Raw genomic sequence first — 132,721 nt, 5'->3', positions numbered from 1 at the left:
CTTGTTGATGTCGTCTTGGGATAGCTGTCGGCCTCCGTGGTCAGCGACTTCTCATCCTCAAAAAGTCTCAGCTGTTTCTTGTCTTAAAAAATCTTTGATCTCCGCTGCAGATGGAGATGGGTGTCAGAGATGGGAGTAGACGTCCATTCACAGTCAGGTGACTTTTTTTAAATGAGAAATGTGAATCCATGAGCTAACTCCTTTAAGTTTAGCTGCACATGGGTTAGTTAGTAATACCTGGTAAGGTCCCCTCCAACGAGGTTGGGGACAGTCTTTTATTTGGTGTCTTTTCCAATACACCAAATCTCCTGGTTGTAAGCCATGATCTTTGAAATCTTCGTCTCCCAGGAGCCACACTGTGAAATGAATCTGTTACTAATTTGTTAGTTCTTACAATGCAGAATGTCTGCTCTTTACTTTTCCTTATATTTGGGAAACAAAAGATGTAAAAGTCAACAATATTTTTAACAGAGTCATAAGAATAATTATCCTCAATTCATTTAGTCCCATAGTTATTTTTGTTTGTCCTAATTATTTGCCAGTAGTTTTTGAATTCAGTTATTCCTTGAAGTTCTATAAATCTTCATCCAGTTCAAAAATACGACCTGCTTAGAAGCCTGCAATTTAAAGTCAGAGTCCTTTTCATGGATTTTTCTAAACATATAATATACCTACAAATGCATCAGAATAAAGCTGTCCATGAAGGACAAAATTTAAAAGTGGCATGGTTATATATTTGATTAAAAAAACTTTGCTTTTCTATAAAATATAACATTCTAAGACAACAATTTCTTGGTAAGTAATAATCCCCATAAAATGACATAGAGAATAATAAATAATTTGTATACCTTTAGAGTCAATTATAATTTCAGCATATAAAGAATAAATAATATGTAAGATTTTAAAATGAAGCACATGGCTTATTGCAAGCAGTGTATTGAGCATTGAAAATAATTCATAAACTCCCAATATGTGAGATGCAAATACCCAGAGTATAACTGGCAGACACCCCTATAGGGAATCAGGACTCTTGGCTTGACTGGTGTCCCTGACTGGACACATGCTACCCCCTGAAAGTTTCCTGTTTGAACTTGGCTCTGAATCTTTGCAAGTTCCTTTCTGAAGCAGAGCGCCTTAACAACGCACGTGACCTGTCCCTTGCTCTTGATTAGAGCTCAGGTGCATGGTCTTTCCCGATTGGCTAATTCAAAGGGAGGGGTTGGCCTTTGCTTTTCAAGATGGCAGCCCCCAGGGAAGCGGCAAGCCATGTGGCCAACATGGCGGCTGCCAAGTCAGGCAGTCCAAAATGGCGGCTGTCTAAACTGTTCTTTGACAGAAAAGATGATTTGTTTATCCTATCCAATAAAAGAGTAATGTGCAAATTGACCATCACTCCAAGCACAAGATGGCCACCCCCATGTGGTCAAAGATGGCTGCCCCCATTTGGACACAAGATGGCCGCCACAAGATGGCTGGCAGGGGAAGGTAGTTGTGGGCAGTTGGGGGTGACCAGGCCGGCAGAGGAGGGCAGTTGCGGGGGAGGACCCAGGCCTGCAGGGGAGGGCAGTTGGGGGGGACCAGGCCTGCAGGGGAGGGCAGTTGTGGGTGATCAAGCAAGCAGGGAGGGCAGTTAGGGGTGACCGGGCCAGCAGAGGAGGGCAGTTGGGGGAGACCAGGTCAGCAGGGGAGGGCAGTTGGGGGGAGCATGACTGCAGGGGAGGGCAGTTGGGGGGGACCCAGGCCTGTAGTGGAGGGCAGTTTGGGGTGACCAGGCCTGCAGGGGAGGACAGTTGGGGGGACCTAAGCCTTCAGGGGAGGGCAGTTGGGAGGGAGCAGGCCAGCAGGGGAGGCCAGTTTGGGGGGACCAGGCCAGCAGGGGAGGGCAGTTGGGGGGGGGACCGGGCCTGCAGGGGAGGGCAGTTGGGGGGGACCTGGCCTTCAGGGAGGACAATTGGGAGGGGGGGACCCAGGCCTGCAGGGGAGGACAGTTGGGAGGGACTCAGGCCTGCAGGGGAGGGCAGTTGGGGGAGATCAGGTCTGCAAAGGAGAGCAGTTGTGGGTGATCAGGCCAGCCAGGAGGGCAGTTAAGGGAGACCAGGCCAGCAGAGGAGGGCAGTTGGGGGGGACCGGGCCTGCAGGCGAGGTCAGTTGGAGGGTACCAAGCCTGCAGGGGAGGACAGTTGGGGGGCCAGGCCTACAGGAGAAGGCAGTTGGGGGGACCCAGGCCAGCAGGGGAGGGCAGTTTGGGGGGACCAGGCCAGCAGGAGAGGGCAGTTGCGGGGGATAAGGCCTGCAGGGGAGGGTAGTTGGGGGGGGGGACAGGCCTGCAGGGGAGGGCAGTTGTTGGCAATCAAGCCAGCAGGGAGCGCAGTTAGGGGTGACCAGGTTGGCAGAGGAGGGGGGAGACCAGGTCTGCAAAGGAGAGCAGTTGTGGGGGGACCAGGCCTGCAGGGGAGGACTGTTGGAGGGGGGGAACCCAGGCCTGCAGGGGAGGGCAGTTAGGTGTGACCAGGCCACCAGGGGAGGGCAGTTAGAGGTGACCGGCATGCAGGGGATGGCAGTTGGGGGCAACTAGGCCTGCAGGGGAAGGCAGTTAGGGGCAATTGGGCCAGCCGGGAAGCAGACATTGATCAGGTTGGCAGTGCAGTGGTTAGGGGTGATCAGGCTGGCAGGCAGAAGAGGTTAGGGGCAATCAGGCAGAGGCAGGTGAGCAGTTGGGAGCCAGCAGTCCTGGATTGTGAGAGGGATGTCCAACTGCCCATCCCTTGAGGGGTCCCAGATTGGAGAGGGTGCAGGCTGGGCTGAGGGACAACCCCCCCCATGCACGAATTTCATGCACTGGGCCACTAGTTCTCACAATAAACAGGGGAAGAGCAAACCAAATTCCCTAAAAGATAGACAGCCAAAATTATATTGCAGACAAACAGAAATCTCACTAGCTGTTTCTGGTGGCTGAACCCTGAGAAGGAGAGCAAGAGCCCCCAAGATTAAGAATTCTTGGCAGCTGCTGGGACATTCTTGCAATCTCCCTCACACTTTCAACCCCACCACACATAACTAGGCTTCCCCAAAGCGGGACTTGCCTCTTCTTAAAATAAGTTAAACAACAACAAAGAGACACAAAAACATCAACACTCTTATACAGGTGCACAGAACACACTAAAAGTTTACACCAGAGAATGTCCAGCATTAAAATTACCAAAGCAGTGTCTTTTGTCCCTGGTTTGGGAACTGCCCCTCTATAGAATTTCAGTACACTCTCAATGGACTATTCAAAAAAAAAAAAAATGGGCTGGGGTCTTTTCTAGTTGCCTCTACCTCCCTTTGTCTGGGTGAATCTTCTATGAAGATAAATCAGAGGCATGTTTCCTATGGGGAAAAGTGGGGTGTAGACATTTATTAACTTCAGAATAGAATGGTTCTGAGACAGTCTATAAATTTTTTTTATTAATTTCCATCTTATTGGAAGAAATTTTTTTCTGTGCTTTTCCTTAGAAGCTTCTAATTTCCATATCAAGATATGCTTCCAATATACTCATTCAGTTTAATTTCAGAGCCTGCATTTTCTAATTTCTGCATGCAAAATATTAACATAGGTACCCCAAACAAACTGCATTTTTGGCCATTTCTCAGTTAATATTTCCTAGTTAATCTTCCCATTTCTGTAAATACTTGCTTGTAAAGGCTTCCTATCAGGAGTATTAAATGAGGGGTTTTGGGAGCTTCTGGCCTTGGAGGCACAATTTCCCATGTTAATTTTTTTTTTTTAATTTTGGATATCTGTAGTCTGAGCAAACTTTCTAGACATGTTATGTAGTGGGTCAAATGTGGCCTCAGTTTCCCTCCTGGCTGTCTAAAACCACAGGAAAGGTTCGGGGCCTGGGAAGACCAAGCCTTATGGTGGCCCCCTAGATGAGCCATCTTACCAAATAATAGAGAAACATGTGAATTGACCGTACCTCCTGCTACGCCCACAGCCAATCAGAGTGAGTATGCAAATTAACCCAACAAAGATGGCGGTTAATTTGCATACATACCTGGGTCCTGGGAACCTCCTCGGCACCCAGGTCACTTCCAGCTGGCCATAGGAGGGGGTGGGGCCCTTCCCAAGCCTAAAGCCTCCGCGGAGGCTTTAGGCTTGTGAAGGGGCCGAGCCTGTGATCGGAGGGGCAGGGGGGAGGGTGCCCCCTTCCCAAGCCTAAAGCCTGGGAGGGGTCAAGCCTGCGACCAAACACAGACCATCCAGAAGTCAGCCCTGGGTTGCCCAGCTACAGCCTGGCAACCCAGCACTGACTGCCCAGGTGGCTGAGACCCAGAAAGTGAGTCAGGGTCTGATTTGCAGCCTCAGTGGAAACTGTTGATCAATGTACTTACCTCCCTCTTCCTCTCCCTCTTTCTTTCTTTCTGATCTTCGCCATCAGCCAGGCTTTTCTTTCTCTCCCGGCCTCTGCGGGGGGCTGCTGTTAAGCCCCGCCTCTTTGATCAGGCCCAGAGATAGGCCTGGAGATGCTGACTGGCATAGGAACAAAACAATCAGAACCAAAGGTGGGTGCTGTGGGGACCCAATGGCTGTGTAGGAGGTGGAGCTTTTGATGCTGACTGGCATAGGAACCGACCAATCAGAACCAAAGGTGGATGCTGTGAGGAAACAATGGCAGCCTAGGAAGCAGAGCTTCTGACCCTGATTAGCATAGGAACCGACCAGTGAGAACCAAATCTGGGTGCTGTGGGGAGCCATTGGCTGCCTAGGAAGTGGAGCTTTTGACGCTGACTGGCATTGAAACCGACCAATCAGAACCAAATCTGGGTGCTGTGGGGAGCCAATGGCTATCTAGGAGGTGAAGCTTTTGACGCTGGCATAGGAACCGACCAATCAGAACCAAATTGGCCAGCAGAGGAGGGCAGTTGGGGCGACATCAGGCCTGTAGGAGAGGGCAGTTAGGGGTGATCAGGCTGGCAGGCAGAGGCAAGTTAGGAGCAATCAGGCAGGCAGGCAGGTGAGCAGTTAGGAGCCAGTGGTCCCAGATTGTGAGAGGGCTATGTGACTGACAGTTTAGGCCCGATCCCTGGGATCTGGCCTAACATGGCAGTCGGACATCCCACAAGGGGTCCCAAACTGGAGAGGGTTCAGGCTGAGTTGAGGGAACCCCCCACTCCGTGCACGAATTTTGTGCACCAGGCCTCTAGTTTAGTTAATAACGTTGCGTTGGGACTTCCCTGTGGGGCTCCTGCATTTCTGACACCTCTACAAAGATTCTTAGTCAGAGGGAAAAATGGCGGCGGAGTAGACAGACGTGTTCCGGAGCAGAAAGAAAGAACAGCTGAGGGTTGCACGAGGAGTGTTTGTTGGCAAGTTAAGGGACAGCTAAACTCCAGAATAAGGTGGGGGACTGCTAGACGGGTTTCCCCTGACTGGGCAGCCCCAACTGCGGCTAGGTCCCCTACCGGAGCTACGGGCTCCGACGAGGAGTTTGCACCATCTTGAACGGGAAAGTGGAGCTTATCGGAAGCCTGAGAATCCACAATTGCGGCACCCACAGAACAGCTGCGAGCCCCAGAACACCAGTCCCCAATAGGCGCAAACACGTGGATTCAGAGGAGCTCTACACTCCACCACGGAAAGGTCAGATTTCGCCTGGGATAAGGTGAGGTCTCTGGTCCCAGCGGGAGAGAGGAACGCATGTTTTACGGGAGCTGGAGAACCAGGGAAGTCTGTGCCTAGAAAAATCCGTGGCTGTTGGGGATGGCGTGATCCGTGAATGTGGAAGGGGGTCCTCAGAGCTGCTAACAGAAGGGATCTCTAAAAAGCAACCTATTTTGATCTGACGTGCAGGGACAGCCTAAGAATTTCAAAGGTGTGCCGGCTGCCTAGACTTACGCGCAGCCCTGGAGTTCGCACACTTGGGCTTTTTCCTCTTCAAATCCTTGCTTCTGATTACTAAGCCCAATACATAGGATCACCCAGTTGGGGACACCCTGGGAGACTGCAGGGGAAAGTGTTTTTCTGGAACCTGAAGATCAGAGCAGGGAGTGACCATCAGAGAGCCAGCTCTGAGGCAGCCCACTCCCACAAACCGGTAGTGAGTGCCACAGGGAAAGAAGGCTCTAACACTGCCTAGAGAGGCCATATATAGACCCAGAAGTCAATCCAGAAACACTGCCACCCAGGGGCTGAATCACAAATTGACTCTTGTGTAATCAAAAATAAAGGAATACGAGAAATTAAGACACACCACCTGCTTAAAATCAGGACTGGCTTACAACACTGAAGAGCAGTGGGACGCAGGGAACTGCAATACTGTCCGGACTGAGAAACAGGTGTGCCAAACAGAACAACAGAGGAAGTGAATGACTTTCACTACTTCACATTTATTTTTATTTTCTATTTTTTTATTTTCATTTTTTTCATCTTTTACTCAAGAAACTAATTTTTTTCTTTTTTCCTCACTTGATTTTACCTTTTTAATTATTACATTTTTATTTTTAATCCGTATTATTACTACTGCTATTTTATCTTTTTTTTTCCTTTCTATCTTTTTCATCTTGTTCTTTCTCTCCTAACCCCTAATTTGCCTTTTGCTGGTGGTCACCTTTATTGGAGGTTATTAATATCATGAATACATTTCTGTTCAGTGCCTTGTGTGTTGTACCTGGTAGTGCTGTATTTTGTGCCTTTAAATCAATGCAGGAGAGAGAGAACTACATAACCAGACATCCAGAGAAGAGAGACCATGGGGAGACAAAGACACAGCCCGCATATGAAAGAAAAGCAGGCATCACCAGAAAAGGAAGTAAACGAAATGGAGGCAAGCAACCTTCCAGAGAAAGAATTCAGAGAAATGGTCATAAGGTGGCTGAAAAGAATGGAAGACAAATTTGACAATATGAGCAAGAACCAAGAGGAAATGAAGAAGAACCAAGAAGAAATGAAAAATGGCATCGCTGCTGTAAAGAACTCAATAGAAAGCATCAAGAGTAGACTAGAAGAAGCAGAGGACCGCATCAGTGAGCTAGAAGACAAGATGGGAAAAAATACCCAAGTAGAGCAACTTCTAGAAAAAAAAATTAAAAGGCAGGAGGAGAGCCTAAGGGAACTTTGGGACAACATGAAACAAAACAACTTCCGCATAATAGGGGTTCCAGAAGGAAAGGAAGCTGAGCAAGGAATAGAAAACCTGTTTGAAGAAATAATGACAGAAAATTTCCCTGATATAGGGAAGAAAAAACCCACACAAATCCAAGAAGCTCACAGAGTCCCAAGCAAAATGAACCCCAAAAGACTGACGCCAAGGCAAATTATAATTAAATTAGCAAACACCAACGACAAAGTAAGAATCTTAAAAGCAGCAAGAGAGAGACAGAAAGTTACATACAAAGGAACCCCCATCAGACTAGCAACTGATTTCTCAACAGAAACTCATCAGGCCAGAAGGGAATGGAATGAAATATACAAAGTCATGCAAAGGAAGGGTCTGAATCCAAGAATACTGTACCTAGCAAGGCTATCAATCAAAATTGAAGGTGAAATCAGGAGCTTCACAATCAAAAAAGGACTAAGGGAATTTATTACCACCAAACCAGCAATGCAAGAAATGCTAAAGGGTCTGCTGTAAAAAAAAAAAAAAAAAAAAAGAGAGAGAGAGAGAGAAATAGGAAGCGACGAAGGAACACAGAGGTAAAGAATAAAAATGGTGACAAATAATTACCTATCAATAATAACTTTAAATGTAAATTAATTAAATGCCCCAATCAAAAGACATAGGGTAACAGATTGGATAAGAAAACACGACCCATATATCTGCTGTCTACAAGAAACCCACCTCAGTAAAAAAGACGCACACAGACTGAGGGTGAAGGGATGGAAAAAGGTTTTCCAGGCAAATGGAACTGAAAAAAAAAAGCTGTGGTAGCAATACTTATATCTGACAAATTAGATCTCAAAGTGAAGGACATAACAAGAGATAAGGAAGGCCACTTCATAATACTAAAGGGAGCAATCCAACAAGAAGAAATAACTCTGGTAAACATATATGCAACCAATACAGGAGCACCCAAATACATAAAAAACTCCTGGAGGATATCAAGGGGGAGATTGACAGCAATACAATCATAGTAGGAGACTTTAATACCCCACTAACACCATTGGACAAATCCTCTAAACAAAAAATCAGCAAAGAAACATCAATCCTAAATGACTCACTAGACCAGATGGAATTAATTGACATCTTCAGAACATTTCACCCCAAAGCCACAGATTATACATTCTTCTAAAATGCACATGGGTCATTTTCAAAGATAGACCATATGTTGGGACATAGGCAAAGTCTCTTCAAATTCAAGAAGATAGAAATCATATCAAGCATCTTCTCAAACCACAGTGGCATAAAACTGGAAATAAACTACAATAAAAACAACCCAAAAAAATCAAACACATGGAGACTAAACAGCATTCTATTAAACAATGACTGGGTTACCAGAGAGATCAAGGAAGAAATAAAAAACATCATGGCAACAAATGACAATGAAAACACTACAATCCAAAATCTATGGGACACAGCGAAAGCAGTCTTGAGAGGGAAGTTCATAGCTCTACAAGCCTACTGTAAAAAACAAGAAACAATGGTAATAAATTACCTAACCCTACAACTCAAAGAGTTAGAAAAAGAACAACAAGAAAAGCCCATTGTAAGCAGAAGGAAGGAAATAATAAAGACAGAGCAGAGATAAACGACATAGAGACCAAAGAAACAATACAAAAGATCAACAAAACCAAGAGCTGGTTCTTTGAAAGGATAAACAAGATTGATGAACCTCTAGCCAGGCTCACCAAGAAGCAAAGAGAGAGGACATAAATAAACAAAATCAGAAACAAAAGAGGTGAAATAACAACAGATCCTGCCGAAATACAAATGATTTTTAAAAAATACTATGAACAACTCTATTCCAACAAACTGGACAACCTGGAGGAAATGGACATATTCCTAGAAAAATATAACCTTCCAAAACTCAATCAGGAAGAATCTAAACAGCTCAATATGCCAGTAACTATGGAAGAAATTGAAGCAGTCATCAAAGAGCTTCCGGCAAACAAAAGCCCGGGGCCAGACGGCTTCACAGGAGAGTTTTACCAAACATTCAAGGAAGAACTAAAACCTATCCTCCTCAGACTATTCCAAAAAATTCAAGAGGAAGGAACACTTCCAAGCTCCTTCTATGAAGCCAGCATCACCCTAATACCAAAACCAGATAAAGACAACACAATGAAGGAGACTTACAGGCCAATATCCCTCATGAACGTAGATGCCAAAATCCTCAACAAAATTCTAGCAAATCGGATCCAGCAGTACATCAGAAAGATGATACACCATGACCAAGTAGGGTTTATCCCAGGAATGCAAGGATGGTACAATATCTGCAAATCAATAAATGTGATACATCACATAAACAAATTGAGAGATAAAAATCACATAGTCATACCAATTGATGCAGAAAAAGCATTTGACAAAATCCAACACCCTTTCTTGATAAAAACTCTCAACAAGGTGGGAATAGAAGGATCATACCTCAACATAATAAAAGCTATATATGATAAACCCACAGCTAACATCATACTCAATGGGCAAAAACTAAAACCATTTCCCCTAAGAACAGGAACAAGACAGGGATGCCCACTCTCACCACTCCTGTTCAACATAGTACTGGAAATATTAGCCATTGCAATTAGACAAGAAGAAGAAATAAAAGGCTTCCAAATTGGAAAAGAAGAAGTAAAGCTGTCCTTATTTGCAGATGACATAATATTGTACATAAAAACCCCAAAAGACTCCATCAAAAAACTAACAGACTTAATAAGTGAATTTGGCAATGTAGCAGGATACAAAATTAACGCCAATAAATCTATGGCATTTCTATACACCAATAGTGAAATTACAGAAAGAGAGACTTAAAAAAGCAATCCCATTTACCATCGCACCAAAAAAATTAAGATACTTAGGAATAAACCTAACCAAGGAGGTAAAAGACCTATACGCGGAAAACTACAGGACACTGAAAAAAGAGATAGAGGAAGATGTAAACAGATGGAAGAACATACCATGTTCATGGATTGGTAGAATCAACATCATTAAAATGTCCATACTACCCAAAGCTATCTATAGATTCAATGCACTCCCCATTAAAATACCAATGGCATATTTCACAGACCTAGAAAGAACTCTCCAAAAATTCATCTGGAATAAAAAAAGACCCCGAATAGCCACAGCAATCCTGAGAAAAAAGAATAAAGTAGGAGGGATCTCAATACCAGATTTCAAGCTGTATTATAAAGCCACTGTCCTCAAAACAGCCTGGTACTGGCACAAGAATAGACATATAGATCAATGGAATAGAATAGAGAATCCAGATATTGACCCAAACCAATATGCGCAATTAATATTTGACAAAGGAGGCATGAACATACAATGGAGTCAAGACAGTCTCTTCAATAAATGGTGTTGGGAAAATTGGACAGATACATGCAAAAAAAATGAAACTAGATCACCAACTTACACCATACACAAAAATAAACTCAAAATGGATACAGGACTTAAATATAAGACGGGAAACCATAAAAATACTAGAGGAATCCACAGGCAGCAAAATCTCAGACATATGCCGAAAGAACTTTTTCACTGAAACTGCCCCTAGGGCAACGGAAGCCAAAGGGAAAATAAACAAATGGGAGTACATCAAAATAAAAAGCTTTTGCACAGCAAAAGAAACCATAAACAAAACAACAAGAAACCCCACTGTATGGGAGAACATATTTGCAAATGTTATCACTGATAAAGGTTTAATCTCCAACATCTTCAGGCAGCTTATACAACTTAATAAAAGGAAGATAAATGGTCCAATAAAAAAATGGGCAACGGACCTAAATAGAATCTTTTCAAAAGAAGACAGAAGGAAGGCCAAGAGACACATGAAAACATGCTCAAAGTCACTAATTATCCGAGAGATGCAAATCAAAACGACAATGCGATACCATCTCACACCTGTCAGAATGGCTATCATCAATAAATCAACAAACGACAAGTGTTGGCGAGGATGCGGAGAAAAAGGAACCCTCGTGCACTGCTGGTGGGAATGCAGACTGGTGCAGCCACTGTGGACAACAATATGGAGTTTCCTCAAAAAACTGAAAATGGAACTCCCATTTGACCAGTAATCCCACTCCTAGGAATATATCCTAAGAAACTAGAAACACCAATCAGAAAGGATATATGCACCCCTATGTTCATAGCAGCACAATTTACAATAGCTAAGATTTGGAAACAGCCTAGGTGCCCGTCAGCAGATGACTGGATCAGAAAACTATGGTACTTCTACACAATGGAATACTATGCTGCCATAAAAAAGAAGGAATTATTACCATATGTAGGCACCTGGATGGAATTAGAGAACATTATGCTAAGTGAAATAAGCCAGTCAATGAAAGAAAAATACCACATGATCTCACTCATTTGTGGATAATGAAAAACATTATAAACTGATGAACAAAAAGATAGATATAGAGGCAGTAAAGCATCAAACAGACTGTCAAATTACAGCGGGAAGGTTAGGGAGAGGTGGGGGAAATAAGAGATCAACTGAAGGACTTATATGCATGCATATAAGAGTAACCAACGGATGCAAAACATTGGGGGGTGAGGGCATGTATGGGAGTGGGATGGGGGGGCAATGGTAAGATATGTACACATATAATACCTTAATAATAATAAAAAAAAGATTCTTAGTCACCTAAGAACACCCCAGAATTGGACTATTCTAAAAAAAAAATGTTGCCCTTTTATCTTTGGAGCTGAATGAGTTCAGCTCATCTACGGCGAAGGTTATTTTTGCTCAGACTCTCCGCAATTCCAAATGAAAAGCCAAAATCAAAACCAGCGACCCATTTTTTCCTCCAGTCCCACCTTAGCCTGGGTTCTGTCAACCCTTAATCGGGGTTCTGTCAACCCTGGTTCCACCTCAAGGATTTTAAAACACAGCTCAGATAAAGTTAGACCCTCTACCAAAGAAAAGGGAAGGTCCTGGATCCAAGAGACAACTCACCCAAGTTCATCCAATGGGCGGAGAACCGAAGCTCAATGGGCCCTTTGCTGGATCCTAGCACCGAGTCTAAGTCCAAGGGATGGTCCTGGGTGAGCCTCTTTGGAATCCTGCCACAACTATGCCAAGTAATGTTAATGTAAAAAAAAAAATTGAAACCTGTAAAGAATTTTTGTGAGTTTATTTGAGCCAAACTGTCAACATATGCCAGGAAGAAGAACCTCAACAAATTGAGATAATGCTCCCTGTAAGGATAAATCTTGATCACTGTGTATGAGTCACTCTGCAGGGGCTGCCCTTGAGGAAGAGTTGTTCTCAGCAGGGTCTGGTGCTTCCTGGCAACCCCTTTCAGTGTGCCGCTTATGTGGCTAGTTGGATTGAGCTCTGGTGTGTTCTGAAGATCACCACTGGTTGTGTTGGTTCTGGGTCTATTTGGGAAAGACTCAGGTACAGGTTGATTTCACACATTGTGTTTAACTGGCCTTGGGTTACCTTTCTGGAGCTACATAGCTTTACGCTGTTTGTGGCTGCATCTTCTTGGCCTTGCTGTGTGTAGGAAGGGCCAATCTGTGTCAGACAGTCATCTTCCTCCAGCTTAAGTGTGGGGACAGTTCTATAAAAGGTCCTAGGCTCTCTGAGGTTGCCAGGTCTTCCTCCAGAGCCTTCTGAAGGAAGACTGTAGAGTGGGCTGTGGCTGGTCTCAATGCACAGACACTTGCACAGTTCATGATCTTGGTAAGGCAGGATGACCAGAGTAGAGAGAAAGGGCTAGTGGATCTCCTACTAGAGCATTGCACAGTTAGATATTCAATGACGGGAAATGGCTCCTATTCCAAAGCCAAACCACTCAGTCTCTACCAGAGTCTCTAACTCTAGCTCCCCTAGGAGCCATAGGTTTGGGTTGGGCTCAGCTAGACATTTGCTCTGTAGGAGCAAGCTCAGCAGGGCAGAGCCACCCTGACTAGGGAGGACAGGTTTTTAAAAATCTCCAGTTGGGGGTGGTGCTGGCCAATCCGGCAGGAGGAGGTCAACCACTTTGTTCCAGTCCCAAACAATAGCCTTTGAAGACACACACTCTAAATGCCCCAGCTCCAAGCAGCACGCCCTTCCCCCCCCCCCCCCCCCCCCCCCCCCCGTATAACTGAGCTCAGCAGGGAATGGCCACTGGGACTTGGGAGGACAAAGCCAAAGCATCTCTTGTTTGGGCTGGTGCTGGCAAGCCTGGGGAAGGACAGCAGGCACTTATTCCCCTTCCCAGGACACCAAGGGCTGAGCTCACATGGGAAGTAGAAGTTGCACACCCCACAGTGTAGCCACACAACCCTGATTCCCAGACGAAGGTCTTTCTGGGTGATGCTCTGGTAAGGTCCCAGCTCTGCGCAGTACTCTGATCTCTTTGCATGACTTAATGCACAGGGCAGGTCCACAAAGTGGAAGGACAGGGCAAGGGATTCAATAAGTTGGAGGGGGGGCGCTGGCTGTGTCCTCAAGGTGGGGAAGAATGGTCCTATTTCTAAAGCTACACAGTTCAATCACTGCCCCAGTCTTTGCCAAGAGCTTCTTCAGAAAAAGAGCCCCAAAGGTCCCTGCTTAGTGCAGCTAAGAGGCAACTTTGCAGGACCCAAGCATGGCGGAGTGGTGTTGCCAGTAGTTAGAGGACCAGGCAGTGCACTCCACAGGCTGGTGTTATAACAATAGGAGTGCTCAATCCTGGGAAGGTGGTGTCTGGGTTTCTAGCAGACCCTCTTCTCTCCCAGGCAGCTGAATCTCCACTTATTTTCATCACCTGTTTCTATGTGGGTGGCTCTTCCTGGTTTTGTTGCTCTGGATTGAGACTCCATGAGCAGAGTCGAGAGAAAGGGTCTGTTTGGGAGGGCGTTTTGCAGCCAAAATATCTTTCTGGCTTCTTAGCCACTGCACATAGGTGAGGGAGCTAGCCTGTTCCATGTTTCTGTCTTTCTTATTAGTCTCTAGTGGCTTCTTCTGCAAATCCTTGGTTATAATATCTCATTTTAGCTATCTTTCAGTTGGTTATTCAGGTTGATGGCTCTATAATTTATCTGTAATCCTGTTTGGGGCCAGGAGCAGGTGACTGTGGCTTCCATCTACTCTATAGCCATCTTTGATTCTCAAAAATATTTAAATTTATTCCAGTTGAAGATAAATTGAAAAAAAAATCTTGCTCATGGCTAACATTTCAAACAGTATAGAGGACTTTAACCAGTTAACTGTCACGATATTCTTAATTTAATTAAAAAGGTCCACTGCTTGCGTCTATAGATGCTTATGGCGTACAAATGGTTAAACTTAAATAAATGAAAATTTTCCCTACAACCCTCAACTGCTGCAGTTAGATATAACCACTGATGATAGCATCTTAGATCTTTTCAGGAATTTTCTATGCACATATATGTGCACTTTTTTTCCACTTAGCCATTTATTTTAGTTATCTTTTCATTTCAACACACAAAGTGTTACTTTAAACTTTTTAAAGGCTGTAAAACATTCTATCATGCAGAATTATTTATTCAGTTACCTATTGGATATTTCTAGAATTTTTAAAAAAGTCTATTATAAACATTTATCTTCAATTACTTCTGCATACTTACCCCATACTGATAGGGCATATTTCTAGCTTGAGCATTCTGGGTCAAAGCATATAACATTTTTATAGGTTTTTACTCAATTGCTGTCCCCAAAGTGGACTTTAAATTAATACACACAAAAATTAGCATCTAAACAGGCTGTTTAAACTTTTAAACTCACATTGAACTCCAAGATGTGAGTAATATGTTTTGTGGGAACAAAATGGAAATTTTCCAATGATGCACATTTTATTCTACATAAATATTTTACTCCTGGGCAACACTTACTATTGCTAACTTATATTTTCAAGTCAATAACACATTACTTGTGCGTATTTTTCCATGGATTTAAAAAAATTTACTAATGTTCAAAATAATGTATTTAACCAAAGATTTGTTCTGGACATTGACTCATGCTATTTCTTCCACTTGGAAAATCCACCTTACTTCAATCCTGCATGCTGATGTCTTACCTGCCCTTCATGGTTTAATTTAAATGGTACCTTCCCCTTTTAAGTCATGTTTCCTTCCTCAGAATTCCCAGCACTCCTAGTTAACTGTTTTATACCTCACATTTTACATAATAAGTCCCTTATAAATGGTAGGTAGCTATTATCATTAGGTACTGAATATTTTCAGTTCTATAAATGTTCTGATTCTCTCCTGTTGTACGTGCCTGCTCCAATGGATTGGTTTAGCTTAAACTACATATTTAGTATTGTGATACTACATTTATTTTCTTTTAAAATAAATGAGCCTGGATTTACTTTTTACTAACAACTGAATAAAATCATATTTTTATTCTTAAGTTTCAGATTTTCTAGCACAGCTAAGTGTCTCTTTGGAATGCAGCTGATAAACACATTAACTTTAAAACTAAGAGGTAAATTTGAAACATATTGGTGAGAGTAGCATGGGTGTTACCATATTAAAGGCCTTTGGAGGCAAGCTGGCATAGTTTACATGTCAACGAACCTATTTATAGAGCTGACTCCTTCTTTTAATGTCAACTGTAACGTTACACTTATTTTAGCCTCTGGATCTCGAATATCAGCCTTCCTAGTTGTACAGTTCTCTCTTATTTGACATCAGAGAGCCCAATGGAGCCTTCTGAAGCACCTAGTCAGATTAGTAAAGATAACTTTTTAGAAGTTCCTAATTTATCTGATTCTCTTTCTGAAGATGAAGAAGTTAAAGCTACTTTGAAACCTGGTTTCTCCCCTCAGCCTAGAAGACGAGGTTCTGACTCCTCTGATGATACGTATCTGGACACTCGGTCTTCGGGTACAAGAAGAGTTTCATTTGCTGACACCTTTGGGTTCGATCTTGTATCTGTCAAAGAATTTGATTGCTGGGATTTACCAAGTGTTTCAACCAATTTCAACCTAACAAATGACATTTTCCACCTGGAAGAATATGTTTTATCTCCACTGTTTGACTTGCCTTCTCCGAAAGATCTTATGCAACAACTTCAAGTACAGAAAGCAATATTGGAGTCAGCGGAGTATCTTCCTGAGTCTGCAAGTATAAAGGGCATTATTCGAGTTTTAAATATTTCTTTTGAGAAGTCAGTATATGTGAGAATGTCCTTAGATGACTGGAAGACACATTTTGACATTTTAGCAGAATATGTGCCAAATTCATGTGATGGAGAAAGTGACCAGTTCTCCTTCAAGATTTCATTGGTTCCTCATTATCAAAAAGATGGCAGTAAAGTCGAGTTTTGTATACGTTATGAAACTTCTGTTGGTACATTTTGGTCAAATAATAATGGAACAAATTATGTATTGGTTTATCAAAAGAAAGAACAAGAGTCAAAGCCTGTGAAACTTTCGGAAGAAGTTCCTAACAAACAAATAAAAGGCTGCTTAAAAGTGAAACCAAGGTGAGAATACATCTTACATACTTTACTCTTTGAAATCTTAATGTTTTTTTTTTGTCATTATTTCATGGGCTGTTAAGGGATCGCCATTCTGTTTAAAAATATACTGCTTGTTATGTATGAAACAATGCTGTTAGGCCTTAACAAGGTCAATGTTATTTAGATAATAGCACTGTGCTATTTCTCCTGCAAATATAAGAAAAAATAGGGTATAATGTAATAGTTGGAAGGGGGAATGCAATGTGTGTATTGCTTGCCTAATGAGATATAAATCCCTTCAGTTGAAACTATGGAATCCAGATTCTTAACATGTAAAACTATTTTGTCATTTAAAATATATTTATTTTCAGCAATTTTGAAATGCATTTGTTTTACTTCAAAACATTTCTGATCAATATAAAAATGTGTTGCAATATACCTAGTGCTCAGAAATTTTTAGCCTTCCCCTAAAAGCTGCAACACACTTTTGTTTGGAGTGATATATTTTAAGTTAAATCATCAAAGCTATGATATTCACAGTGAACTAAGATAACACATAAACATATAAGTGACTTATGAATACACATAAAACATCATAATATAATTATAATCAAATGTAACATGGAACACAAGGTAGTATAAATTAAAAGTAAATGGAGCAGAATTAAAATAAAAACAACTAGAAATATAAATATTCAGTTTATAGATTAGAGATTTGGGCTATGACTCCCTCATTAGTAACCTCAATCTCCTATTAATATGAAGAAAAAAATGGCATTCACATCTCTTTATTGTAGAGTTAGCTAATTTCCATGACACTGGGTCAGTAATAAAACACCGAGGAGGAGATAGATCTCTTCTGCTGCGCAGAGTGTCCCAATGGGAAAGTCCACAGTGCTCCCCCAGCCACAGGCAAATGTTTGATTATCTTCTGGGTTGTCCAAAGATCAAATAACTGCTCCAGAAATAGTATAATATGATGAAAAGGGAACCATATTAAGGATTCTAAACAAAATTAAATAAAAATCTAAGATATGATGTGGGACATTTTTAACATCTTTATGCTTTAATGTTCTGACCTAAATGTGTAATTCTAATGCATTAATGAACTAAATATAAAATAGATGGAAGCGATTAACCATATAAAATATTTCTATTTTCTTTATCCTTTAAAGTCATTTGAAAGATTAACTTACTCAACTTTGTGAATTATGCCAACTTCTTAGTCTGAAGAAAACGTTCTCAGACTTTAACTGATGTTATTAAGAGAGAAATCAGTCTCTGCATGTGCTGAAATAATAATTTAGATGCTTATGAAATTACTCAGCAACATGTTAGCTATATAGACAAAATAAGTTCAACACTATTTAACAAACTAATTTTTATACATAAACATTTATGTGTTAAATACTTTCAAATGAGATCATCACCATGATATTTATTAAACGTGCTACAACTTGCTCTATATGTTAGAGGAAAGCAAAATTTAGAAAAGGCACATCCTTATTATCAAAGAGCTCATAAGAAAAGCAATGTTTGATTTGGGATTTTTGTGCAAGTTAAAGATGCAGTTTCAAAATGACAAGAAATATATGCTGAACTATGGTATATAGAAGGGATTTCTTTGATAAATCAAACTTTCATCTGATATCAAGAACAAATGGGCAACTGATAGGCCTAATCTACCCTAGTCACTATATTATTGGAACTTCAAGTGTAAGATATGTGCAACTACATACAGGGTGGGGCAAAAGTAAGTTTACAGTTGTTTGTATGGAAAATAATAAAACATTTAATAAATAATAACATAATAATAAACTCAGTGTTTTGTGTACTCACAACTGTAAACCTGCTTTTTGCCCCACTCTGTATATATATATATATATATATATATATATATATATATATATATATCCATTCACACATTTGTATTCAGAACAGTAATCATTGGATTCATAGGGGACACCATTCAAGTTTTTATTTATTTATCTATTTATTGTTGAAAGTATTACAGATGTGTCCCTTTTTCCCCATTGACTCCCTCCCACCACCAGGCCAACATTGCTTTGGGGGAAAACCTGAGAAGAACTAAACCACAAAATAGTCTGAAGGCTTGTAAACTTTCCTAATGAATTATAAAAATGGAAAAAATAACCTCTCCTTCAAAACTACAAATACATTGAATGCACTTCTATAACTAACTTAGAAATCACCAACATCATTCCAACCACATTTGGAAAAGAAGCACTTGCCTCTCAAGGAGGCCGTCTGTGCTGTTTCAGTCCAACATGAATGTTTACACCTGATTTATATGCCACTCACAAGGAAGTGTACAAAGGAAATCCTGACAGGTCCTTAGGAGAGAATGTCCCATTACCCAATATTTACACAGCTTTTCCATGATATAGTTTATATGCAATGGAGTTTCAAATATTCCCAAAACTCACACAAGAGAGCAGTATCAAAATTTTTAATGAATATTACAAATGGATTTCATTGTGAAGAATTTGGTTAGAGAAAAATACCACACTGTATTAATGCTATTTTACAAAATGTGTATTTGGCTAAAGTAAAAATGATCTAATGCTTATTTAATATATAATTATAAGCTCTAAAATGTCCTCCTCCCCCTAAAACGTTACAGAATCTAAATGGGCCTTTTTTTAAAAAAAAAAACATTCCCACACTTTCTATGTAGCTTAATTTGGAGGTCACTTGCTTCTGAAGATAAACAGAGAAGGGAAATGTATGTGAATTTTAGCTTTATACATTCAAGTAGATTAATAATAGTGTACAATATGTCAGACTTAAAATGAATATAAAGTTGCCCTAATGTAGAGAGTAACATCTCACTTGAATTCCTGTTAATACCAAGGTTAACTTGCTATCAGGGTCTTGGAGATTGCATCTTCTGAGAATGTCAATAACCCCTTCTAACACGTTCAGAATGAACTGTGGGAACGTGTTTAGTGAGGTAGGATTTCAGTTAAGTCAATCACCCTAGGTAATAAGTTCTTTTCTACAGAGATTTTTTTTTTCAGATCAGACATTGCCTATTTTCTTTGATGTAGTTATCTATTTTCTTTGATGCTTGTTAATCTATCCACTTTGGACAAAAGGAAACAGCATGAAGGAGCAGAAAGCAGAGTCTGTAACTGCATGTGACTGAGAGCTGCCCAAAGGCAATTAATTGCACCAATAAGCCATGCATCATGAGATACATGATAAGTGTCATCAAATATATGGCACTCAAGTATGTGCTCACGAACTAAGCAGATTTCTGATCTACATCTCATGGGCTTTATTCCAAAGAAATAAGTGGTATTGATATAATTTGCATTAAATGTACATAGATAAATAGGCTAAAAGTAGCAGTATAATAACCTCAAAGTGAAAATTATGGGCTTCAGCCTGGCTGGTGTGGGTCAGTGGTTGAGCATTGACCCATAAACCAGGAGCTTATGATTTGATCCTTAGTCAGGACACATGGCTGGATTTCGGCCTCAATTCCTAGGAGGGGATATGTAGGAGGCAGCCCCTCAATGATTCTCTCTCATCATTGATGTTTCTATCTCTCTCTCTTTCTCTCTCTGAAATCAATAAAAGCATATTTTTTAAAAATTATGGGCTTCAGCCCTAGCTGGTTTGGCTCAGTGGATAGAGCGTCGGTCTGTGGACTGAAGGGTCCTGGGTTCGATTCGCGGTCAGGGGCATGTACCTTGGTTGCGGGCACATCCCCAGTGGGGGGCGTGCAGGAGGCAGCTGATCAATGCTTCTCTCTCATCGACGTTTCAAACTCTATCCTTCTCCCTTCCTCTCTGTAAAAAATCAATAAAATATATTAAAAAAAATTATGGGCTTCAGAGTCAATCATATTTGTATTTGAGTCCAAGCTTTACCACATGCTAGCTATGTGACCTTGAGCAAATTAAAGTTTGTTTCCTCATCTGTTAATTAGGAACAATAATTGTAATATCTCATAGGGGTTTTTGAGATGCATGACATCATATTTATAAACTTTTGACACAGTGTCTGGCACATAGTAAGTTACCAGTAAATATGAACTGCTGTAAAAAGACAAGGTTCAATCTAGATTTAGGTGGATCTGAAAAATCCCAGAAGGGTTCAACCTGCCCCAAAGGTCCTCTCCTCCCTCCTGTCAGGGTTCCTAAATTTTCAACTGTCAAGAGCCATTTCCTTGTCTCTTGCAGGATTTCAATATATAAGCAAAACTATTTGAATTGCAAATTTTCTGAGATGTGTGTCACTTTATATCTAGAACATCTTAAAGTTGGAAGAGAACTTAGTGATTATTAATATTTGCATATTTAATAGATAAAATTATGGAGGACCAGATCAGAAAGGTTAAAAAGCCATTAATTTTGCCTTTAAAAAGACATGTGCACTATTAATCCCAGTAAATGTACACTTACTAGCTATGTGACCATGGGCATATTACTCAATTTCTCAGAGCCTCAGTTTACTCATCTGTAAATAGGGTAATGATGCCTGATGTTGTGATGATTAAAGTAAAATGAGATTGTACTTTTAAGGTTTTCAGTACAGTTTTGGGCATATATAGAATAGTTATCAAAAGCCAACTATATTCTTATTCAGCTAATTTCCTGATTCTTGGACCTGCATTATTTCCCAGATGGCACAGCCATCCTTGTTCAGGTTCCAAAACTCATTTCACACGTGTTTGGGTGTCAGGTACTTTGTTGTTAAGCATCAGTATCCAACTAAGAAGCATGGCGGGAAATATGATCCTGTGAAAACAAGAAGAGGCCCCTAGGGAAAAGGCCTCACGGGATGAAAGCAGAGAGCTGGAGAGAGAACATACCCAAACCAAGCTCAGATTCTTTGGATACACAATGGAAGCCATGGATGAAAATGAAATAAGAGCCATTTATAGTACATTTAGAGTTTTCTGCAATGTGTGATCTGTAACTGATCTTGTGCATTGGGTAAGAGAGTTACTTTTTCAACATCTTTTTTTTTTCCTTCCACCAGCTGCTCTATGTATGTTCCCAACAATTGGGTACATAGATTAACTTCATCTGGTTTGTATTTTAGTAAGTGAAACCAATTTATTATTTTAAATAAAGAAACTGCATGATATAGGTGTTGGATGGTATTTATAACTTGGCCAGGTGAATGCAAATACATTTCTGAAAAATTTTAATGCCAAAGAAGAAAATGGATCAGTGGTCAATTTTTTTTTTTTAATTGACGAGTAGAACTGGGCACATTCAAGAATGGGAGAGAAATACTTTCTAAAGCGTGATTTTATGATTACAGACAGTTTATATTGCAGGGTGGTAAAATCGTTAAAAGGAGGCCAAGGAAAGCATTGGAAAATGGGGCATAAGATATGGTCATGTGGCATGTTCCGTCAGTGCCATTGAATTGTGAGACTTCCTTAATTTACACTTGCAGTATAATCTGGGATCCTGGAAATAGTCCAAATAGGTGTAAAAGGCCCCAGGAGGCCTTTAAGGCTTCATGTATTCCATAGCTAACTTGTTCTGAGTCCACACTAATTGTGGAGGGACCTCTGCGAAGGCCATCTAGAAACATAAAACACAGCTGCGCAGGCTCCAACAAGATGCAAGCTGCCAGCTGGTTGCAGAAAGGAGCCAAATAGCTCAGTGTTTCCCTGGAGATCGACCAGGGTTTCGTGGTTTACTGGTTTTTGGAAATTCATACCATTCGGCCTAGACTTTCCCTAGAGTATTTGCGAACCTTTTCTGAGAGATGAAGAAGAGGGTCTGTTCACACAAGGTTTCTCTTAAGCTCGAGCCGAAGAGAAGCACTATGGATATCATGCCTGACATGCATCCTCTGGGATCTCTCTGAACCTAACTTCCCACCCAAAGCCCATCTGCAACCATAGAAAGTGGAGGAGGGCTCGAGAACTCTGAGCCAATAAAGCTCCAGACCAAACACAAAACAAAACAAAAGAAAACAAAAGCAAGATTGTGAAGTGGGACACAGTTTTATACCATCTTCCCATTCTGCTGACTGACTCATCCTTGTTCCAAGTTCTTATCCCAATGCCTCAACAGGAATAATGTAAGGGAAGTGACCTAAATGACATACACTTGAGGTGGGCCTACTTGCCCAGCATCCTGTCAAACTTAAAAATCCTCTCTACTATGATACCTCACTTTGAAACTATGCCTAAAAATACAATATATATAGATACACACACACGTGTGTGTGTATACATATGTATGTGTGTGTTTATATGGGTATGTACCCAAACATTTATCACACAAACATACATACATAAAATTTCCCCTCTTTAAAGGCAGACACCGCTAAGATGTCAGCAATGTCAGGAGCAATCCCTATCTTCTACTTAATTAAGGTTGTTGCGCAAACAGCTTTGATGTTGGATTGAGACCATGGATATGGATAATTTAAGAGCAGAAAGCACTATGAGGTTTCAGGCAGATTTGAGTACACGCTATAAAGTAAGGGCTCTGTAGAAGCCTGAAGACTCTGAGAGGATGGAATGTGTGTGTGTGTGTATTTGAGGGGAAGGAGGACTCAAACGGAGGCTTAATGAAAATAGCACAGGCTTTAAAGTGGGGCTTTTATTCTAACTAATTACTGTTAACTTGGATAAATTATATTTTGTATCCATTTTATTCAGGAGTAAAATAGGGATGATAATTTCTCCTTGCCAGAATTACTACAAGAAATACATATATATATATATATATATATATATATATATACACACACACACACACACACACACACACACATATATATATATAGACCCCTCAAGGGATGTCCGACTGCCGGATTGTGAGAGGGATGTCCGACTGCCCGCTTAGGCCCGATCCTTAAATGGGCAGTCGGACATCCCTCTCACAATCCAGGACTGCTGGCTCCCAACTGCTCGCCTGCCTGCCTTCCTGATTGCCCCTAACCGCTTCTGCCTGCCAGCCTGATCACCCTCTAACCACTCCCCTGCCAGCCTGATTGATGCCTAACTGCTCCCCTGCCAGCCTGATCACCCCCTAACCACTCCCCTGCCAGCCTGTTTGCCCCTAACTGCCCTCCCCTGCAGGCCTGGTCACCCCTAACTACCCTTGCCTGCAGGCCTGGTCACCCCTAACTGCCCTCCCCTGCAGGCCTGGGTCCCTCCCAACTGCCTTTCCCTGCAGGCCTGGTCACCCACAACTTCCCTCCTCTGCCGGCTGGGTCACCCCTAACTGCCCTCCTCTGCAGGCTTGATAGCCCCCAACTGCCCTCCCTTGCAGGCCTGATCACCCACAACTGCCCTCCTTTCAGGCCTGGTCCCTCCCAACTGCCCTCCCCTGCTGGCCTGATCACCCACAACTGCCCTCCTTTCAGGCCTGGTTCCTCCCAACTGCCCTCCCCTGTTGGCCATCTTGTGGTGGCCATCTTATGTCCACATGGGGGCAGGATCTTTGACCACATGGGGGCAGCCATCTTGTGTGTTGGAGTGATGGGAAATCTGCATATTACTCTTTTATTAGATAGGAGAGAGGCCTGGTGCATGGGTGGGGGCCAGCTGGTTTGCCCTGAAGGGTGTCCCGGATCAGGGTGGGGGTTCCCTTGGGGCGTGGGGTGGCCTGGGTGAGGGGCCTGTGGTGGTTTGCAGGCCGGCCATGCCCCCTGGTGACCCAAGCGGAGGCCCTGGTATCTGGGGTTTATTTATCTTCTACAATTGAAACTTTGTAGCCTGGAGCGGAGCCAAGCCTTCTGCTTGCTCCGTGGCGGCAGCCATTTTGGGGGGGATTTATGTATCTTCTATAATTGAAACTTTGTAGCCTTAAGCGAGGCCTGGGCCGGCCAGGGTTGCAGAAGCTTGGCTTCCTCCATCACCAGGGGCAACCCTACCCTCCTGCTCTTTCCAGCTCCGTGGCTGCCGCCATTTCTGTTTGGGTTTATGTATCCTCTATCATTGAAACTTTGTAGCCTTGAGTGGAGGCCTTGGCCAGCAAGGGCAAATGGAAAGCTTGACTTCCTCCATTGCCGGGAAAACCCAAGCCTCCCTCCTGCTCTCTGTGGCCGTAGCCATCTTGGTTGGGTTTATTTGCATATTTGCTCCTGATTGGCTGGTGGGCATGGCTTTTGGGTGTGGCTTGTGGGTGTAGCGGAGTAATGGTTAATTTGCATGTTACTCTTTTATTATATAGGATATATATATATATGTATATGTCTCCCAGTTGCTGACAATTTGTAGAGCCTCAAAATAGCATAGGTGATAAATTCTACATTTTAAAATCTTGTGTTGGCAAGTCATATGCCCAAGATTAATGGAGAAATGCTTGTTTCTTTCAATATCATTTCTGCTGCCAGGACCCAGGATAATATAAATAGTTTCAAAATTAGTTATGTTATGGGTTCAATGTTTTTAATCACTAGCCAGGAAAACTAATGTATATTTATGGCATTGCTTCTATGGGGGAAAAATATTTCCAACTTCTAGCAATTTCTGGATTATAAAAGATTTTGAAACATCACCTCATAAGTTGGACACTAGATAACTTTTTAAAAAACATTTATTGTTTTTATTTTTATTTAAATTTCATTTCATGAAAATTTAATTTTCATTTCTTGAATGCTTGAGAAATGTTTATGGTTACTGGTGATTTTTTAAAATATATTTTTATTGATTTGAGAGAGGAAGGGACAGGGAGAGATAGAAACTTCAATGATACAAGAGAATCATTGATCAACTGCCTCCTGCACACTCCTATTGGGGATCAAGCCCACAACCAGGGCATGTGCCCTGACTGGGAATCGAACCGTGACCTCTAGTTCATAGATCAATGCTCAACCGCTGAGCAACACTGCCCAGACTGTTTACTGGTGATTTTCATCTCATTTTCTATAACTGATTGTTCAGATCTTCTTTCAATTTTTTAAAATTATCTTTATCATTGAAAATATTGCAGATTTCTCCTTCTATTCCCCCACTGACCCCCTCCACGCTACCCCACAAGGCCTTCACCATCCTATTGTCTGAGTTGATAGGTTATGCATCTATGCATATAAGTTCTTTGGTTAATCTCTTCCCACCCCACCCCTCTTCCCTCCAATATTCCTTCCCCCCACCTCCAATCTGACAAACAACAAAAAATTCTCTATATCTATGAGTCTGTCTCTTGTTCTGCTTGTTCATTTTGTATATAGATTCAAATGTTAATAGAAAACTATTTATTGCCATTTTATTTTCATATTTTTTATCTTCTTCAAGAAGACCCTTCAGCATTTCATATAATACTGGTTTGGTGGTAATGAACTTCTTTAGCTTTTCTTGTCTGAGAAGCTCTTTATATGTCCATTGATTCTAAATGGTAGCTTTGCAGGATAGAGTAATCTTGGTTATAGGTCCTTGCTTTTCATCACTTTGAATATTTCTTACTATTCCTTTCTGGCCTGCAAAGTTTCTTTAGAGAAATCAGCTGAGAGTCTTATGGGAACTCCCTTGTAGGTACCTAACTGCTTTTCTCTTGATGCTTCTAATATTCTCTCTTTGTCTGGAGTTGTTCACTGGATGTGCTGGCTCTGGGGCTTCCCAGGAGGTACAGGCCAAGGTCAGCCACAACCTGTGTTCTGCCCACGTCCACCAGGCATAAGTAGCAAAGTGCTCTGCAGATGGCTGCTTCTTGTGCTGGGCGTGGAGGTACCCCAGCAAGGCCAAGCTGTGAATCAAGGCCAGCACTGCTAGTGCCAGGCTTGGGGCCATTACAATAGGTGTGGCACTCCAAGATTCTTCTTGTTTGAGAGATTTTAGGAAAATCTGAAGCCTGTGCTAAGATAGGCCATTCCTATGGTAAAGCCACTAAAACTGCTTGGGTGGGCCTGAAAATTGGATGGTGTAGCATCTCAGGGAATCACCAGAGTAGGGCAAACAGTGTGAGTTAGGTTGATGGAATCTCAGATATGGCACCCACCTGCTGGCTCTGTGGGGAGAAGGGCTCATCAAAGGAACAATGACCTCTGCCAGCACTTCTTTCTGGGGAAAAGTTGCCCCTCCAGCGTTCATCTCACCCTGATGCCAAACAGGTCAGTTCCTCCCCATAGGTCTCTGGAGCCTTTCAAGCTGCTGCCCCAGTGCTGGATCTCAGTGGGAATGAGTCTGAGTAAGTCTGAGCACAAAGCCTTTAAGAGAAACTGCCTGGGACTACAGCAGCCTCAGCCTCCCTCCTCAATCCATGCTGGTTTTTACAACCAGAAGTTATGGGGACTTCTCTTCCTGGCACTGGAGCCCTAAGCTGGGGGGCCTGGGGTGGGACTGAGACTCCCATGCTCCTCAGGGGGGACCACCATAGCTGAGATTACCCTCCTCATTTTTATCCACCACATGTGGATGTGGGACCAGCCCTTCTATGCCTCACCCCTTCCTACCAGACTTGATGTGGTTTCTTCTTAAATTTCATAGTAGTAGGACTTCCATTCAGCTTTTTTCTAGATGGTTCTGAATGATGATTGTTCTGTAGTTTAGTTGTAATTTTGATGTGGTTGTGGGAGGAGGTGAATACCATGTTTACCTATGCTGCCATCTTGACGGGAAGTTGACACTAGGCACTTTTTTAAACTACAATATGGTGTGGGGTTTTTTAAAAGTTGTTCTTCCTAGAGTTGTTCTTTTGGATTAAATAACTGAGTTGGCTGTGCAGAATTTCACCTTATTACTCCTGTACAGTATAACTATGAATAGAAGATAAAATTGCATTTTATATAAATCTTTTCCTCCAAAAAAATGCATCATATATCATTGCATTTCGGCCATTCCATTGTTTTAAACATTCTCTGTACCTCATCACCATATAAAAAAGTAAAAGCTCCTCAGAATATCTCTCAATTGTTTTCACATTTTTGTTCTACTTCTCTAATAGCCTTACTTCATAACTGGCATGGTACTGTTAATAACTGGTTTCGACACCTTCATCATACCGTCTTGCTGTTTAAAGGTTGTATGACAAATGGAAATAAATTGCTAGATAGTTATGCATTGGTTAGTGAGAACCACTAATTGTACATTAAACAAACCTGTCTTATAAAATTTTACTATTCCCTCCCCCATTAAGTTACTCTGAAAATGGTCCGTATGTGTTGTACAGGAGTCTATTCAAATCACAACTAGAAGTAGAATTTAACATTGTAAGACAATGATTGTCTTATGTGCAGTTGTGGATTTGAATTTTACTTATCCCTTTTGGAATTTGTGGTAGTCAAAAAGATAAAATATTTGCTCAATTTATATTTGTAAAGCCTGCCAAATAGTAGATGCTTTTCCTAAGTATGTGAAACAGATTTTAGAACCTATTTAACACTCATGACATTCTGAGTTGTTTAACAAAATTAAGCCATTATACAAACATACCCTAATGACTCAAAATCTATAAGAAAAACTTCAAGCTGATTTTCATTCTTAAAAATTACTGTGGATGTCTTCACACAAATACAAATCACATAGAATTGCTCAGATACATTTCAGCCTCAAAAGCCATATGTAAAATGAAGCTGGGCAAAAAATGCACATTTTGCTAATATCTTCTTTTGAGAACATTTATAAATAATTTCATAATATATTATTACAACTTAAATCTTTTGAGAATTTATCAATAGAAAAGTTGCACAGATTTTGAAAATCATGTTGAGGTGTAGCAGAAAAAGAATATAATCTTCACATGGAATCTTATGTTTTGTTTTGTTTTGTTTATTGTCTAAAGTTTTACATATGTGTCCTTTTTCCACAATTGACCAACCCCCCCTCCCCCAGCCATTCCCACCCCAGGCAAGCCCCCACCGTCCCAGTGTCTGTGTCCATTGGTTATGCTAATATGTATGCATACAAGTCCTTTGGTTGCTCTTTAACCCCCTTCCTCCCCTACCATTTGTCTCTGGATCTATTCTTGTTCATCAAATTATGTTGATCATTATATCCCACATAGGAGTGAAATCAACTCACATGGAATCTTAGGTAGATATATAAAACTATTGCATTTAGTGTAAAGTTTTAATCATTGTCTTTAATGATTTCTTAACAATTTTCATTGAATTGTATTGTTATAGAAGATACCATCTAATTTTATCTTTTTTTAAGGCAGAATAATTCTGAAAACTACTCAAGCCAAATAGTTATAAATTTCTTAATCATCTCCTTGGAAGATAGTATTCTTCAGAAACGCATTCTATAGGAAATACTGTGCATTTTATGCAGCCATTCATATTGTTCTATGTCTTTAATCTTGTCATTTGTTTCTCTGATTTTCACTTGAATTAAATGTTGGAGTCCCTATCATTATACTTTAAAATTTAGCAAAATTAGCCCAGGTGGTGTGGCTCAGTGGATAGAGCATAGGCCTGTGGACTGAAGGATCCCAAGTTCAATTCCAGTCAAGGGCACATGCCCGTGGTTGCAAGCTCGATCCCCATTTGGGGGCATGCAGGAGGCAGCAAATCAATGAATCTCTCTCATCATTGATGTTTCTATCTCTCTTTCCTTTCCCTTCCTCCCTAAAATCAATAAAAATATATTAAAAAAAAAAACAAAAATAAAATGAAATTTAGCAAAATTATATTGTTTCTATCACTGGTTTTTATTTTTACATCAAGTTACCCAATAACTTTAGATTTTTTTTTCTTTGAGGTCCTAACAAAAAATAAAAATTATTTGTAGTATTTTAATGCAGAATTCAGAAAGAAAGAAACTCATGACCAACTGGATTCTCTTAAGCAATTAATTATATTGCTGTTTTAAGGACTGTGCTTTGCCAAGACTAATGTATCAAGAGAAAGCCCAATATGTTAATAACAGGCTAGTTAAGGAGCTCTCCCTCTTTAGTTTATAGGACTGAGTAATAGAGCTAGTATTCATATTATTACTATACCTCCTCTGGTAGTCAGAGACAGGAAGGATACTTTATTTTTTTACAAAATTACAAAATTGAAGTATTTCTAGAAGATTACTTAGTTTATATCTCAATCCTACCTAAAATGATAGTTGTGTTAGAATTTTTGAAACTCTCTTAAACATATCCTACCTAATAAAAGAGTAATATGCAAATTAACCACCACTCCACTACACCCACAAGTCACGCCCACCAGCCAATCAGGAGCAAGTATGCAAATTAACCCAACTAAGATGGCTGTAGCCACGGAGAGAGCAGGAGGCTTGGGTTTCCCTGGCGATGGAGGAAGCCAAGCTTTCCACACACCCTGGCCATCCCAGGCCTCCACTGAAGGCTACAAAGTTTCAATTATAGAAGATAAATAGCCCTGACTGGTTTGGCTCAGTGGATAGAGTGTCAGCCTGCGGACTGAAGGGTCCTGGGTTCGATTCCAGTCAAGGGCATGTACCTTGGTTGTGGGCACATCCCCAGTAGGGGGTGTGCAGGAGGCAGCTGATCAATGTTTCTCTCTCATTGATATTTCTAACTCTCTATCCCTCTCCCTTCCTCTCTGTAAAAAAATCAATAAAATATATTTTTTAAAAAAAGATAAATAAATCTCAACAAAAATGGCTGCAGCCATGGAGCAAGCAGGAGGCTTGGCTCTGCTCAAGGCCACAAAGTTTCAATTACAGAAGATAAATAAATCCCAGATACCAGGGCCTTCGCTTGGGTCGCTGGGGGGCATGGCCAGCCTGCAAACCACCACAGGCCCTCACTCAGGCCACCCCACGCCCCAAGGGAACCCCCACCCTGATCCGGGACACCCTTCAGGGCAAACCAGCTGGCCCCCAACCGTGCACCAGGCCTCTCTCCTATCTAATAAAAGAGTAATATGCAAATTGACTGTCACTCCAACACACAAGATGGCTGCCCCTATGTGGTCAAAGATCCTGCCCCCATGTGGACACAAGATAGTCAGCAGGGGAGGGCAGTTGGGAGGGACCAGGCCTGCAAGGGAGGACAGTTGTGGGCAATCAGGCCAGCAGGGGAGGGCAGTTGGGAGGCACCAGGCCTGCAAGGGAGGCCAGTTGGGGGTGATCAAGCCTGCAGGGGAGGGCAGTTAGGGGTGACCAGGCTGGCAAAGGAGGGAAGTTGGGGGTGACCGGGCCTGCAGGGAAGGGCAGTTGGGGGGTCCCAGGCCTGCAGGGGAGAGCAGTTGGGGGGAACCAGGCCTGTAGGGGAGGACAGTTAGGGGTGACCAGGCCTGCAGGGGAAGGCAGTTAGGGGCAAACAGGTTGGCAGGGGAGCAGTTAGGCATCAATCAGGCTGGCAGGGGAGTGGTTAGGGGGTGATCACGCTGGCAGGCAGAAGCTGTTATGGGCAATCAGGAAGGCAGGCAGGAGAGCAGTTGGGAGCCACCAGTCCCAGTAGGATCGGGCCTAAATGGGCAGTCAGACATCCCTCGAGGAGTCCCAGATTGGAGAGGGTGCAGGCTAGGCTGAGGGACACACACCCCATTCACGAATTTCGTGCATTGGACCTCTAGTAAAAAATAATTTAAAACACTAGTTACACTAATTTCTAGATATCTAATTTTTAAATAAAATTTTACTCAAAAATGTAATTGCGTAAGTAAGACATTGAAAAGAAATATTGATTAGATTTGTAAAAATCAAATGTAATATAGATCAGCTGAAATTTAAGTTTGTTAGAAGTGCATCCTTTTGTAGAAAGGTTAATACTGTGTATATAGGCAGAATTCATTTAATATATGTTAAATTTCTTGACATGCTTTTATGTGTGTACAATTTAACTAAGAGCTATTTTTTCTGGTCAATGAATATGTGCAAATCCACTTGATAATTTATTTAGTAAATTGAACATAGGTAGCAGTATGCATTCAAAACATCTACATTTAATTATCCTTGATAGGTTTCTTTTTAAGTGGAAAAAAATACACACATATGTGTGCATGAGCTTTACTTAAAATTTGTCTTGTGTATACATATGTGTGTATTAAATATAATAAAAACATTCTTCAGTTAGTTTAGTTTTTCTATTATGTACACTTTCTGTATTAGTAATATGTCAATCAAAACAAACTTTGGCAAACCAAGTTGTTTTTAGAAAATGCTAGTTATATGAACATACAAGGCATTTGTTTCCAAATCTCATAAAATTCATGTAGTTCAAAAAGACCCCTGCTCTTATTGATTTATCAATATTGTGAGACTTGCTTTTGCCATTTCTTTTTTTTGTTATACTTCCTTTAAATTACCAGTATGTTAGCAATATTTTCCCATGAAGTAACTACACCTATACTACAAAAATAAAAACTTTTTTTAAATAAAAGGGTTTGTATTGGCTACATCTGCATCTGTTGCAATATATTTATAGGTAACAAAATTAACATTTAGCAAAAGATCTCATGTTTATCTTTTTTTTTTTTTTTTTTTTTTTTTTGTCTGTAAGGAAGAGGACTTTTGCTATATGGCTCTCTATATCTATTTAGTCGGAATGTTCACAATGGTATCATTTACAAAATGGTGGCCTTTTCCTGCACTTTTAAATACCTTATGTGTGTGCTATCTAGCCAAGTGGATTGCTAAGTTCCTTGAGGTCACGAATGATATATTAGTCTAGGCATCATCTCCCACAGTGACCAACTCAGGATTTTGCACATAAAAAACTCTGAAAAAATATTAAAGGAATAGGTTTTCTCATTGATAATGCTGAGGCCTGGTAAAACAAAAGTACCTTCCAAATATTCAGAGAATGAATTATGTTTATTATAGTTTTAATATTGAGTGCTTTTATTGTTTTCATAATCTTTAAAAATAAGATGCCTCTGGACATCTCCATCTGGATATCCAGGTGTCAAATTAATTTCCATAAAGTCCCAAAACAAAATTACATTTCTCCTACAATCTTAATTCTTCTTCCTTTATTCTACATTTTGTTCAAAATCATAGTCATCATTCCTTCCAGACAAATAAGAAACTTCAACATAACTACTGATTTTTCTTTTGCCAACACCTTTTAATTTCACATCCATATTCTATTCTATGGCTGTGGAGATAATAACTGTTCATTTGATGAAAAATAAAAATCACTTTAAAATATATTGTATATTATAAAAACAACAGATGAAAATGAATTTTGTTTCTGCAATAACTACATATTTGTTGCCTAAATTAACTCAAATTTAAATATAAAATTAAACATATTAACCATGTTAGTCTTGTAGACAGTCTAAATTTAGATGTTACTTTCAGTTACCATGGTATAAATGAAAGATCAAATTGAGGAATAAACTGATAATATCATCATTGTCTTTCCTCTTTTTTAATGCCTTTAAGGAGATGATTCATTGAGTCACTATAATTTTACTTTTCAGTAATATCAGGTAATCTCAACATCTCATAGGAAAGAAATACTTATTGGTCAGCCTCTGACATCCTTTATGCTGTGGTCTAGACCAGTGGGACCAGAACCAGAAAAATACAACAGGCTGAGTAATAAAAGACCAAAGGCAGATACTGTTTGTCCACTAATCAGAACTGAGTCATTCATTCTTTGTTCTTGCCAGGACCAGGATCAGGGCCAGAGCTCCTGTTAGTTCTGCTGCTAATGTGGCGCTCACAGATTCTGACTGTGGATCTGGACCTGGTTGTCCTGTCTGCTTTTTTTTACTGTATTGACTTCCCTTTTGCCTCTACCAGATTCCTCCTATGTACCTAAACATTACCAAGTTGTGTACCAATGTCATCTCTATCTTTAGAGTGTACTCTTGGTCTTACCCTACACATAACCTAGAGCAATGCAATGCATCTAAAATGTTTAACCTTAAATCCTACAAAAAGACAGTGTGATCAATCTGCAACATTCTACTGAGCACTATTAAAAAGCTTTTTTTGTTTTGATATAATTTTAGATTTTAAAGAAAGCAACAGGAAGAATATGAAGACTTTCCATATTCCTATATACAAATGGTTTAAAATTATATAACAGAGGGTTCTAGTTGCATTGATTCTTGTAGGTAAATTTTTTTACTTTTGAAAACTTTAAGCAGTGGTAATTTTCTAGTTTGCATCTAATGGCTTATTTTGCAGAATATAAAATGCATTTTAAATGTTTTGTGAAAATATTAACAAACTCAATTGGAAATAGTACTAATATCAAACATTATAATGCTTTTAAAACTTTTAAAATTATATTATTTTTATGACAAATGTATATTTTAGGAAATAGCATAAATAATTATATACTTTACATGGTAAAAATAATAACATATCTATAATATAGCTCTTATATTAGTTTTCAATTTGGACCAATTTCCTTTCATTCTTCTAATTTTGTGTCTATGAATCTGTAACATTTGTGAGAACTTGCTTGCAAAACCAGGTGATACTTTCATCACATGTATGGACCAAAGCCTATTGATAACTTTAATTGTATGACATTTTACTGCTCATTGACTTAGTTTGGTTTTTTAATTTAAAAATTTCTAATCATATAAACTTAAAGAATGTATGTTTTAATTCTCTTATTACTATTTCCTAAGCGATATAAAATTACCTTTCATTAGGTCACTTTTATATGTTGCAGTAAGCAAAGCCAGTCCCATTTCACATGAGAAGAAATTTAGGCAAAAGGATTCATCAGATCAAGTGCAGGAAATACATGAGAGGAGAAGCTGGCTTTGTGAGTTAAGATCGCTAATTCTCTGTAGCTCAGACCAACAGTACTTCAAAAAGCCAATTATTCATGAAGAAATTATGGAGTTCTTACTTTATGTAGAACTCCTCTAGAAAGTTTCTATCTTCAAGCATTAATTTGGTTAAAGGACAATATTTATACACATGATATGTTAGCAACCAACACATTATGTGCCAAATTGAATAACATATGTTCAGAGGAAAACATAGGGGTTAAAGAGCAACAAGCATTAGAGATTGTACTACAGGCTGACCTAACTAGAAACAGCATCAAAAGGAATTGAACTTGACCTTGAAATGGTAAAACTTGGGTCAGTGGGGAAAATGGTAGGAGAGCATTCACACAGTAAAAAAAAAAAAAAAAAAATTGAAATGGCAGCAAAAGGACAAGGTGAAAGTTTTGTTAGTCTATCAGACTGCTGGTAATGGAAAGAACTGTGGGACTCAAATTTGAAGAACAAAGTTGAAAAAGAATTGTACATCTTGGTAGGCTAAAAATTTTGAACTTGAGTTCAAGGGACAAAGTAGAAGTTTAGTTCTATTAATCCAGAAAGAGTATGCTGGGTAAATTAGAATGGAGAAAAAAGTATGAACTAGTTTGAATGTAATTGTAAATGTTAACTATAACTTCCCTAAATTTTTTTCTCTTTAGATATTTTCATTAATTATTTAAAGATTCTCATTGCCTTGAAAACTTCTTATGACATTTATGAATATCACCATACTTATGACTGTGTTTGGATTATATCATGTGATTAAATAATATTTTCTATGTTTATAATCATTTTTCACTTACTGTCCCTACATACTGGAATTTTAAAACAAAAGTTTTATCCTTTTCCACTATCAATTTAATTTTGAATTCTGCTATAGGTCATCTTTAACATAAGTAAGTAGATATGAATTATGCCAGAGATTATATATATGTACTAGAGGTCCGGTGCACAAAATCCATGCACGCGGGGAGGAGAGGGGGTCCCTCAGCCTGGATTGCGAGAGAGTACAGGCCAGGCCAAGGGACTTCACTGGTGCACGATCGGGGCTGGGAAGGGACGTGGGAGGTTGGTCAGCCAGGGTGGGACCGCTGGAGGGCTCCAGGGGATGTCCGGCTTGTCTCACTCAGTCCCGATCAGCCAGACTCCAGCAGCAACCTAACCTACCGATTGGAGCATCTGTCCCCTGGTGGTCAGTGCACGCCATAGCAACTGGTCGGCTGTCAACTGTCTGCCCCCTGGTGGTCAATGCATGTCATAGGAAGCAGTTGAGTTGCCTTAGTATATCATTAGTATATTATGCTTTGATTGGTTGAATGGCCGACCGGCCGACTGGATGAACGGACACTTAGCATATTAGGCTTTTATTATATAGGATATATACCTATTTCAAGAGTGATTTGTTATACTACTTTTGTCATGCTTAGATTTATTTTTTACAATTGGTTTTGATCCAAATTAGTCCTTCAAAAATTAAGGTTGATATTTTAACTTAGTGAAAATGATTAGCTCAGGTATTTGAATCTTTACCCTCTTAGATATATGGAAATAATTCCACTAGTATGATTTGTTTTATAATACTAATGACCTCAAAAATTGAGAAGGTATTGGTCTTTGTTAACATGAAATAAAAATAATTATGTCAGCTACAAAGCTCTTATTATGCTCTTTAGTTTATGTATTGATAGGGAGTAAAAAATCAATAACTAGAAGAAATTGACATAGGATCTTTATACCTTCCACAAATATTTATTGAAACATACTATGTGTCAGGTACTATTCTAAGCACTGAGTATACATCAGAAAAAAAAAATACAATTCTTGTCCTCATGTAGCTTATATTCTAATGGAGGGAAAACTAGTAAGTAATAAACATAAAGAATAAATATATTAAAAGGTGATACATGCAATTGAGAATATAAAATGCAGAGCAGCATAAGAAGAATAAGGAGCAAAGTATATTTTTCAGTGAGAAGGTAAAAATTGATTAGAGACTCAAAGATAGTCATGAAGAAATCTGGGGGACTAGAGTTCCATGCTAAAAGAAGCAACAGTGCAAATACACTAAACAAGTTCAAGTGATGGACTTCCTCTTCTGCTTGCATAGGGTTCTCCTTTACTTTAGATCTCTTTTAGAGTCTTATGCTTATTTCCCATAGCACCAGTACTACTCATAGAGTCTCTGAGAGAAATAGAGACTGCAGCAAAAGCATAGATGAAACATACAATTACCTGTTGTCTTGGACACTAAGCTTTTTAGGGTCCCTTTCAGCTTTCTCTGGCTGCTTTACAGCTTCCTGGATCCCCATATGCTATATTTTAGACTCATTTTTTTAAATTAAATCTTTATTGCTGAAAGTATTACATATGGCTCCTTTCCCCACCCTCACTCCCCATTGATCCCTTCTAGCCCACCCACACACCTCCCCGCCCCATATCTTCACTGCCCTAAAGTCTGGGTCCATGGGTTATGCATATACTCTTTGATTGATCACTTCCTACCATCTCACCCTTCCTTGCCTTCTCTCTGAGATTTCACACTCTGTTCCATGCTTATATGTCTCAGGATCTATTTTGTTAATCAGTTTATTTTGTTCATTAGATTCCACATATGACTGAGATCATGTGAATCTTGTCTTTCTCTGACTAGCTTATTTTTGCTTAGCATTATACTCCCCAGATCATTCCATGCTGTCCAAAAGGATAAGAGATCCTTCTTTTTTACTGCTGCGTAGTATTCCATGGTATAAATGTACCATGGCTTTTTTATCCACTTATCTGATGGGCACTTGGGGTATGTCCAGATCTTAGCTATTGTAAATTGTGCTGCTATAAACATAGAGGTGCTTACTTTCTTTCTGATTGGTGTTTCAGGTTTCTGAAGATATAATCTTAGAAGTGAGATCACTGGGTCAAATGGGAGTTCCATTTTTAATTTTTTGAGGAAACTTAATACTGTTTTTCATAATGGCTGCACCAGTCTGCATTCCCACCACAATGTACTAGGGTTCCCTTTTCTCCATATCCTCACCAGCACTTGTCATTTGTTGATTTGTTGATGGTAGCCATTCTGACAGGTGTTAGGTGATACACCATTGTTGTTTGAATTTGCGTCTCTTGTTTTGTGTCCTAATATATGGTCTATCTTTGTGAATGACCCATGTGCACTTGAGAAGAATGTATATTCTGCAACTTTGTGGTGAAATGTTCTATAAATGTCAATTAAATCCAGTATGTCATTTAGAGTTACTGTTTCCTTGTTAACTTTTACCTGGATGGTCTAGCCAATGAAGTCAGGGGGCTGAAAAAGTCCCCTACTATGACTGTATTGTTGTCAATCTCTCCCTTAAAGTCCTCTAGAAGTATATATATATATATATATATATATATATATATATATATATATATATTTGGGTTCATATATGTTTACCAGGGTTACATCCTCCTATTGGATTGCTCCCTTTAGTATTATGTAATGACCTTTGTTGTCATTTGTGATAGCATTCATTTTGAAGTCTATTTTTTCAGATATGAGTATTGCTACCCCAGCATTTTTTTTTTTTTTTTAGTTTCTATTTGCATGGACATTTTTTTCCATCTCTTCACTCTCATCCTGTGTGAGTCTTTTGTTCTGAGGTGGGTCACTTGTAGACAGCATGTATTTGGGTCATGTTATTGTATTCAGTCAGCTACCCTATGTCTTTTGATTGGAGCATTTAATTTATTTATATTTAAGGTTATCATAGATAGGTACTTATTTATTACCATTTTAATTCAGTATGCCTATGTTTCTTTCTCTCTGTATTTCTTTTTCTCATTACAGCAGTCCCTTTAGCATTTCTTATAGCACTGGTTTGGTGGTGATAAACTCTTCTAGCCTATTTTGTCTGGGAAGCTCTTTGTTTCACCATCTATTTTGAATGATAGCCTTGCTGGATATAGTAATCTTGGTTTCAGATCCTTGCTTTTTATTACCTTAACTACTTCATGCCATTCCCTTCTGGCCTGTAGAGTTTCTGATGAGAAATCAGCTGATAGCCTTATGGAAGCTCCTTAGTAGGTAACACTTGTTTTTCTCTTGCTGCCTTTGAATCTCTCTCCTTGTCTTTAATTTTTGGCATTTTAATTATGATGTATCTGGACATGGCCCTGTTTGAGTTCTTCTTGCTTGGGATTCTCTGTGCTCCTGGACTTGTGTGACTTTTTCCTTCACCAGGTTACGGAAGTTTTCTGCCATTATTTCTTCAAACACATTCTCTATTTCTTGCTCACCTTCTTCTCCTTCTGGTACTCCAATTTTACAAATATCATTACATTTCATGTTGTTCCACAGCTCTCTTAAGTTGTCCTGTTTTTTAATTGCTTTTTTTTCTTATGGTTCTCTGAGTGATTTTATTCTTTCCTGTCTTCTAATTCACTGAATCTTGGCTTCCTCTAATCTGCTGTGTATTTCTCCTCTGTGTTCTTTATTAGTATTATGTCATTCTTCATATTCACTATATCTTTTGAGCATCTTTGCCATGATTATTCTGAACTCTATATCTGATATATTTCCTATCTCCATTTCATTTAGCTCTTCTTCAGTAGAATTCTCTTGTTCTTTCATTTGAGAACTGTTGTTTTTATTGTTTCCCCATTTTTGGCTACTTTTTGGGGCTTGTGACTATGCATTAGGTGGATCTGCTATGCCTCTCAATCTCTAGTGCAGGACAGTGTCAAATGCTGTTCCTGAACAATTAGATCAGGTAAAGACTCAAAGCCTCCAGAGTCCTGCCTCTGCCTGCTGACTGATTGTATTTGGTCTTGAGGTTTTATAACAGGGTGGGGCAAGTGCTTCTGCCTAGAGGTTAATTTTTCTCAGTCTCTTAATGGGCCTCAGAAACTTCATAGGTTGTGGCAAAGGGGTTTCCAATTGGTGTGGCAACTGCCTTCCCCACAGGCAAATTCTGCCTGTATAGCAATGGTCTGACTGAGAAAGATGTCTTCTGCAGCATGAGGGAATGACTCAGCATAAGAAACCAGGGTGTCTGCTTTCTAAGCTCTAACTCCAGAGCCCCGAACCCTAGCTTCTGCTCACACAGCTCCTGTCCATTCTGCCCTCTCTCTGCCAGAGTCGAGGTGAGTGGCTATACACAAAATTTTCTGCATTGGCCCTTTAAGAGAATGTCTGCATTTACAGCCATTTCTTGCTGGCAGACAGCAACTCTGCTGCTTTTCACAGCCAGGTGTTATGTGGGCACCTTTCTCAGTTCTGGTGCTCTCTGCTGGGGTGCCCAGCTTGGGGTTTAGACACAGAGTTCTCAGTGGCAATCCCCACAGCTGTGATATCTCTTTGGAACTTCAGCTGCTGTCTTTGGGAACCTGGCCAGCACTTTAGCACCTCTGTCCTTCCTACTAGTCTCTATGCAGTCTCCACTTTCCATCCTTGGTTACCGGGGTTCTGTCCGGCTAGTCTTCAGTTGATTATTCAAGATCACTTGTTTTGTATTTTAGTTGTAATTTCATTTTGGTCCTGGGAGCTTGACAGTGTATCATCCACTTACCCCACTACCATTTTTTTTTGCTAGACTTATCTTTTCTACAGATAGATCCAGTTGCTTTTTTAGCGAAAGTAGAGTTGTGTTTAATTAATCTAATCAAAGAAGAAATTCTGCATTTGAGTTAACTTGAAAAGTACTAGGTAATTGTATCTATCATTATTTTTATTTTCAAATGCTTTTATTATCCAAATATAGAATACATATTACATGTCAGATAAGTTTATGTAAATTAGTACTTATGAGAAGAAAAAAAATTTGTATAATCAATACCATATACATATAAATCAAGCAAACCATTGTAAAGGGATGTTTCTGAAAGACAGCAAGTATAATCTTGCAGCACCTTCACTTATTACCAAATCAGGAAAAAAGAAAATCATAATGTATGTAATTATTGTATTTTATATGAAGCAGTCTCTTACATATGATACACTTCAAACAATGCTGAAAATATCAGCATTACACATGAACTTATATTTAAACTATTATATTTACTCTACCTTTTTTTTTTCAGTGACTGTTACCTCATCTCTATTATGTTCATGTCAAGACTAATTGTTTCTTTTATGGGATCTCCTCTAGTAGTGTCTTTGACAATATATTTTATGTTGCTTACTTTTACAATAATTGTTTGGGCAATTTGCTACATAGTACACCTAGAAATATTTTATTATCTCCAGCCACAAATCTGGTCAATTTTATAATGTCCAATATAAATGTTAACATAGAAATTATGAATATCTGTTACCCCAAATAGCACTAGGTTTCTTTTTAGTTAAAAAAACAATGAACTTAAATTCAGGGAAAGTATGGCCTTGTAATCCCCATGATGAATTAATTGTTTTATATACCAAATAGTTGCTGGAGTACAGTCCATATATAATTGACGTTAATGCTGATCTTTTTGATTTTGTATACTCTCTCCTCTTCACTTCATATGGAATATGTTAATAGTAGAGTATCTTTTACTGATGGATTTAATTTCATACCAACATGCCTTCACATAGTAAAAGCCATTATAGAATACTAGAGGCCCAGGGCACATGAAATTGTGTGTGAGTAGCTCACTTCCGCTTGCCTCAGCTGGCCACCCTGCCCATCGTAGCTTGTAGCTCACGCCCTGCCCTCCGCCGCTCCTAGCTCTCCACCACTAGTAGCTCTCCACCGCTAGTAGCTCATGCCCCACCCCATCTGCCGCAAGAGCCACCACTCATTTGGTCATGACAGTGTTACGGCGTGACAACCACAGGCCTTTTATGATATAGACTAGGGGCCCAGTGTGCAAAATCACATGAGAACCGGGACCCAGAGTCCCGCAGCTCAGTGGGACCCAGAAACCTGCCTGCCACCCCAGCGGGAACCAGGAACCCACCCGCTCCTCCGGTCAAGTCCTCCAGAGTCAAGTCCCTGCCCACCCACACATGCCTCATCGTGCACACAGCCCCGCCCACCCCATGCACACAGCCTTCTCCTGATCGGTCGTTACGGCATGATGGTGTGACTGCCACAGGCTTTTTATATAATAGATTAGTGTAACCAGGGTTTCTCAAACTTGGCTGCACATAGGAAAGAGAAAATAAGGTACCTGTACCCAGATCCTACTACAAAGACTAATTTAATTGGTATAGGGGAGGTCCCAGGCTGTGTGTGTGTGTGTATATATATAACCCACACACACACATATATATATATATTAGAGGCCCAGTGCATGAAATTCATGCACTGGGGGGTGGGGTTCCCTCAGCCCAGCATGTTCCCTCTCGCAGTCCAGAAGCCTTGGGGGATGTCCGACTGAGGGACCTAAGCTGTCAGTTGGACATCCTTAGCACTGCTATGGAGGCAGGAGAGGCTCCCGCCAGCACTGCTGCACTGGCCAGCGGTGAGCCCAGCTACTGGCTGAGCGGCTCTCCCACTGTGGGAGCACACTGACCACCAGGGGGTAGCTCTTGTGTTGAGCGTCTGCCCCCTGATAGTCAGTGCGCATCATAGCGACCAGTTGTTCTACCATTCAGTTGATTTTCATATTAGCCTTTTATAATATAGGATATATATATATATACACACACACACACACACACACACACACACACACACACACTGAGTGGCCAGATTATTATGATCTCTGAACGCATTAATGTGTATATATATATATATATATATATATATATATATATATATATTCAGAGATCATAATAATCTGGCCACTCAGTGTGTGTGTGTGTATATATATACATTAGAGGTCCGGTGCATGAATTCATGCATGCGTGGGGTCCAGCCAGCCTGACCAGGGGGAGGGGACATGGGCGGTTGGCTGGCTTACCTGCTGGTCCAACTCCTGATCGAGGGGACAATTTGCATATTAGCCTTTTATTATATAGGATATACAATGAGTGGCCAGATTATTATGCATTCAGAGATCATAATAATCTGGCCACCAATCTGGGACCCCTCGGGGGATGTCCGACTGCAGTCAGACATCCCTCTCACAATCCAGAACTGCTGGCTCCCAACCACTCGCCTGTCTGCCAGCCTGATTACCCCCTAACCACTCCCCTGCCAGCCTGATCGATGCCTAACTGCTCCCCTGCTGGCCCAGTTGCCCCCAACTGCCCTCCTTGCTGGCCCTGTCACCCCCAACTGCCTTCCCCTGCCAGCCCAATTGCCCCCAACTGCCCTCCTCTGCCAGCCCAGTCTCCCCTAACTGCCCTTCCCTACCAGCCCGGTTGCCCCCAACTGCCCTCCCCTGCAGTCCTGGTCACCCCCAACTGCCCTCTCCTGCTGGCTTGGTAGCCCCTAACTGCCCTCCCCTGCTGGCCTGATCGCCCACAACTACCCTCCCCTGCCGACCATCTTGTGGCGGCCATCTTTGACCACATGGGAGCAGCCATCTTGTGTGAGGGCATGAGGGTCAATTTGCATATTACCTCTTTATTATAAGGATATATATTTATGTTTATGTTTTATATATGATATATAAATATGCATAAATATTTTAAAAGCTTCCCACATGATTCAGATGTAAATGTGTACAAGGATTGAGAATGACTAGTACAAAAAAGACATAAACACAGCTGTTCTGAGTTATAATTATTTTTGAAGTTGAAAGTCATCTAGTCTCAGTATCCACCAAAGCATAATACTAAACAAAGAAAAATTAGTAAATCTAAACAAAACAACACTTTTACAATATGCATTGAGAAATTATTAGGCAATAATAGCAACATTAAGGACTATGGATACTGAGATAGAAAATGTAAGCTTTACAAATAAGAATTTATTAAAAATCTTTGCCCCTGTGGTGACTTGAGGAAGAGTAAAAGAATACATTAAATAGCATGGAAAATTTATGTTCCATTTAGAATGAAATAAACCTGTAGAAAATATTAATTTTTTTGAAAAATGTATATATTATGATTCAGAAAATAAAACTTTTTAATAGGATCTGTAATCTATTACAGGATCTGGCCATCCTCCACTGCGTTCTCTCTTTATAAGGACATGTATATACACGTGTGCTATTGTCTTCACTGAATTTAAGTGATCACACACTTTCTTCTATAAGACCTCATGTTTCCCCAATCATGAAAGGTATAATTGTGATTTAAACTGACAGTTTGCCTTTATCCTTCTTTAGATTGTAAACTTTATGAAGGCAGAGTTTGCTTAATCTTGGCCTGTGCTATGGTTTAACTTCTAACATGATGCTTAACACATATTAAAGATTTGTTGAATGAATACACACTGCATTTTGTTCAACATTATTCTGAATCAGTATGATAGCCAGTAGAAGGTCTAAGTTCTTTTAAACTCATTGATAGTAGTGTTTTCCAGAGTGTTGGAAGTATTATGCTGTCTTGTTAAAAGTGTGGCAGAGACTTCCACCTTCAACAATGTACTGCATTTCAGCAGAATTTGGCTCTTGCCCCTGACTCCTTCAAAAATCTGACTATGGCCCGGCTTCTTCAGTCACCTGCTGTTTGCCTTTCGGTTCATATCTGGTTCTCAACTTATTCTTCCTAAGCACCATATTGCTCTTGTACTAATCTCCGTACTAATCTCCAACAATAAAGTTAGTGAGCACTCCTCACTTTACTTTCTCAGGATTTCCTGATTATGTACTTTTCTCTATTCAATCAGAGATCCAAAAGCCATTAACTGGATGAGCTCTTCCTCCCTGCCCACTCTATCTCTTCTACTGGTAGGCTCCAGAGAAAATAAGATGGTGTTTATACTGTAAGTTTCCTAGGTCAGTTGGCTTGCTTTCCTTCAATATACTATACATTCATTTGCATCATCTCTGAATCTGCTTACTCCATACTAGAACTTGGATGGATGTTTTCCAGCATTTAGTATTGAAAATAACATGAGCCAGAATGTGAAAGTAATTTGCTGTTTGTGATAATTATATTAATAAAGATTATGTTAAAATAATATTGCCTCCTATTTAAAGAGTTTTTGTTAAATAAACTGTTAGAGCTAATAGCAAGAGCACCTCACAGCTCTGCTGGTCTGACTGGCTCTGAGTGGTTGTGAGTCCATATATTCTTCTAAATTTTCCTATCCGACTTAGCCAGGGCTGGTTCTTCTTCAAACCCTGCCCACTGTACTAACTGTTGGGAACTTAGTCCAAGTTCTTCTTTTATCCTCTTCTGACTAGTAACAGGTGTTGGGTCTGAGACCGTCTGCCTGGAATTGGACCTCCTAGGATGCCGGGTCTTAGATGGAGAAGCCGTGAGAGGTTGTGGCTATATAGGATTGAGTCTTTATTGCTGAAGCCAGTGGCCACATAGCCATCAGACAATAACAGCAAAGTCCATACAGGCAGGCACCACTGGTGAACATATATCTTTCCCATAAAGCAGCATCAGTCTCTGTTCCCACAGCTATTATCTGAGCAGCTGAACGCTGCCTTCTAGACTCACCACCTCACCTTGTAGTGGTACCAAGCTCTCCAGCTCAGCATCTTCTCCTGTCTCTCTTGCCCTGCTGTTCTCTCTCTAGCAGACTTCTTCTCACTCCCACCTCAGCCAACTAGACTGGTCAGTTACCTACTTTTATACCAGTTAGACAAAGAAGGCTTTGTGCCAATATTTACATCAATCATATTGGCTACTGAAGGGCACAGTATACCCTGTGGCCTTGCACCTGCTCATGGTATCTTGGCCTGATTAGGGTTCTCAGGCTCAGAGTCTTGAACATCCCATTTAGGCACATTTCAGAGTGGCATTTGGCCATTATAGTGTATTGATAAATAAGGCCTCTGTGCTCTCACTGGCCTTGACTATCTGGGGACCTGGCATGGTTCCCACATAAACCTATGTAGGATCTTTTCAAGGCAGCAAAGATCTTAAAGCCAATTTAAAAATCGTATTACTTGGACATTATCCAAATTATAATTTGGCACTTCAAAAGACACAATGGAGAAAGTGAAAAGACAACCCATAGAATAGAAGACAATATTTTCAAATCATATATCTGATAAGTGACTTGTGTCCAATGAACTCTCACAACTCTATAATAAAAGACAAAGAATCCAATTTTAAAGTGGGCAAAGGATTTGAATGAATTTTTCTCCAAAGAAGATATATTAATGACTTATAAGCCCATTTAAAAGTATTCAACATCATTAGTAGCTAGGAAAATGCAAAGCAAAACTACAATAAGGTATCACTTAACACCCCCTAGAATGACTATCCTATCTAATAAAGGAGAAACATGCAAATTGACCATACCTCTGCTATGCCTACAAGCCACGCCCACCAGCCAATCAGAAGTGAGTATGCAAATTAATTCAACAAAGATGGTGGCAGCCACAGAGCTGGAGCCAGCAGGAGGCTTGGGTTGCCCCTGGCAATGGAGGAAGCCAAGCTTTCTGCCCGCCCTGGCCAGCCCTGGCCTCCGCTCAAGGCTACAAAGTTTCAATTATAGAAGATAAATAAATTCCAGATACCAGGGCCTCCACTTGGGTCACTGGGGGGCTTGGCCAGCCTGCAAACCACCACAGGCCCCTCACCCAGGCCGCCCCACGCCCCAAGGGAACCCCCACCCTGATCCGGGACACCCTTCAGGGCAAAGCAGCCAACCCCCACCCATGCACCAGGCCTCTATCCTATCTAATAAAAGAGTAATATGCAAATTGACCATCACTCCAACACACAAGATGACTGCCCCCATGTGATCAAAGATGGCTGCCCCCATGTGGACACAAGATGGCCACCACAAGATGGCCAGCAGGGGAGAGCAGTTGGGAGGGACCAGACCTGCAAGGGAGGGCAGTTGTGAGTGATTAGGCCAGCAGGGGAGTGCAGTTGGGAGGGACCAGGCCTGCAAGGGAGGGCAGTTGGGGGTGACTGGGTCGGCAGGGGAGAACAGTTGGGGGGGACCAGGCCAGCAGGGGAGGGCAGTTAGGGGTGACCAGGCCGGCAGGGGAGGGCAATTAGGGGCAATCAGGCTTGCAGGGGAGCAGTTAGGCATCAATCAGGCTGGCAGGGGAGTGCTTAGGGGGTGATCAGGCTGGCAGGCAGAAGCGGTTAGGAGCAATCAGGAAGGCAGGCAGGAGAGCAGTTGGGAGCCAGCAGTCCTGGATTGTGAGAGGGCAGTCGGATATCCCTCAAGGGGTACCAGATTGGAGAGAGTGCAGGCTAGGCTGAGGGACACATCCCCCCATGCACGAATTTCATGCACCGGGCCTCTAGTAATTAATAAGACAGATAATAAGTGTTAGAGAGGACAATGAAAAATTAATATGAACAACCACATGTAAACATTACTCTGTTGAAAACCAATGGAGGGCACAGATGCTCAGGTGAGTGAGTGCAGATTGGTTCTCTCACACTTAGACACTCTAAGTTGGGCAACAAATTTACCATCTGAGAGGTATCACTTCTGAATGATTAATTTCAAAATATGTAAGTCTTATGCCACTTTGCATTCTCTCCCTCTCCTAAACCTTCTAAACATAACCCTTCCAAACATATACTGGAACTATCAATTTATATTTTAAATTACCTTTTATTTTTTAATGGTGTGACATTGGTAAATAAGGTTATATAGGTTTTAAGTGTACATTTCTATAGTACATGATTTGCATATTGCATTGTGTGCCCACCACCCAAAGCCAACTCATCTTCTCTCACCATATATTTACTACTTTTTACTACCCTCCATCACCCCTTCCCTCTGGGAACCACCAGACTGTTGTCTGTGTATCTGAGTTTCAGTTTTATATCCATATATGAGTGAATTATATGATTCTTGGCTTTTTCTGACTGAATTATTTTGCTTAGCATGATGTTGTTACAAATGGCTATATTTTATCTTTTCTTATGGTTAAGTAGTATTCTATTGCATCACATCTTCTTTATCTAATCATTTATCAAAGGACACTTTGGTTGTTTGCATGTCTTGGCCACTGTGAATAATGTTGCATTGAACATATGGGTGCATATATCTTTGTGAATAAATGTTTTCAAGTGTTTGGATAGATACCCTGAAGATGGATTGCAGGGTCATATGGTAACTTTATCCTTAATTTATTGAGGAACCTCCATACTGTTTTTCATAATGGTTGTACGAGTTTACATTCTAGCAGCAGTGAATGAGGGTTCCTTTTTCTCCACAATCTCTCTAACACTTATTACTTGCCTTGTTGATAATAGTCATTCTAAAAGGTGCGAGGTGGTATCTCATTGTAGTTTTGATTTGCTTTTCCCTTAGAGCTATTGAAGTTGAGCATCTTTTATTGTATCTATTCACAATTTGTATGTCTTGGTTACAAGTGTCTGTTTAGGTGTGTTGCCCATTTTTAAATTGGCTTATTTGTTTGTTATGTTTTGAGATGTGTGAGTTCTTTTTATATTTTGGATATTAATCACATACAAAAACCCCAAAATTAATATACATAGCTTAAAAAAAACAAAAAACAGAGGAAAGAAGTATGGAATACCATCAAATAAAAACAACAGACAAATACAAAGGAAAAAACCCACAGAGGCACAGAGCTACCAGAAAACAAAAGATAAAATAGCTATAAAAATCCTCACATATCAATAATTACCATAAATGTAAATGGACTGAATTTACCAGTGAAGAGGCTCAGAGTAGCACAGTGGATAAAAAAAAAAAAAAAAAAAAAAATCCATCCATACTGCCTTCAAGAGACACATCTAAGCTGCAAAGACAAAGGTAGATTCAAAGTGAAGGGGTGGAAAATGATTTTTCAAGTAAATACTTGCAACAGGCACATCAAATAGTCTCAAGGATAGACCATATTTTGGGTCACAAAACTAGCCTCAACAAATTCAGGAAGATTAAAATTATAACCAGTATATTCTCTGACCACAATGCCTTGAAAGTAGAAATCAACTGCAAAAAGGAAGTGAAGAAACCCACAAATACGTGCAGATCAAACAACATATTACTAAAAAATGACTGGGTCAAATAAAAAATGAAAGGTGAGATCAAAAGATACATAGAGCCCTAACCGGTTTGGCTCAGTGGATAGAGCGTCGGCCTGCAGACTCAAGGGTCCCAGGTTCGATTCCGGTCAAGGGCATGTACCTTCGTTGCAGGCACATCCCCAGTAGGGGTTGTGCAGGAGGCAGCTGATTGATGTTTCTCTCTCATCAATGTTTCTAACTCTCTCTCTCTCTCCCTTCCTCTCTGTAAAAAATCAATAAAATATATTTAAAAAAAAGATTCATAGAAACAAATGAGAATGATAATATGATATATCAAAACTTCTAGGATGAAGCAAAAGCAGCAATAAGAGGAAAGTTTATATCATTACAAGCATATTTCAAGAAACAAGAGAAATCCCAAGTAAACAATCTAATATTACATCTTAAAATACTAGAAAAAGAACAAAAGCAACCCAAAGTTAGCAAAAGAAATATAATAATAAAAATCAGAGCAGAATTGAATTAGAGAACAAACAGACTATACAAAAAATTCACACAAGAAAGAGCCAGTTCTTTGAAAACATTAATTAAATTGATAAACCTCTGGCTAGACTCACTTAAGAAATAAGAAATAAGAGAAAAAAACATATAAACAAAATCAAAAATAAAAGAGAAATCACCACAAACATCACAGATATACAAATAATCATATTAAAATACCATGAAAGACTATATGCTACCAAATTCAATAACCTAGGAGAAATGGGTAAGTTTCTACATATATATAACCTTTCTAGACTAAATCTTGAAGAACTGGTGAATCTAAGTAGATCTATCAGCAGTGAGGAAATTAAAATGGCCATCAAAAACCTCCTCCAAAATAAAAGTCTGGGAACAGATGGCTTCACCAATGAATGCTACCAAACATTCAAAGAAGATCTCAAACTCTTGCATAAAATTGAAGAAAAAGGTCATACTCCCTAACACACTTTGTAAGGGCAACATAACCCTGATACCAAAACCTGGCAAGGATAACACACAAAAAAAAAGAAAACTAAAGACCAATATCTTTGATGAATACAGATGCAAAAATCCTAAACAAAATACTAGGGAATGTATACAATAATTTATCCAAAAAAAAAAAAAATACATCACAGTCAAGATTAATTCCAGGAGCACAAGGATGGTTCAATATATTTAAATCAATCAATGTAATATACTACATCAACAATTAAAAGGATAAAAATCATATGATTTTATCAATAGATGCAGAAAAAGCATTTGATAAGTGCAAAATTCATTTATGATTAAAACCCTAAATAAAATAGGACTAGAAGGAAGGTGCCTCAACATAATGACCATATATGATAAACCCTCAGTAATATTATACTCAATGGCAAAAACCAAAGCTTTTCATCTAAAATTAGGAACAAGACAAGGATGCCCACTCTCACCACTCTTATTCAACGCTAGAGGCCTGGTGCATAAGATTCGTGCACTGGGGCGGTGGGGGCCCTCAGACCAGCCTACAAGCAGACCAGCCTGCACCCTCTTGCAGTCTGGGACTCCCTCGGGGGATGTCCGCCTGCCGACTTAGGCCTGATCCCCTGAATGATTGGGCCCTCGGGGATTGGACCTAAGCTGACAGTCAGACATCCCTCTTGCAGTTCAGGGCTCTCACAGTCTGGGACTCCTCACTCCCTGTGGGAGTGCTGCTGAGACAGAAGCCAGGCACTCTGCCTTGGAGGTGGGAGAACTCCCACCACTGCTGCTGCACTTGCCAGCCATGAGCCTGGCTTCTGGCTGAGTGGCGCTCCCCCTGTGGGAGCACACTGACCACCAGGGGGCAGCTCCTGTTTTGAGCATCTGTCCCCTGGTGATCAGTGTGCATCATAGCGATTGGGGTTGGGGGTCCGATTGGGGGTGGGGTTGCCATGGGGAGGGGCTGTGGGTGGTGGGGCGCTGGCCACGCCCCCAAATAAGGTGGGGGGTGCTGATTGGGGGCCAGCAACCTGGGGGAGGGGCCATGGGTGGTTGTCTGGCCAGGGTTGGGGGGCCGATCCTGGTTGGGGCCGAGTAGGTGGAGGGGCTGCAGGAGATTGGCTGGCTAGCCCTCCCCCTATTGGGGTGGGGTGTGTGATCAGAGGCAGGGCAGCAGCGGGGAGGGGCTGCAGGCCTATAGTGGTGGGGCAGGCTGATCAGGGGCGGGGCTGGCCAGGGGGAAGGGATGGGGCATTTGGCCAGTGGCCCGCTCTATTTTTTTGGCAACTTCATGACTTTTATTTGTGGTGCCTGTGCTATGTCTCGAAAATACCTTCTCTCCCAGCCCCCGGACAGCATCCAGGAGGGGGCAGCAAAAAATATAAGACATCCCTTCCTGTCGCACACAGACCCTATATACAGGCCCACTCTGCCCAAGCTGGTGGGATGCTTGGCACATTCTTGGATCCCTGCTCAGGGGCGGGAGGGGAGACAGGTGGCAGCACACATGAGAGGGGGCCTCGGAGTGGCCACTCTGGTCCTGGCATTTCCTGGTCCTCATTTCCTTCCTGGTCCTCGTTTCCTTCCTGGTCCTGCCTGCAGCCCTGGTCCCCTACCTGGTTCAGCCTCCCCTCTCCATCCTGGCCTCAGATGGCCCCCTTGGCTCCTGGGGGCTCTGTCCTCCCCTCCCAGCCTGGAGGTCCCAAGAGAGTCAGAGACTCCCTGGTAGCCCTGTCACTCGTGTTCACACAGGGGAAGGGTGCGTGTGGCAGAAGCTGTATGAATGCGTGTGCAGGGGCAAGTCCTCGGGGGTCACTTGGACAGTTTGCAGATGACGTGGATCAGTGCCGCGTTCTCATCCTTGAGGCCCGGAGGTTGGACAGGCCCTTCAGCTCCTCTTCTAGCTCAGTGGCCTTGCACTCCAGGCCCTGCACTCAAATCTCTCCAGCTCAAGGAGGGCCGGCCTCTCTGCAAAGCGCTCCTGCCTCTGCGTGGCACACTCCAGCTCCACCTTGAGCTGCACCGGCCGCAGCGTGGTCTCGGGGCCTCATGAAGTCTCTCCTCAATGAGCAGATCTGCGTAGAGCTTCCTGAAGCCTCCCTCCGGCTCTTCCGATTCGGGCTGGGGTTCTGGGTTGAGGACCCGCTGCCTCTGGAGGGGAAGAGCTGGATTCTGCGCTGAAGTCCACTGGCTTTGCCTACTCCCCCTCTGCAGGCCCTCTCCTCTCCTTGCCAACTCTGCAGTGCTCCCTGGAGGCCTGTGGTCCCTGTCACTGCCTGTTAGGCACCTCTACTCTCTGGGCAGGGCCATCAGAATTCTCAACCCCAGGGACCCCAGGCTGCCAGGAAGGGTCCAGGCTCTGTGCAGCCCCACTCTTGATATGGATGGGAGAGTCCCATCAGGGACAGGCCAGCACAGGGGAGGGGCTGGGAGGTTGGCTGGCCAGCCCCACCCCCTGATCAGGCGGTTCACTGGCCACAGTGGGCATCATAGCGACTGGTCGTTTGGTTGTCATAGACACTGGCTTTTTATACATATGGATAGTTCTGGAAGTCCTAGCCACAGCAATAAGGCAAGAGAAAGAAAAGACATCCACATTGAGAAGGAAGAAGTAAAAGTGTCACTTTTTGCAGATGACATCATTTTGTATATAGAAAACCCTAAAGTCTTCACCAAAAATAACTATTAGAAACAAAAAACAAATACAGTAAAGTTGCAGGATACAAAATCAGTGTACAAAAATCTACTGCCTTCTGGTATACTAATAACAAAATTTCACAAAAAGAAATGAAAAAAATTCCTTTTGCAAATGCAAACAAAAGAATAAAATATCTTGGAATAAACTTAAAAAGAACATGAAGACCTATATACTGAAAATTACAAAGCATTATTAAAAGAGATTGAAAAAGACCCAACAAAATGGAAAAATATCCTGTGTTCCTGGATTGAAAGAATCAACATTGTTAAAACAGCCATACTACCCAAAGTGATATATGGACTTAATGCAATCCCCATTAAAATACCAATGTCATTTTTAAAGGAAATAGAACAAAACATCATCAGATTTGTATGGAACCACAAAAGACTCAGAATAACCAAAACAATCCAGAGAAAAAAAAGAACAAAACTACGTGACTTCAAATTATACTATAGAGCTACAGTAATCAAAACAACATGGTAGAAAAGTGGCAGAAAAAAAGACACATAGATTAGTGTCACATAATTAAGAGGCCAGAATAAAACCACATGAACATGGGCAGATAACTTTTGAGCAAGGAGCTAGAAACACACAATGGAGTAAAGAAAGCATCTTTAATAAATGGTGCTGGGAAAACTGGAAAGCCACATGCAAAAGAATGAAACTGGGTTACAGTTTGTCCCCATGTACAAAAGTTAATTCAAAATAGATCAAAGAGCTAAATATAAGATCTGAAGTAATAAATTACATAGAAGAAAACATAGGTACTAAACTTAGGGACCTTGGTCATAAGAGAACATTTTATGAACTTAACTCCAAAAGCAAGAAAAATAAAGGCAAAAATAAATGAATGGGACTATACCAAACTAAAAAGCTTCTGCACAGCAAAAGAAACTGACAACAAAACAAACAGGAAGATTACCAAATGGGATATATTTCTAAAGAATTGCTCCAACAAAGGTTTAGTGTCCAAAATATATAAAGAACTCATAAAACTCAACACCAAACAAACAACAAACCCAATTAAAAAATGGGTAGGGGACCTGAACAGACACCTCTCCTAAGAAGACATACAAACAGCCAATATATATATATGAAAAAATGTTAACCTTACTAGCAATTAGGGAAATGCAAATCAGAACTGCAATGTTATACCACCTCATACCTGTTAGAATGGCTATTATCTACAAGACAAGTAATAACAAATGCTAGAGAGGTTGTATAGAAAAAGGAAGCCTCATTCACTGCTGGTGGGAAAGTAGACTGGCACAACCACTATGGAAAACAGTCTGGCAATTCATCAAAAAATTAAGAATTGAGGGGCCATATGACCCAGCAACTCCTCTCTTGGGTATATACCCAAAAAACTCGAAAACTTGTATTTGCAAAGATATATGTACCCATATGTTCATTACAGCATATTATTCATAGTGGCCAATACATGAAGACAACCAAAGTGTCCTACAACAGAGGACTGGATAAAGAAGATGTGGTACATATACACAATAGAACACTACTCAGCCATAAGAAAACATGAAATACTGCCATTTGGGATAACACAGATGGACCTTGGAAGTATTATGCTAAGTCAAATAAGTCAGGCAGAAAAAGTTAAGAACCATATGATTTCACTTATACGGTAGAATATAAAATGAAACTCATCGACACAAACAGCAATCATGGTGGTTGCCAGAGGGAATTGGTGGGGAAGGAGAGGGGGGGTCTAATACATGGTGACTAAAGATGACTTAGCTTTGTCTGGTGGGCACACAGTGCAATATACTGATCTTGTAACATCAAAATCCACACCTGAAACCTATGTGTCCCTATTAACCATTGTCACCACAATAAATTTATTTTTTTTAAAAAGAAAAGAAAGGTAAAATAAAGACTTTAAGCCAACAAATTTAAGAATTTTTTTCTGATTTCTTTCTGGTGTATATATTTTTTATTTTTTCCAATGTCATTCACTTAAAAACAAAAACATTTACATTTCTCTCTCAATAGAATATAATTGGTAGGTAGTGGCAAAGGTGTCCCTTGAGCCAGGTTTACCTACAAATCTTTTTCCACTTAAAATTCATGAATTATGCTTGGGATATTTCATACCCAAGCAACCTACAATTTTTTTGGCTTGTGCTTTGACCCTTAGGATTCTACTTAAATATGCACTAGATTCTCACAATTTAGTCAGTCCCTCTTGAGAATATAGATATATTTATAAAATTACAAGTGGTATACAAATTCAATCACAAAATTAAATTTAAATAGTCTTCTTCTCCCTGATTCCTATGGGGTGAGCATGAAAAAATAACACCCACCACTTTGACATGACAAATCAGATTTGTATGGGCAATCCTTGGTAGGAAACAAGGAGTTAGGAAATGAAGAAACTTTGGGGAAAAAATCTTATAAAATAATTCTTCAACAAGAATTCTTCTTCCTATGCTATTAAAATCTTCTGCATCAAGAAAGCATGGTACCATTGTTTCCAGTACATTTTTAAGATCAAGTACCGAGGTAATAGGCAATGTCTAAATTTAGAAATAGAAATAGAAAAGGTTTTAGAAATGTAATATTTCCACTTCATGGAAAATAAGAAAATGACAATAAAACCATCTATTCACTAACAAAATGGTAATATTCTTATATACTTGAATACTTGAACACTTCACTAGTGTATATTCAACAGACTTGTGGTTTGTCATGTCTTATGATTATATTTTAAAAGTAATATATTAGCTTGTATAATATGTATTATCCAATACATTTGTTTATCTCAGTCAGTTGTAGACATTGATAATGTCCCAGTATTTGAAAAATTTTGCCTGGACATAAGTAAAATAAAGTAGGAATAAATCATCCCATAGTCTGCACTACAAATAATGTAAGACTAGCTAGCAAAGTGTGCAGGTAAGATTTCTATCAATTTGAACTGATAATGCTGACCATAAAGTTTGAGAATTTACTTTTGCAATTTTAACAGTTATTTATATTGATTCTAGTAGTATTTATAGTTCTTTTGGGGGGAAAATTAAGAAAATTTTAATTAAATATTTCAAAATTATATTTATAGAATACTCCTGTTAGTTATATAAATATAGAACTCTAAAACTGGAATTCATGTTATTTATTCTTAACACCAGAGGCCAGTGCATGAAAATTTGTGCGCTTGGTGGGGTCCCTCAGCCCAGCCTGCGCCCTCTCACAGTTTGGAACCCCTCGGGGGATGTCCAACTGATGGCTTAGGCCCGCTTCCCATGGGATCCAGCCTAAGATGGCAGTCCGACATCCCTCTGGCAGCCCAGAAGCCCATGGGGAGAGAGCCTAAGCCGTTAGTCAGACATCCTTAGTGCTGCCACGGAGGCGGGAGAGGGTCCTGCCACCGCCACTGCGCTGGCCAGCCATGAGCCGGCTTCTGGCTGAGTGGAGCTCCCCCTGTGGAAACACACTGACCACCAGGGGGCATCTCCTGTGTTGAGCGTCTGCCCCCTGGTGGTCAGTGTGCATCATAGTAACCGGTCATTCTTCTGTTGGGGTCAATTTGCATATTACCCTTTTATTATATAGGATTGAGAATTGGTTCCACTTTGAGCAATTGAGGGGTAGATCAGTAGCTGCTTGCTTATGCAGAGAAAGGTCACCCTGAATCTGTATCAGTGCTTGCCTTGGGTGCTAGAGAGAGAAGCCAACATGAAGGTATTGTATTTGATATCCTTTATCTAATCCAGAGCTTTATCTTTGAAGATAAGGAATGTGATATGCACAAAAGCCATGTTCCTTGCCATGTTAGTTTTAGCCTCCCTATTCCACATCTAAGAGAAATGTAACGTCATTAAAAATTGTTTGAGATAAGTTCTTGCTTCTTACAAACCCCTGTTGATACATAACTAATGAAAGCATTTTTTTTTCCTGGCATTATCATCAAGGAAGTAGATGTAATTTATGTTTTCATCTTTAATTACTTCTTCATCATTTCTTTAACATTTTTTCTTAGACTCTTCTCTTCACACTTAAACACTTATTAATTTGTCTTTCTTTTGATTAAATATTTTCCTTCTGTTATTAGTTTTATTCTTAATCAAGAGAAGACTATAGGTATTGTAACACCAAAAGGTAAATATTAAGTTCTAGTAGTTGATTTATTTATTATGAACTTCTCTTCTCATTAAGCACAACTTTCTGCTTTCCTCCTTCCTCCAATTTATAAGTGGATATAAAATGTCAAGTACTAGAAATAGCACACAATATGTAATTATTTACCTTAGGAAAACCTTCTCAGTATTTCTATAAATACCCACTTATCAATGTCAATGCTAATATATTCTCTTTAAATATCTTTAAAAAACAAATCTCTAATGAGTTACATATTATTTCTAATTTAAAATTTCTCCATTCATTTTCTTTACTTTTTTTTTCTTTAGGGGAGGAGGGTAGAGGAAATCAAATAAGATCACACTCTGAACAAAGATGACAAGCAAAGTTCTTGTGGAGTTCAACATTCATTTTTTTAGCTTTTTATCACAGAGTGAGAGGGGATGCCTAAGAATGACAAGGTTTGTTCCCTTTAGACAGTGCTGAATAATTTCATGCAGGGTGATAAGAGGACACAAATACAACATTCTTCACTCACTTACTTTAAAAATATAATATTATATTAGTTTCAGGTGTACATCATAGTGTTTAGACATTTATATAACTTGCAAAGTGATCACCCTGATAAATCTAGTACCCATCTTACAACATACATAGTTATCAGAACATTATTTGCTATTCCATATGCTGTAACTCACAGCCCTGTGACTATTTTGTAACTACTAATTTGTATTTCTTAATCCGTCCCCCTTTCACACATACCATCCAACCCCTCTGTCAGCTGGCAGCTATCAAAATGTTCTCTGTATCGCCGAAACTGGTTTGGCTCAGTGGATAGAGCGTCGGCCTGCAGACTGAAGGGTCCCGGGTTCGATTCCCATCAAGGGCATGTACCTTGGTTGCGGGCACATCCCCAGTGGGGGGTGTGCAGGAGGCAGCTGATCGATGTTTCTCTCTCATCGATGTTTCTAGCTCTCTATCCCTCTCCCTTCCTCTCTGTAAAAAACCAATAAAATATATTTTAAAAAAAATTTAAAAAAAAATGTTCTCTGTATCTATGAGTTTGTCTCTGTCTTGTGTGTTTGTATATTTTTGTTTTTTATATTCCATAAATAAGTGTGATCATATGGCATTTGCCTTTCTCTGTCTTCCTAGTTTCACTCAGCAGAATAGCCTCTAGGTCCATCCATGTTGTTGCTGATGACAAGAGTTCATTTTTTTTTTAGGGCTGAGACATATTCCACTGTATATATGCACCCCTTCTTCTTTATACATTCATCTATGTGTGGACTTTTAGGTTGCTTCCATATCTTGGCTAATTTAAACAATGTTGCAATGAGCATCTATACTAATAATAGAGGGATATGCAAATTGTCCTGGACACCGTCACAGTGATAGTAACAGCCAGCAGGCTGCCTGGGTGACAAGGCCAGCAGTGGGGTTAGTGAGGGGTGACCAAATGACTGAACAGCAGGCTGTGCAGGGAGACCAGGCCAGCAGGGGGGTTAGTGAGGGACAACCAAATGACTGAACAGCAGGCTGCGTGGGGTGACCAGGCCAGCACGGGGGTTAGTGAGGGATGAACAAATGACTGAATAGCAGGCTGCATGGGGCAACTAGGCTGGCAGGGAGGGCAGTTGGGGGCGACCAGGCTGGCGGGGGGGGGGGGGGAGTTGGTGACCAGGCTGGTGGCGGGGGGGGAGTTAGGGGTGACCAGGTTGGCAGGGAGGGCAGTTAGGGGTGATCAGGCCAGCGGGCAGGTGAGTTGTTAGGAGCCAGTGGTCCCGGATTGTGAGAGGGATGTCTGCGATTTACGCACAATCCCTGGGGTTGGGCCTAAACGGGCATTCAGACATCCCCCGAGGGGTCCTGGATTGGAGAGGGTGCAGGCTGGGCTGAGGGCAACCCCCCCACCCATGCACGAATTTCATACACTGGGCCTCTAGTATGAATATATGTGTTTTTTATTTAGTGTTTTGGGTTTCTTCTGGCAAATACCCAGAAGTGGAATTGCTGGATCCATCTTTGCCTCTTGCTATAGCCTTTGTTTTACAGTCTATTTTGTCTGGTATAAGTATTGCTACCCCAGCTTTTCTTTCTTTGTTTCTATTTTCATGAAATATCTTTTTCTATACCTTTACTTTCAGTCTGTGCATATCTTTCAATTTGAAGAGAATCTCTTGTAGACAGCATATGTAAGCTTTTCATTTTACTAGGAGTCCAGCGCGCGATTCAAAATTGCGTGGCACTGCCCACCCTCGAGTCGCCAGTCTGGCTCTGCCTCAGTCTCCAGGCCCTGCAGCAGCCACAGCCGCTGCTGGTCCAGCCCTGCCTCCCTCTCCCACCCTTGAAGCAGCCGTGGCCATTACTGATCAGGCCCTCCCCCAGCGCAGGCGCGCGGAGGCCCCTGCAGCCCCACCCTCAACACTGCATGCACAAACTCCTCCTGTCCGGTCGACCCATTATGGCGTCCCAGTTAATTAGCATATTTATCTATTATATATAGAGATTATGCATTCAGCCACCATATTTCTTTTGATTAGAACCTTTAATCCATTTTTATTTAAAGTAATTCTTGATAGAGATGTATTTGTCGCCATTTTATTATTCAGATATTTTATCTTCCTTCTTCTTAAATAACTTTTCTGGTAATATTGGTTTGGAGGTGATGAATTTTTTTTGTTTTTCTGTGTTTTTTGTGTTGTTTTTTTCCTGTGAAGCTCTTTGTGAGATATTATTATTATTTTTTTTAAATGATAGCTTTGCTGGATAGAGTAATCTTGTTTTTAAGTCCTTGCTTTTTATCACTTTGAATATTCTGTGCAAGTCCCTTCTGGCCTGCACAGTTTCTTTTGAGAAATCTGCTGATGGACTAACAGGAGCTCTTTTGTAGGTAACTAACTGCTTTTCTCTTGCTCCTTTAAGAGTCTCTCTTTGTCTTTAACCTTTGGCATTTTAATTATGTGTTTTGGTGTGGGCCTCTTAGGTTTTGTGAGAATAAACAAGTAATCTTCTCTGTCAAAGAAGGACGTTTAGGCAGCCACCATTTTGGCTCCCATGACTTGCAGCTCCCCTGGGGGCCACCATTTTGAAATGGCAAAGGTCAACCCCTCCCCTTTTCCTTTAAATGAGTCAATTGTGCAAGAGTGGGAGCCTGAGCTCTCCCAATGAAGAGTGAGGAACAGATGATGTGCATCAGGAATAAAAGCCCAAGCGCAGGGCCAGCTTAGTGTGTGTGCTCCCAGACCCTGTGTAGCCGTGCACCCTCCTGCAGGAGTAAAGATGTTTGCCTTGCTGTCCGGCTCCCGAGTTCCTTTGTGTTCTACTGGGACCCCTGATCTGGGGGGCTCAGTGTATTTTTAATAGTTTCGTCTTGTTTGGGACCTTCTGCACTTTCTGAGCTTGTATGTCTATTTCCTTCTCCAAGTTAGGGAGGTTTTCTGTCATTATTTTTTCAGTCAGTTTTAAATCCCTTGCTCTCTTTCTTCTGCCAGCACTTCTGTCTGGGAGAAAGCTGCTCTTCCAGCCCTTTCCCTGAAGCCAAACAATGCAATCCCTCCTCTGTATCCCTGGTGCCTTCTGAGTTCTTGCCTCAGTGCTGCATCTCAGAGTTAGTGAGCCCATTAGCAAATGAGTCCATCACAGGTAAATCCATGTTCAGGCCCTTCAAGAGGAACCCCTGGGATTCCAGCAGCCTCTGTCTCACTCTGTCACAATCTCCATTGGTTTTTACAGCCAGAAGTTATGGGGAATTCTGTTCCTGATACTGGAGCCCTGGACTGGTGAGCCTGGTGTAGGTCTGAAACCACGGATAGTACCAAATTATATATATGTTTTCTGTTCATGTCTTCCACCCACAAATTTAATGCCTTTTTCATCTTAACTAAGCATTTATCATGCACTATGACTGTAACTTTTGGAGTTTGAGATGCAAAGAAAAAACTAGCCTAAATTTGTTTGTTCTTCATAATTTCACAAATAAAAAAATTCATTCTTACCAAAGATTTTAGCAATCTCAGTGTATGGTTTTTTTTATTCATTATTAAGTCAAGAACATACACCTTTTCACTTAAAGAAAGCACTTTCTGGCTTCTCTTTGGCATAGCTGAATTGCCAGCATCACTCTTCTTGCACTTTGGTCCCTTTATTAAGTGAAATTGAGCACAAGAACTGCAATAGTGTGACTGTCTGTGTAATCACCAAGAAGGCTACTAAGTGACTAATGAGCAGGGAGCTTTTATAGTGTGAAATACCGGACAAAGAGATAATTCACGTCCTGGGAAGAATAGGGCAGGATGGTTCAAGATCTTATCACAGCCGAAACCGGTTTGGCTCAGTGGATAGAGCGTCGGCCTGCGGACTGAAGGGTCCCGGGTTCGATTCCGGTCAAGGGCATGTACCTTGGTTGCGGGCACATCCCCAGTGGGAGGTGTGCAGGAGGCAGCTGATCGATGATTCTCTCTCATCGATGTTTCTAGCTCTCTATCCCTCTCTCTTCCTCTCTGTAAAATATCAATAAAATATATTAAAAAAAAAAAAAAAAAAAGATCTTATCACAATACTCAGAACTGTATGCTATTTAAAACATATGAACCTTTTACTTCATGAATTTTTCATTTAATATTTTTAGATCATGGTTGACCATGGGTAAATTAAACTCTGAGGAAAAAAACTTCACATAATGGGGGATGATTGTATTGCTTTATTTATTTGTTTTTTAAATATGTTTTTATTGATTTTGGAGAGAGAACAGGAAATAGAGAAACATCAATATGAGAGAGAAACATCCATTGGTTGCCTCCCACACGCACCCCAACTGGGGATCAAACCCACAATCTGGGTATGTTCTCTAATGAGGAAATTAACCAACAACTTTTTGGTGCATAGGATGATTCTCACCCAACTGAGCCACACTGGCCAGGGCCTATATTATTTTTATTTAATTGTCCATCTTCCCCACTGACTTGTGAGCACTCTGAGGGCAGGGACTCTGTCTTGTTTATTGTGGTGATCTAGTACAATATTTGTAAATTTGTGGGCATTCAATATATATATCCCAAAGACCTTCTAAGCCTAACACATTTCCTTCAATAGAAATCATCCTGTTTCCTTCACCTTGTTTAACCTCCTGAATTCCCCATCTCAAGTAATGTGGGTTCCATCTTTAAATTCTTGATTAAAAGCCTCTGCCTCATTCAGACATATTTCCTAGATAGTAGGAAAGAATGCTACTCACATATAAAACTAATACAAAATAGGAGAACTAGATTTGGGGCCCCATGATTCTCCCAACTGCCTAGGAAAGGGACCGTCTAAACAGCTAAGTCCAATGGGATTAGTGGTCTGAGATACATCATTGTGTATATCCGGTTTGTAAATCTGGCCTCACATCAAAATCATCTTAGGAGATTCCTAGTACCATCACACTCCATTCCCTCTCCCAGCCCCATGTGCAGGTCTGTTAATTTTGAATTTACAGAGATAGGACCTGGTGCTTCTGATATGAAAGGTAATTTGGGGAACTATTGTTATATTTAAAAGCTACAGTGTTATAGTAGAAGGGAGCGCCAAGGATGCAGGGCTACTGAACAACTGAGATGCTTAAAGTTCCTTTATGAGCTTAATTTCTAGTTTTTTAGAAATTCCTCTAGGAAGAATGCCTAAATCTAACAAAGCAGGTTGGTTACCACTTCCAAGTTTGTTAAGAACTACTTAGATGGGTATAAACCCGGATGAACAGAATATGGCTGATAAAGCATCTTATTTTTCCCCAGTGTAAGACTAGAATAAAAGTCAGGGACCTAGGCATTACTTCTTGGTCCACTGTTCAGCACATGCACCAGAGATTAGAGAGGAAGGTAGTTTTTAGAGGAAGGTAGTTTTTATGAGCACCTGGGAAACAAATCACATAGCCCATAAGACATCAGAAATCAGACTTCAGATTAATTTAAGACCTTATTGATTTATAGTGCAGGAGCCACAGTTAACCACCAGACTTAACTCTCTTTTGGTAAGGTCTTAGAAGGGAAAATACTAGATTTCTAAAGCTCATGCATGGAACTAAGTTCAGACAGAGAGAGGCATTTTTAAATGTACTTATAGGAAATTGATCAACAAATCATATTGATACTGATACTGGACCCAATGGGTCCAAAGCTGCCTGTCATTACTTGAGCCAAATTAAGCAGAAACAGGCTTGAATCATGTATGAGCATTTATTCCAATACTGTGGCAGTATGGGGAGAGCAGTAGGTCACCCTGGAATTCTGCCCTCTCTCCCCTCACCAGTTGGCTGATTATTTATGGATTAGAGGTGGGAAAAAATTGAAAGTTAGTGAGTTCCCAGGGTCTGCCTACTCTCATTGTCCTTGCAAAGATCAGCCCCGGAGCACCACAAAGATAAACCTGGAACACAGTCTCCCTTCAGAGAGGTTCTGACCTTGATCTGGGCTCTAGACTACCTTATCTTCAGGGCCTGTTCTCCTTCTTCTGACACATCCCTCAGTTCCCCAGGGTCTGTAAGAAAATTTCTTCTTCATAGTGAGAAGCTATTAAACAACTGTGATTCTATTTCTATTACATGCCCTTCCTCATCAATGCTACATCAAAAGTTGTAACTTAAATTTCATTCCTCTTCTCTTTCCTCATTGCTGTGACCTTTAATCCTCATCATTTTGTGCCTGAAATATTGCAGGAATCTCATGACTAGTCTTTCTGCCATATTGTGACTCACTCCATACAGGCTCTCTAAATGTATCTCCAGAGATTGGTCTTTAAGTGTCAATGTGACCATGTCTGTCTCCCATTTAACTCACTACCCCTCGTGCCCCAATTCTCATTAAAAAGTGTATAAAGAACTCAGCCCCACTTTGCATGGCATGCTGAGATCTTTAACCCTGGATGACACTACCTTCTGTTCCTTGGCATTCTTTCCCCAAAACACAGTCCAAAACTCTGAACATCTCATTGTTTCGAATGTGTATCTTTTTTTTTAGAGGCAGGGGGATGTTCTTACCTTTAAATCTTTGTCCACTTGTTATTCCTTCTAATTGGAATTACCTTACCATTCTTTTCTAATTTGGGAAGTTCTACTTTCCCTAAAATTTAACTCAGAATATTGATCTCTTTGTGAAAAATTCTCTGATTTCCCCCAATAGAGTGCTCTCCTCATTTCTGTCCTCTTTTTTCCTAAGAGAATATCTATCATATTATCCTATCTGATAAAAGAGTAATATGCAAATTGACCATACCTCCGCTATACCCACAAGCCACGCCCACCAGCCAATCAGGAGCGAGTATGCAAATTAATTCAACCAAGATGGCTGCAGCCACAGAGCAAGCAGGAGGCTTGGGTTCCACCGGCAATGGAGGAAGCCAAGCTTCCTGCACACCCTGGCTGGCCCAGGCTTCCTCTGAAGGCTACAAAGTTTCAATTATAGAAGATAAATAAATCCCAGATACCAGGGCCTCTGCTTGGGTTGCCGGGGGGAGTGACCAGCCTGCAAACCACCACAGACCCCTCACCCAGGCCACCCCACACCTCAAGGGAACCCCCACTCTGATACGGTACACCCTTCAGGGCAAACCAGCTAGCCCCCACCCATGCACCAGGCTTCTATCCTATCTAATAAAAAAGTAATATGCAAATTGACCATCACTCCAACACACAAGATGGCTGCCCCCATGTGGTCAAAGATGACTGCCCCCATGTGGACACAAGATGGCCACCACAAGATGGCCAGCAGGGGAGGGCAGTTGGGGGTGACCAGGCCGGCAGGGGAGGGCAGTTGGGGGGGACCCAGGCCTGCAGGGGAGGGCAGTTAGGGGTGACCAGTCTTGCAGGGGAGGGCAGTTAGGGGTGACCAGTCCTGCAGGGGAGGGAAGTTAGGGGTGACCAGGCCTGAAGGGGAGGGCAGTAGGGGTGACCAGGCCTGAAGGGGAGGGCAGTTAGGGGCAAACAGGCTGGCAGGGGAGCAGTTAGGCATCAATCAGGCTGGCAGGGGAGTGGCTAGGGGGTGATCAGGCTGGCAGGCAGAAGCAGTTAGGGGCAATAAGGAAGGCAGGCAGGAGAGCAGTTGGGAGCCAGCAGTCCTGGATTGTGAGAGGGATGTCCAACTGCCCGTTTAGGCCCCATTCTACCACGATTGGACCTAAATGGGCAGTTGGACATCCCTCGAGGGGTCCCAGATTGGAAAGGGTGCAGGCTGGGCTGAGGGACACACCCCCCATGCACAAATTTCATGCACCAGGCCTCTAGTTTTATTATATTCTATGTGTTCCTTGGCATATATATTTAAATTATTTTAGGTATTTTTAGTTTAGATAATAACATAACATCCTCTGATGTGATGTTTGGAACTGTTTATTTAATATTTATTGTAGTTCTCTGTGGTTTATCATCTTTGAGTGGTATATAATATTCCTTTTGTGTTATGACACAGTTTTATGTTTACTCATTTAATGCGCATTTGGGTGGATTCAAGTTTATGCTGTTGATAACAATTTTTATCAATTAAGTGGTATAAAAGAACAACTCCTTAGGTCTTTTTATTTCTCTGTCCTTTAATAATGCTGACCATCTCTTTATGTACTTGTTGGCTAAGTGTATTTTATCTTCTATGAAGTGTCTGCCCCTCTCCCCTGATTCTTTTGAAATCTATGTGCTTTCTCATTGATTTGTATGAGTTCTTTATATATTTTAGTATGTATTTGTGTTGATTTTGTGCAATGCAAGCATCTTCTCCAAGTTTGTAATTTATGTTTTTTCATTATAAATATATCTTTTTTTAAATTATCTTTATTGTTGAAGTTTTACAGATGTACCCTTTTTCAGATGTACCATGGCTATTTTTAAATCCACTCATCTACTAATGGATATTTGGGCTGTTTCCAGATCTTAGCTATTGTAAACAACACTGCTATGAACATAAGAGTGCATATATTCTTTCTGTGTGGTGTTTCAGGATGTTCAATTAATATTTGACAAAGAAGGCAAGAGCAAATACTGGAATAAAGACAGTCTCTTCAATAAATGGTGTTGGGAAAATTGGACAGGTACATGCAAAATAATGAAACTAGACCACCAACTTAAACCATGCAGAAGAATAAATTCAAAATGGATAAAAGACTTAAATGTACATTTTGAAACCATAAAAATCCTAGAAGAAAATGTAAAAAGAAAAATCTCAGACATTTCACATAGCAGAATTTTCACTGATACATCTCCTAGGGCAGTGGTCGGCAAACTCATTAGTCAACAGAGCCAAATATCAACAGTACAATGATTGAAATTTCTTTTGAAAGCCAAATTTTTTAAACTTAAACTTCTTCTAATGCCACTTCTACAAAATAGACTCGCCCAGGCCGTGGTATTTTGTGGAAGAGCCACACGCAAGGGGCCAAAGAGCCTCATGTGGCTCTCGAGCTGCAGTTTTGCCGACCACTGTCCTAAGGCAAAGGGAAAAATAAACAAATGGTACTACATCAAACTAAAGAGCTTCTGCACAGCAAAAGAAACCACCATCAAAATGAAAAGGAAACCCACTGAGAGAATATATTTGTTAGAGATACATCTCATAAAGTGTTAATTTCCAAGATATGTATAGTACTCATACAATTCAACAAAAGAAAGACAAACAATCCAATTAAAAAATGGGCAAAGGACTTGAATACACACTTCTCCAAAGTAGATATATGAATGGCCAAAATTCTATTGGAATTTTTTATGAAAAAATGGTCAACGTCACTAAGCATCAAAGAGATGCACGTTAAGCCGAAACCGGTTTGGCTCAGTGGATAGAGCGTCGGCCTGCGGACTTAAAGGTCCCAGGTTCCATGCCGGTCAAGGGCATGTACCTTGGTTGCGGGCACATCCCCATTGGGAGGTGTGCAGGAGGCAGCTGATCGATGTTTCTCTCTCATCGATGTTTCTAACTCTCTATCCCTCTCCCTTCCTCTCTGTGAAATATCAATAAAATATATTTTTAAAATTAAAAAAAAAGAGAGATGCACGTTAAAATGACAATGAAGTATCACCTCACACCTGCCATAATGGCTATCATCAGTAAATGAACAATCAAGAGCTGGAGAGGATGTGGAGAAAAGGGAACCCTAGTACACTGCCAGGGGAATGCAGACTGGTGCAGCCACAGTGGAAAACTATGTGGAGTTTCCTCAAAAAATTAAAAAGAAGCTCCAATTTTGACCCCGTGATCCTACTTGTAGGAACATATCCTAAGAATCCTGAAACACTACCCAGAAATAGGATATCTTTTAAGGAACAAATTTTAAATTTTGAGAAAGTTAAACTGATAATTTATTTTGAGATCTGAAAGATATTTACATTTATTTTCTACTAACAATTTTAAGGTTTTTGACATTTAAGATAGTAATTGATCTTGAGTTGATTTTTGAATATATGGTGTAGTAATTTCATCTTTTCCCGTAAGAGTTGCATTTTCCCTATCTCCATTTACTAAAAAGGTCCTTATTTCCTTGCTGTCTGACATGCTTTGTTTATCATATACCAAAGTTCAATATGTTTAGATCTATCACTAAGTTTCTCAATCCTCATCTGTCTCTGTGCCAAAATAGCTTTCTTAAATAAATCTTCATAAAAACTCTTAAAATCAGGTACAGTAGGTTCTTCCTTCCTGCTCTTTCTCATAAATATTCAAGCTATCTTTAGCCCCATACTTATTTTCTTTAGAATCAGATTTTCAAATTTAGTGAAAAATTCTATTGGAATTTTTATTAGAATCTAATTGAAAATAGATCAGTTTGGGAGAGAATATCTTCATACTATGTTCTTCCTAGAACATGGTATATTTCTCAGTTTTTCTATGTCTTGATACAATTTTATTAATTGGAATTCTTACTACACATCTTCCATTAGTTTTTTTTAATAGACATTAAATTTCATCTATTTCAGCTTCTCTTTCTTGTATTTATCACTGAATCTAATATCCCCCCTATATTTGTGTATAATAAATACAAAATATGTTACCTAATTATTTGTCCCCAAAATGAGTTAAAAGCAGGGTCCTTTCCTTTTGATTCAATCATTTTTTTAAATGAGATAGTTTAGAGAATTGAGTTAAAAAAAAATAATAATTGCTAGCCCTGGCTGGTTTGGCTTAGTGGATAGAGTATCGGCTCATAGATTGAAGGGTCTTGGGTTTGATTCCAGTCAAGGGCACATACTTTGGTTCCAGGCTCAATCCTGGGCCCTGGTCTCTCACATCAATGTTTCTGTCTCTCCCGCTCCGTTCCACTGTCTCTGAAAATCAATGGAAAAAATATCAATGGTGAGGATTAACAACAACAAAAAAAGATTGATAGCATTTTGGTTAGGCAAAAACAAAAGGTTTTAAATGACTATTATTGTTCCTCTACAAGTGAGATTTATTTTCTGCATTGTTATGGGAATAAAGAGGAAGCAGGAACAATTAAGTGATGGTTAATGGTTTATATATTTTTAAACCCTAGGTATTATGTATATAGAGAAGGAAAAGTGTGTCAGCTTGCAATTATATTCCACAAAAATAGACTTTTACATACTTATTGGTGTCATTAAACAATATAGATTTATCGATTAATTCAGTATCAATTATGTAAATACTACTAATGAAATTATATTTATATAGAAACATTATTTTCATTCATGGATCCCCTGGAAGTTATCAAATATTTTAAGTTAACTTAAAATTAAGCATCATAAAAGCAAGTAAAACTGAATTACTTTCTTAGATAGTCTGGATGAAAGAATTTGCAATTTTCTCATGATTTGTTGAAATAAGATTAGCCTACATGGGATTTGGATCAACGTTGTCTATTGGAAAATAGACTATTACACATATTTATCAGTTATTGCCAACTCTCTAGATTTCTTTTATTGCAGATTCAGCTGAAACAGAACAAGAAAATCTGATAGATTGACTTATGACATAACTTCACAAAGTGGGTTTTTTCATTAAAGTTTTGTTTTTGTTTCTCTGAGTGTCATGGACAAGTCTAAATGTAATGATTCTACAAAAACACCTACAAACAGATTACATTTGAAAGTAGAGGTATTTATCTTTCTCCATCAGTAAGCAGAATACAAAAGAAAAGGGAGTGTAACTTGAATCATTTTAAAGAAAGAAAATATATGCTTTCGTATGAGCAATCTGAAGTCTTGGTTGTAAAATTTGCCTGTGGCAATACACACAGAAAGGCTTTTAACTGAGTATAAATTTAGCTGCCTTTCGGTTTTTAGTGAGTTTAATGTGTTTTTCTTCTCCTTTTTTAGAAAGAAAGAGCTAATGTTATATCAATCCAAGTGAATTTTCATTAAGATAGAACACAAAAAAATTAAAAATTGGGATGTTAGAAAGCAATTTCCATGGCCACAAATGAACTGTCAGTTCATAAAACTTTATCAATTAAACTAAGAGAAAAATGTTCTCACTTGCAAACATTAAATTCATGAATGATGGGATAATCTATATTTACTTTTATTTTTATTTTGGTTATAAAAGTTTTAATACAAGCAACATATTCTTTGTTAGAAATATGGCATTATGTAAATTACTTTTGATTTTTTTCTACAATAATACATACCTTTGCATCATTCTGAGGGATCATTTTATTTGAAAAATATACAAAGTAATAAAAGAAAAGATGGAAGTTTACATAATATTAATTTGGTTTGATATTGGTTTGAAATCCCACCTTTATAGAAATACTTAGAAGATATTTTCCCAGAAAAATGTATAACATTTTGTTTTAAATTTAACAGTAAAGAAGAATCATCAGTAACATCAGATGAGAATAACTTTGAGAATTCAAAGATTACAGGTAATCTTATTTAACTTTTAAACAAAACCTGTCACTTTTGTTAAAAACTACAATTATAACAATCTTACATAGGTACAATTATATTAACTTTTCAGATACCCATATCCCAATAATCGTTTGTTCCCAAGAGGATAAGGATGACTTGGAAACCAGTATTCAAAATGTAAAAGATGTAAACAGGGACCATGATGAACACGACAGAAAAGAATTAGAGCTGAGGGTAAGTGCTCTGGTCGCCACGTTATTAGAGAAGATGAATCCATTTATGCTTCAAAGATGCTGCAATGCTGGCCTTTCAATAGCTTCAACTAATGTAATTTGCAAATGTGAAAGCACAGCCTATTCTGTCCTTACATCTCTGGCTTGATCAACAAGACACTTTGATTTCAGTGTGCTGCTTCTGCTCTGTACAGTGGTGAATTAATAGCATTCATTTTTTTTTATCTCTTTACCAGAAGCTCTGAGTAATAGTTTGTAGGAATTACAGAAGAGGTAGCACTATTCTGATGTGCATTTCTAATCTTTGTGACAAGTGTACACTTAGCATAAACTTATCTGTAAAATGAGAGGGCTGCACTCGATGATGTTAGGGTTCTATCCAGCACGACAAGTATTGCATTTAGCACCATTTTTTCTTACTTACATCTTTGTGAGAATCTCAATGTTCTGTATCATTGGACAGTATTAAATTACAAAATAAGGAGAAAATATCCTGTGCCATATTTTTAGACAGGAAACAAGTGCAATACTGTAAAATGTAGTATTATATTTGTTATAAATTTCACACTTGGTGAACATTCAATCTATTTGGAATTTTGGGGGGATGGTTTAGATAGCATTTTTATTACAAAGAAAGAAATAGGAGAAATGAATCACATAATGTAATTTATCCTTTACAGTAGTTGGTTGGAGCTCTTGTCATTAAAATATATAGATTCATAATCATCTAAGATTAAAATTTGCTTTTTCAAGTGTCAGGGCTGAAACAGAAAAGAAATAAAGCTCATCCTTTTTTCCTACACATTCTCCCTTTTCTATAGTGATATGGAAGCTGCATCACTGAAGTATGCAATTTACTTTACTCTAACTTTAAAAAACTACAAAGTTGTCACCCATTGTGAGAATTCTCAGCAGCTGAAAGTTAACATTGCCATTTTTTTTCAAACAACAGAATATAATGAAAGAGCCTTAAAAAATCACATACTTCACCAATACATCTCATTACAATGAGCAGGCTCAAATATAAAAGTTTGTTTAGAAGTTACTGAGATTGAATGTCCAATAAATGAACAGGGAGCTATAATTTAGAAGCTAATTTGCTCCATGCTGACATTAATGCATAAAACAATGAAGCTCTATAATAGATGGAAATACAACCAAATCTGTGGAACCCACAGGCATTGGCTTACAAGACAGCTGTGCAGTTGACAAGTAACATGAGCCTTATGTGAGAAGAAGGGGAAAACGTAAGATTTGCATATAATTATTGAGATCATGCAAATGTCAGTTATGAGGAGAGGAAAAAAAACACACACACAGGCATCTCACTGTTAAATCCTGACAGTTGGCATCACTGAAGAGCTCAAATACATTTGAGTACCAGTTGGCAGAGGGTCATTAAAACAGAATTTGCAGAGACATTAACTCCCTCACTTTTCTTTGAGTGACGTTTTGCTATTAATAGTTTGCAGAGGCTTTGCAGAAAACATATTAATAAGAGAAACTGTAATAGGGGCACCTACAGCAAGTGTGAATGCAGCAAAGGGCACCCAGGAAGCTGCTCTCTAATTGATTAGCATGGAGCTATCAATGTGTATATCCTAAGTGAGGAGAAAGTGGAATGACAAGCAAGAATAGTTGAATAATACAATGTGATATTTGGAAGCTGGGAAGGAGAGTGATTAATTTTGGCCCCTTTTCTTATTAATATGATTCCCAAGTCATAGCCTGCAAGGATCCCCCCAAAACACCTAGCTTCCAGAATTTGTACTAAATCCACAAATGAAATGAGCCAAGGAAATCTACTGGATAATCAGTAGCAAATTAATGAAACCTATCTAATTCATTTTGTATATTTAAAATCAGTTGGTCATTATTTCTTGTTGTTTTTATTCCTTAAGATAAGTCAAGACTTAATAAGAAGCACTGCCTCCAAAGATGAAAAGAATACATTTTCAACAGATCCAGTCAATTTTCCAAATAAAAGTGAGGTGTTAGAGAAGAAGCATATTCATGATGAAGTATACAGTGACTTGCTTAAAAGGACTTTGTCTCCAAGTTCATCAGCAGAAAGCTCCTTAAAGAGAGATTTTTATCACAATGAAAAATATTTCTCAGGAAATGAGTGTAGTCATCAACCTTCAGAGGAAATTACTTCAGATATGAGAAAAATGAAGCCATCATTGGGAAATACTGGTAGTGATGACTTAGTGCAATTACATATTAGCAACAAAGAAGTATTGGATGATAATGCCAATCCACCTCAAAGGAGAGTCAGTGTGCAAATATCTTGTCCCTCTTTGGATCAACTAATGGAAGACAACCTTAATAAAAAACATGAAGGAGGAGCTACGAAAATTAAAATGAAAGATTTGGAATGTTTAAGAAGAGATTTCTGTTTGGAAGAATCAATAGAAAAGGGATCTTCCAAGAAAGATTGTGGAAATGGTAAGAATGAGGAGCAAAGAATGCATCTGGGTGTTAATGAAAAACAAAGCAAAAATCTTCACTCAATCTTACATGACCAAGAAAAGATAAACCACTCTGAAATAAGTGTGAAAGAGATTGGAGCTAGTAGCAGAGGACTAACTGTTCTGCAGAGTAAAGACACCTCAACTCCCAACCAGGCAATCAGGGAAGATTCATTTCAATCACCAAGAGGAAATCTAAGTTGGGGAGAAGCGTTGTTAACAACTTCAGAGCACGATCTCTCAACTAGTAAAGGCACTACTTCGGGAGAGATGCCTACTCAAGTTTGTTCACCAAGAAATGGAAATATTTTGAAGAATTATTATCTTTTCCAAGTTGAAGAAGAAAATGTAGGTAGGATTAATCCTGAAGATCAGAATAAGAACAAACAGCATAAAAAAAGATGGAATTTTCTGGAAAGTCAGGGAAAAGCAAGAGAGAGTAAGACAAATACAACCCAGCAGATCAAAGAACATGCAGACTGTGAAGATACGTGGGGGAAAAGAGATAATACAAGGAGTTTGACTGCTACTCCTACAGAAAAATTGTTTACCTGCCAAGAAACAGTGAGCTATGAGCTGTCTTCTCTAGCTGATCATGATATTACTGAGAAAGCAGGAGCAGGTACTGCTTATATAATTAAGACAATATCAGAAAGTACTCTAGAAAGCATGTCTGCTGGAGAAAAAGCAGTAATTGCTAAGCTACCTCAAGAGACGGCACAAAGTGACAGGCCCATCGAGGTAAAGGAAACAGCGTTTGATCCACATGAAGGGAGAAATGATGATTCACATTATACCTTTTGTCAAGGAGATACAGTAGGTGTAACCTATGATGATGATTTTGAAAAAAAATCATATTTAGATATTTGTAATGTACATGTAGATGAAATGGAGAGTGAAGAAACCATATCTATGCACAATCCTGCAAAGACACATGACAGGAAGAAACGTGGCAGTGGAAATACAACATCTGTAGAAGAATCCTTACAGGTCATTAGAAGCAATAAAAAAACAGCCTCGAAACTGAATTTGGTAATGTCACCAGTAGATAAAAAAATATTTTCAGAAAATAGAGATCCTGGGCATGTCCAAGAATTATCAAAGGAAATGAATACAGGTGCTATTATTCAGTCTGCTTTAAACGCAGACACTAATAGAGCATCTGAGAATGGCTCTCATGTTTTCAATCACCATGCTAAAACTTCATTGTCATCTTATGAGCAGGCAATTGCTGTAGATAACACAGTTAGTGCCATGACTCTCCAATCTATTCGTACTAAATCAGAATATAATTGTAATCCAGCAAGTGAAATCCAGGGTATTGACAAAAACCTGCATGCTGGGGATACAACTGAAGAAGTTTCCAAAAGTTCAGGAACAGTGAGATCAGTTAGCAGAAGAGAAACACATATAGGAGAATGCAATGTGAAAAAGTGTGTAGGGCCAGTGGTTTTAATCACTGAAGCTGTTGAAAACATAGCAGAGGTAAGGCACAAAAATGAAGGCTTACTAAACTCTGGACAATCACCATGTTTTTCAGGTGACAAGGAATCTGAGAGCTCTGCTTCTGCTAACCTCCCTGCCCACGAAAGTCAAGCTCAAAGCAGTCAATCTCTGCTTTTGAAATACACCAACTCAAAACTATCTTATTTCCTCCTGTTTCTGATATTTCTTGTAACCATCTACCAGTATGACTTAATGATCGGCTTGGCCTTCTATCTTTTTTCGTTGTACTGGCTATCCTGGGAAGGGGGGAGACAAAAAGAGTCTGTCAGAAAGAAGTAACCTCAGCTCTATTATTACTCTCTCTTCAAAGATAAGCTATTTAGCCCCAAACATTTGGGTTGCTGAAAAAGACTATTCATTATTCAAAGAGCCAGTGCAGTTTTTCCTCTTAAAGGATCATTTAAAATGGAATGCGTATGAAGTTTGCTCCTTCATATAAGTAATTATCCTATATAGAACCATTATGTTTGGATCATTAAATACTATATGAATATGGGATCTGAAGCACGTCAGGTTGAAATTAGGTACAGCTGTTGCTCCTTCCCAGGCCGTGAAGTTGCAATGCTTCACGTCTCTTCACCACTCCAAGTGCCATTTCTTGCATTCATTACTTTTGCAGTAAAGCTTCATTCCCCCCCACCCCCCCACCCCCCGAGAGTATTTTTCCCCTCTATGGTTCTTAAAAATGGATAAAACATGGACAACAGCAGGGGACTTTTACTCTTGTTTTTCAGTATTGGCCATGAAATTTGCATTTACCACTGTATCATTTATCATCACATTTTGATAGATCAAATCTTTCAACTTCAATTTAAAATTTTTAAGAACAACACACATGTATATTAAGATATGTGAACTAAAATTGAAGGAACACGTGACTTGCTTAACTAATACTTTACACATACACATACCTTTCACCTCCTTTATACCTACAAAAGCTGGGCATTCATAAGCCAAATTTGAGAAAGACTGAAACAATTTGGAGATGACCTTTCAATTCTACAAAATGTTGTGGGTGGCCTGTTTTTAATCTGCTTTTCTCTTATAAAGAGAGACTGTGTAACATAATTGAATGATTTCAATGTCAACTATTATTCAAAGTTAAAAATTTAAAAGTTCTACAAACATTGCTTTATAATGAATTGTACCTATAAAACTTTAATTAATAGTAATAATTTTTAAATTCTTCCAAATGAACTGTTCTACTTGGTAGCATTTTTTGTCCTCAAAAAAATTTTTTTAATCTTTTCTCATTATAATACAATGAATTCTTCCTCCAGGTGCATTTAGATAACAAACAACTAATCATTGGTGATATTTATTATATAATGATCAGGTTGTTAGGTAATAACTCACAATGTAAACTAGGCAAATAAGTAATATGGAAATCTAATGAGGGAGATGACCCAAAATAGCAGTGGTTTGGGCTATTGTTATTATCTATGTCTAAGTCTGTGAAATAATGAACTAGTTATTTTAGTCACAAGGGGATAATGCAAAGATTCTTATACAGTTGATTTAAATAACCATTTATTGAATTACTACTATATGAAAAACCCTGCACTCTGTTCTATGGCAGAGCATTCTTTTTGATACCCTGAAAGGCTAGTCCTCAAAAGGAGGCATAAGTATGTAGTTAGACACTTATGACTTAGCCAGGAGTATGTAAAAGAGTCACATTGAGGGGGCACCTTTGGGTGATTTTTTTTTCAATCAAAACTTTTTTTCATAGAGCATATAGCATTGATCTCCAGAAAGAAAAATGTTTTTTGTTTATTTACCTGTAAAGGTAAATTCAATGAGTAAAACTTGCATATATCATTCCATACATCTAAGAAACATTCATTTATGAGAAGATAAAATTAGAGTGAAACATTTTAACTGACTTTCATGTGGTAGTAAATGAAAGTTGAACAAATACAAACATCTTGAAGTAGAACTTAGGGCAAATGTTTGATTGAGAAAGCACATTTTTATTAAATACAAGTGGAATACTATAGGCTGTACTTAGAATATTATCTCTAAAATTGCTGTCCTGATAACTTTGTTGACAGATTTAAACTACAATGGAATTAAGGTTAGCATTTCTTCAGTTCTTAATAGTTTGGTTTTTTCATTCTATCTGTAAGAATTTCAGTCAAAATACCATATCTTTCTACTGCAAAGAACACTATTACTTCATGAGCACAGGTACATGGACTGTAATTATTCCCTTATGCATAAAAGAATGTAAGTTATTTTATTTTGTTTATTTGACTTTTGGTAACATAAATGTATTAACATTCTCATACATCTTTGTAATATGACAATCAAAGGATCTAAACAGTTGTGTATTTTTCTGCATGCAATAAAGAAAAAATTGGTGATTTACTTGACTTTGCAAACATTACTTACGAAGCATTTGAAATCATAGTCCTAAGGACTTATAAAATTATTGCTAGGTGGAGAGATAGACTGTTGGAACATGTTTTGGTCACATCGCTATGTTGAACAAGAAAAGTAGATCTCAGAAAGAACTGTCAAAGCCTGGTTAATCAAGATTTGATTGTTAACCATCATGGCAAGGTGGCCTCTGCAAAGCATAGCTGCTTTCACCGTGTCTTCCCAAGTATTAGTTAAGAGCCAAAAGAGGTTGTGGCATGAGAATAAGCGAAGGGAGATGCATTGCACACTTGCATCTTATAGTGGGTAAGAAATGTGATGTATGAAACCACCACCTTTTATCTTGCTGTGCTTCTAACTATTAGAAACAAAATTCTAAAAATAAATTGGCAACTCTAGCAAGAATATGTAGGAAAATCATCTTAAAAATTCACATCTGTATAGCTGTAAAAAAAGAAGGAACTCCTCCCTTGAGGCAGCATGGAGGGACCTGGAGAGTATAATGCTAAGTGAAATAAGCCAGTCAGAGAAAGACAAGTATCACATGATCTCACTTATATGTGGAATCTAATGAACAAAATAAATTGATGAACAAAATAGATCCAGAGACATGGAAGCATGGGACAGACTGAAAAATCTTTGAAGAAAGGGGGCGGGGCCAGGAAGAAATTAACCAAAGAATTTATATGCATATATGCATAACCCATGGACATAGATAATAGTGCAATAGGTCGGGGGATGGTGGTGGGGGGCAGGGGATAGGAAGCAGAGTGGAGGGGATCAACAGGGGGAGAAAAGGTGACATCTGTAATACTTTTAACAATAAAGATAATTTAAAGAAATAAAAAAATGCATCAGAAAAAAAGGAAGGAAAAAAATTCACATCTGAATAAGCCAAATATATTTTTTAATGTAAGAAGAAATGTCATTGATATGACATTCATCCCTCAAGATTTAAGAACATTGGATTAATGCAGTGTGTTTCCCTGCTGATCTCCAATATTTTGATAGTGAACTATTTCAAATAATATATGTATTCTGTTACAATTTTGTGAGAGAAGCAAGATTATCTTTTACTTGTCATCTTACTAGTAAGCCAGTCCACTGGTTAAATGGAAAACTTTAAAATATACACACCAAATTTAGGGAAATAAATAAAATACTTTACTTTTCCCATTAGCATATATGTTATGTTCTTAATCATTTATTTTAGTTATAAATATTATTGTGTATCAGGAGGCTTGTTGTTTTCTTTATTAGGCTCACTTTTTGCATATACATAAATCAAAACTGAAAAGAAAGAAAAAAAAAGTCAACTAGCAAGAGAATTAATACAGATGAGATAGGAGGGCTGTCGGCTCTAGGGCCAATTCATCTACTGATTTTTTACCTTTCCTTCAAATTTTCAATGAGTGAACATAGAAATTGAAACATACAATAAGGCTTGTCTTTGGTTATTTGAATCCTGTCTTAGCCAGTTCTTGTGGAACTGAAGAATAGAATCTACTCTAATTTTGCAGCAAGGTTCAAAAGAAATATGACAGGCCATGCTCTTCCAGCATCTCCTCAGTTGTACACCTATATGAAGAGAACAGCTAAGAAAGGTTCTTTTCGCCAGGCCATGTGGTCCAGTGGTTGAGTGGTGACCTATGAACTAGGTGGTTGGCACTCAGTTCCCGTTCAGGGCACATGCCCAGATTGCAAGCTTGATCCTCAATAGGGGGTGTGCAATGATTCTCTCTCACCACTGATGCTTCTGTTTCTCTCTCCCTACTCCCCTCTCCCTTCTTCTCTGGAATCAATAAAAAAAACTTTTTTTAATGTGCTTGTCTGAGCCTGGCCAGGTAAGAGCAGTGACATCACCTAATAAACTTGGAGCTACATGGGCCACTCTTTTCTTTTCTTTTTTGCCTATTTATTTTAAATCTTTATTGTTGAAAGTATTACATAGGTCCTTCTTTTTCCCCCATTAACCTCTTCCAGCCCACTCCCATTCACATCCACCCCCAATCCGGCCCTCACCACCCCATTGTCTGTGTCCATGAATTATGCAAGTTCATTGGTAGATCTCTTCCCACCTACCCTTCCCTGCCTTCCTTCTGAGGTTCAACAGTCTGTTCCTGCTTCTACGTCTCTGGGTATATTTTTGTTGATCAGTTTACTTGGTTCATTAGATTCCACATATGAGTGAGATCGTGTGATACTTATCTTTTTCTGACTGGTTTATTTCACTTAGCATAATGCTCTCCAGGTCCATCGTGCTATTGCAAATGGTAGGAGTTCTTCCTTTTTTTATTGCCGGGTAGTATTCCATTGTGTAAATGTACCACTTTTTTGTTTGTTTGTTTATTTGTTTTTTATCTATTCATCTGCTGATGGGCACTTAGGCTATTTCCAAATTTTAGCTATTATAAATTGCACTGCTATGAATATAGGGGTGCATATATTCTTTCTGATGAGGGTTTTGGGTTTCTTAAGATATATTCCTAGAAGTAGGATCACTGGGTCAAATGGGAGTTCCATTTTTAATTTTTGAGGAAACTCAATACTGTTTTCCATAATGGCTGCACCAGACTACATTCCCACCAGCAGTGTACTAGGGTTTCCTTTTCTCCACAACCTTGCCAACACTTGTTATTTGGTGATTTATTGATGATAGCCATTCTGACAGGTGTAAGGTGATATCTCATTGTCATATTGATTTGCATCTCTCAGATGATTAGTAACTCTGAGCATTTATTCATATGTCTCTTGGCTTTCTGTATGTCCACTTTGGAGAAGTGTCTATTAAGGTCCTTTGCCCATTTAAGTTGTATGATTTCCCTATATATTTTGGAGAGAATCCAGAAACTCACCCAAGCCACTATGCTCAATTAATATTTGATAAAGGAGGCAAGAGCATACATTGGAGCAGAGACAGTTTCTTCAATAAATGGTGTTGGAAAAATTGGACAGGTACATGCAAAATAATGAAACTAGCCCACCAACCTACACCATACATAAGAATAAACTCAAAATGGATAAAAGACTTAAATGTAAGATATGAAACCATAAAAGTCCTAGAAGGAACCATAGGCATCAAAATCTCAGCCATCTCTCCTAGCAATATCTTTACTGATACATCTCCTTGGACAATGGAAACTAAGGAGAAAATAAACAAATGGGACAACATCAAAATTAAAAGCTTCTGCACAGCAAAAGAAACCATCAACAAAATAACAAGAGAGCCCACTACATAGGAGAACATATTTGCCAATGATACATCCAATTAAAATATTATTAAAGTTACTTTTTATTTATTATTTTTCTATTTTCAGAAACAACTTATGTTAATTTATGTCAACATAATTTAGTTTTCATCTTTTAAAAACAAATTTTCTCATTAGTCCAATGTTTCCATAACTTTACCCAAACTCTTTAAAACCGCAAATTAAACTTTCATTAGATTTTCAGCCTAACTTTGAATTATCATGTTTTACAAGAAATGTCATTATTGTAGTTTGGTAAAACCTTATTAAACAACTATTTTAAAAGTTCAGGATTTTCATTTTGTGTCATTTCAATATTTGTTAAATACATAGATATTGCCTTCATTTTTCAAATATAAAACCATATATTATGTGGAAGTTTAAGGAAAGTTTTCCTAAGTCTTTTCCTAATACATGCAATTCTTTATATTCATAATAAAGAGGGGCATGGGAAAATCAATAATGGATTACAGAGACATTATTTTTATTTGGCTGAGATTCTGCCAAGATCTGATTTTGCACACACATTTCAATGCCTAGTTAAGTTACTAGTCTTTGTTAGAAGTAGTGCATCAGCTTTGCCCTTCATATCATCCTGCCTGCACCATGCAGCCTTATTTCCACTGCTCTCTGCTTCAAGTCCTCTGTCAGTCAAGCCAATCACATTGTCCCTAGAATATGCTCATCTGGTTTCTCTGTGACTGCTCATGTGCACCCTCTCTCTGGAGGTCACTTTCAGATGTCTTTAAGCCTTTCTCCCTATCCAACGCTGCACATTTTCTCTGTACAGCTCAAGTCTGCATCTTTTTGAAGTCTCCTACTATTTCAGATGATGTTGAGATCACGCTGTTTTCACATCTCTTTGGACACTAGTTTTCTTGCGTGCATTGGGCATTTGACTAAGTGGCCTGTCTGCTTGCTCAGGACAGAGACAATGGTCTCTCCCCTTTTATACCTCACAAGGCCTAGTTTGTTTTGCAGGAATCCTTAGTCAACACTTGTGGCTAGAATTGAGTTGCAGTGCTATCTCCTTCCTATCCTGTTTCTGAAAGGTGGACAGGATATTCTGAGGCCTGATTTTAAAATGAATAAACTTAATCAAAACAGAGCTAGGATGTTTTAGTAAACTACCAAAGACAAGGTAAAAGATACAAAGAGAATAGGAGATGAAAATAGAACAAGACATGTTTTTAGATAAAGTAGCTCAGTAGCTTAAAAATGAACAAACATCACAAGGTATAAAGTGTAAGAAACTCAATCTTCCCAACTGCTGCCGTGCCCTTTGAGAATGGCTGACCTCTCAATTTCACACCTGTTCTGCAGGTCAACCTTTAGGGTAAGCAAATAGAACAACTAGCAAAAATAGTCAGTGTTTTTGTAAAAAGAAAACATTTGCTTGATTAACATATAAGAGTATGTGTATACACAAACACACACATAGGCACACAGATGCATACATACATATACATACATGTAGACACAATATCCCAACATCTGATGACAGTAATAGCAGAGAACATAGACAACTAAAACAATGTTTAGTTATATACATATAATATGTAAGAGGTTTATCTATTCCTTGAAGAAACTCATTCTATCCTAATTAGATATGAAATTAAAATGATAATGCAAAGATATGCCAATTTTTGAGTCAGAGTCTAAAGAAAAGCAGTATATGGCCTGGGAATGTAGAAGCATGTCATATAACAGCTTAAGACCACCAGCAATTGGTCTCTTAAGACTTACATAAAAGTCAGATACATGTTTATGTATTGCAGAAGTCATCAGTATCTTGTATCAGTTGACTTGTCTCTGAGTGGAAACATTTAGAATTTTCTAAAGACACACTGTTAATAACATAATATTAAACAGCAGAAAGATGGTGCTTAAAAACAACTGTAAGAGGTTAGAAATTCTCTTTGTAAACACTTAAATAATGCATAATCTACTTTTAACAATTTTATATAGGAGGCTTTCAATGTGCAATTTATAAAATATTTTAACATGAAGCATTTATGAAAATATTACACATTTAAATCTTTTTATACATACACTCTAAAATGATAGGGATATATTGTTTCTAAACATGAAGTGATCTTCACAATTAATTAAAAAACCTTTGGAAAATGAAATTATCATTTTTTATTATGCACATAAACTTTCCCCATGTTTAAGTAAAATAGTTCTGCATTAAAGAAAAGATAATATATTCCTACTTTCAGAGATATGTGGAAATATCTTAAATATATTCCTACTCTTTGAAAGTTGGATAGGAAGAGAGGAAGTAAGAGATTATAAATGTCCTCTACATTTATTTTGCATTCTTTAATAATATTTGGGCTCTGGCATATAGGTTTCCAATTAAGTCAGTTGTCTTCTCCCACGTGAATTCTTTGACCTACCTGATCTTATTCCCATCCTTAAATTAGTACTTCATTTACGTGCAACATATTGAATTTTTATTATAAGAATAAGCAAGGAACCAGGTTGTAGTCTGAATCTTTTAATTTATGTCAACCTAATTTAGTTTTCATCTTTTAAAAACAAATTTTCTCATTAGTCCAATGTTTCCATAACTTTACCCAAACTCTTTAAAACCGCAAATTAAACTTTCATTAGATTTTCAGCCTAACTTTGAATTATCATGTTTTACAAGAAATGTCATTATTGTAGTTTGGTAAAACCTTATTAAACAACTATTTTAAAAGTTCAGAATTTTCATTTTGTGTCATTTCAATATTTTTCTAGAGTATAACATCTACATCTGTATCTCTATTGATCTATGCATGTGAGGTTCAATCTTTAATAATAATAGTTATAATTATTATTATAACAAGACCATAACTGACTGTTTTGTGTTTATAATAATTGGGCACTCTTTTAAGCTCTTTTTTTGAAACAACTCATTTATGTTTTACAACTCCATGAGGTAAATACTATTGCCACCCCATTTTACAGATAGAAACAGATAAACAGAAAGGCTAGTTTTCCCAAGGTTATACAGACACTAAGTGGCAAAGTCTAGATTCAGACTCCAGCAGTCTTTCTCCATAGTTGATCCTCTTAACTATTGTACTATGTTGCGCCTTCAATCAGATATACCAAGTTATCTTATGAATTGTACAGTAATATATTAGCTTGCTTCATGGGGCTATATTAATATCCAAGTACGTTATATATAGTGCACCATATCTTTTACACAGATAATCCTATCTTTGTTAATGCACCTAGAAGAAAAAGTTTCTAAAAATATTCTGTTCTTTCAATTTATTCATATAACCTCAATTCAAAAAATACATATCAATTCCCTTCCAGGCCACAAGCAATGTTCTAGTCCCAGTAGGTGAAAACATAATCCAATAACTGCAATATATTGTGACCAGTTCCATAATAGAGGTAAGATTTACGAACAGAGGCAGCACATAAGAAAGACTGTTTGGTCCTGTAAGCACTCTGCTACTTATGTTTCAGAGATTTGCCATATTTTTAACACTATAATTTTAGGTGTAAAGAAAAACACAATAAAGCCCGCCAAATGTCTCATTACATTAAGTTTTACAAACATAATAAGTACAATGAAGATGTTATAGGCACCCCAAACACCAGGAAAGGTGTTGTAAGACAGCCCCCCTGAGTTGAAGCAAGAAGGCTGTCCTCTCCTTGATTTGTGTCAGTCTCGTAGGAAGGAGTTCAAGTGAGTGACTCCGGATGATTGCATTGTAGTAAAGCCAATTTATTAAAAGGTAAAGCAAATAAATTTATTAAATTAAGAAAGGAAGGCAAGCAAATCTATCAAATACATCAAACTTATGAAAGCAAAGACAGACTTCCCAGCTAGTCTGAGAAGTGAGTGCAGTGGGGCTCAAGGGGTTATATATCCTTCTGTCTATAGATTTCAAAATTCCTCTGCCAAATATCTTGATATGGATTAACTCTCAAGGTTTCCCTTTTACTTTGTTATGGCTTTCCCAGAATGTATGAGAAGTATCCAGGCACGTGCAGGAGGCAACCAATCAATGTGTTTCTCTCAGGTTGATATTTCTCTCTGTCTTTCTCTTTCTCTTCCACTCTCCCTAGAAATCAATGGAAAAATATCCTTGGGTGAGGATTAAAAAAAAAAAAAAGCAAAAATAAACAATGAGATGAACACTCCCTCCTCTCTCCTTCCCCCAAATGGCTGACTTCTTGGAGCTAAATCTCCCCCTAATCTTCTTCCCCCTGCCCCCTTCTTTCCTGAATTCTTTGGTTTGTGGGGAGAGGGGGATTAACCATTTGTTCTGAAGTGTCCTTGGGGAAGATAAGGTCTTGGGAGTCACAAGCTAGCTGTGCCCTGGAATTTTCCTAGCTTCTCACTATCCTGTAACAAAGATACAATTTGATGTGGTTGGTATTGTGCTTATTTATCTCTACTGTCCAAATGTAATTATTAACAGCACTAGAGGCCCAGTGCATGAAATGCATGCACTCAGGGGGGTTCCTCAGCCTAGCCTGTGCCCTCTCTCAGTCCAGGAACCCTCAGGGGATGTCCGACTGCCACAGAGGCAGGAGTGGCTCCCGCCACTGCCACTGCGCTCGCCAGCCGTGAGCCTGGCTCAGGACTTCTGGCTGAGTGACACTCCCCCTGTGGGAGTGCACTGACCACCAGGGGGCAGCTCCTGCATTGAGCATCTACCCCCTGGTGGTCAGTGCACATCATGGCAACCCGGTCATTTCACCATTTGGTTGATTTGCATATTAGCTTTTTATTATATAGGATTCCTTTTACTTTCAAAAGTAACATGATTTGGATAAAAAAAATGATAAAGTCAGCCTAAAATCCAAGAAAATATCCTAGCTCATAGGTGTAAATACTCTGTGTCACATGAATAAAAGAGGCAGCTTTCAACATGAATGTCATCTACAACTTAAAGACAGAACTATTGTCCTTAGGGTCATAGGACATAATACAGATATACCAGCCCCTGTTTAGCCTAGACAAAGTAAACCAACATTTTTACAAATTCAGTAATGCAAGGGGCAATGATTAAAAAACAACAACACAAAAATAAACAAACAAACAAAAAATAATACAACCAGTATGGACATTTGGTAAAGAATGCACTGGCCAAAATCCATCGGAAAGAAGTCATTTATATTACTGATGCCAGACGATGATATCACTGTGGAACCAGATACTATAGTCTATAGCCTATTCAGAGGGTTCAGGACATGATAATTCCATCATCCAGGGTAGCAAAAGTGGAACAAGATAGAGGACACTTTTGCAAAAGTTATTGTGGCTACTGTGTGTTACTCAAAATTATAGTGGTATATGTTCATGGAAGCCGTATTATGAGAATACATTTAGCTAATCATCTGTAAGAAGAAAAAAATTTTGGAAAGAAACTAGCTCACATTACTGGCATTTAACAATCATGAAGTAAGCTAGTATTAATACCATAGCAATTATATATTAACAAATAAACAAGTTGCCCAAGATAGTCAGTAAGAGACAAGGACATTTTAAGGCAGAACCAGTGTCACTCCATCTAGTTTTGGCCTTTTCAATGCCTTTACATTTGGTCTCACTTCTTACAGATGTGCAGTGCTGAGACTGTGAGTGACACTGGAACTACATTGCCTTCACTTCTACTTAAGGAATATGTGCATTGGAAATTTACCCAAAGAACTGCATAATTTAAGACTTTAGAACATGTTCATGCTAAATAAATGATAAAAGGCTAGCTTTGTTGCCCTAAAAGTCTTTATAGCAGTGTCTCTGCTGACTTCAACCCAATCATACCCACACAAGACATAGAGAAACAGTTTCTAAATACTGTCTTTCTATATCTACTCTTTGCTCATTTAAAAAAAAATCAGTGGCATCAATTTTATATCTCTGTAAGTTATTCTGTCATTGAAGGTGTAGAGGCTGTGATATTTTATAAAGTTGAGCAATGTCATTTTTTATTGCTAAACCCAAGGCCATTTGATAATAATCAATCTGTATCGCTCAAAGCTCTTTACCTGGAAATAACCACAATCCCTCAAAGTAGCTTAAACAAAGGGGAAAAAAATATATCATAAGGAAATGTGGCACTCCAAGACTGGAAGTGAAAATAGGCATCTCTAAGTACAGAAGCCAAGACATAAAGAGCCATAAGAAATGGAGTTTCTCCTGGCACTCATATTTTCCCTTTTTTTTTTCATTTTTCTGTGTACAGTTTATTTTTCTGTTTTCCTCAGTGAACTATGTCTTCAAGATTCATGGTTCCTAAAACAAAATTCTCCAATGGTAGTCTTACATTTTGAATATATATATATATATATATATATATGTGTGTATATATATATATATACATATATATATGTATGTATATACATATGTGTGTATACATATATGTATATATATGTATACACACACACACACATATATATATATATATATATGTGTGTATATATATATATATATATATATATATATATATCTCCAAGAGTTAACTGGTTATATTGGTCTGGATCTCAGTTATAAACTCCTAGAAGAGAGAAATTCATTGGCTCGGTATGAATCAGATATATATTTTAGATGCAATCCATGATATTCCAGTAACTAGAGGCTGAGCATTTGCCATTTCCTCATAGTGTAGGTGATAGAGGACTCAACTTAAAGGAAATGTTTCCAGGTTCTCAAAGAGTCAGTGGGTATAGGGGTTTTATAATGTGTAGCTATAATGTGCCATTTCTCAAATCTTTATGGATATGTTTTGACATCTCTTTTTTTCTGTAGATGTACATGGCCATAATTTGTATAGACTTATAGAATATTTTGATATTTGGGGAGCAAGTTCCTTTACCTTGTTCTTTAAAATTCTGTAACAATTGGCCCTTTGCTCTTCCATGTGAATTGAAGGATCAGCTTATCAAGATTTACGAAACACTTAATTTTTACAGGAATTTTACTGAATGTGTATAATAATTTAAGGAGAATTGACATTTAAAAAATATTTAGACTCCATTGTTTGGGAGTATTTTATTTGGTTTTTTTTTAAATAGTATTAAACTTCAGTCACTGACATATCTAAAAGTTTTCACTCTTTGGTAAAAAAAAAAAAAAAAAAAAAAAAGCATCCTTTAATTCCATTAACTTGTGTATTATTAATTGAAGGCCAAGTAGAGATTGTTAATTTCCTTTACTAGTTGTATTTGAAAATAAGGCAACAAGTTGTAGTATATTGAGGAAGATATTAAAAATGGCAGCAGAGTAAGTGAAAGTTACATTGACACTCTCCCAGGAGCAAAATGGAAATACAACTAAAATACAGAAAAAAACTTGAAAACTAGCTGTAGAGAACACTAGTAACCAAGGATTGAAAGTGGAGACTGCCTAGAGACTGGTAGGAAGTGTGGAGATGTGAAAGGGGTGGCCGGCCTTCCATCAACCACAGCTGAGATCAGGAGGGATATCTCAGCTGTGGGAGGTTCCCACTGAGAATATTGTGTTCTAAAACCCAAGCTGGGCTCCCCATATTAGAGCATCAGAACTGAGAAAGGTGCCCACATAACAGCTGGCTGTGAAAAGCAGAAGGGTTGCTGTCTGCCAGTAAGAGATGGTTGGAAATGCAGGTATACTCTTAAAGGTCTAACACACAAAATTTCATGTGTAGCCACTCACCTTGGACTCTGGCAGAGGGAGGGCAGAGTGGACTGGAGCTGTGTGAGGAGAGGCCATGGTTGGGGGCTCTAGGGGTGGAGCTCAGAGGGCAGGAACCCTGGTTTTCTGTGCTGAGTCATTCCCCCACACTGTGGAGGACATCTTTCTCTGACTGACCTTTGCTATCCAGGTGGTTTTGGCCTAGGGGAAAAGGCAGTTGCCATACTCTGTTGGAAGACATCTTGCCCCATCCTGTGGTTGATAGCCTGAGGCCAATGAAGGTTGATAACAATCAGGCTGCAGGGATATAAGGATTTCTGGATGCTTTGAGTCTTTGCCTGATCTCCTTCTGGGCCCAGGGGTATGAAAAACAAGACACTGGTATACATTTTGGTCTTTTCCAAAGGCACCCAGACCCAGCAGAGGAAGCCACAAGATCTGGATGGCTGATAGCCCCAAACAGGGCACTCAAGGCCAGTGAGAAACAGAGTTTGACATTGTCCTTCTCTCGAAATTGGGAATCATAGCAGATTTACTAATACATAGACACAAACAGAAATAGGCAGCCAAAATGGGGAGATAAAAATAAATAAATAAATAAAAAATAAAAGAACAAGAGAATTCTGCAGAAGAAGAGCTAAATGAAATGGAGATAAGAAATTTATCTGATATTGAGTTCAGAATAATGATGCAAAGATGCTCAACAGCATGAGAAAATATATAGTAACTATGAAAAAAGACCAGTTGGAAGTAAAGAAAGACATAGCACTAATAAAGAACACAGTGGAAGGAATACACAGCAGATTAGAGGAAGCTGAGGAATAGATCAGTGAATTAGAAGTCAGGGTAGAAAAAAAAAATCACTCAATCAAAGAACCAAAAAGAAAAAACAGCTTAAAAATAATAAGGATAGCTTAAGGGAGCTATGGGACAACATGAAAAGTAACAATAATAACGTAATTGGAATGCCAAAAGAAGAAGATGAGCAAGGGATAGAGAACATATTTGGAGAAATAAAAGCAGAAAACTTCCCTAACCTAGTGAAGAAAAAAGTCACACAAGTTCATGAGGCACAGAGAGTCCCATACAAGCAGAACCCCATCAGGCCCATGCCCAGACACATCATAATTAAAATGCCAAAAATTAAAGACAAAGAGAGTATCTTAAAGGCAGCAAGAGAAAAGCAATTTGTTACCTACTAAGGAGCTCCCATAAGGCTATCAGCTGATTTCTCATCAGACACTCTACAGGCCAGAAGGTAATGGCATGAAGTATTCAAGGTAATGAAAAACAAGAATCTGAAACCAAGATTACTATATCCATCAAGGCTATCATTCAAAATACATGGTGAAATAAAGAGCTTCCCAGATAAAAGGAAGGCTAAAGGAGTTTATCACCACCAAACCAGTACTGCAAAAAAGTAAAAAGACTGCTGTATTGAGAAGAAATAGAGAAACATAGGCATACAGAATTAAAATGGCAATAAACAAGTACCTATCAATAATAACCTTAAATGTAAATGGATTTCAACTTCAAGACAGTGTTTGCCTTTCCATTGTGAAACATAGGAAGGTTATGAAGACATTTCCAAGGAATTAATAAAATAACTCTAAAAATCCTATTTTACTTTTGCAAAAGCCTAATGGGCCCAGACCTAACAATTCCAGAGTTACACAGTTATCATATAGATTTAGGATGATCTCATTGCCAATTCCAGCTTTGAAGACAAAAGAGAATTGGGTTCTTAATAATAAACTCTCTGTGCTTGGCCAGTGTGGCTTAGTTGGTTGGGTGCTGTCCCTTGCATCGAAAAGTTGCTGGTTTGATTCCCAGTCAGGGCACATGTCTGGGTTCCTAGCTTGGTCCCTGGTGGAAAGGGTGCAGGAGGCAGCAGATCAATATTTAGCCCTCACATCAATGTTTGTCTCCCTCCCTTTCCTTTTCTTTCCCTCTTAAAAAAAAATTAAAAATATCTTTAAAAAAAAAACACCTCTCTGAATTGATAAACAGCAACAATGAATTCCGAGTACCATTATCTGACCAACAAAGCCGAGGGGTACTTGGCAGTGGATGATACCTTCCTCCAGAGGGGAGCTGCAGTGACACCTTTCAATATTTAAGCTGTCTCCCTGACTATCATTTCTGTTGCAGACAAGAAAGTGGATTGGATTTAGTCCAATTTGTCTGTCACGTCCATCTCTTAGTATTTGTTCAAAGAGAAGAATAAAAGTCAACAATAAGTCTAATCAGGCCATTTTCACCAATTAGAAAATTCATTATTTAAAAATCAACATTTGATACTTAGGTAAATACCACATATACCAGAATTAGTTATATGAATATAAAAACTGAATTTGCATTAGACTATAAAATGTTAAAGGTTTAGTGTCACCATCATGTTAACTAAATAATTCATGGAAGGCATCTCTTGTAGCCTCTATTATATTAACAACCTGAATGGAATGAAGGCTACTATTTAGAATTTACTAGTATGCATAATAAAATGTGTACAGTTAGTTCCATTTACTAGGTACACATAATGCATTTTCCTTATGACAACCATATACCTCTTACGACATTCAAGGATATATGAATGTATAATAAATTTTAAATAAATGACTCACTTTTTTCTTTGTTTATTGTCATTTGACTGAACCCCACAGTTACATAAGAAGTAAGTTAAAAATGAAGTTTCTGTCAACTCTTTTCCACTAGCAAACACAGTGACTCAACTTCCAAATAAAAGCATATCAACATGAAATTGTCCCAAGGGTATATTCTAGGTCATAATCTTTATGTTAATGAATTCCTTACTGAATAGTAAATCACTATTCCTGTAATATATTACCTGTCAGCAGGTAATTACCCATCAAAACCTAAACAGAGGAAAATTGCCCTGTGACACCAGTGACCTCTACAGGTAACATTAAAGAAAAAAGTACACTGTAATTGGACAAAGATAAGTAATATGATTCACATATTATAGAAGAAGATGGTTAAGTGGTAGTAAGTGGCACAGCTAGGAAACAGGACCCAACACTACAGGGAATAGATAATATTTAGGAAAAGTCACAAAACCAATACGTATACTTCAATTCTCAACTTAATGGCATATATTTAATGACCACTCCTTTATTTAATATATATGGATTGCTTACTTAATGTATCATTATGGGCTGGGCCTTAAAGAAATATGAAAAATAGCAAACAATTAGCATGAGGAATTTTTAAAAAAGACAATTTATCACATGAATGGTTTAAACTAGTGTAGTTTGGTACTCTAACTGGTGGTAATAAAGATTTCACTAGCCACCAATTCAACCTTTTGATATATATAATGGAGTCATTATTTGTGGTACTTATATTGACATTAAAATTCCCCAGCAGCCTATGAGTGGTTTGAGTAGTTTTTATAGCTCTGCTATTTTTGTGATTTCTTACATTTTTCAGAAAGGATAGTGAGTTACTTCTCTAAATTTGTGCTTTGGAGTTGTGGTAATAAGTTTATTTTTGTCTTTTTATGTTCTCAATCTATGCAAAATGTGAAGCACAAATAGAAAAATGATGATTTTTGTTACTTTTAGAATATAATAATGGAATAGTGGTCAAATATTATCTTTAAAAGAGCTGTCAATACACTCTTAAAAAATCAATGTTGTCATTCAAAAACACCACTTAACAAAAAGCGAAAATAAAAGCAGAACATCCAATGACTTACCATTTTTATTTCTGTCTTATAGTAGTAAGCACATCACCAAAAACAGCAATAATATTAAAATGTGCCAAGAGTTCATTTCTCAAAGGAGAAATACTTACTCAACTTTTTCTCCTTTTCTTTCTCTCTCTCTTTCTCTCTCTCTCTCTCTCTTTCTCTCTCTCTCTTTCTTTCTTTCTCCTTCCTTCCTTCCTCCCTCCCTCCCTCCGTCCCTCCCTTCCTTCCTTCCTTTCTTTTTCTTTGTTTTGTTTTTGTTTTTGTTGTTAATCCTCACTGTAATATTTTCCCCACTGACTTTTAGAGAGAGTGGGAGGGAGGGAAGGGGAGAGAGGGAAACTTGATGTGAGAGAGACACATCAATTGGTTGCCTCCTGCATGTGCCCCGGGGCGGGATGAACCTGCAAATCTGATGCATGCCCTTAACCTGAAAACGAACCCACGACCCTTTTGTGTGCCCCCAATACTCTAAGCACTGAGAACACTGGCCAGGGCACCTATTCATGTCTTCCATAAATAGTTAATGACAACCTAATATGTGCCAGGCGATGCGATATACATTGGGTGCATTGTAGTCAACAAAACAGACATATTTTCTGCCTTCACAGATCTTACAGTCTAGAGGCGAAAGTAGTAATAACAGGTAAATAAATAACTAATGAAGGGTGTTAAGCACTCCTAAGGAAATGAACAGTGCAGGAGGTTGGAGAATGACCTGGGGGGAAATCTATTCAAAAAAGTCAGCAAGGAAGGCATCCACACCTGTCACTAGAAGGAGCAGCCCTGAAAATGCCAGGGAACGGAGTGAGAGGAGGAGCCAGGGAGGGAAAGGAACTGCTCTTGCTGAGAACCTAGCTGCGAAGAGGCCACTGCGGTGGTGTGGAGTGTGATGGGCAGCCAGACGAAGGAGCTGCTTTAGATGGGGCAGCATGTTATGAACCATGATGGGGAACTTGAATCTCCCTTCATGTGTAATGGGTTTCAGATAGTAACTAATAGGGCCTTCTTGTGCCGCTATGTACTAATAAATCATAGATGGAGATAATTGCCATGGGGAGATAGAAAAGGAGGATATGATAATAGATAAAAGCTAAGTATTACCATTAGAACTAAGTCAATTATTTCCTCAGGTTTCTGTACATGGACTAGGTCTAGGGATATTGTCTTTAAAATATAAAGTTGTCATATTCATGCTAAAATGAAAGGTTTATGTAGATTAAATTGAATTAAATATTGATTTTACCGGGGTAGACAAATACATTGTCATATTTCAATGGCTTCAGGTGCTTTGCAAATTAAGTAAAATAAAATTATATCCCTATCAATTTTAAAAAGGCAGAAAAATTTTTATCAGTCTTTAAAATGACTGGTAGAGAAACAAATCTTCTAAAAGGGAAAGTAAGGGTGATTTTTTCCCCCACAGCCAAGTATAAAACAATGATAAATTAGTCTGTACATAATGCCAAAACAACTGTTTAAGTCAGTGAGGAAAAATTAGGCAAGCCAGTTGTTTGGCTTAAGGTAGAATTCAAAAACGTAGGTTTTTTGCATTTAACACTATATAAGAAGGGGTTGGCCTCATGTAACTACAATTATTCACTTATATGTAAAATGGGTAGAAAAATGCCAACATAATAGGATTTTAGGGAGAGATGTATGGAGAGCTTCTTGCTCAGAATCTGGCACATGGTAGGCATTTAGTTTATAAACAGAGTTGCAGGCCCATCCATCTAAAGAGAATTTGAATCGTAGCTAGAATTAGGGGTTTAAGGAAGCTATGCTAATTCATTAGCACTTAACTGGTAAACAGAATAATTAATTCAGGTTATTTTTTTAAGTTCCATCAAACAAATTATAAACTAGGAAACTGTTCTTCAGTCACAGTTTCTACAGTTTTCTAGTTATAACAAAGTGAGAAGAATGCTGTAATTAGATTGAGAACGTAAGACAGTCAGTGAAATTCAAACATAACATTAAGTAATCTGCCAATTTTGTTCCTTGCTAAGTTGGGCTCCTTACATGTAAAATATATCATCCCAAACATACTAGGTTTAGGAAAAAAAGCATTACATGGAATTCACTTTGCCCTTCAAAAAGATATATTAAAATCTTCACCTTTAGTACCTCAGAATGTGAACTTATTTAGAAATATAGTCTTTTCAGGTGTAATTACTTAATTTAAGAAAGATCAGGTCATACTGGAGTGAAATGAACACTTAATACAATATTACTGGTGGCCTTTTAAGGAGGACACAAAGACAGAGAGACTCAGAAAACAACAGAGGCAGAGACTGGAGTGATGTGTCTATAAGCCAAGGACTGCTGGCAAACACCAGCAGTCAGAAGAAACAAGGAAGGATTCTCCACTACAGCTTTCACTCACAGGATGGCCCTGCTGATACCTTGATTTCAGACTTCTAGCCACCAGAACTATAAAAAGAAGTAAATTTCTATTGTTTTAAGCCATTCAGTTTGTGGTACATTGCTAAGGCAGCCCTAGGAAACTAATACAAGGGTGTAGTCACATGGAAACCTAGCTTTCAATCTACTGATTTTACCTCATCAAAATAAGAGAAGCTAAAGACGAATGGGATGAGAAAATACCAATATCATTTCATCATTAACCTAATTTTGTCTGGCCAACAGCAATGTTGTCTGTCAAAACAACAAAACAAAACAAAAAAGCCAACAGACCAGTACCCCCTATATTAATCGCATCTTCTCTTCTAAGTCATTTATGTCTGATTTAAGTGACAAAGAAATGTTTATCACTGCCAGACCTAAAAAGCCTCCACAGCTGTAGAGAAATAAGGTCTATTCCATTGACTTGGTACACCTTTAACTAAAGTGCCATTGTGGTTGAACACTAGAAATCTCTATTGGTGATGATATATGAGACTAAAAGAACACAATCTACAATTATGTCAACATTAAATATTTTTAATAATCATAAAAAAAGGAATGCAATCTGATGTTTTTTCAGGCCCAGGTATGTGAAATTGAGCTGTGAGTCAGGAAAACCTTGCTTCTAAGGCTGCAAACTGCATATAACTCTTCGAATGTATTCATATGCATGATATTAAAATAGCTTATGTGTGCCTAAAATCCTAGATTATAAAAATAGCATTTGGCTAAAAACTGGATACTCTCTCTCTATGTGACCATTATAGTTTTCTGTGTCTTTTCTCCTGCACAGACTCATTTGCCATCAGTCTTAATCCATTTTCAAAAACATAGTAAGGCAGAAAGCCATATGAGGTATTCAACTCTACTCTCTATCATTCACTTCCCTATGCCTCTGTCAGAATTAATAAGTATACACCCAAAGGAAGGGGGGCTAAGCAACTCATTAATCCTCCTGCTCACTGCTTCCAAAATGTGGGTGGCCTCTGAAAACTGCAATGCAAGTGTATTGCTTGAGTACTGTTAAAGACCCAGGATATCCCAGTGTTAATTATCCTGCTGTATGTGTATTCTGGGATTCATCCACTCATAGCATTTTCCAAATAATATTTTTAATTCATGCAGGGTATAGGTTTTCTTTGTTTTTCAAAACTCTTACAAGCCTGATGCCTCCTCATTTACATCTGTCCTTGAACATAAACAACATCCTGGAAAGTTCCAATTTTGTACAACACTTTCCAGTGAACATAAAAGTGCTTCAAACTCAAAAGAGCGAATTGTGATTGCTGACTGCTTTAGAGTGAATACTGAAGAGGTGATGTTGTGTGGAAACTTCTTCGGCAACTCATCTGAGGAATGTGGAGAGCAACTCCATAGAAATACACATATGATATTAGGGGTTAAAGGGAACCAAGCAAATACAGACTTTGAATGGATCTATATGCTTAGGTTTCTCACTCTCCTTGTCCTTAGAGCTAGAAGTGTGAAATCTTGGGTTTACTTTTCTAATTCTTTTCTTGCGTCCAGTTTGGATGATTTTATTGCTATTCCTCATGGATTTTCTAACTCAAGAAAAATGATGTGAAAAGTAACATTGGCCTGGACTCGGTAACCTCTACTTTATTTCATTGTATTTTTTTTTTTTGTATTTTTTTTAGTTTGACTTGGCTAAAAGCCATTATAGCTGCTGTTTATTATTTCAAAATACCATTGATACTTACTATGTGATTCATTTCCATGTAAATTTTTCTTTTAGAGAGCTTTGATTTAGAGCAAGCAATGTGTGCATTAGGGAGAAAATATCATATGATTACTTACCCAAAAAACAAGGGAAAAGAGAGCTACAGAAAGTCTGTCCCATGAGGTTTAAGGCTGACAAACTAGCAGCAGAAAATCCTTTGTCTGGAAAGTAAGAAAATGATCCTAAGAACTAAGCACAATATACTTCTCCTTTAGTCAAAACCAGCAAAAGAGCTTAATATGTAAAAAATGTCCAAATCTCTATGCTCTTACATAACTAATTAACCTGGAAATTTATCTGACTTGGAAAAAAAGTATATTGAAAATAAAACTTATAATTATAAATGCAACATTTTTATAGATAAAAATAATACTATTGGAGTTTTGCGAAGTAGGATTTTTCTGTTTCATATTTTCAAATATTTATTCTGGTATATTAACTTATTGATAAACTAGAGCAAAGTATTAGCTTATCAATTAGAGGGTATAGATTATCAGAACTCAGGGGATAATGAAAAAATAGCTAGCATTTTCTAAGCACTTACTGTAGTTCGAGTACAATGCTAAGTCCTTTATTTAAAAACTAGAGGCCTGGTGCATAGATTCGTGCACTGGTGGGGTCCTTCGGCCTGGCCTGTGCCCTCTTGCAATCCGGAACCCCTTGGGGCAGTGGCTGGCAAACTAGCTCACGAGCCACATGCGGCTCTTTGGCCCCTTGAGTGTGGCTCTTCCACAAAATACCACAGCCTGGGCGAGTCTATTTGGAAGAAGTGGTGTTAGAAGAAGTTTAAGTTTAAAAAATTTGGCTCTCAAAAGATATTTCAGTCATTGTACTGTTGATATTTGGCTCTGTTGAATAATGAGTTTGCTGACCACTGCCTTGGGGGATGTCACACTGTGGGTTTCATTCTGATCCTCGCAGGCCAGGCTGAGGGACCTCTAGTATGCATATAAGATCTTTGGTTAATCTCTTCCCACCCTCCCCTCTCCCCCTTCCCTCTGAGATTCATCAGTCTGTTCCATGTTTCCATGCCTGTGTGTTGAGCGTCTGCCCCCTAGCAGTCAGTATGCATCATAGCTACCGGTCAAAGGGTCAAATGGTCTAATGGTTGCTTAGGCTTTTATACATATAGATCCCCTCTAATCCCTACAATAAACATATCAACTTAATAAAATTATTCCATTTAATAGGTGATGTATCCGAAAAATCATAGAGGTTAACGAACTTGCCCAAGATCACATAGCTGAAAAGTGGCAGAGTTGGGGTCACTTGAAGATTTGTCTACCCTAAAGTAGGTGTTTTGTCTATTGTGCCCAAGCAGCTGTGCTGACCAGAAGTTAGAGATGATACTTTCCTTCATTCATTCTCCTATAGAGTTCTATACCTGTTTTTAGTTAAATCAATGAAGAATATTTGCATAATTATGCCTGCAAATATTGTACTCTCTCAAGCTAACTTTTTCAGTTTGATTTATTTGCACTTATTGTTTTAACTTTTGGTTTTCATGGTGTCTCTTCTTGCATTTCTTTTTTCTTACATTTTTTGCCTTTGTCATGTGCACTTTTTAAAAACTTTATATCAGAAATTCTATCAAATGACATTTTCCCAAAAAAATTATTTCCAGTTTTCCTACTTCAGTTGGGACTAGTTGCTTTCGAGGCTGTTGCCCAGCAGTTATCCTGAAGTTCCTTTCACTGTTCTCCTGGGATAGATCCACTTCTTCTGGTCCTATCCCTCTTTCATTTTTGATTTACACTTGACTTTTAGTGTCACTAGAGCTACTTTGTAATGTTTGGTGTAAGAGAAGTGAAATTTCTGAGATTTTACATGTGTGGACATTTCTGAATGATATTCTTTACATAAAATAATAAAGTAATTACTAGGCCATCATACTGAAATATCTATAATAATAAAAGCGTAATATGTTTTTGAACATATGCACCTACAAAACAAATCCTTAATTTAAAACTAATTTGTACTTGAAAATAGTTGCCTCTGACTCATTCTACCCCATTGGTTATCTCCTCTCCAGTACCACTGCCAAAAGAATAGGAGTAAAAAAAATTTTGGAGCTTATAAAAAACTGTTCAGATGGTAGGTAAGTCAAGGAATTTTGAAAAGCAGAATTAAGGGAGGAAAACTGGTGGCGGAATAGACAGACGTGTTCCGAGCCTTGTCCTGGAGTAGAAAGAAAGAACAGCTGAGGGTCGCACGAGGAGTGTTTGTTGGCAAGTTAAGGGACAGCTAAACTCCAGAAGAAGGTGGGGGACTGCTAGATGGGGTTCCCCTGACCTGACAGCCCCCACTGCGGCTGGATCCCCTCCCAGAGCTGCAGGCTTGGATGCGGAGTCTGCACCATCTTGAACAGGAAAGTGGAGCTTATCGGAAGCCTAAGAATCCACAACTGCAGCACCCACGGAACAGCTGCGAGCCCCAAAACACTGGTCCCCAATTGGCGCAAACACACGGATTCAGAGGAGCTCTACACTCCACCATGGAAAGGTCAGATTTCGCTTGGGATAAGGAGAAAGAGAACTACATAACCAGACATCCAGAGAAGAGAGACCATGGGGAGACAAAGAAACAGCGCGCATATGAAAGAAAAGTAGGCATCACCAGAAAAGGAAGTAAACGAAATGGAGGCAAGCAACCTTCCACAGAAAGAATTCAGAGAAATGGTCATAAGGTGGCTGAAAAGAATGGAAGACAAATTTAACAATATGAGCAAGAACCAAGAGGAAATGAAGAAGAACCAAGAAAAAATGAAAAATGACATCGCTGCTGTAAAAAACTCAATAGAAAGCATCAATAGTAGACTAGAAGAAGCAGAGGACTGCATCAGTGAGCTAGAAGACAAGATGGGAAAAAATACCCAAGTAGAGCAACTTCTAGAAAAAAAAATTAAAAGGCAGGAGGAGAGCCTAAGGGAACTTTGGAACAACATGAAACAAAACAACTTCCGCATAATAGGGGTTCCAGAAGGAAAGGAAGCTGAGCAAGGAATAGAAAACCTCTTTGAAGAAATAATGACAGAAAATTTCCCTGATATAGGGAAGAAAAAACCCACACAAATCCAAGAAGCTCACAGAGTCCCAAGCAAAATGAACCCCAAAAGTCCGACGCCAAGGCACATTATAATTAAATTGGCAAACACCAACGACAAAGTAAGAATCTTAAAAGCAGCAAGAGAGAGACAGAAAGTTACATACAAAGGAACCCCCATCAGACTAGCAACTGATTTCTCAACAGAAACTCATCAGGTTAGAAGGGAATGGAATGAAATATACAAAGTCATGCAAAGGAAGGGTCTGAATCCAAGAATACTGTACCCAGCAAGGCTATCAATCAAAATTGAAGGTGAAATCAGGAGCTTCACAGACAAAAAAGGACTAAGGGAATTTATTACCACCAAACCAGCAATGCAAGAAATGCTAAAGAGTCTGCTGTAAAAAATAAAAAAATTTAAAAAATTAAAAAAAAGGAAATAGCAAGCAAAGAAGGAACACATGGGTAAAGAATAAAAATGGCGACAAAAAGGTACCTATCAATAATAACTTTAAATGTAAATGGATAAAATGCCCCAATCAAAAGACATAGGGTAACGGATTGGATAAGAAAACAAGACCCATATATCTGCTGTCTACAAGAAACCCACCTCAGTAAAAAAGATGCACACAGACTGAGGGTGAAGGGATGGAAAAAGGTCTTCCAGGTGAATGGAACTGAAAAAAAAGCTGGGGTAGCAATACTTATATCTGACAAATTAGATCTCAAAGTGAAGGACATAACAAGAGATAAGGAAGGCCACTTCATAATACTAAAGGGAGCAATCCAACAAGAAGAAATAACTCTGGTAAACATATATGCACCCAATACAGGAGCACCCAAATACATAAAAAAACTCCTGGAGGATATCAAGGGAGAGATTGACAGCAATACAATCATAGTAGGAGACTTTAATACCCCACTATCACCATTGGACAAATCCTCTAAACAAAACATCAGCAAAGAAACATCAATCTTAAATGACTCACTAGACCAGATGGAATTAATTGACATCTTCAGAACATTTCACCCCAAAGCCACAGAATATACATTCTTCTCAAGTGCACATGGGTCATTTTTAAAGATACACCATATATTGGGACATAGGCAAAGTCTCTTCAAATTCAAGAAGACAGAAATCATATCAAGCATCTTCTCAAACCACAGTGGCATAAAACTGGAAATCAACTACAATAAAAACAACCCAAAGAAATCAAACACATGGAGACTAAATAGCATGCTATTAAACAATGATTGGGTTACCAGAGAGATCAAAGAAGAAATAAAAAACATCATGGCAACAAATGACAATGAAAACACTACAATCCAAAATCTATGGGACACAGTGAAAGCAGTCTTGAGAGGGAAGTTCATAGCTCTACAAGCCTACTGCAAAAAACAAGAAACAATGGTAATAAATTACCTAACCCCACAACTCAAAGAGTTAGAAAAAGAGCAACAAGAAAGGCCCAGTGTAAGCAGAAGGAAGGAAATAATAAAGAGCAGAGCAGAGATAAACGACATAGAGACCAAAGAAACAATACAAAAGATCAACAAAACCAAGAGCTGGTTCTTTGAAAGGATAAACAAGATTGATGAACCTCTACCCAGGCTCACCAAGAAGCAAAGAGAGAGGACCCAAATAAACAAAATCAGAAATGAAAGAGGTAAAATAACAACAGATCCCGCCGAAATACAAAGGATTGTTAAAATATACTACGAACAACTCTATTCCAACAAACTGGACAACCTGGAGGAAATGGACATATTCCTAGAAAAATATAACCTTCGAAAACTCAATCAGGAAGAATCTAAACAGCTCAATATGCCAGTAACTATGGCAGAAATTGAAGCAGTCATCAAAAAGCTTCCGGCAAACAAAAGCCCGGGGCCAGACGGCTTCACAGGAGAGTTTTACCAAACATTCAAGGAAGAACTAAAACCCATCCTCCTCAGACTATTCCAAAAAATTCAAGAGGAAGGAACACTTCCAAGCACATTCTATGAAGCCAGCATCACCCTAATATCAAAACCAGATAAAGACAACACAATGAAGGAGAATTACAGGCCAATATCCCTCATGAATGTAGATGCCAAAATCCTCAACAAAATTCTAGCAAATCAGATCCAGCAGTACATCAGAAAGATCATACACCATGACCAAGTAGGATTTGTCCCAGGAATGTAAGGATGGTACAATATCCGCAAATCAATAAATGTGATACATCACATAAACAAATTGAGAGATAAAAATCACATAGTCATATCAATTGATGCAGAAAAAGCATTTGACAAAATCCAACACCCTTTCTTGATAAAAACTCTCAACAAGGTGGGAATAGAAGGATCATACCTCAACATAATAAAAGCTATATATGATAAACCAACAGCTAACACCATACTCAATGGGCAAAAACTAAAACCATTTCCCCTAAGAACAGGAACAAGACAGGGATGCCCACTCTCACCACTCCTGTTCAACATAGTACTGGAAGCATTAGCCATTGCAATTAGACAAGAAGAAGAAATAAAAGGCATCCAAATTGGAAAAGAAGAAGTAAAGCTGTCCTTATTTGCAGATGACATGATATTGTACATAAAAATCCCAAAAGACTCCATCAAAAAACTAACAGACTTAATAAATTAATTTGGCAATGTAGCAGGATACAAAATTAACGCCAAGAAATCTATGGCATTTCTGTACACCAATAGTGAACTTACAGAAAGAGAGACTGAAAAAGCAATCCCATTTACCATCGCACCAAAAAAATTAAGATACTTAGGAATAAACCTAACCAAGGAGGTAAAAGACCTATATGCGGAAAACTATAGGACACTGAAAAAAGAGGTATAGGAAGATGTAAACAGATGGAAGAACATACCATGTTCATGGATTGGTAGAATCAACATCATTAAAATATCCATACTACCCAAAGCAATCTATAGATTCAATGCACTACCCATTAAAATACCAATGGCATATTTCACAGACCTAGAAAGAACTCTCCAAAAATTCATCTGGAATAAAAAAAGACCCCGAATAGCCACAGCAATCCTGAGAAAGAAGAATAAAGTAGGAGGGATCTCAATACCAAATTTCAAGCTGTATTACAAAGCCACTGTCCTCAAAACAGCCTGGTACTGGCACAAGAATAGATATATAGATCAATGGAATAGAATAGAGAATCCAGATATCGACCCAAACCAATATGCGCAATTAATATTTGACAAAGGAGGCATGAACATACAATGGAGTCAAGACAGTCTCTTCAATAAATGGTGTTGGGAAAATTGGACAGATACATGCAAAAAAATGAAACTAGATCACCAACTTACACCATACACAAAAATAAACTCAAAATGGATACAGGACTTAAATATAAGACGGGAAACCATAAAAATACTAGAGGAATCCACAGGCAGCAAAATCTCAGACATATGCCAAAAGAACTTCTTCACTGATACTGCCCCTAGGGCAATGGAAGCCAAAGAGAAAATAAACAAATGGGACTACATCAAAATAAAAAGCTTTTGCACAGCAAAAGAAACCATCAACAAAACAACAAGAAATCCCACTGTATGGGAGAACATATTTGCAAATGTTATCACTGATAAAGGTTTAATCTCCAACATCTACAGGCAGCTTATACAACTTAATAAAAGGAAGATAAATGATCCAATAAAAAAATGGGCAATGGACCTAAATAGAATCTTTTCGAAAGAAGACAGAAGGAAGGCCAAGAGACACATGAAAACATGCTCAAAGTCACTAATTATCTGAGAGATGAAAATCAAAACAATGCGATACCATCTCACACCTGTCAGAATGGCTATCATCAACAAATCAACAAACGACAAGTGTTGGCGAGGATGCAGAGAAAAAGGAACCCTCGTGCACTGCTGGTGGGAATGCAGACTGGTGCAGCCACTGTGGAGAACAATATGGAGTTTCCTCAAAAAACTGAAAATGGAACTCCCATTTGATCCAGTAATCCCACTCCTAGGAATATATCCTAAGAAAGTAGAAACACCAATCAGAAAGGACATATGCACCCCTATGTTCATAGCAGCACAATTTGCAATAGCTAAGATTTGGAAACAGCCTAGGTGCCCATCAGCAGATGACTGGATCAGAAAACTATGGTACATCTACACAATGGAATACTATGCTGCCATAAAAAAGAAGGAATTATTACCATTTGTAAGCACCTGGATGGAATTAGAGAACATTATGCTAAGTGAAATAAGCCAGTCAATGAAAGAAAAATATCACATGATCTCACTCATTTGGTGATAATGAAAAACGTTATAAACTGATGAACCAAAAGATAGTTACAGAGGCAGTAAAGCATCAAACAGACTGTCAAATTACAGCGTGAAGGTCAGGGAGAGGTGGGGGAAATAAGAGATCAACTTAAGGACTTATATGCATGCATATAAGAGTAACCAACAGATGCAAAACATTGGGGGGTGAGGGCATGTATGGGAGTGGGCTGGGGGGGCAATGGTAAAATATGTACACATATAATACCTTAATAAAAAAAAAAGAAAAGAAAAGCAGAATTAACTTAGAAGGAGACCTGTTTATGTGATGATTCCAAGTCACCTTATTATAATTCAGGCCACTTTATTAATGCTATGATATGCTACAGATTAAAAATTCATTTGGGTTAATATGAATTATCCTTTTAAAACATCAGTTTTTCTTACAGAGTTTAATAAATGGTATTAGCTTGCCATGCTTTAAAGTGAATTACCCCCCTTTTTCACCCCCCTTGTTCTTTCTAACACCTAGCTGGGATCATCGACTTTGGTGCCAAGGCATCCAAAATGTGTGTCAAGCTAATATGGCTCCTGAATCAGCATCAGGAGGTGAAATTTGTCAGATAAACCCAAAGGATATTGTGGAGAGTCTCATAGGGAGATTGGTAGTTGTGATCATGATAAGATCAAAGACAGTAGCTAGCGGTAAACATGAGGTACACTGGCTGTGATAAGAGGCTGAACTATAGACCTCGCTAAGACTGGGACATTTCCACATGTTCCAGTGGCCTCCCACTGCACTTAAAATAAAACCAAACTTTTTACCGGGATCTATAAGGCTCTATAGAATTGTACATTGGCTTATTTCTTCAACCTCATCTCCTCTTACTGAAGCAGGAATTTTGGGGGATCATAGGCAGGCTTAGGGATTTTTTAGAATTGGGGTCCATGGGAAAAAACACAGAGCCACAGACTGGGAGAAGGTACATTTCCATTGTTGTAGTGTACCCCCATCTTACAAAGGATGCCTCAAGAAGTTGAATTATGGAGTCATTTATTAAAAGCCAGCGGCATACAAGGGAGCAATTCAGCACTCCAAATTTCACAGCCCCGAACAGCTTGCCACATCTGGCTTATATTGGCAGAATATCACAAAGGTATCAATTACATCTTTGGGTCTGGAATGAGGAACCTATTTGCACAAAGCAATTACAGAAGCGAAATTGAGCAAGTTAGTTATCTAAAGTATAGTTTTTGGGTCTAGAGATCACTGAATCAACAGAAACACATTATCTGGGACCACCGGGGCAATTTAGAATAATTGTGCTGTCCAGATTCCAGGACCACTGAGTCAACCGGAATGCATTATCTGTAGCTACTAAGGCAATTTAGGGTCTGTTCTGATTCCGGGACCACTGAGTCAACGGAAACTCATTATCTGTAGCTACTGAGACTATTTAGGATAATTGAGCTGTCCTGGTTCCCAGAAGAATGTGCTTTGATAACCAGTGAGATCACAATCAATGGGATATTCAAACCACCATCAATGGAGTATTGGGATAGCATACATAAGTTCAGAAAGTCAAAATAACTTTCTATTGTTTTAGCAAACAAATAAGTACAGAAGCCAAAGAGCAGTTTCTACCTGAGTTGATTGCTACCATACTTCACCATAACACCAGGAAGCCAGGTGCAGTTACATTTCCATAAGGAAGCAGCAACAGGTATATTTCCATAAGACAAGGGAACTGGAAGTAGCCAAGAAAGGTTATATTTACAAAATAAAGAGAAGGAAGCCCTTCTTCATCAAGAAGGAGAAGAAGAAAGCCCAAAGGAAATAGGAAAACAATAAAGGGAGGAGGGAGGAGAACCTCACATGTGAGGTTCAACCTTTGATCCCAAGAGTTACTATGGTAACCAGTCTAAGAGAATAGTGACCAATCAGAGGGGATATCAAGGCACCAGAATCTGCAGCCTTTATAAGCCACTGGGAAGAGGAACCCAATGGGACCCTTTTCCCCCTCCCTACGTGGGAGTCCATTCTGTGGGACCCTTTCCCCCTCCCCACATGGGAGTCTGTACTTGCTCTTCAATAAATCTTCACCTTTGCTATTACCACCTTCTGTCCGTGGATTCATTCTTCGATTCCGGTGGACAAAGAATCTGGGTTCCATTCCAAAATTTGGTATCATTAATACTTTCTTGTCAACTCACTAAATTTCAGCCACATTGTCATTCTACCTATTCCTTGAACATGCTAAGCTTGTTTCTGCCTTAAGCCTTTGCACTCCGTGTTCCCTCTGACAGTAATGCCCAGCCCCAGACAACCTGGTGTCTTTTTCATGTCATTCATGCTCCAGTTCAGATGGCACCTCCTCGGAAAGGCCTTCCAATTAAAAATAGAAACTCTCCCTTTTCACCAGCAGCCCTTCCTGCATTCTCTATCTCTTCGCTTTGTTTATCTTACTAACACTTTTCACTTTCTGAAATTATCTTGTTTATCTATGTCTTGTTATCTGACTTTGCCCTGAGTCTATACATGCTTAAAAGCAGGAACTCTGTCTTGTTAACTTTGTGTCCTCAATTACTAAAACCATGCCTAGCCTTAGGTAGGTATTCACTAAATGTTTTAGATGAATAACTAAATTGCTAAATTGCAGATAATGGTATAGGAATTAAGACAGAACCTCATTCAGCTTGCTGGTCTGAGAGGGTGGAAGAAGTAGGAGACAGGAAAAGTTATGACATAGTAAACAGTATGATCAGGATGGAATAAAAGCTCAAATTTTCTATTCTGTGACATGGGCAAGTTACCTATTCTTGTATGTCAGTTTTCTAGCTGTAAAATGAAGATAATTATTTTGTATGTCCAATTGAAAAATTTAGTTAGGTGAAATAATAAATATATAAATGTATGCATGAAGAATAAGGTGCAGAAAAGGTGCTCAATTTATAATAGCCATTATTACCATCAATATTGGACTGTTAACATAAAAAAAACATTGAAACCTGTAAAGAATTTTTGTGAGTTTATTTGAGCCAAACTGTCGACATATGCTAGGAAGCAGAACCTCAACAAATTGAGATAATGCTCCGGAGAATGGTGGGTTACATCTGTATTTATACATTGCCATCAAAGGAGGGACATAGGTGGATTACATAAAATTCATTGGTGATAGATTAAGGAGGTGGGATAAAGCAAAGCTGGGAAAACCCCTGGGATTGGATAAAAAGTGAAATGATGGACACATACTTAGGTGGGTGCAGGAACAATTAACGTGATAAGGAATTTGTGGTATCTGTCCTGGCGCCCACCACATTTAGTTGTGCCCAGGGGCTCCAGAAAAAGGGAAGTTACAAGTTACCCAGACACTTCAAGGGTATGTTATCATAGATGCAAAAAGACAGATAGGCTCAGCTAAGGTAAAGTTTGATCTTGTCAGTGAAGATACTGGCCTAGGATGTAACTGCCCACCATAACTGCGTTTAGTTAAAGTTTAATTTCAGACCATCCTTTGTGGTTACTTTAGGTCTCTGAGTTTGCAAGACTTCCATGCAGGCCTCCCCTGAGCTTGTCAGGTCAGCATGTGGCCCCTTTCGTCCACAGGACCAAACGAATTTTTGCATTTTAAGATTAATGTATTGACATTGAGGACAGAAAGCTTAGAAATACCCTATTCAATTTTCTTACTTTTATAAAATATACCTTTTTATTTAATTTATTACATGTTTATAAAGGTAACAGTAACTTCAGTGTATTTTGCGTATTAAATAAAATATGCATATAGACTTCATTTTCACATGCAGCCAAATAATAAATTGGACCATAAAGTATGAATACTGTACTTAGCAATGAAATAGTACTATACATGAATGGAAGAGACATAATGGCTGGTCATAAAATATGATTAACCTAGTTGTAACAAAAGGCCTTAGTACCTCACAAGTGGTGAACTCATTAGTGGGTTATAGGGGTTCCACATGAGTGAAGAAATCATGTATAATGGCTGCTCATTACATACCCTATTTATTCGTAGGGTGCCTTTTTTAAAGCTTGCGTTTTACATTAAGTTTAAGCAAAAGAGAAAAAGCATGAAATAAGAATATACCAACTCTATCTAAAAGCAGTATTGTTATAGGAAGTTGGTCTGTATTAATCAAAAGAAACTTAGCCCTTAATGATAAATGAGTTTGATGGGTATTTCATGTATGACCAAGCCATTTAACATTGCTTTCAAATCAAGATGTTTATGAAGCAGAACCTTTTGATGGGCTATTTCTGTTTTCTCTCTCCTTTTTATTATTACTATCACTGCTTCTGTAGCCCCAGTTTCTCACCACCTCTGTGACTGTGGGTAGTATAATGAGCCATGCTGGGCCTCAGTTTCCACATTATAACGTGAAAGAAGAACGCCAAGGTTGCCTACCTTTTAACTCAAAACAAGACAATAATGTGAATGCTGAAAGTACTTTCAAGTGCCATACGCACACAATGTGCTATTACAGAGAACTTAGTGCAGTGCCTTTTACATAATGAGAGATCAATAAACATTAATTGAGTGAAAAGAACCACTGTAATAACTGGTTAAGCCTTCTTATACAGACTAGTCTGGCAAGCACCTGACTCACCTCTCTCTTATGTGTTTTCTCTCTGTAATGATAGTGCCAGGAGCTAGAGATAGGAAACTTACACATGCTTACCTCATATTTCCTCCATAAAATATTTTGAGGATGAAAATTCAGCTATACTGGTATTTCACCAATGCTAAGGTTCTTTTGGTGCACAGTAGCAAATGTTTTAAATTTTTCTTCACTTGAAAACTTTGTACACGTTAAACTTATTTTCAATGGGAATGAGTAACTTAATAGATTTTTAAAATGTACTGTAACATTTCAATATACTATGATATTTGCTAAAAATGTTCATATTTGGATAAAACTTAGTGCTTACTCTATTAAACATGGTGTTCTCAGTAAGCTATGTATTCAAATTTTCAGGTTTGATTTTTTTTGGACTCTGTTAAAATAATCACAGGAATAATATCTGGTAGTTTATGATGCAAGGGCACAAGTAATAGACTAAGATAATTAAATTAGCTATCAATTTCTTTTTAGCCAATAAATTAAAGTACAATAGACTACCCATATGATTAATTCAACTGAAACATCCATCTTATATAAAAACTGCTGTTTGAAATTTTAACCCTGCTAGTTGGCTTCTGTAATGCTTGCTTGCTTAAATAATAAGGAAAATGAGACTACTCCCACTTCAGAGAGGCCATTAAACCTTCCCCGGACAAAATTATCAGTGCTGGCACCAGGCCAGGCCTTTGGTTGAGGTCTCAAGGCCCCAGCACATAGGGGCTCTTTAAGAACTTGCAAAAGGGGCTGGAAACACCCCATATTTGGGAGACAAAGAAGGTAAAAACATATAAATAGGGAAAATTCCTCCATGTTGGGGCCCAGAATTTGAGAGACATTTTCCTCTGGACCCGCGCGTAATAAATGTAACTCCATCTCTCTAAGTATTGCTTGGTTCTTCTCTGGTTTTCTGTAACACAACTGAAGTATTTTACTGTTTCTCAAGAACAAAAGTTCACCTTGAAGCACCCAGTTATCGCAAATGCTTCCTTTAATTTGCCATTATGTTCAATGGGTCACTCCTCCATTTACCTGTTCAACAATTTTTCGAGTGTGTGACAGGCAATGCATCAGGTTCCGGAGAGCAGAAATAGTTAAAGGTGGTCCTTATGCTGGAAAGTGTCACAATATCACAGGCAGTGCTAATGGGGGGAGAGGGTACATCTAATTAATATAGGCAAAAGGACTGTGAAAATTTATTTCCAAAGTAACTAACTTAAACAGAAATTTTGGGGGTGAAAAAGACAGGTTTTAGGAAATTTTAGAAATTAAGAGGACCATGGAAGAAGCACAGGGCTGCAGAGCAGCAGAAGGTATATTTCCATAGAATAGGGAAGCTGAAAAGCTGCAACAGGTACATTTCCATAGAATGGGGGAGCTGGGAACAGCAAAAGGTCTCTATTTACAAAATAAAGAGAAGGAAGCCCTTCATCCAGAAGGAGAAGAAGAAAGCCCAAAGGGAATAGGAAAACAATAAGGGAGAAGGGAGCCCAGGAGTTACTATAGTAACCAGTCTAAGGGAATAGTGACCAATCTGCAGCCTTTATAAGCCTTAGGGAAAAGGAATTCAGTGGGGCCCTTTCCCACTCCCATGTGGGGTCTGTACTTGTTCTTTAATAAATCTCCACCTTTGCTATACCACCTTCTGTCCATGGATTCATTCTTCGACTCCAGTGGACAAAGAATCCTGGTTCCAGTCCAAAAATTCTGCTTCATAACCAAAATCAAAATATCTGCTTCCCCTTGGGCTGCTAGCTTAACTCTTTTTTTTTTTTTTTTAAATATATTTTATTGATTTTTTACAGAGAGGAAGGGAGAGGGATAGAGAGTTAGAAACATCGATAAGAGAGAGACATCGATCAGCTGCCTCCTGCACACCCCCTACTGGGGATGTGCCCGCAACCAAGGTACATGCCCTTGACCAGAATCAAACCCGGGACCCTTCAGTCTGCAGGCCAACGCTCTATCCACTGAGCCAAACCGGTTTTGGCTAGCTTAACTCTTTACAATGGCATTTGAAGATGCTTCGTTGTATATAGTTATTTAGTAAAGGCAATATAGGGTAAAGTTTGAGAACATGAACCCTGCAGCCAGACATGTGAATTTCAATACTAAGTCCTATACTTATGAATTGTGTGACCTTGATCTCATTACTTCATCTCCTTAGGCCTCAGTTTTCTCATCTGTAAAATGAGAATAATATAAGTACTCACCTCACAGATTGCAAGGTTTAGCAGCAAAACACTTAGAATGATTCCTGGTGTAGTGTAAGAAGTTATAATTATTATCAGCAGAAGAAAATATTTATTTAAACTAACCATGATGAGTGTAATTAAAATGTTTCTAATGTAATAGATGATAATTGTATATATTATATAGATATCTATATGTGTATACAGATAACAAGTGAAGCAATGTCTTGTTATTAGTAAACTGAAGCTTATTACTCTCTTTTGTCATTCTACCCAAAATTTAAACTTTACATGTTATAAAAAATATGGGTTGAAAAGTTGTGTTGATTTGAACTGGCATGCCTTCATAATCAATGTTGTACTCCAAGACTGAGAATACAGACAAAAAAAAAGCTGTAAATTAAGTACAATAACTCCTAGCCATAACATTAATATTTTTAATAACTTGATTCTATAAGCTTTATTATCTAGTATTGCAACACTTAGAACTTATAGAACTTAAAAAATAAGTTCTGCAGTTCTGGATCTAATTTAAACATTAAAATTCTTAATGTTTTAGAAAACCTCAGAGAAATTTAACAGCTTCTTTAATTGAAATAAAATAACAAATCTCCCATGATTTGAGTCAGGAAATGTTTTAATTTTAATAGAATTGGTTTTGGTCTTTAAGTGGGACAAAATAAATTGATTGGATAATTTCTCAATCCTGATATATACAGAAATAATTCTTGATACATGCTTAGGCCTCAGAAAAGAAAAAGCGAGACCCCTGGCAACTAGTGGTGGTGGTAACAGGACAAATCTAAATAGAAGAACATACAGGCTAAAGGAAAGTTCAAAAGGAAAGCAACCAATTTTCTTCTCACTGAAAACCTAATCAAGTGTTGTATTTTGTTTTAGTAAGAAAGATTGTTCTTATAGACTTTTATTTTCTGTTTATATAATTTTACTTCCATAGAATTTATAAAAGTATTACTTATTAAAGTGGCATAACTTCTTGCAGTTTTTCAAAGATAATAGTACATATTCTCTATTGCTATACTCAGCTGTAATATTTGCTGCTATATAATGTTCCTTTGGAAGACTAGATCCCAGTTTAGTTTATCATTTCATGAGTGGACATTTGAGTTGTTTCTAGTGTGGACGAAAGGAGCCACATGCTAACCTGACAAGCTCAGGGGAGGCCTGCGTGGCAGTCTTGCAAACTCAGAGATCTAAAATAACCACAAAAGATGGTCTGAAAATTAAATATTTAACTACAAACAGGTTATAGTGGGTAGTTATGTCCTAGGCCGATATTTTCCCTGACAAAGATCAACTTAGATCTTTACTGAGCCCATTTGCCTTTTTGCCTCTAATATAACATATCTGTGAGATGTCTGGGTAACTTGTAACTTCCTTTACCCCAGATCCCTCAGGGCACAACGAATGGCACCAGGACATTCCCTCATTGTTATTGTTATCAAGTTAATTGTCAACTGTTAATTACGTTAAAGTATCCTGTATCCATCTCTGTAAAAGAGCACATGTCCATCATTTCACTTTTTACCCTATCCCAGAGGTTTCCCCACTTTGCTTTATCCCACATCCTTAATCTATCACCAATGAATTTCATGTAACTCACCTACGTCCCTTTCCTTTGATTACAATGTATAAATACAGATGTAACACTCCATTTTCCGGAGCATTATCTCACATTGAGGTTCTGCTTCCCGGTATATGTCGACAGTTTGGCTCAAATAAACTCACAAAAATTCTTTACAGGTTTTTTTTTATGTTAACACTAGTTTTAGTTTTAGTTTTTTGTTTATTGTGCAATTTTTAGCTTTCACACTTAATTTTTTATAACCACAACAAGAAATAATGTTTGTCCCAATGACCCCACTTCTAGGAATATATCCTAGGAAACCAGAAACACAGATCAGAAATAATATATGCATCCCTATGTTCATAGCAGCACAATTTATAATAGTTAAGATTTGGAAACAGCCCAAGTGCCCATCAGCAAATGAGTGGATAAAAAAGCTGTGGTATAAAAGCACAAATGGTGGCAGAGTAAGTGGAAACTACAGTGACATGCTTCCAGGACCAAACTGAAATTACAACAAAAATACAAAAAATAAAAAATAAAAATCCTGAATAATAAACTGAATACCAGTAAGAGAGAACCCTGAAAACAAAGGATGGAAAGTGGAGACAGAACAGAGACTGGTAGGAAGTATGGAGGCATGAAAGGAATGGCTGAGTTCTCACAGACAGCAGCTGAAGTTCTGGAGGGATATCTTCACTGTGGGGGGTTCCAACTGAGAACTCTGGGGCCTAAACCCCAAGCTGGGCACCATGGGTCAGAGCACAAAACCTGAGAAAGGTGCCCACACAACATCTGGCCGTGAAAAGCAGCAGGATTGCTGTCAGGAAGAGACACCTGGAAATGAAGGTGCCTTCATAAAGGCACAAAATTTCATGTGCAGCCACTCACTTTGGGCTCTGGTAGAGGGAGGGAAGAGTGGTCTGGAGCTGAGTGACAGAAGCCAGGTTTGGGAGCTCTGTGGTTAGAGCTTGGAAGGCAGACACCCCAATTTTTTTGTGCTGAGTCATTCTTGCATGTTGCAGAGGACATCTTTCTCCAACATTTCTCCAGGCAATTTTTCCTGGGGGAAAGGCAGTGGCCTCACCCTATTGGAAAACCCCTTGCTGCACCCTGTGGAGTTTCTGAGGCCCATTAAGAGACTGAGAATAACAATCAGCCTGCAGGCAGAAGCAATTGCCCCACCCTGTTTGAAAACATCTGGCCCCACCCTAGAATCAAAAGCCTGAGGCTAATCAAGACTGAATAAAATCAGACTGCAAGCAGAGGCATGTCTCTGGAGGCTTTGGGTCTTTGCCTGATTTCATGTGGGGCCCAGAGCTAGGAAAAGCAGATCTTGGTGCACCTCTTGGTCCTCTCTAAAGGCAATCAGCCTCAACAGAGGGTGTCGCAAGCTGTGACAATGTCTGACACTTCTTTGCAACAGAGATTGGGAGGCATAGCATACCTGCCTAATAAGAGACACAAACCAAAACAGGCAGCCAACATGGAAAGACAAAAGCAACCCCAAAATGAAAGAACCAGAGAATTCTCCAGAAGAAGAGCTAAATGAAATGGACATAAGAAATTTATCAGACATTGAGCTCAGAATAATGATGTCAACAATGCTCAACAGCATGAAAAAAGATATAGTAACTATGAAGAATGGCATAGCAAAAATAAAGAACACAGTTGAAGGAATATAAACAGATTAGGGGAAGTCAAGGATCATATCAGTGAATTAGAAGACAGGGTAGAAAAAAATCACTCCATCAGAGAACAACAAAAAACAATTAAAAAAAAACAAAACAAGAAGACAGCTTAAGGAAGCTGTGGAAAAACATGATATGTAGCAATATTCTCATCGTAGAAAACCCAGAAAGGGAGGAAAGTGAGCAAGAGATAGAGAACATGTTTGGAGGAATAATGGCAGAAAACTTCCCTAACTGGTGAAGGAAAAAGTCACACAAGTTCATGAGGGACAGAGAGTCCTAAGCAAGGAGAACCTAAACAGGCCCATGCCCAGACACATCATAATTAAGATGCCAAAACTTAAAGACAAAGAGAGAATTTTAAAGACAACAAGAGAAAACCAATTTTTGCCTACAAAGGAGCTCCCATAAGGTTGTCAGTCAATTTCTCATCAGAAACTCTACAGGCCAGAAGGAAATGGTATGAAGTATTCAAGGATCTGATACCAAGATTACTATATCCAGCAGAGCTATAATTTAAAATAGATGGTGAAATACACAGCTTCCCAGACACACACACACAAAAAAAGGATAAAGGAATTTGTCACCACCAAACCAGTACTGCAAGAATTCCTATAGGGAATGCTGTAATGAGAAGAAAAGAAATAGAGAGAAAAATATAAGCATTCAGAATTAAAATGGAAATAAATAAGAACCTATCTATAATCAACTTAAATGTAAATGGATTAAATGCTCAAATCAAAAAACAAGATAGTTTAATGGATAAGAAAACATGACCCAAATACATGCTGTCTACAAGAGACCCACCTCAGAACAAAAGACACACAGGAGAGTGAAAGGATGGAAAAAAATTTCCATGCAAATGGAAACAAACAAACAAAAAAACATTGGGGTTGCAATACTTATATCTGACAAAATAAACTTCAAAATGAAGGCCATCACAAGAGACTATTGTCACTACATAATACTAAAAGGATCCATCCAACAAGAGGATATAACCCTGGTAAACATATACGCACCCAAAATAGGAACACGTAAATATATAAAAAACATCTTGAGTACTTTAAGGGAGAGATCAACAGCAATGAAGTCATAGTAGGGGACTTTAACTCCTGGCTGATTTCACTGGATAGATCTTCCAGATAAAAAATTTAACAAGGAAACACTGACTCTAAAAGATACACTGGATCAGATGGATTTAATAGGCATTTAAACAACACTAGAGGCCCAGCGCATGAAATTGGTGCGCGAGTATGGTCCCTAGGACTGGCCTGCAATCAGGGCCATCTTCCTTAGCTGCCCCCAGCCAGCCCTGGCCCCCACCGCCACCCACCCACAGTTCCCCATTTGCCATCGGGTGATGGGTGCCTGACGGCCAGGGAAAGGGACCGAGAGGTCTGCTGTTCCCGCCCACTTGCTGGCCCTGCCCCTGCCATGGGTGGCCATCAGGTGATCAGAGCCGGCCAGCCAGGGAAAGGGAGCAAGAGGTGGTCAGTGCACCTCATAGTGACTGGTCCAGAGGTCATTCTGGTCATTCTGCCATTAGGGTCAATTTGCATATTACTCTTTTATTATATAGGATAGAGGCCTGGTGCACGGGTGGGGGCTGGCTGGCTTGCCCTGAAGGGGACCCCGGATTGGGGTTGGGGTCCCCAATGGGGGCAAGGTCCACCTGGGCAAGGGGCTGCAAGCGGTTTGCAGGCCGGCCATGCCCCCGATAGGTGTGAGGGTCCCCTCTGGGAGGCGGGGCCGGCCTGGGCTTGGGGCCACTGAAGGTTTGCAGGCTGGCCATGCCCCCAATCGGGGTGAGGGTCTCTGTTGGGGGATGGGGCCTGCCTAGGCGAGGGGCAGTGAGCAGTTTGCAGGCTGGCCATGCCCCCAGCTTTCTCAGGAAGGACGTCCAGAATGACGTCTGGAAGACATGCAGTCTATTCGGTCTAATTAGCATATTACCTTTTTATTAGTATAGATTATAATAACAGGAGCAGCAGGGATGGGTGCAGGGACTGTCCTTGCACCCCATCCCTGCTGCTCCTATTATACTTCTCCAGGGGTAGTGTTAAGTTATTAGATCACCGTGATCTTCACCCCCCGCATCGGTATCGGCCTGGTAGAACAAGGGGGTGCAGGGTTTTTGCGCAAGCCTGGGTACTCCTGGGGGCTCTGCAGCTCACACCGCAGCTACATGATCTGCTGTGTGGTGGAGTTCTCAAATGCAGCAGATCCCGGCTCCACACTGTCAGTGAGGCTCACCTGGTAAAGATCACCCTGGCTATGAGCCATTCCAGTTGCCTGGGGGGTCGAGGTGCTGTCCTGGGCTCCCCAGCAGGATCTCTGGGCTGCCCCCAGGAACCTGCCATACCATTCATTACGCTCACCAATCAAGCACCGCACCAGCCCCTGCAGCTCCAGTAGCTTCGCCTTCATTTCCTCCTTGTCCTTAGCCAGCCGGCTGATACACAGAAATTGCGTTTTTTAGTTTCTCTTTCTGAGAGTTCATTATTGGTATATAAAAGTGCCATCAATTTCTGGATATTAATTTTATATCCTGCTACTTTGCCAAATTCATTTATTAAAAGTAGTAATTTTTCTGGTGGAGTTTTTAGCCAATATATCTCTTATGGGAAGGGAAACAAAGGGGGAAATAAACAGATGGGACTACATAAAAATAAAAAGCTCTGCACAGCAAAAGAAACCATCAGCAAAATGAAAAGAAATCCCACCATAGGGAGAACATATTTGCCAATGATACATCTGATAAAGGGTTAATTTCCAAAATATATGAAGTACTGCTACACCTTAACAAAAGGAAGACAAACAATCCAATTAAAAATGGGTAAAGGACCTAAATAGACACTTCTCCAAAGAGGATATACAGAAGGCCAAGAGACATATGAAAAAAATGCTCAAAGTGACTAATCATCAGAGAGATGCAAAATGAAAGGACAATGAGGTATTATCTCACATCTGCCAGAATGGCTACCATTAATAAATCAACAAACGACAAATCTTGTGGAGAATGTGGAGCAAAGGGAACTCTAGTGCAGAAGGTGGGAATGCAGACTGGTGCAGCCACTGTGGAAAAGAGTATGGAGTTCCCTCAAAAAATGAAAAATGGAACTGCCATTTGACCAGTGATCCCACTTCTAGGCATAATCCTAAGAAGCCTGAAACACCAATCAGAAAGAATATCTGCACCCCTGTGTTCATAGCAGTGTAATTTATAATAGTTAAGATCTGGAAACAGCCCAATTGCCCATCAGTAGATGAGTGGATAAAAAAGCTGTGGTACATTTACACCTTGGATACTATGAAGCTGTAAAAACAGGTCGCATGTTCCTATAAAAAAGAAGGATCTCTTACCCTTTGAGACAGCATGGAGGGACCTGGAGAGTATTATGGTAAGCAACATAAGCTAGTCAGAGAAAGACAAGTTTCACATGATCTCACTTATATATGGAATCTAATGAACAAAATAAATTGGTGAACAAATTAGATCAAGAAATATAGACTCATGGAGCAGACTGACAAATCTCAGAGGGAAGGGAAGGGGGCAGAAGGCGAGAAGGGATTAACCAAAAAACTTATATTGCCCTGACTGGTTTGGCTCAGAGGATAGAGCGTCGGCCTGCGGACTAAAGGGTCCCAGGTTCGATTCCGGTCAAGGGCATGTACCTGGGTTGCGGGCACATCCCCAGTAGGGGGCGTGCAGGAGGCAGCTGATCGATGTCTCTCTCTCATCGATGTTTCTAACTTTCTATCCCTCTCTCTTCCTCTCTGTAAAAAATCAATAAAATATATTTAAAAAAAAAAACTTATATGCATAAATGCATAACTCATGGACACAGACAATAGTGTGGTTAAGGCCTGGAATGGGGGGGTCTGGTGCAGGGAGGGGAGGGGTAAACTGGGGGGAAAGGGGATATCTGTAGTATTTTCAACAATAAAGATAAATGTATAAACAAATAAGAAAATAAATAAATACATAAATAAATAAAAAGCTGCTTTTTCAAGAAAAGTGTCATTGGTGTTTTAATTAGTATTAACTATATTAATGGTAGGCAATTTTGTTTCTTTTCTGCTTACCCATCAACAATATGTAAATAATGTATTTGAAAATTTACTAGGATATACATAGCATAGGAATACATAAAACAAATGATCAAAATCTATTTACAGGAATCTGAACCTCTGCCAGGGAAACATATACAGAGGTGTATCTAGCAACTAGGACTTTGTGTCAAGGAAGTAGCAGGAGTTGTGAGAGGCATACAAATGGGTTAGGAAGAGAACCTCACCACAGGAAACCAAAGCAACTAAAGTGTCTATTCTGTTCAAGGTTATAAGAGCACAGAGCTGAAGAAATTCCAGAGATACCAACTCTGGAAAGATTTTTGAATTTCAGATTATGGATATTACATCTATATATGCTGGGATGAAGTCGTTGGTGGGTTATTTTCCCTTTATGAAGTTTGGTCACATGTTCCTGATCCATGTATGTAGAATGCGACCCATAGGTGTGGATTAACTAAACCGTAAGACTCGTCTGTCCTGAATTCTATATGAAAAGTGCCTGTGTGTTAGCTTTTCTACTCTGAAGGGAAAGTCAGCTGAGTGCCGTATAAGGCAGCAGTGGCTTAATGAGGGCAAGTGACAGCACTCAGAGGGACAAGCTTATTTATCTTTATTACACAACATCTTTAACTGGGAGCATTGTAAAAAGGCCAATTACAGGCAGGGCCAAGATTCTAAATGCATCTTTAGTAGATAGCTCGCATGCCCTACCAGAATGAGAACTTAGAGTGTAGCTGGAAGAAATAACCAACAATTGGGGAGGGGGAGAAATGGGGAAAAAAACTCCCAAGTAAAAAAAAAAAAAACAGTCACAGTAATTTCCCTCAGGATGAAAATATGTGACATATGCTCTGCATTAAATAAGAAATCTCAGAGCAGGTGAAACTAGGAAAGAACCTAAGCCATTGGGAATAATGTCACTTGTATTTGGGAGAGCTCAAATAAAAAGTTACTGAGTCCTTTTCAAACCAACTAGATAAATGGTGTGCTATTTTTCAAAAAGAACTTGCTTCTAGGAAAAAGGAATTAGGCTTGTTTTCCTATTTCACATTCAATTACAGTAGTAAATTTGATAACTAATCAACTCAGGTGCATATGGTGAAAAGAAACGTCCTTGTCCTGCAGCAAAAATGAATTCCAATTTATATTGGACAAATGAAATCGCTGAAGCAATACATGTTTATCATTCCCAAACGTTACAATGCTCTTTTTAGCTTCTTCTGAAAATGACTGTCCCCTCTATATTTAGCCTTACCAAGGATATAATTTGCTTGCTTTTAAACTAAGCAATGCCCGGCTGGCATGGTTCAGTGGTTGAGTGTTGACCTATGAACCACAAGGTTATGGTTCTATTGCCAGTCAGGGCACATGCCCAGGTTGTCAGCTTGATCCCCAGTGTGGGGCGTGCAGGAGGCAGCCGATCAATGATTCTCTCTCATCATTGATGTTTCTGTCTCTCTCTCTCTCCCTCTCTCTTCCTCTCTGAAATCAATAAAAAAAAAAATATTTGAAAAACAATAATTTAGTGCATAAGTTTGCAAATGGACTTGGAGATCTTTCCTTGAACAAATTTTACTTTTTATTTGAGACAATATAAAAATGATTATCCAAGCCTAAAATTTAAGTGAACAGTTTCCTAGAAGTAAATGGTATATTGTTCTGAGATACATAAATTCTAAAAAATGTCAAGGGTTTTATACAATAAATAAATATAGAGAAGAATCAACGCATCTTTATTTTTTACTTTATTGATTTCAGAGTGGAAGAGAGTGGGAGATAGAAACATCAATGATGAGAGAAAAATCATTGATTGGCTGCCTCCTGCACACCCCCTACTGGGGATCGAGCCTGCAACCTGGGCATATGCCCTTGACCAGAATGGAACCCAGGACCCTTCAGTCCACAGGCTGACGCTCTATCCACTCAGCCAAACTGGGTAGGGCTCAACAGCATCTTCTTGATCCAAACCACAGAAGTTGCAGGGGAAGCTGGAGTTGCATTTTATAGCCATGCATCCTTGGAAAGAGATGGGACTCTACCAGAAGATCCTTAGGGACATAGGGGAAAGACATGATACCTTGGTATTGTCAAGGACTAATGCATTGTCTGGAGCTCAATAAATGTTTGCTGAAATTATAAGAAAAGACTCTTGATATGATAATTATAAAAATCTGTATAATACAAACATTGCCATAGGTAAATAAACTATAAAACCATACAAGAGTTTTGCAGTAGGTTGTAACTTGTATACTTATAAGGATTTTGGGGAAAGCTGAAGAAATAAAATTGTGAAAAAATTTAAAGCAATTTTTTAAAATGAAAGCATAAATATGAGTTTATTATATGTTATGTGATGATAATCTAATTAGAACTACTTAAAGATAATTGTTTCTTTGAAAATTATATATATATATACACTTTTATATTATACTGGAGGCCCAGTGCACGAAATTTGTGCACGGGGGGGGGCGTGTTCCTCAGCCCAGCCTGCACCCTCTCCAATCTGGGACCCCTTGAGGGATGTCCAACTGCCCGTTTAGGCCCGATCCCGGTAGGATTGGGCCTAAACGGGCAGTCAGACATCCCTCTCACAATCCAGGACTGCTGGCTCCCAACTGTTCACCTGCCTGCCTTCCTGATTGCCCCTAACTGCTTCTGCCTGCCAGCCTGATCACCCCCTAACCACTTCCCTGCCAGCCTGATTGATGCCTAACTGCTCCCCTGCCAGCTTGTTTGCCCCTAACTGCCCTCCCCTGCAAGCCTGGTCACCCCTAACTTCCCTCCCCTGCAGGCCTGGTCACCCCTAACTTCCCTCCCCTGCAGGCCTGGTCACCCCTAACTGCCCTCCCCTGCAGGCCTGGTACCCCCAACTGCCCTCCCCTGCAGGCCCGGTCGCCCCCAACTTCCCTCCTCTGCCAGCCTGGTCACCCCCAACTGCCCTCCCTTGCAGGCCTGGTCCCTCCCAACTGCCCTCCCCTGCTGGCCATCTTGTGGTGGCCATCTTGTGTCCACATGGGGGCAGCCATCTTTGACCACATGGGGGCAGCCATCTTGTGTGTTGGAGTGACGGTCAATTTGCATATTACTCTTATTATATAGAATAGAGGCCTGGTGCACGGATGGGGGCCAGCTGGTTTGCCCTGAAGGGTGTCCCGGATCAGGGTGGGTGTTCCCTTGGGACATGGGGTGGCCTGGGCAAGGGGCCTGTGGTGGTTTTCAGGCTGGCCATGCCACCCTGGCGACCCAAGTGGAGGCCCTGGTATCTGGGATTTATTTATCTTCTATAATTGAAACTTTGTAGCCTTGAGTGGAGTCCGCGGCAGGCCAGGGTGTTGCGGAAGCTTGGCTTCCTCCATCGCCAGGGAAAACCAAGCCTCCTGCTCGATCCATGCCCACAGCCATCTTGGTTGGATTAATTTGCATACTTGCTCCTGATTGGCTGGTGGGCGTGGCTTGTGGGTGTAGTGGAGGTGCGGTCAATTTGCCTATTACTCTTTTATTAGATTGGACTAGAGGCCCGGTGCACAAATTCATGCACAGGTGGGGCCCAGTGAGCCCGCCACAATGGGGCTGATAGGGGCCAGCCCAGGAAGGGGGATGGGACGCGGGAGGTTGGCCACTGGCTCTGTCCCCCATCAGGGCCCAACCACGGCCTGGCCAGCTGGGGGAGGAAAGGATGGGCCGTGGGTGGGAGGGTGGCCGCAGGTGGTTGGCCAGCCAGCCCCAGCCCCGATCAGGGTGGGGGGCTACCGGGGGTGTGGCAGGCCAGGAGGAGGGGCTACATGTGGTTGGCCGGCAGGCCCCGCCCCCGATCAGGGGGGCTGATCGAGAGCCAGCTGTGGGGAGGGGTCATGGGAGGTTGGGGGAGTCTATCAGGCCGGTTGGCTGGCACAGTGCACGTCATAGTGACCAGTCATTCCGGTCATTCTAGTCATTCCAGTTGTTCCATCATTCTAGTCACTTGGCTTTATATATATAGACTAGAGGCCCAGTGCACAAAATTCGTGCACAGGAGAAGTCCCTCAGCCTTGGCCTGTGCCCTCAGGGAATGTCCGACTGCTGGTTTAGGCCTGATCCCAGGTTTTATTATATAGAATATTTTATGTATATCTCCTTATACATACTTAACAGCTAACAAAATGAGTTTTATAAATTAAAAATTTTTAAATAAAAATGTCCCTCTCACAATCCAGGATGCTGCATGCACCAGTGACCATACTTTTCATACAGGTGAAAGGCATCTTGCTGTTGTATGGGCAGCTACATTTTTTTGCCCTGATCATAACATGACCCTTCTGAGGCAGTAGTACCATTTTCCCCATCTTATGAGTGTAAAAACTGAAGCAGAGAGAAGTTAAGTAATTGGCTTTGTGACACAGTTATAAGTGTCAGAATCAGGGCTGACCACAAAATGTGCAAACCAGGGTCCATGCATGTCATTGCTGCATCATCCTGTTTTTTCAATGTTAGAGTAGCCTTGCCAGGTTTTAATTTTTAAATCTAAGAGACTGTTCCCAATATATAGGGTAGGGTCTCTAGGCCTGGCCGGCGATCAGGGCTGATCTGTGGGGCGGCCAGCAGGTGAGGCAATCAGGAGGGCCCCACTGGCATCCGCCTTGGCTGGTGGCCTGGTACTGCCTGCTGGCCAGCACCCCCCCCCACCTCCATCACTGCTGTCAGTCGCCTCCCTCTTGGGAGGCAGAGGCTCAACACAGGAGCTGCCCCTGGCTGGGGACAGCTCCTGCATTGAGCGTCTGCCCCCTGGTGGCCAGTGCACATCTTAGCAACTAGTTGTTCCACTGGTAGTTCCACCATTTGGTCAATTTGCATATTAGGGTTTTATTATATAGGATATTTTATGTATATCTCCTTATACATACTTATCTTAACAGCTAACAAAATGAGTTTTATAAATTAAAAATTTTAAATAAAAACAATATAATTCATTCCTAACATACTAATTCTATGGTATATGAATGGTATAAGTCAATGACTATATGAGAAGGCTAAAAATTTTTTAAATATACATCTATTTTATACATAAAGCAATGAATTTATAGCACAGAAGGTTGAGTTAAATTTGGAGGGAGATTTCCTTAAGTGAAACAATTTTACCGTCACTCTGTGTGTGGAAAGATTGTTCTCAGGGCAGTCTCTCAACTAGCAAGGAAAGAAAAAAAGAGAATTTAATTATTGCATATTAAAATATTTTTAGGATGGCAGCTGAAAGAAGGGTTGGTGGGTCTCAGTAAACAGAGAAGAGTGAAAAGAAGGATGAGAAGATGAGGATTTGGAAGAGTGTCTTAGTAAGGAAAAAAGGCGGGGGACATGAAAGAACAAGGGTGACTGATCTTGGGCTATAAATTGTTTAATATGAAACCCAGAAAAAAATAAACCTTGTCTTTGTCTTCAGACTTTCAGAGTTTGATACAGACATTGCTTTTATTATTGCAATTAAAAATATTTTATACACACTATAGAAAAATGAGCTTCAGATAGAAAACTATATTTTTAACATATATTGCTTTGATACTCTTTTAAAAACTATTAATTATGAAAAATTTCAACAGCATAAAAAGTAGAGATTAATGTAATTAAGTTATCGCCTAAACAAACAATAACCTCACTTTGTCTTAAAAATACCTCCCCCTGCTCTGCTGTCTGCCTGCCCTGGCCTATTTTGAAGCAAATGCCAAATATAATATCATTTTATACATAAATGTTTCAGCATCATTCTTTAAAATATGAGGACTTAATAAGAAAGCCACAATACCATTACTACACATAATTTTTACCAATAATTCTTTTCATAATAGTTTAGTGTTCAAATTTTACTGTATTATAAATGTTTTTAACTGTTTTTCAAATTGAGACCATATAAGGTCCAAATTTTGCAATTGGTTGATATATATTTCAAAATTCTTTAACTCCAAAACTTTTCTTTTAATATCTCATTTTTCTCTTTTTCTCTTATAAATTTAAATGTTTATGAAAGTGGATTTTTTTGTCCTTTAGAGTCTAGGTTTTGCATCCCTAGGAAATAACAAACTTTTTAATTTTTTCAATCTGTTAGATGACAAACTATGTCTCAATGGATTTTAACTTATGTGTGATATTGAGCATCTTTTCATATACTTGAGAGCCACTTGCACTTATTTCTTTTTCTGTGATTTTGCTATTCATACCTCCTGTCCATTATTCTTATTGTCATTGATTATTTTTCTCTGTTTTTAGAAGCCTTTTACATATTAAGGATATTAAATTTTGGTGAAATATATTGCAAATATTTATGTCCCAGTTTGTCATTTATCTTTACTTTGTTGTGGTTGTTGTTGTTGTGTGTGTGTTTATATATGTATTGATATAGCAAATAAAATTTATTTTTATGTAGTCAAATTTATCAATCTTTCTTCTTGTCTGCTTCTAGAGTTTGAGTCATTGTTAGAAATATTTTCAGCTCTCTCAGTTTATAGAAGAATCCACCCAGGTCACAATCTGTTGCTGATAGGCTTCTGAGAAGTAATAAATTACTTTAGTGGAATAATATGGTACAAAATAGAAATAGCATGCACAATAAGTGAGACACAGAACAGAGAGAGAGAATTTCAGGAACCTGCAAATTAAAAGGTAGCATGGACTTGTCACTTGCTGACTTGTTGATGGTAGGCATTCTGACAGATGTGAGGTGATACCTCATTGTCGTTTTAATTTGCATCTCTCTGATGATCAGTGATTTTGAGCATTTTTTTCATATGCCTCTTGACCATCTGTATGTTCACTTTGGAGAACTGTCTATTTAGGTCCTTTGCCCATTTTTTAATTGGGTTGTTTGTCTTCCTTTTGTTAAGTTGTATGAGTTCCTTATATATTTTGGAAATAACTAATAACCCCCTATCAGATGTATTATTGTCAAATATGTTCTCTCATACAGTGGGATCCCTTTTCATTTTGTTGATCCTTTCTTTTGCTGTGCAGAAGCTTTTTATTTTGGGATGGCAGGGGAGTGTGGGTGCATGGGAAGAGATCAACCAAAGAACTTGTATTCATATATGTATAGCCCATGGACACAGACAATAGGGTGGTGAAGGCCTGAGGGGGGGTGGGGATGGATGTGGGTTAGAAGAGGTCATGGGGGGGAGGGAGACATATGTAATAGTTCAACAATAAAGATTTTTAAGCAATAAATAAATAAGATAAAAAGAAATAAAAGGTAACATGAAGAAACATTTAAGCCTATGGAGAATCTCCATATTTATAGGACACTAAAGTTTCTTCTCTAGGAAAGGGAATAAAACTACTTTTATCTGAGGGTCACAGCAAAGAGTATTTCTAAAATACTGGGTGCCTGAGGCTTGGGTACACCCAAGGATAACTGGATGACTGGTTACATATGGCCATATGCAATAGCATTGTTCACAGCACTTCTCCATGCCTAACCATATCCTTATTAATTTAACCTGTACCTAAATGTTAGCATATTAAAAAGAAAGTATTTGCTAAGTGATGTATTTTTTAAAAATAATGAAAACACTCACTTAGTAACTTGATATGTACATTAGACTATTTTTAGATCAAGATCAAGCAAGGTGACTCTGTGGGTGTTAATCCTATGACTACTGACTTGACTTTCTTTTGGTTCCAATCTAATTTAGTACTAGATCTGTGTTATGAATGTATGTTACCTGAGTAATCCTAAATGTATTTATTTTTTTGATAAGTTGATACTAACTGTGAGTATAAAATAAGCCTACCTGTGAAAAGCTCCTCTTCCTTGCTGCCTGTGTAATAGCTGTTATAGTTAGAACAATAGCTTTCCCTAGGTAAAGTCAGTGTCCCAGGAACCTGAGCTGCATCTCTTAACCTTCTGAGTTTATAAAATCTCCTTGGGTTGCCAAAGTGAACTGGGATATTTACTGGCACTTATAAAACATGAGTTACAGGGTTAATTTAAGAGCTCAGTTGTTTCAGAGGATATTTGTCAGTTGGATTAGAAACATCTCTAGTAACCAGAAGAACTTACCATAGCATTACCTGGCTCTACAATTGCAGGCTCTAATAATATAATGGCGGAAGAAGAGTAAAAAGATAATAGTAAAAATAACAGTGACAATTGCTTTTTGGATAGATGCAAAAATTGATTTTCCTTTCAAAACTGCAGGAAGCTCTGGTGGTTTCTGTATGACAATGTTTGCTTGTAAAGAAATACAATATACATGCCCACCACCCACTGTGTGCTCAAAAGCCATTCATGAGTTAAAAGAATTAGATCTAGGTTGATCTGAAGATTTCTTGGCTGATTATATATATATATATATATATATATATATATATATATATATATGTGTGTGTGTGTGTGTGTGTGTGTGTGTGTGTGTGTGTATGTGTGTGTGTGTGTGTATAAAGGAAAAACAACTTGTTTAATTATATAAATTGGAACCAGAGAATTTTTAGAGATAGTTATTAACACATATTTAAAAGCGATGAAGCTAATTACAAATGAATCCCTTTTCATTAAATTAGGTTTGAAGGACTTTTACTTGAAATTCTTTTGTTAAGAGACGGTAGTCTTCATTTAAGCCATCATTGATCACCATTGCATTAAATTAGTCTGGATCAGTGTGGATTTACATTATAAACTTCAAAACTTGGTCTACATGACATACATGGCAAAAGAAATTAACACTTCAAAACACTACCAATTTAGTGACCTACTTTTAGGGACAATTAACCTAAAGAGAGGATGTGAAACTAACTTAAATTCCAATTACATACAAATATTTTTCTTCCCATACTGAGTCATCTGATTCAGAACCTGCAAGGTGCAATGTTAGCTTGATTGGTGAACTGCATAATAATTTACAGATCTTCTCAACATTAAGCCTACCACTTATCTAACTTTACACAGGCAGTCTAGTTATTGCATCTTACAGAGATACCCTGCTGCATAACATGGTCCCACGTGGTAGGTCACAGCCCAGCTGATCCTCTCACTATTCTTTGTTGATGGTTTGAAAATAGTGGGACAATAACTGACTGCATGCCATATTGATTTTATAATTCCTAAATCTAATGTCTCTACAGGGGACCCTAATTCCATGTAATGTGTATAAAACAAGGAGAAAAAAAGTCACTTATTATTAAGAATGGAGGTTCAAAGACCTTCATTGTGAAGCTTTGTACTTTATCAATGGAACTCTAAAACTAGGTTACTTTAAAAAATCATTTCTTGATGAATCATTAATCAAAAATAAAAAGCCTTCAAGAGGCTAAAATACTTCACAGAGACATATCCATATGATGCATTTTAAAAATATGAACTAATGAAATGTAAATTATATTATGGGGTACAATTTATAATTTTATAATGAAACTGGCTATGTTGAGAGGAATCTTTAAGTTCTTAAAGTAACAACTTGTGTGTGTGTGTGTGTTTGTGTGTGTGTGTTAAAGAATAATTTTTGACTAGCATGCATAAAAGTCTGACTAACAGATGCTAGAGTGTCAATGTATTCATTTACTATTAGAACTAGAGCAATTATATCAGACTAGAATATTATACAGTAGTCGCTCTTATCTGTGGGGGCTACATCCCTAGACCTCTAGGGGATGCCTCGAACCATGGATAGTATGAAGCCTTCGATACACAATGTTTTTTCCCCCTATACTTACATACCTTTAATAAAGTTTAATTTGTAAATTAGGCAATTTCACAGATAGAAAATGTGTTCTTTCCATAGATCATGGCAACCTCAGCATATGATTTTTTTCTTTCCTTATTGAGAACTTTTTTTTTTCACCTGGGGAGCACTTCTCACTTCTCTTTGGCACATCTGAATTGTGAGCATCACTATTCTTGCATTTTGAGACCATTATAAGTAAGAATTACTTGAATACAAGCAGTGTGATACCATGACAGTCCACCTGACTACTTACCTGACTAATGAGGGGGGAACTTATACTGCATGGATATGCCAGAGAAAAGAGATGATTCACATCCTGGGTGACACAGAGTGGGAAGGCACAAGATATTATCATCTATTGAAACTGTGCAATCTAAAACTTACAAATTGTTGGCCCTGGCTGGGTGACTCAGTTGATTGAAGCACCTTCTCAATATGCCAAGGTTGCAGGTTTTATCCCTGGTGAGAGCACATACAAGAATCAACCAATGAATGCACAAATAAGTGAAATAACAAATCAATGTTTCTCTCTCACTTTCCCTCTCTTTCTCTCAATCCCTTGTTCTCTCTCTCTCTCTCTCTCTCTATCTCTCAAATCAATAAATTAATGTAAACTATTAATTGTTTAATTCTGGATTTAAAAAAAGATTTAATTTATTGGGGTGACATGGTTAATAAAATTACATAGGTTTCAGGTGTACAATTCTATAATACACCATCTGTATATTGTATTGTGTGTTCACCACCCCAAGTCAAGGCTCTTGAGAGTCATCTGTAAGTCATGGACAGAGGCCTGTATCAGATCTTTCATCAACATTTCCCCCCCTTTATCCTCGTCTACCCTGGAATTTTTTATTTTAATATTTTCAGACCAGTTGACAGTAGGTAACTGAAACCCTGGAAATTGAAACTTCAAATAAGTAGGGGAGAGGGAGGAAGGTGGTGGATATTGTATTCTAGTTTTGTATTCTCTCTATAATCAAGCTATACAAAGAACTAAATCATAATCATGAAGTTATTTCAGAGTAGAATTTGAACAAAAGTAATTAAATGAATCACATATAGAATTGCCTTATTCTACAGTGGCTTGACCCTCTCCCTCACAAAGTAAAAGGTTTGCCAATGGTAGCAGAAATCAGTAAAGTTCATCAGCTGTCATCACCTCCATCCATCTCCACTGGAGGGATTGCCTTTCCATATGGATTGGAAATGTATGATGGCTGAGGGCTGGGTCTTTGTCTGCTTTACAAAGTATTTCAATGGGTATTGCTAACAGCTGTCTCTATGAATCTTTTTATTTCTGTGATGACCAATTGCCTTTCTGATGGACATAGTGTTTTTGACCATGTGTGTATGTGAGTATGTGTGTGTGTATAATTGGTTAGGGCCAATTATACAGTCTATGAGACACCCTATCTCTTTCAGTGACTGCTTATCTCTTCTTCTCTGATGTGTTACTTGTTGCTTTTACAACTCACTTCTCCATGGACAAGTTCATTTTACTTATTCCCAAGATCTAAGTAGCCTCATACTATTAAGAAATATTATTATACTAGTACACTTTCTCTAACCAAAATAAATGTGTAAATGGACTTAACATAATTCTGGCAACTATAAAACTGTTCTACCTCTTCAAGTAATGAAGTCTTTCTTCTAGTGCTAAGTAAATGTCCATTTTATGGTGCAATGATTTAGTATAATGACTAATTTGAATTATCTGTGGTTGAATGGTTTATAGCATCTGAGTACCATCCATATAAATTCTATATTAATCATTATATGAGCTGACATACAGCATCAGGGAAAGTGAATTTGAAATTTGTTCTCAAATTTAGGCTTCATATTATCTCCACATAGTCCTTGTCTTGGCTTGTTTTGGATAATATGATGAAAGCCTTAAAACATTATTATGAAAGCAAAAAAATGCTATCCTCTTGTTGCATATAAAAGAAAAATGGAATTTTAACCAGTAAAAACAAACTGTCCCCTCTAATTTTTTTTAAAAAACTGTGCTCCTGGGATTTGGTTGAAAGCATCATGGGACAGTGCTGAGTAATATTGCATGAGTGAGGGCTTGGATGTAGTACTTCAAATTATCTCATGATTGCTTTAAGAGGAGTAACCCTACTTCCTAAATTCTAGTAAACAATCAATTTGGTTGCTAAAAAGAACACTCTAATTTAAAAATTTTTCAAGACGTTAGTCAAACCATTTGTTAATAACTAATTCCTTATGGACAATATCAACACTTTAGAAGCTACTTACTGAAACCACAGTGCCAGCTGGCAACAGAGGGCCTTCCAGCATTGTCTCTAGTGTAGTAGACAGTCCTAGACTAGGAGTTAACAGATCTAGACTTTAATCCTGACTAGCTGTGTGATTGTAAACAAATTATTAAATTCGTATCTATTGGCCTGTGTTCTGGGTTGAATTATATTCCCTCAAAATACATATGTTAAAGTACTAAGCTCCAATACCTCAGAATATTGGACATAAGGTCTTTATAGAGGTAATCAAGTTAGAAATGAGGTTGTTGAAGTGGCTATAATCCAATATGATGTGTGGTCTTAAAAAAGAGGATATTTAAATACAGACATACTGGGAGAATTAAGTGAACATAAAAACAGTCATCTGTAAGTCATGGACAGAGGCCTGTATCAGATCTTTCTCTCACAGTCCTCAGAGAAACTGACCCAGCCAACAACTTGATTTGATTTTTAGCCTCCAGAACTGTGAGCCAACAAGTTTCTGATGGCTAAGCCGCTCAGTTTTTGGTACTTTCTTACAGGAGCCCTAACAAACTAATATAGTCTCTTATGCCAAAAAGGTGATAATGAAAGCCCTCAGACCCTCATTCTTCTTGTGCATTATTGAAACTTTTTTTTAAATCTCTGTGCTGTTGCAATGACATCTTTAAAATACAGATCGGATCTTGTCAGTATCTTACTTAAAGCCTTTCAATAGAGCACCTACAGAGTAAGAATCACACCCCACATACGGCACACAGGGCCTTTTATGGTTTACTCCAAAGCCACCTTTTCAGGTAGCCTCTTGACCCCCAAATGCCATTGTTGTTCATTTTCTCCATGAACAGACCTGCCTTTTCCTTTAGTTTGGGAGGAGATTGAGATCAAGTGCAAAGGAATTGTGGGAACAGGACTCTGGATAGTGCTGGAGAAAATTAAAAGGGACAGGATACAAAAAAGGGGAAGAAAAAATAAAAATGGTAAATTCATTCGTTTCTGTGTAAAAATTTGTTGATTAATGTTTTATTTCAAACAAAATGAATTTAAAGCTTTATATACTCCGATATTTTTTGTCTTATCTTGTGTTGTTATAATTTTCCAAACTTCTAGTGGCATAAATGGCTGCTTTGTAAACCATTTTTAAAGTTAAAATTGCAGATTTCTATCGATTGAGACAGACACCTTAAAAGAAGCTTTTCTATATGCCCAGAAAGACTAGTTAGCTTTGCTCAGTTTCAACATTGGTCTTTGTCTAAACCTCTTCTCTGTCATGCGTACATGAGGCAAAGAGAATTCTGCCTCAAAAGACTGTCAGCTATTTGAAGTCAAGGATATCTTAACTACTTCTTTTAATTCACTTACATAGCACTGTACCTGACACTTGGTAGAGAACAAAACAAAACACTAAAGTAAGTGGCTTTCAACTTGGTGTATGTCTTGATTTCTTCTCTTGAAACTTGCATGGTACTCCTCCAGAAATATTTTGGTCAAAGTGTAAAACAATAGAAAGCTATTTATTTATACCATTTTGGAAACAGTATAAATATTTTTTTTTAATTAAAGTTAAGCTCGGCCAGCATGGCTTAGTGGTTGAGCATCACCTATGGACCAGGAGGTCACAGTTCGATTCCCGGTCAAGACACTTCCCTGGGCTCAATCTCCAGAGTAGGGCATGAAGGAGGAAGCCAATCAATGATTCTCTTTCATCATTGGTATTTCTATCTCTCTCTCCCTCTCCCTTCCTTTTTGAAATGAATAAGAATATGTTTTTTAAAAAAATAAAAGAAAAAATAAAGTTAAAATATGGTATTATCATATACAAGCTGGATACTTTTGGAATTTTAGGAAACCCAGTTAATATGTAATTATATCAAAATTTAAAAGGTTATCAGCAGTAAAATGGGACTTAGGGAACACACCAAAATAAAAGGTTGAAGGAGAGAAGGGTGGAGGCTGTAAACAGAAAAAATAAAAATAAAAATGGCAAGGCTCATAATTCAACCAGTGTGTGTGTGTGTGTGTGTGTGTGTGTGTGTATTCCATGACTGCTCAATTGGGTTATGGGGGTTTTATATTGAATCTAAAACCCTCCAAACTTTAGCAGCTTAGTTGGTAGCTTTTTAAAAAATGTAAAAGGTTTAAAATTACAATTTCAAATTCTATGAAATAGAGCGATTTTAGTGCTTCTAGACCCTATTATTTTGTGTTAACATTTTTTCCTGAACTAAGTGTGGAAGATTAAGGTAACATAATTTGGCACCTGGGTTAGCCTTGAAATTTTTCACAATGTCCAAATGTCTATATGGTAGTTACACTTTCTCTTATGTGAACCACAGGTCCATATAGTATTTTCATCAAAAACTAATGAAAGAAAACATCTTTAGGAAAGTTGAAAACAATGCTTAACTTAGAAAACAAGCTTCTGAGACTGGGATTTTTGTTTCTCCTGTTTGGCTACCTGGCAATCTAAGTGTAGTACACGTGTACAGGGTGTTGAGAGATAGGGTATAGTTGAAGCATGCAAACAAATTAACCAAAAATCTATAACTCACAAAATCTAGATTGTTCATAATTTATACCAAAAAAAATGGGGGGCGATGAGTGATACACGTAGAAACATAAATTTTATTTCTGAAAAACCTATGCTAAATGATTGATACTTGCTAAAAAGTAAGATTACTCACTCATTCTCCATTATTTCTGGATTTACTCCTGATTAACTAGAAAATACTAGTAAGCTGAAGACTGCAGTTGTTCTCCCATCTGTATTTTGACTGAACACAAGTTGGTCTTAAATTCCCTTTTGTACCTAATGAATTAGGAATATATACCATGATAACAACTAGCAGGTCCCACAGTGAAGTTTGAGTTTAGCCTTGACTATCCCATAAATGCTTTGTGAGCTGAGCACTCAGCATGTACATTTTGGTCTATGTTCTCATAAAATGTTTGCTCTCTTTTGAAGGATTTTAGTTTATGCTGAATTAAACATCCATACATTCTAAAATCTGCAAAGCATAGTATAATTAAAACATCTAACTGATAGAGTGAGGAGCAGTATTAAGAACATTTTAACCACACTTTTTTTTTTTGTTGTTCCTCTACAGCCAGGAGTACTTTTTTCACCTTAACAGTGAAATGTTTCTAAAAATTGTATCAATAAAGTATCCATTTAACAAATTTGCCTGTAACCAAAGAGATGATAAGCTCATATTTTTACGAAACAGTCTTTTTTGAGAACACATTTTAAAGGATTGATACTAAGCTGTTATTCAAGACTAGTAGCCTGGTGCATGAAATTCGTGCATAGGGGGAAAGGGGTTCCCTCAGCCCAGCCTGCACCCTCTCCAATGAGGGACCCCTTGAGGGATGTCCGACTGCCAGATCCCCACAGGGATTGGGCCTAAACTGGCAGTCGGACATACCTCTCACAATTTGGGACCACTGGCTCCTAACCGCTCACCTGTCTGTCTGCCTGATCACCCCTAACTGCCTCTGCCTGATTGTCCCTAACCCCCCTGCCTGCCTGCCTGATTGCCCCTAACTGCCTTCCCCTGCTGGCCTGGTTGCCCCTAACCCAGTGGTCAGCAAACTGCGGCTCGCGAGCCACATGTGGCTCACAAGCCACGGTTTGCTGCTCTGTTGACTAATGAGTTTGCTGACCACTATGTAAGGCATTACCCTTACCCAGAAGTTTTGACTTCAGGTTAAAGACATTAGTACATTATTAAAATGTTTTTTAAGTGTTTTTCCCTAAGGCAGTGGTCGGCAAACTCATTAGTCAACAGAGCGGCAAACCGCGGCTCATGAGCCACATTTTGCTCGCGAGCCACAGTTTGCTGACCACTGCCCTAACCCCATGCCGGCCTGATCTCACCCCCAACTGCCCTCCCCTGCAGGCCTGATCACCCGTAACTGCCTCTGACTCGGCCCCCACCACCATGGCTTTGTCCAGAAGGAAGTTGGATGTCAGAAAGATGGCTGATCCACCCAGTCTAATTAGCATATTACCCTTTTAGTAGTATAGATAGATTATATAGGATAGGATTGCTTAAATGAGGGGAAAAAGCCTTTTTCATCAGGAGGAGATGCTCTTGGCAGACAAAAATACATAATCCCTATATCTGGACTGATAGCCAGCCGTATGCATTATACTGCCAAACCAGTCATTAAAAAATTGAACCGCTTTCTCACACCTTACACCAAACAACTGTTGCCCTTAAAACCCCTCTCCTGCCTTTGCAGTTCACCCAGATTAGGTTCTGATTGGTCGGTTTCTATGCCAGTCAGCGTCAAAAGCTCCACCTCCTAGGCAGCCATTGGCTCCTTGCAGTTCACCCAGATTTGATTCTGATTGGTCGGTTTCTATGCCAGTCAGCGTCTTCGGGCCTGATCAGAGAGGCAGGGCTGATCAGCTTGCCAGTCCCTGCCCACCCAAGTCTGCTGCATGCACAGCCTGGCATCCGGTTGTCCCTTCAGTCATTTTGGATGTTACGGACCCTGGCTCTTTATATATATAGATAGAATTAGTGTCAAGGTATTAAATAATAAATTTATATAAGAAATACAGAATTTTTGCTTTGAAGTCAATTAAGCGCATCAAGTATGTGGCTAAAGAAGTATTTATCCATCTGGAAGGTGTGAGATGATACCTCATTGCTGTTTTAACTTGCATTTCTCTGATGATTAGTGACTTTGAGGATTTTTTCATATGTCTCTTGGCCATCTGTATGTCTGTTTTGGAGAAGTGTCTATTTAGCTCTTTGTCCATCTTTTAAATGCATTGTTTGTCTTCCTTTTGTTGAGTTGTATGAGTTCCTTATATATTTTGGAAATTAACCCTTTATCAGATGTATCATTGCTAAATATGTTCTCCCATGCAGTGGGCTTTCTTATTGTTTTGTTGATGGTTTATTTTGCTGTGCAGAAGTTTTTTATTTTACCCTCAGAGATATATTGGTAAATATATTGCTATGAGATATGTCTGAGATTTTGCTAATGAATAAAATAAACTGATGAACAAAATAGATCCAGAGACATAGAACCATGGAACAGACAGATGAATTTCATAGGGAAGGTGGGGGTAGGGGGAGTTTAACTGGGAAATTTATATGCATACTAGAGGCCCAGTGCACAAAATTTGTGCACGGGAGGGGTGGTCCCTCAGCCCGGCCTGCACCCTCTCCAATCTGGGACCCTTCGGGAGATGTCCGACTGCCTCTCGCAATCCAGGTCCACTGACTCCTAACCACTCACTTGCCTGCCTGCCTGATCACCCCTAACTGCTCCCCTACTACCCTGATTG

At 39.0% G+C, this 132,721-nt stretch overlaps 1 protein-coding gene across 1 annotated transcript; it reads left to right on the top strand.

Annotated features, from left to right (window-relative positions):
- The first annotated feature begins 15,661 nt into the window (after positions 1 to 15,661).
- On the top strand, positions 15,662 to 75,243 carry PPP1R3A (protein phosphatase 1 regulatory subunit 3A). The gene is made up of 4 exons (XM_080665579.1): positions 15,662 to 16,557; positions 68,626 to 68,684; positions 68,780 to 68,904; positions 70,805 to 75,243. Exons 1-4 carry the CDS (start codon positions 15,773 to 15,775, stop codon positions 73,157 to 73,159), a joined length of 3,324 nt encoding a protein of 1,107 aa, XP_080521705.1. The 5' UTR covers positions 15,662 to 15,772; the 3' UTR covers positions 73,160 to 75,243.
- The last annotated feature ends 57,478 nt before the right edge of the window (positions 75,244 to 132,721 follow it).

Source organism: Plecotus auritus (assembly GCF_963455305.1).
Source record: "Plecotus auritus genome assembly, chromosome: 4".
NCBI classification, from domain to species: Eukaryota; Metazoa; Chordata; class Mammalia; order Chiroptera; family Vespertilionidae; genus Plecotus; species Plecotus auritus.
The sequence above is the reverse complement of the archived record's forward strand: the minus strand, read 5'-3'. Positions and strand labels throughout refer to the sequence as shown.

Excerpts from the sequence above, each read along its gene's own strand:
- PPP1R3A (XM_080665579.1), top strand. The coding sequence starts at position 15,773 with ATGGAGCCTTCTGAAGCACCTAGTCAGATTAGTAAAGATAACTTTTTA. Across the intron at positions 68,685-68,779 it reads TGAGAATTCAAAGATTACAG|ATACCCATATCCCAATAATC; the intron begins GTAATCTTATTT and ends TTAACTTTTCAG. Across the intron at positions 68,905-70,804 it reads GAAAAGAATTAGAGCTGAGG|ATAAGTCAAGACTTAATAAG; the intron begins GTAAGTGCTCTG and ends TTATTCCTTAAG.